At 46.2% G+C, this 143,592-nt stretch overlaps 2 protein-coding genes and 4 pseudogenes across 3 annotated transcripts; all 6 read right to left on the bottom strand.

Annotated features, from left to right (window-relative positions):
- Window positions 1-3,947: 3,947 nt before the first annotated feature.
- UPP1 (uridine phosphorylase 1) lies at window positions 3,948-15,790 on the bottom strand. 2 transcript variants are annotated; one of them, XM_054818115.1, is made up of 8 exons: window positions 15,664-15,790; window positions 13,179-13,243; window positions 10,200-10,317; window positions 9,559-9,717; window positions 8,423-8,537; window positions 7,748-7,957; window positions 6,101-6,247; window positions 3,948-4,610 (listed from the first exon to the last, which is right to left on the bottom strand). In XM_054818115.1, the coding sequence occupies exons 2-8, from the start codon at window positions 13,229-13,231 to the stop codon at window positions 4,471-4,473; spliced, it is 942 nt and encodes a 313-aa protein (XP_054674090.1). In that variant the 5' UTR covers window positions 13,232-13,243; window positions 15,664-15,790; the 3' UTR covers window positions 3,948-4,470. The 2 variants fall into 2 exon arrangements, with proteins under 2 accessions (XP_054674090.1, XP_054674091.1); XM_054818116.1 differs by lacking the exon at window positions 9,559-9,717.
- Window positions 15,791-28,539: 12,749 nt separating this feature from the next.
- Window positions 28,540-32,229, bottom strand: LOC129202377 (SUN domain-containing protein 2-like). The gene is made up of 6 exons (XM_054815036.1): window positions 31,700-32,229; window positions 31,031-31,115; window positions 30,525-30,640; window positions 29,478-29,645; window positions 28,866-28,958; window positions 28,540-28,662 (listed from the first exon to the last, which is right to left on the bottom strand). Exons 1-6 carry the CDS (start codon window positions 32,081-32,083, stop codon window positions 28,540-28,542), a joined length of 969 nt encoding a protein of 322 aa, XP_054671011.1. The 5' UTR covers window positions 32,084-32,229.
- A 4,263-nt stretch (window positions 32,230-36,492) lies between these two features.
- LOC129203063 (SUN domain-containing protein 3-like) lies at window positions 36,493-41,884 on the bottom strand (annotated as a pseudogene).
- Window positions 41,885-44,983: 3,099 nt separating this feature from the next.
- Window positions 44,984-50,375, bottom strand: LOC129203061 (SUN domain-containing protein 3-like; annotated as a pseudogene).
- Window positions 50,376-53,474: 3,099 nt separating this feature from the next.
- LOC129203062 (SUN domain-containing protein 3-like) lies at window positions 53,475-58,866 on the bottom strand (annotated as a pseudogene).
- Window positions 58,867-61,965: 3,099 nt separating this feature from the next.
- On the bottom strand, window positions 61,966-67,357 carry LOC129203083 (SUN domain-containing protein 3-like; annotated as a pseudogene).
- Window positions 67,358-143,592: the final 76,235 nt, after the last annotated feature.

Below are 143,592 nucleotides of genomic sequence, written 5' to 3' on the forward strand. Positions count from 1 at the left end.
AATTCTTTATGGACTTCTTTGTAAAACCTACAGGAAGGTAACTTCACCGCCGGATGCACACAGCCGACTCATTTCTTTATCTCTCTGTCCAGTTGCAGTCACAAGGGAAAATGCAATTGTTCTTATCAGTGTAACATTCTGGCAAGTTTCCTCTGAAGCTAAGAAAAGTATTTTATTGCACGTAAAAGATGTGTCTATACAGCACCCTCCTGCACTAGGAATACAGCGTTACAGGATGGTGATGAGTAGAAGCAGGAGGATACTTGGTCTTCTTTGAATTCTAATTTTAAATTGTTATACTTCCCTTTACTCCCTCTTTTAGGAAGCACAGAAGAAAAAAAATTTAGCAGAAAAAAAAGTACAACGTCCTAAGGAACAGTGGGTAGGAGAATCATATCATAGAATAGAATCATATTATATCATAGAATGGTTTGGGTTGGAAGGGACTTCAAAGACCATCTAGTTCCAACCCCCCTGCCATGGGCAGGGACACCCTCCACTAGACCACATTGCCCAAAGCCCCATCCAATCTGGCCTTAAACATTTCCAGGGAGGGGGCAGCCACAACCTCTCTGGGCAACCTGTTCCAGTTCAGGTACTGGTAAGCCGCAATTAGATCTCCCCGGAGCCGCCTTTTCTCCAGGCTGAACCACCCCAACTCTCTCAGCCTGTCCTCATAGGAGAGGTGCTCCAGCCCTCTGATCAGCTTCGTGGCCCTCCTCTGGACTCGCTCCAACAGCTCAATGTCTCTCCTATACTGGGGCCCCCAGTACAGAAAGGACATATTGGCAGAAAGTGAATGGCTAAGTCTTCCAGGGGTTTCTGCTAAGGTCTTCTGTATTGATTTAGTAGAATAGTTGCATCACTCCATGAATGCTTGCACCTTAGCTCCAACTCAGACAGGCCACAGTGCTAGTTATATTTTGGCATGTAGCACATAAGAGTTTTCATATTAGTTACCAAAATAGAAGTGCCTGCTTTATATGACTATAAATACACAAGCTTTGTAGCTTCAGCTGAGAGCTGTCGCCATTAAATGATTTAAGAACTTTTTCTTGTTACCCAGTTTCCAGACTCTTGCTGTCCTTCCTTTAAAAAGACCAATCACATCATTCCCTGTAGGGAACTACAGGCCGATCAGTCTCACCTCCGTGCCTGGCAAGATTATGGAGCAGACCCTCCTGGAGACTATGCTCAGGCACATGGAAAATAAGGAGGTGACTGGTGACAGCCAACACAGCTTCACTAAGGGCAAATAGTGCCTGACAGATTTGGTGGCCTTCTATGATGGAGTTACAGCGCTGGTGGACAAGGGAAGGGCAACAGACATCATCTGCCTGGACTTGTGCAAGGCATTTGACACTGTCCTGCACGACATCCTTGTCTTTAAATTGGAGGGACATGGATTTGATGGATGGACCACGCAGTGGATAAGGAATTGGCTGGATGGTCGCACTCAAAGAATTGTGGTCAACGGCTCAATGTCCAAGTGGAGAACGGTGACGAGTGGCGTTCCTCAGGGGTCGGTACTGGGACCAGCACTGTTTAACATCTTTGTTGGCAACATGGACAGTGGGACCGAGTGCACCCTCAGCAAGTTTGCCAACGACACCAAGCTGTGTGGTGTGGTCGACACGCTGGAGGGAAGGGATGCCATCCAGAGGGATCTTGACAGGCTGGAGAGGTGGGCCTGTGCGAACCGCATGAAGTTCAACAAGGCCGAGTGCAAGGTCCTGCATGAGGGTCGGCTCAATCCCAAGCACAACTATAGGCTGGGCGAGGAATGGATTGAAAGCAGCCCCAAGGAGAAGGACTTGGGGGTAATGATTGATGAGAAGCTCAACATGAGCCGGCAGTGTGCGCTTGCAGCCCAGAAAGCCAACCGTGTCCTGGGCTGCATCAAAAGAGGTGTGACCAGCAGGTCGAGGGAGGTGATCCTGCCCCTCTACTCTGCTCTTGTGAGACCCCACCTGGAGTACTGCGTCCAGCTCTGGGGGCCCCAGTACAGGAGAGACGTGGAGCTGTTGGAACGAGTCCAGAGGAGGGCCACAAAGCTGATGAGAGGACTGGAGCACCTCTCCTATGAGGACAGGCTGAGAGAGTTGGGGTTGTTCAGCCTGGAGAAGAGAAGGCTCCGGGGAGATCTAATTGCGGCCTTCCAATACCTAAAGGGAGCCTACAGGAAAGCTGGTGAGGGACTGTTTATCAGGGAGTGTAGTGACAGGACAAGGGGTAATGGGTTTAAGCTGAAGGAGGGTCAATTTAGATTAGATATTAGAAAGAAATTTTTTCCTGTGAGAGTGGTGAGGCACTGGAACAGGTTGCCCAGAGAGGTTGTGGAGGCCCCATCCCTGGAAGTGTTCAAGGCCAGGTTGGATGGGGCTTTGGGCAAGCTGGTCTAGTGGAGGGTGTCCCTGCCCGCAGCAGGGGGGGTGGAACTAGATGATCTTTAAGGTCCCTTCCAACTCAAACCATTCTGTGATTCTGTGATCATTTGAGATTCATATCTCCAGGATAACTACAGTAATATGCTTCCCCAAAGCTTCAGAGAGCTACATTGTTTCTTTGTTTTCTTGTTTGATGTTTTAGGTGTTTCTTTGTTTTCTTGATAAAGTATGTTTTCTCCTATTTAGGTAATTCATAGTAAGTATTTCTTTTACAACAGCAAACTCTCTCCTCTAAACCCATACCAGTCAATTTGGTATAAGCTTTTCTTCAGCCTAGGGTGCAGCATGTTGCTTCTTAAGTGATCGCCTTTTTATCTCCTTGCTACTCTTCTGGGAACAGGAGATTGCTGAGCAAGGATGTGCTTTGTTGCATGTTTCCCAAGGGACCTCACACCGCTTTGCACAATGCCCAGGCAAGCACTAGGCATAGTTAAGCACAGGTACTTTGTTTGTTTGTTTGGGGTTTTTTTGTTTGTTTTTTTAAATAAGGGAGGAACAGTTCAAATAAAACGTGGAGCCATTCCCACCTGACCCCTTAAGCTGAGAGGAAAAAAGGCTTTCCTTTGAAAACTGACATTCGTTGTATATCCTGAGCATTAATGAGAAAATGTGGTTTTTAAATTAAAACAAAATCAGTACATTTAAAAACTCTAATATTTGTATCTTTTTATCTGTTCTCCAGCTGGAAATTCATCAAATTTAAGACTAATCCTCATTGGCAGTTTCCTGTTCCTCTTTTAATGTTTTCATCACATTGCTTCCACTTTCTGCCACTTGGTGAATGTGCCCACTACTGCATCACCCCCTCTTAGATCTAATTCTTACATTTGTTGACAGTGTTGCAGACTACAATCCTCGAAAAGAAAATCTAATTTAGCTGGATCAATGACAGCTGTTCTGAGAGTTTATTCAGATCCTTTTGACCTGTGACTCCTGTTAGGACTGGACCCTCCACTGCAGTAGGAAAAAAAAAAAGGAGAGAAATCCATTTTTCTTTAGCTGACTACATATTTATATTCTAACCACAGCAGCAAAGCAGCAATGAGTATGATTAAAAAAAAAACCCCCAAACACTAGGCCAATGGTAGTGGAGAAAACTGCAGAAATGGTTCTGATGGCATGTACAGTCAAGAGGTATTCTCCAGTTCTTCAGAAGAAATGGGAACCATTGCAACAGTGAGTGTTACTTCCTGAAGAGATGGAGATGAAAACCAATTTAAAAAGAAACAAAGAAAAAAGCACAGTCCTGTAAACATGCTGTGCATCTCCTGAATGTTTTTGGTTCATTTTCAGTAAGCAGGAGCCTTGATTCAGCAAAAGATTTCAAGTTCTTCAATGCAAAATTACTTAATGCATAAGTGTTTCCTGGGTATTGATTCAATCGTATAGTTAAAACGGGATATGAATGACCTTGTTGGATCAATATCCAGGAAGTACAGATATTCAACAGCTCAGTGTCAAGTCCCTAATGCTTAGAAAATTCAGTCCCACACTTTGCAATTTCACAAAATTTTAATATATGAAAATAGTATTGTTTGTCTAAGTTTGCAAAATATAAACTGGATTAACTTTAAAGTTTTCTTTACAAGTGAAGCAACAAAGACAATTGTAATTTATATAATTTTTGTAACCACAAGAAAGGGATTAGCATTCTTAATTTTAATTTGGTGGTTTGCAAGTACTTGGCAATAAAGTTTGATTTTCTTCCTAGTTTTCCTTTTACAGCAGGGATAAATAAAGCTTTTTCATGTATTATAGCAGGCTTGTCTTTCACAACAGATCCATTTTCCAATTCACAGAGAAGTGAGTCTTATATCCAGCAACGCATAACTAAGCAAAACTTAACTGAAGTCCATTCAGCACATTCAGTTCCCAAAGCACAGTGACATAAATGATTAACTTCCGCAGACACATGGAATGCTGTAAGGTATTCTGAGGCAAAAGACCTTTAACGCACAGAAGTCGTGACCATGACTTCAGCTGTGCAAAAGCCTTCTGCTGCTATAAAACAAAGATGGATATTTCATACTTTCCCAAGACTTTTCTTAATGAAATATCCCACTAACTTCTGCGGTCTCTGCTGATATTCCACAAGTACATCATGTGAGCTACTAATCTGATCCCCTTCAAGCCGATTCAGAAGAGTGACACACACTACAGCAGCTAGAAATTAAAAGACAGATTTAGTTAGGAATGACATTCTGGCACTTCTACAGTGCAAAAGCATAAGCATTTGAACAAACAGCTAGAAGATTAGAAATGTGAGAGAAAACAAACCCAAAATAATGGTGCACAGTACCATAAGATGCTAGGGGACTAGCATGCTGTGGATGATATAAAAAAAGTTACAAATAGTTTAAGACAATTGATTGCTACATTAATAAAGCAAGTGCTGTGAGGCAGCTGCAGATACTTATTGATATATGATGATTCTTATGTTTTTCTGGATAGGAATTATATTTCACAAGTACCCAGGACTTGACTGGTAGGAAGTGATCAGACACACTGTTCCAGCAGTTGTAGTTACAGCCCTCCACTATCTACCGTATCCTCAACCCAAATCCCCATGCTGTAGATGTCATCTCTCGGGAACCAGCAGGTGAGCTACTTTGACGTTCCTGGATGGGGAGCACTGCAAGTACATGAGGATCTCATGGATCATCTCAGGCTCATCTGCTGCCTTTTGGTAATCACAGCCCCAAAAGTAAAATCCCTCCTTTCACTCAAGCTGAGCTCCACCACCACTCTTCTGTATCTGGGGTTTCTGCTAGCGACAATTTGCAGAGCGCAAGCAGTAATACACATTACAGACTAACAAAATAGGCTCCCTAATGGCTCAGTGACAGCATGGGTTGGGTTTTTAATCACTCTCGAGTCAGCAAGAACTAAGGATGTTTGATGTAACTGTTGGCCTTTCTGCTTATTTTTCTTCATTTCATCCTCCTTGAGTTTAAGGAAGTTTGAGAAACATCAGTGTTTTAAATTAGCAAATTCCTTGCCAAGGAAAGAGACTATAGTTAACATGGTAAGTAGAAAGGCACCGTATTGCATTATTTGTAATTGCTTCCCCCCCCCCATTTTACTGAAATTTTCCCCTCATTTTACTGAAATTTTTTAATTTTACTGAAAACTAGCTTGTGTAAAAAAATTAAAAACTCGTTTTATGATTAGGTATAGTTTATTCATGATGCTACTAAAAATCTTCAACTGTTTAAGAATTAAAGCCATAACTCTACATAAAATACTTGTATTTTCAATGTGATATATATAGAAAGTATAGAAAGTGATTATAGTTTTATGTATATGAGAATCATCTGATTGCTTAAATTAACCGGTTGCTTCCTGTAAACTCCAAAAACTAACTGCAGAAAACAAATTAATGCTATAGGGTAATTAGGTACCTTAATGATTTGTGTGCTTGCCAAGGGCTGGAATAGCAAATGGCAGAACTAAACTGTGTTAAGAACTATGTGAGGAAGTTTGCCTAAGTTGACAAATATCAAACAATCATAGCAACAAAACTATAGCCAGATCTGGGGTTTTTTTAATACGCAGAAGGTATGTTAACACCTCGTTTGCAGTTTTTACGACAAACTCCCTGCAATGCAGAAAACTTCCTATAGCTTGAATAAAGTGACTTTAAGTTAGCTTACCTTTGACACCACTGAGATTACACATCGCAGCAAATACAGAAGACTCCATCTCTATGTTTCGGACACCAGAGTCATAAGCTTCTTTCAAATATTTCAGTTTCTCTTCTTCATTATATGAGCAGATTGCACCATCCAACCTGCCCTGTCCTACAAAGTAATTTTGTAGCAATTTTCAGAGCAATGAAGTCACAGAACAAATTCAGTTTCTAAACCACCCAATCATTGCAGTTTCCCCTATACAGTGTCCAGCTTTTACTATTCCTCTTTATTTTCATGTGCGAGGCAAATAGAACAAAGCGATTCTTAGCTATTACTAGAGCTTCTGCATATTACCTGTATTTTTTATAATGTGAATCCCAGTAATTTAAATGGTCTTCTCCAGATAAAATTCTCAAATTCATAAATGGGAAAATGTATGTAGTAGTTTCCTGCATGTGCGGCATCTGTCAAAATTCAGCAACACACTTCAAGCTGTATGGAAGTGCTGCATTTTTTCTGTTTAATCACTGTCTAGAAAAACTGCGAGGCTTGAAAAAGCTTTCCTGATGCTACCTTAAAAAGATGAACATTTTATTACTTACATATTCTCTATGGTAAAAGATCAAGAGTTTCTTAAGCTAACTAGCTAATACTATTATAATTATTTGAGAAAATTAGTTTATTCAAATTATTCAAGAATAACACCTACAGATAACACAACAGCAGGTTATGTACAGTAAAGTTAAATTACGCAGCGTTTTACTCAGTATCTTTTTGTTTTCAGGAGACATACTCCTAAATTAATGCCTTTGAGCCTGTTCTCAGCTTTCGCTGTATGAGTTGAAAACATTCCTGACACGTTTTTTAGTGTAGCGCACCTGCGACTGGTGTCTGAGGAGATATAAAAACTGACAGTGTCTGCTTCTGACCAAGCTTGAGCACTGTTATGAAGACCTTATGTTCCCCTCTGCATTGCACTCTTTCTCACCTATTCAGTGACAGCTAGAGAAAGTAGTATCAGGTGCCATCTACACTCTGTTCTTGCAAGATTTGAAAGATGTTTGTGAATAGACTTGGGAGATCAGAAAAGCACCTGAATGTCTATATGTTTATCCAAAGTAAGCCCTGGAGGTTTGCCCCTCCTACGTAGCAGTATTGACACAGCTCAGCATAATACTGTCTTCAGTTGTCTGATGACTGCCTTGCTCAAAATGCACATGGGAAACAAGTTCCAACACTTCTTTTAGAAAATATTTACTTTAAATACTTAACCAGTGCAAAAAAAAAAACTAACCTCAAAACAGCCACAAATAATTCTCACTCCTTTAATCCTCTAGGATGCCTCAGTAAGTCACAGAAATTTTGTGACAAACATATCTAACTGATGAGTGTGTGAAGAGTGTACAGTAGACTATATGTATTTCAGAGGATCTATCAGAGCTGGGGGGAAATAAACCTCCACAAAATTAGAAGTTCAATACAGCAAACTGGTAAGCACAATCATTGATTTTACGTACATGAAAAATAGGCTAATTACAGTTGACAAGACAACTCAAATTAGGGAATGTGTTCTGTTCAGTGAACTGGAACCTTAATGTTAAAATATTACTCAATATTTATCTGTTGCTGCTTACCAATATACTTCTGTTAGTCTGTCACCAGCCTTACCTTCATAGAAATCCAAAGTGCACATAGTGTTTCCAATGACTGTATTGAATTGACCGATTTCTTTACTGCACTGCATCAGTTCCTGAGCTAGCTGTTCATCTAGGTTTGTACTGCGAATTACAGTCTTTCCCAGAACAACCTGTTCAAACTGAGGTTTGAAGGCGGCATCTACAGACTGCCTAGTTATAACCACTGAGCCTGGCTCCAGACCTGCAGTAAAAAGAAACACATATAGCTTCACAATGTAGTTAGTGCTTTGTTTACACACACAAAAAACATACCTCTGGACCCAATCCTGCTTCTTCTAATGGTGGCAATTTTGCCCTTGAATTCACCATAAGAATTTTTTTTGTGCATGGCTAGCTGCTTCAGTTTATGATTACAAATAATTTTGGAAAGAATGAAAATTTTCCTTTTTCACTATATATTCTTTCTTATCTCATACTTTTCATACAGGACAGGAATGTCCTTCTCCTCATGTTGTCAGATCCCTTAAGTGCATTTTCTCTATCCAAAGGCAGATATTGCCTTTTATTTCAAAATTATGGAAGCAAAATGATTCATCTCCTGTGGCAAACTGTTCTGACCATCAATCACTCACTTGCAGAGAGATGCTTTACTCTCCTACAAAGATGCTTTGGTTGGAAGAAAAAAAGAAATGAAGAGGGGAAATACCTATTCCACCAGAGGTGCCAATGCGAATAATGGTTATGTTGGAACACTTGGCATGATACAACAGTTTGATCAACTCGTGCAACATGATTGAAATAGAAGGAATGCCCATACCGTGCTGAAATGAAAGCAAAAATTCATATTCCACAATCACATAGACAATGCAAAATATATACGGAAGAAGGAGCTGGTCAATATCTCCTTCCTGGTATTTTTTTTTCCAAATGTCATCTAGCTCACTCCCACAAAAACCCTAACCTATGGGCCTATTGAAAGGCTACTGCAAGTAAACGGAAAGTCACCCACTGGCTTTGGTAGACTACGGATGAAGTGCAATATTTCTAAAATAATTATAAAATATTTACATTTTCAAAAGTATAATCAGTGCCCTTTTCTAGTAGTTGACAAATGCACTTCATCACAGAACTTTTCTTAAAGACAAGAAAAACCCCATTCCAATTTTTTACCAACCTGAAGTGCTAGTGAATAGTTAAGCTAAATTTTTTCAAATCACAGACACTGTGGCTTAGTTACAAAATTCAGCAAATATAAGTCCACCTTAAACTGCATGATAATGCGATAATTACAACTCAAAAGAAAGGGTGCAGAATGCTATTACAGTTATGCAGTTGCAACTGAAGTATGTAATCGTATCTACAAATTAAAGGTATGAAGTTTCATAATGCATACATAAGCTGGCAGCACACGTCCCACGGAATGCTACTCTTAAGCTATGTTAGCACATTTGACAATGCTACTGCAGATACTTAGCTCTGGATGTGATACAGCCATTTTTTCCAATACCCCATATGGATCCAGTGACCTTTTTTCCCCCATTATTCAGGATACAGAACAGGGATGAGGGAACAGTAACTCTGCTCAAAAAATTTATAAGGCTATTCCTGCAATGCCTCAGTGGTACACTGAGGAAAAAGGAGGCAAGAAAGGAATGAAAGTCTCAGAGATTTGCCCTCTTACAAGAAAAGACTAAAAAGGAATTCTTCATTGAGCATGGCTGATAGAAACTTAAAAAACCTGACTCCATCTATTAAGTATTTAAAAGAAATGTGCATTCATATTTTCTACTTTGAACGGCATCACTGAACTGCGTCCCACATCTGATTAGGTGAGGTACTCACACTGACGGACAAAACAGGTCCCACTTTGTACATTGCGTAGCGGTCAGTTCCCGCACAGATGTTAGGATGGTCACAACCAGGGCTCCCAAGCCCCAGTTCTTCAGCTATGTAGGTGATAAAAGCTTTCATCCGTGAAGGACTTCCTCCAACACATACAAACTGGGGTGGACAGTATTCAGCAAAACAAAATCAATTGCATGATTCAGTATTTCAAAGAACATGCAAAGATCAACATGAGGACGCAAACACCTTCAGTTAACACAAAGCTACTCCCAGATGTGATTCTTCTCATGATCACTCTAAAAGGCCATGAAGAAAAATTATGCAAGAACACCCTTCTACATAGCACTCAAATGTCTTCACCCTGTTTAAACTAGTAAAATACAAATATTGACTCAAAGAGGTGCCAACAGGGAGCTGTACTTGAATAGAGACTAAAGCATTTCCCTTTTTACTGGATGAAAAGAGGCAGTCAGAAACAATTATCCCCAATTTTGACAAGAACCCACAAAATCTTACCTCTTTTCCATTCATTCCTCAACTGGTGGTATGCTGACACGCTTAGTATTATCTTGAAGACAGCTACACTTCTACCTTCTGCAGAAAAGCTTAGACTTGCTGAATGAAATGAAGCTTCTTACCTTTACATCTCCAAACAATGCCGGAAAATCATGGGTACCAGTCCCAAGAGCAAAATGGTACAGGATGTCTTCTTTCATCTTCTCCAGGTGAGGGTTGCAGAGATGGATAAAATTATCTCTGTCAGGACAGCAACATTGTGAAACACATAGAGTATATACAAAAGCCTCCATTGCACAGATACTAATTTTGCAAAGTCAAGCAGTAAATGTTAGGAAATGGCACATCTGAGTATGCCTGCACTACGTTATTTTGGTTCCTCATGCATTACATTAAGGAAATCCTAAATTACATGATCATCTTATGTCTCACAACAAATCACACATGACATTGAACATTCCATTCATTGCACAGGATGAAATTGCTGCAGAAAAGCCCAGATGGTGAGATGCATTAGCAACAGTGCAACCTTTATCTTAAACAATATTAAAGCTGTGAACCAGGGTGGGTCTTTATGGTGAGCAGAACAATGAGAGCAGGACAAGGGAATACTCAATAGATGACCTTACTGCATAGACAATCTATAGCAAAGCTGAAAAGCAAACTTGACCTCTGTGTTTTGACTGACCCTCCTAACCACCTGAGAGGGGTGGGAAAGTTTGGTCTTTATGGACAGGCCCAAAGGAGATTTCTGGCAATTTGGCTTGCTGTAACTCTGTGTCATCCGGCCAGGAAGAAAAAACTTTCTGGCATGAGACTGGTAACAAGAGTACAAAGGATTTCACACAGGAGAGGAAAGAGAGAAATGGAAATCTAAAGCAAAACAAAAACAATGGAAGAGATTTAAAAAGAAAAAAGGCAAGAAAAAGGGAAAGAGGAGGTAAAAAGAATTCCCTTCCTCTTAAGTAGCTTCCTGTAAGAAAGTGACACACCTTAAAAATTAGGAAAAAATAAAAAAAGAGAAAGAAGAAATTCTGAAGAACCAGAAAACTGAACTACTCAGCATGTGGGATTGCCTTCATGGAAAATCTGGTAGTGGACTAACTAAGCAAGCTGAATGATTCATAAAACTGTGCTTGATGTTTGCTTGATGTTTTAAGTTCAGTAGAAACAGGTAGGAAACACTAGTCAGTAATCACAAGCTTAAGCAAAATACTGGCCAATACTTCAAAGTAGTTTCCAAGAGATGAAGTTAAGCAATAAATATCTTCCAGACACAAGAAGGTGACTTAATAGCTTAATGAAGGCTCACTGCAGTCACAGCATGGCTCAGCAAATTCAAACTGCTTTGTCAGAGGAGACAAACAAAAGTTTGCCTGGAGTTTATGCAAAAAATTGTTAAGACTTTGCAGGAACTACTCTGAGGCCTAAACATAGGCATTTAGCACTATTTTAGATGGTTTAGGTTATATTGTCTGTTTTCTAATCTCTCTCCAGAAAGGCAGTGCTTTTCTGTAGGTCCTATGTCTTTGCCAACCCTGTGCAGGATGTATTGGTTACCTTAAGAAGCCTAAAGTGGCCTAGATGCCCATACTGAGGTTAGTGAACTGTTCTGCAGAAAGCAAATAAAATAGTTAGAACCCCAATATTGTGAATAAATTGTTTCTGTTCTTGAAATTCTCTCTCTAATGTCACTAGCTATCCAGCAGCAGCTGCACAGCCAAAGTAAGAGGTATCATCCCAATCCACCCTCTTTGTCCCTGCCCACCACAGACTACCACCTTCAGCAACTGAAAAAGCAGCCCAACAAAGCGGGTGGTTCATTAGCTTCTTCAGTAGTAATTCCTTTCCATCTCCCATGTGCCCCATTTGCCTCTCTTCATACAAATCCTGCCTAAGGTGGAACTGAACGCTTTGGTTGCCTTTCTTCTTCCCTTCAAAAGACCTGTTTAACTCTGGGAGAAATAAAGAGCACGTTTATGACTCTTCAGAAAGGCACAAACGGCCCAGGAGTTTGCCACCTCGTGTGAGCAGAATTCCCAGGCTGCCTCCTCTGAATTATTCCTGTTCGGTTTTGTGGGACTCTCTGCCCACATTTAACAGATCACTCACTAATGCAGTTCAAATACCTGGCTGTGCTGATGTTTATTGGAATGGCTTCTACATACAGATAAGATATGACTTGAAATCACTTTACAATTTGTTCTCAGGCAAGCAAAAAACATGTCCTTCTTTATGAGAATACCAACAATAAAAGCGTCTCTCCAGGAAATAAACTGGGAAAAGGCGAGGCCTGTATTCAAAGTACAGGGAAATTAATGTGTTATGTGCCAACACCATAGTCCTCATGCCTGGCCTAAATACAGTTTCCTTCCTCAGCGGTGTCTATATTTCACCTTTTTCATCTCATACCCTACCAGCAACACTCTTCAAGCCACCACCTCCCTGCAGCTAGGGGCTGTTACTAACTCGTACTGGTTATCTGCCCATCCAGATCTAATTGCAGACTTGGACCCTGGGGTAAAATGGGCAATAAAAGTAAGCATATTACTCTGTGTACATAGGACCAATGCCATGGATTTACAGTAAAGGCAAAGTTTGCCTAATAAAAATCTTTGGCCTGTAACTCTAAGGAGCAGACAATTTATTCCCCTCACACTGTTGTAAAGCACCTATAACTTGTGGGGGTTTAAACAAAACATGAATATCTGCACGTATGGTTTTACTAAAATAAGCTTAAAGTAAGGATTAGAGAAACAGATTGAAATATTTGTTCAAACTCTTAAAGCAGGCAGGTCTGGCTATATGCAGCAACCAAAGTCAACATTTCAACAGCTCACTGGATTAAAAAAAAAATAAATAAAAACATCACCTATGCTAGGAAAAATTCATAGTTGTGATAAATGAAAATGGCTAACCAGCAAAGCCCTCAGTGTAGGTTTGGTTAAAGCAGATAAAGACTCCATTTGTCAAAACAGCTTCTACTAGATACAATCAATATTTGTATCGTAAACTTTATCTTAATCTAAATGAGTGTTTAATGAGTTTGGGTAAGAACATAAGTGTAAACTTCAACAAGATAATTCATTTCTGATTCTTACTTTGAAGACTGTTCATCATCAGTTTTCTTCTCATTTGAGACACCAGGAGCCATGTATGCTTATACCTAGAATTATATTAAAAGAATAAATGTAAGTGCATCAGAATAGTCCCATCCCTAAAGCTAGAATCATTAACAGTGATAGAAACTTTCCATACAGATGATAGTGTCATGCATATTAAACCCCCAAAATAATCCAGCCACACTAAAGCTTTTATAGCTGTAGCAAAATGAGCATCTCCAATTTTTTTATGGCTGAGCATCACCACTTTCAAACCACTGAAGCCCAAACTAATCCCCTGCTAACATAACCCCCATCTCACCACTACTGTTCTGTGCTATATGTGACACCCGGCTCACGGGCCAGGGAGAGGTAAGTCTCATAGCTCACCAGTCCTCTTTCTTCTGTACCTCCCACGGGGACAGTGACTGCTGAACTAGCTTTAGCCCCCTTTCACCTCCAGCTCCAGAAGGTCTCCAAAGGTCATTTCTAACTGTCATACGCCTGAAACCCAAGTCCAGGAAGCATCTTACTCATAATATCCTCTTCATTAAACTTCTCCTACTGACCTTAACTGTATTTCTAACTGACCCAGCCTAAGGGCGAGGAAGACTAAACCAAACATGACTCCAAAAAGTCACAGTGCTCTAGTTTATCATCCATCTTGAATATCTTTTTTCCTAATCCATTACCCTAACTTATACTAAAATCTTTTGCTTTCTGCATTCTCCTTTACATTTAAATAGGCAAATGTATCACTGAGGCTTCAGTGCCAATACGATGACAGAATTAGAATTATAGAATGATTCATTTATTATTTTCAGAAGTGACTAAGGCTACGTGCCAAAGTTGGTAGTTTCTGGGAATGCCCTTACAGGAAGTCTTGAATCACAGAGTTTTGCTCTACCCTCCCTTACCAAGGGTCTGACAGGACATAGGTTATAAGAAAGACAGGACTGTAATCCTTAAAAACCACAGGATTACACCACAAGGAAATAGAAAGAAATCAATCTTGCAATAGAATTACATAACACATGAATTTTGAAAGAACTGAAGTACCAAACAAAATAAACCTGAAGTCTGCCTGTTAAAAGCCAGTGAATTACAGAAATGTATTAAAAATTATAAGGAAGATCAGTTTTCTTCATTTAAAATATTAACCTTTATTAAATAGACCTAAACTTCACATGTACTAGAGGTACTAAACGTGTATGAGAATCTATGCTCAAGGAGGTGAAGTATAAAAGTTACATTTAGAACCAATTATGCATCCTTATGATCACATGATTAGTCAGTTACTACAGAGGATCACTAGTATATCATGTACATTATGGGAAAAATGCATAATTTTTTCCAAGAAAACTACAGTGCCATGAGTCCTAATAACAAGGAGTTAGAAGAAGAAACAGCAAAGTGATTTTGATGTACCTAGATGATAACCAGCTGCAAATAAACTGAGGATATTCATTCAGCCGTTGTTCACAGTAATAAGCAACCATGTAGTTTTTTAACAGCGTTCTTGGTTCTGTGATCCCCTAAGTAACGATGTATTTCAAAAAACCAAGAACAAAGTTCTGGCAGTCCAAAGGTCCAGAATACCCTCTCCAACAGCGCCCAACAGGAGATGCCTTGGCAGGAATTGAAGAAAGGAGCAAGCAGAAAGCAGTTTTCCCATGGCAGACCCTTCCAGCAATTCGGTAGTAGCTGACAGGCAGCCAATTAATACAAACCCACAAAATTCTGTCTAAACAAATGGAAATTTTTATAGCCACATCAAAAGTTTCAGCAGCCTTCCCCAGTTAAAACTCATGTTCAAGAATAATGTGCTCACAGCAGGACTCAGCTTAAGAAAGGGCACAGCCTGCTTTAACATGTGTGCAAATCCTCTGACCGATGTTCTAAAACCATGCATAATCCATTATCATTACTCTCATTTTTCCCCCTCTGTTGTTGTTGGTTTTTTTTTTTTTTAAAGGAAAACCTCAGTTAATAGTGCATTTAAGGAAAAGCTCTAGTTTGGTGCTGATGCATCATTAAAAAAACTGAAGTCATAGCAAAATTGATTTTTATACCGTAGCTTCCCTCGAGAGAGACTGTACAATTACAGCTCACTCACGATGCACATCACTTCCAAACGATTTCCTCGACTCCGCAGACGGAGGAGCCTGCAAACAGCTCCCATCAATCTAAGCTCGGAGACGACAGCACTGCCGACATACCCAGCCGACGAGACCTCTGCGTCCGCGGCCCTTCCCACGACCCTCGATGAGCGCTCCCCCCGGCTCCCCGTTTCCCCGCCCGGCGGCACCCACGTTTCTGCCGCTACCTCCCACCCCTCGCAGGAGTTTCGCCGCCCGGCGACCCGGAGCGCCGCTGCCGGGAGGCGCTGCGGGCACCCCGCCACCCGCCCGGCCGCCGAGAGAGGAGGACGGCGGGCTGCAGGGGGTCCCCTCCCGTGCGGCGGCTGGCGAGGCTCGGCTCTCACCTGGGGCGGCGAGAACCGCCGCTGCGAACCGAGGAGAGCCTTTCGATGCACCCGGACGGGCTGCGGGGCGCGCTGGCCGAGCCGCCTCCCGGCTGCGGCGGACGGGCACCGCCCCGCCCCGGGCGGGGTCCGCAGCACCGGGCGCGGTTAACTCCCTGCGCGCCGGCGGCACGGCCGCCCGGAGCGGGAGCGCAGCCGCCAGCGCCCGGCACCGCCGCGTGGGCGCGGCGAGGGTCGTGGGTGCCCGCGGCGGCGGGGCCTGCGGAGCGGCCGGCCCGGTTGAACGGAGACCGGCTGTCTGGGGGTGATGCACACGGCGGGGAGTTCCGGGCACCGGTAAGGGATGCGCCGCGGCGTGGGAGGGAAGCGGGAGCAGCGTGCCTCGTGTGCTGCAAGCGCGGGTCTCCTGCCGCTCCTCTGGAGAGCTACCTCGAGGCTGCAAGTTTTCAGGGTGATTTTATCATGTGCACATAAATATATAAGCACATGTTGGCACCCTGAGGATTGCAGAGTCAGGTGAGGTTGTATGGGAGTTGGTATCTGTATCTCTCTTTACAAATAGACGTTTACAAGGACTGTCTCTAAGTGCACTTCTGTTACTTGCACTTTGGTACAGCAAAAAAAGGTGGTGAGAAAAGAGCACGGGTGACTTCTGATAATAGGCTAGAATAGAGTAGTTCGGTTGGAAGGGACCTACAACCATCATCTAGTCCAAGTGCCTGACCAACTCAGGGCTGAGCAAGTTAAAGCATGTTACTCAGGCCACTGTCCAAATGCTGCTTAAACACTGACAGGCCTGGCATGTCAACCACCTCTCTAGGAAGCCAGTTCCAGTGTTTGATCACCCTCTCGGTAAAGAAATGCTTCCTAAGGGCCAGTCAAAACTTCCCCTGCCACAGCTTTGAACCATTCCCACGTGCCCGAGAAAAATAAGTGAAACCAAGCTGTGAATTCAGCTCACACCCTCTTTAGTTTGAAAGAGTGGTACCTGTTCCTCTTAAAGCACCAGTGAGATCCTGAACAAAGAGATGCGAACATTTGCAAGACGAATCCAGCACGTTTAGCTACAGAACATTTACAACGGAAACAGAGCTGCAATCCTACAAGTTCAGAAACCATAAGGAACCTAGAAAGAGAGACTGCAAAATACAGTTAGCTTGACAAACACTTTCCTAGGTCTATCTTACAGAATCAAGTCTCCAGTTTTTATGTAAGAGAGATGTAGGCCAAACATTAGTTCTTCAAAAATAAGATATACTTAGTCTGGCAGAACTGGTTCAAGCTGGAAACTGACAAATGTAAAATTATTAAAGGATTATCCTTTTCCATCAATTAGCAAGAAATCTATAGGAAAATCCAAGCCAAAAGAAAAAAGTCATAAAGCACTCTATAAGCATAAATTTAACATTGTTCATACAGTAATTGAAGACATTAAACCCAGAATCCTGCAATACAATTTTTAAAATCATTTTTCCTACCAGAATCAGACTGTAGTTTGTCATGGAAGGGAATTCTTGGGAGAAAGAACAACTAAAACCTTCTTGGTACATAACCTTCTGTACATCAGGAGGGTAAATACATTAGGCACAAGGCATTGCCAAGATGTATTTATTACAAAATCATGTATTGGGCATTTAGAGTAAAATCTCTTAATATCCTGTCTCACACCAAACGGCTTTATATGGGAATATAAGAGAGAGAAATCCCCTGTACACAGATGTGTTTCTAGCCATGAACTGTATGCAAGAGAAATCGCTCAACAAAGAAAAATGTCATGTGTTCAACTTGCTTAAATCTCTGATAGGTAAAATAGAAGCACAGCCGCCTAATGCATCTTCCATTTTTCTGTTCCTTGAGTATCTGTCAACACTTGAACGCTATGGTAGAGGACAATCCAAAATAAGCACCTTAGAACAGTATTTTAATTCTGTAGAAGAAACCTTTCCTTTAAGTAGGAATATTACCTACCCCTTCATCTCAGGGTCCACTGAAAAATCTGCTTTGGCTTTCAGGAGGTTTGTCATTCAGCTGTTTATTAAGAGAAGAATCAATGTCAATTACTTCTTTTGTAAATAATCAGGTTACCACAGTTATCTTGTCTGAAACGTTCAATAAATAATGCACCTCTGAGTCTAATAATTGGTAGTAAACCTTTGCTGTCAGTCATCTCTAGCAAACTTAAAATTTAAATTTGTGTTAAGCTGCTTGTTTTTGTAATCGTTGGGTTTTCATTCCATTTTGTATTTTAGTGGGAAAGATACCTCTTAAGTAAAAATACAAAATATGTTAATAAATGTTATTTTAGAAGGATGAAAAATACACAACTACATACTGCGATTCTTATAACAATAAGTTACAAAACCTGCAACTGGCCTCACTTTTCAGACTTTTAGATTGCATGGATGAAAACTTGCATCGGTGGAAAGTAAGGCTGTCTGTCCTTTATAATAATCAAAAGTATACTCCTTCCTGCTCACCATATACCATTTTTATAGTCAATTGGTCAAATAATTCTGTGCAGCTGTTCAGACACTTACTGCTTGTTGATTCTTCAGTCATTCTGGATGTGTAGTATAATTAAAACTATTAATAGGAGGACAAAACCTGCTAAGACTGAAATTCGATATTTCTATTTCTAGCTTTTTTCCAGGCTATAGCATAATATGTAATTACATTCTGAAAAGTAATCTGCAGAGAACTGCAAAAGAAGAATATTAGGCTATTTGTTTATGGAAAAAAAATTTGGCTTCATCCCACATCTTTTACAACTAAGCCTGCATGCATATTCAGCGCAGATACAAGTATTTAAGGAATAGATATGCTGAAGTCAATGAAATTTTAGATGCTTAAGAAATGCATGGGCCAATTCAATTTTTGTTTGCATTGCTATGCAAAGAAAGTTAATGTATATATAACCTTGATCTCTGATAACATGTTTATATTTTAGTCTAGTTTAAAATTGGTAAGAATGAAGTATATGTTCGGTCACATTAAAATGGAAACAGCCATTAGACTTTGCTACAGTTAAACGGTTGCATGTAAAAGGAAAATTGCTCTTCAGTACCTAAACTGCCAAGTTATTTTTAAATCTGTGTCTGGAATTCTCTTTTAAAAACATTCACATATTCTGTATACATGGATGTAATTCATAAAATGTAACTGCACTTTTGTTTTATCTTTGGGCTTGCAAAGCAATCAGTATTCAAAAAAAAAAAAGAAATTATCTTGCTTACTACTTAAGGGCATTCAGGTCAGAGATGGAGCACAATACAATTAAATAAACATTTCAGCACTTCAAACAATAAGGCTAGGTTTTGTAAGCAAGCGCCCAGCTTTTGACTTTGGCATCTCTGAAAAACAAACATCAAACCCCCTTCCAGACCCAGAAGCTTCCACTGCTTTTACATGGAACTGCTGATAACTGAAAACTGCCAGTTGCATGGCTGCATTGGCTCCAAAGTAAATCAAACAACATAATTACTGGGGTAAGGTGATCTCGAGCAGCACATTTCCATCCTTGAATTCAGTTGGAGCTTTTTGATTTGTTACACTACTTTGTTTTCACGTCCCTTGGAGAGCTGGCAAGTTATGCTTCTGCTGCAGCTCTCCATTATTCTGAATGCACTAACACTAATTCCAGGGTTCTCCACCTGCTCTTATAAAGAGAAATGTTACGCTGTTAATATTCTAACTCATGGTATTCAAACTGTGATCCGTGAAGACTCAGCTGACTGACAGTGCAAATCAAATATCTCCTTGGCTTGACTAAGGAAAGCTGAGTATACATTAATGGCACATTAGCAAACTTTTCAGAATTTGAGGAATGTCATGTGGATGTTACCTAATGATGGCCAAGGGAAAAAGAGACAATTTTTACAATAGGATATGGTGTACACTTTTAAAATATCTGAAAACCAGCACTATAAACACTTCTAAGAACACAACTACAGTAGAGCAAAATAACAGTGCAGAGTGACCAAGTTAGGATCCCAGCTGTCTTTCTGTCTCTGCCTCTAACAATTGCCTAAAAATATGACAGTTTTGGACAAGAACTCCAATACTGAGGAAAAAGCATTCAAAAGTGAAGAGGGCTTAAACATCAAACAACTCAAGGAGACCATACTATAGAAAAGAATGTTTAGAATTCTTGTCTGCAGGTCAGTGGTATTGCAGCCACACAGGAAGTCTTATTTTATGGAATAGATTTTGAGGGCTTTGGCACAGCAAGCACCTTGAAGTCCATGTGAACAGGTGATCTATGAATTTGTAAATAGTTTTAAATACCCGTGCTAGTTGGGGTTGAGGGGTTTTTTTGGTCATAACATTACTGTCTCCATTTTTTTCAGTGAATTTGTACTAAACACCTTTCAGAAAACTTTCTACAGAAAAAAGCGATTGAATTGGATTCAATGTATGCGTAAGAACAAAAAACCTTCTTATTAGGCTGATGAGCATTAAAAAAAAAAAGACGTTTGGCTGCCTTACCATTAAGCAACTTAACTCCAGAGAGTTTCATCATCATCTCATGTTTTCCCTTTCTTTACTATTTTGACCAGTAAAGCATGTAACTGCAAACAGTATTTGCAAAAGAATTTTTTCCTACAATAAGAGGAGTCAGAAGATCAAAGCAAGACTGAAAAGTAGTACTACTGCTGATAGTTATACTCTTAAAGTATGCTTTATCAAATAAAGACAGCTGAATTCCTGGATAAGGCACGTCCATATGACTGAATAATTCTGAAAAATTCATAAAACTGTACTTTTTTTTTTTTGGAGAACATCATGCAGCTACTGCTGATTACTGCATTAGGTGTAAAATTTTGTAGTTGAAATCCTAGGGGTATCAACAATTCGCCTGTTACACATACATACACAGTTTCTTCACACAAGCTTATTCTTTAGTGCTTCGCTATAATGACAGGTGACAGGTTTTCTACTGGTCAGGTTTTAATACTATGAGCTTCAGCTCTGGCATCCCCTGGCATCCTGGCCTACAAAAGCAGATTTCACCAAAAGCTCTGCTTTCACAGCAAAAATTAATGGTTTCAACGTATCTGAACATAATCCACAATGCAATTTGCAAGTGAAAACAGACATAAGGTAGTAATTCCCTCTCCCCCACTCCCCCCGACACAGCTTAATGTAAGATTTTTATATTTGGAAAATTTTTCTGACTAACCAATAACTGTACATTTAGGTAGTTTCATACGTTTTAGCCTTTTATTTTTGTAAATACAACTTAGTTGAATTGTTGGTTAGAATGAACAGCAAAGATGGGCTCAGATGCTGGGTCTAGCAACATCAACAGCAAAACTCCCACAAACTTTTACTGAAAATTTTGAGGGTTCAGATTACCAATAGGTTTACCTATGCCAATCAATTTTCATATCAAAGTGCTAATGAAAAGCACTGTTAAGCCAAATCCTCTAAACATTCTGTTCAAAGAAGTGTATATTCAGTAATATATTTTAAAATCTTCAGCTCTTGGATTCAAAGGTGTACCATGTACTGAGTGCACTCTAAAAAGGAAACCCAAAATTACCATTTTACTTATTAAAAACTTCACTTTTCTTAGTATTAGCAAAAAATATCCTCTTGAAATTGCATCCACTTTCTAATGGGCTTTGTAATACATATTTAATCATTCATAAGATTTCAGAGATATGTCCTAATCAAGTTGATAGAAAAGCAAGTGTTAAAATATCATTGTATCCAACTTTTCAAAATATTATAATAATTGATATACATTGCTATTTCAAAGTACAAACTGTTTTGGTGGTGTGAACAGACATGGAGATCTAGCATACAATATTTTTGTAGCAGTCAAAATTTCAGGATAAATAAAATTTCTATTTAACAGCTGAAAATGCAGACATCCTCTATAGCTTACTCCACGCCCGTGTTACTGAGTGATTCACGTTCTATATAACAGGAAATGCCACCAGTCTAATGTGGCTGAACATTATGACTGATCAACTAGTTCTCTGCAGCGTGCATAGCAATAGAATTGTCCTAGAAAGCTGAATATCTGGTCTAAATAAATGTGCTTTTGGGACTAAGCAGCCATCTTTCACTGAAGGTTTAACTTTTTCACTGCAAGTATCCATACCAATTTAATTCTATTTACATTTCATCCCATACCAATTTGAGGTATAACAAGCTGTTAAGCATACATAGTATGTTTTTATAGAGCATTTAATATACTGTTTTGAAAAAGGAGCTCAATGTCCATATCCCCACTTCTCAATTGAGAAACAGACTACACTACAGTGATTTGAGAAAGCTTGCTCAGCAGTAAAAGTCACATTTTCTGTCATGCTAAGGAAGAGCACTTTTAGGCTCCACGGTTAAACTGTTAGGTCATCACGCCTCCCAAGGCAGCATCCTCTGCATGATCAGAGTTTGGATAATTGAGCTGACTTTGAAGAGCGGCTTCTCAGGTTATGTGCCCTCTTTCAGGTCCAGATGGAGACCTGGCTTCATCCATTAGTTTTACTGTAGTTTTTCTTCTGAACAATAACACACAACTTCTAGTTTTCTGTTCGCTTGGTTTCTTCTGATACTCACCTGGAGGAAGAGCTTCTGCACAAAAAAAAAAAAAAAAACCACCAAACCAACAATGTAGATATACTAATGGAAGACACAAAGATGAATTCAGGAAATGCTAGTGTCACAGAAACAAAATTAACTGGCCTCTAAGACTTTCACACAAGGTCAAGGGAGTGTCATGGCAATCCCAAGTGTACACACAAGCATTCACTGATACAAATAAATAAAAAATCTGAGCTTGCAGTGTGTATAGTCAATAGCATTTTAAAAGGTTGCTGTAGAAAATTGATACACCCACCATGGTTACCAAGCTACTGTAAAAAGCCTAAGCAAAAGATCTTTGACCGAAGGGGAATTTTCCTCCCTTTAATCTTTATATCCAAGTGTTTTCAAGTGATGGCTTTCATAGCTATTATCACTGTGCATGAAAAAGTAAGGTTTGAAATCATAGGTAAATATTGGATCATTTTTTTTCTCTATAATAAAATGGTTGCAATGCCACAGTCTTCAACGATGCACATATATTTATTGTGACGATTTTTTTTATGAACACTGATCTATTTCTTAAACATGATTGTCAATGATATTCGTCACAGAAGTTTTCAGAAAAATTTTAGGGGCTAAAGACTATTCGCAACAAATAGGCAACAAATATTTTATGGTCTGCTTAAATTTAGGCAGGAGGACAGCTGTGTATCTGCAGCATTTTACAAAACCACATCACACAGAAGCCCCTGGACCGGAACAGAGCATACTTCTGCAATTGTAAAGATGAAAAAAAAAAATCCATGAAAGCCTCTGCCTTCACTGACTACAAACAGGAGCACTCTTTTCTTTACCTGGTCATAGGATATTGTAAGCTAAGCATAGTAATTCACTGAGTCTCACCATATTCAAAGAGAATCACACAAATTATTCAGGCAACCCTCTGCTGTTACCTTGAGATCCCAATTCACTCTAAAAGAAACAGCTTTCAATAATTTTACCTTTGGACTGCTCACTATATTCTGATGTTTCTTGAATCTTTTTTTCCCATCCAGTACACTGCTAAAAACAGTCAGTCCTATAACTATTGCTAATTAATTTGCTAACATTTACTGCTTCTCTTTTTCTCTGAGTAGGCCTGTAAACCCAAATATATTAAGGAAAACAATAGCATAAGTAAACAAAAATGGGTATTAGGTAGGAAAATTTTATTTTACACAGAAAGGCCAATGGCCTTATAATTTATTTCTAAGTAACTATACATATATTCCACACGTAATCATCTAAGAAAAACAAAAATAAACAAACAAAACCCCAAAGCACACAACTACACCTGTTTCAGTAACAGGTAATTTGAGGTGAGAAGAGCCATCCATTTTATTGGAACTTTACATGTATAATACTTATACAGTTCTGGTCTTAGAAACAAAAAAGTGAAATCACACAAAGAATGTGTAAGTAAAAAAAGCTGACAATACTCATTCTGTGCTGCACAAAGATGAAATTTTGTCACAGATTCGCTCTTAAGATTGTAAGTCAGCTTATCACTTATTTTGCATTATTAACATATTTCTAAACCATTCTGGGATTACTGATGACTGCGTAATAAATTTTTAAGACAAAGTACACAGAGACGATTCAGTTGTGCATGCAGCTGATGATGTGATTACATTACAGGTGATATAATTTGCTTAAAAGACTATTATCTTCCAGGTGTTCATTACAGTATTTTTGCTGTGCCTGACCTTATGTAGGCTACATATTGCAATATGTGCAACACAACAGGCTACATTGCTCTAATGCTTTGACATGTTTCTACCAGTCTGTTAATTCAAATGTCTGCATTTGTCACCCAGCTCTACATGCGCATGCAAGCCATCTGCTCAAATTCCTCAAGCTTCCTTCTTTGATAAAGGAAGTAACAAAACCATGGATCACCTTGGTACAAGAACAGAATGTACACAGCACTGTAACAAACTGAATGTCATCATAAAAACTTTATAAACCTCTACCAAGCTTTCTGATGATGCTTTTTTGTAACATCATTTTCACCAGACCACTACTTAAAAAGCCCAAGCATAAATTGTAAAGACGTCACTCAAATGCAGCTAAACCATCATCATCTACTTAGATCAGATACAGTGCAAAACCACACTTTTTGCTAAAAGATACCTATACACAATAGACTGCAAGGATGCCCTGACAAGGTGACCTCTTACCTCACATTTTCAATTGCTCATTTTTTCCATAGGTTAATTTCAAAACTGCAGATGATTCTTCTGTAGTATCTGCAAGCACCTTCTACCACCATGCTGAAGTAAAGCCAGAGAAAACAAAGGAAAAACAAACAAGCAAGACAGATGCTCACCAGGTCGGTCTCCTTGCTTTGCCAGCATGACATAAGCTGGATCGGTCTCTTTGATCCACCTCCTGCGGCACCCAGATGGCACTTCCTGGGGACCTTTTGCAAGGTCACTGAGACCCGGGACTGGGGATGTTGGAGGAAGTGGGCTCTTCAGGGTTACCAGCTTCTCTGCAGCATTTCAGTGCCATGTGGCAGTACCATCCTGCGGTAACGGAAAAGAAAATATTTATGGGAAAAGTTAGCTGCTAGCAGCCCTTTTTCAGGCAACTAAAATCGAGGCCACCTGAAACCTGATGGACGTGCTGCATTTCAGCTTGGAGACAGAAGACCAGGCTGGCTTTTTCTGGGAGATACAGTATACACAACTTCTAGAGGATCAGACGCCACAAGGGAACACCCTGGTTTCAGTTTTGAAACAGCACTCAAGTTTTCCGAAAAGCGTGCTAATAGAGGGGATCGTGCATCTGCATGCAGAAAACGATTTCCAAGGACACCAAGAGCAGCAAGAGGCACGAAGACAGCAGGTAACACTGAAACCTTTGGTTTCCTTTCCTCATCATCATTAACAAAAGCAAAGATAGTACCTGTCCATTTGCAGTCTTTATTTGCAGAACAACCAAACCCTATCCCCAAATTAAAAAAAAAAGACAAACAAACCACCCCACACTCTACCTCTTGATACGTTACTTTCACAACTTCTAGGGAGCAAAAAGATGATATAAATAAATCCTCATTAAGAGGAAAATGGAGTGGCAGACAAGGAAGAAAAAAACAGTCTACGGAATTATGCCATGAAAGGTGCACAGGACGCTTACTGAAGTAACTCCACGTGCAGCAAATGCCATTTTGTAGGAGTAAGGAAACTATCTTAAGGCAGGCAGCCTATTAAGGAGCTCTTAGGTACACACAAATCTTAGCTATGCTGAAACTTGCCTCCAAGAAATAATAACCCAAAGCACTTGCTCTCCCCAGTATCAGGGGCAAAGAAACATTACACCATGCTCCCTGTCACTTTGTGTCCTGGTTCTGGCAAGGACAGAGTTAATTTCACAAAGAGCCAGGACAGGTGAGCCAAGCTGGCCGGGGGCTATTCCATACCATGTGACGTCACGCTCACCATAAAAGGGGGCCAGTCGGGCAGGGGCAGGTTCTGCATGGCTCCTGGACAGGTTGAGTGTCAGGTCGGTCCTCGGATCGGTAAATTGTTCTTTGTTATCACCCATTGTGAATATCTGTTATCAGTACTGCTGTTGATTGTTTCCCTCTCCCTTGCTGTCCCAGTAACCTGCCCTTATCCCAACCCTCGAAGCTTTGCCGTTGTTCTCCTCCCCAGCCCGCTGGGGGAGGGGTGAGTGAGCGGCACGTGGCACCCAGTTGGGGCTAAACCATGTCAGTCCTTTTTGGCGCCCAGCGTGGGGCTCGAGGGGTTGTGATAACGACAAGTCTGACCCAATGTGGTGGGTTGACCCTGGCTGGAGGCCACCAGAGCCGCTCTCTACTCCCCTTATTCACTAAACAGGGGAGAAAAGGTATAACGAAATGCTTGTGGGTTGAGATAAGGACAGGGAGAGATCACTCACTAATTGTCGTCACGAGCAAAACAGACTGAACTTGGAGAGGGAATTCATCTGATTTATTACTAGGCAAAACAGAGTAGAGGAATGAGAAAATAAAATCAACTCTTAAAACACCTCCCCCCACCCCTCCCATCTTCCTGGGCTCAACTTCACTCCCGGCTTCAACCTTGCCCCCCCTCAGCAGCACAGGGGGAGGGGGAATGGGGGTTACGGTCAGTTCATCTCACGGTGTTTCTGCCGCTTCTTCATCCTCAGGGGGAGGACTCCTCTCATCGTTCCCTTGCTCCAGCATGGAGTCCCTCTCACAGGGTGCAGACCTTCAGGAGCAAACTGCTCCAGTGTGGGGTCCCCCACGGGGTCACAAGTCCTGCCAGCAAACCTGCCCTGGCGTGGGCTCCCCTCTGCACGGGTCTACCGGTCCGGCCAGGAACTTGCTCCAGCGTGGGCTTCCCACGGGCCACAGCCTCCTTCAGGTGCCTCCACCTGCTCCGGCGTGGGGTCCTCCACGGGCTGCAGGTGGAATCTCTACACCCCCTCATTCTTCCTCCATGGGCTGCAGGGGGACAGCCTGCTTCACCATGGTCTTCACCACGGGCTGCAGGGGGATCTCTGCTCTGGTGCCTGGAGCACCTCCTGCCCCTCCTTCTGCACTGACCTTGGTGTCTGCAGAGTTTCTTACATCTTCTCACTCCTCTCTCCGGCTGTAAAAATCTCTCTAACTTGTTTTTTTGTCCTTCTTAAATATGTTATCACAGAGGCGCTGATTGGCTTGGCCTTGGCGAGCAGCGGGTCCGTCTTGGAGCTGGCTGGCATTGGCTCTGTCAGACACAGGGGAAGCTTCTAGCAGCTTCTCACAGAAGCCACCCCTGTAGCCCCCCTGCTACCAAAACCTTGTCACTCGAACCCAACACACTCCACCCCTCGCTTCTGTGAATCACATATTTTAGAATTATCATTAAAATATACATTCAACACAAAAACTACACACACAGAGATCACATCAATGAGGAAAAAGAAAAAAAAAAAGAATTCCCCACACCAAAGTCAAAACAACACTATCACAACACCAAACAAGACTGGACAATACACACAGAATGCACCTCTCGTCCCTTCACCAATATTTCACTCTCAAACTAAGTTCAGTAAATGCTTTGCCTGTTACCTCTTCCAATTATTATCCTTATCTCGATTTTCTCGAGCCCCATGTTGGGTGCCAAAAAAGACTGTGGTGGGTTGACCCTGGCTGGAGGCCAGGTGCCCACCAGAGCCGCGCTCTCACTCCCATCATTCACTAAACAGGGGAGAAAAGGTATAACGAAACGCTTGCGGGTGGAGATAAGGACAGAGAGAGATCACTCACTAATTGTTGTCACGAGCAAAACAGACCAAACTTAGAGAGAGAATTCATTTAATTTATTACTAGGCAAAACAGAGTAGAGGAATGAGAAATAAAATCAACTCTTAAAACACCTCCCCCCACCCCTCCCATCTTCCCGGGCTCAACTTCACTCCCGGCTTCAACCTTCCCCCTCTCAGCGGCACAGGGGGATGGGGAATGGGGGTTACGGTCAGTTCATCTCACGGTGTTTCTGCCGCTTCTTCATCCTCAGGGGGAGGACTCCTCTCATTGTTCCCCTGCTCCAGCATGGAGTCCCTCTCACAGGGTGCAGACCTTCAGGAGCAGACTGCTCCAGCGTGGGATCCCCCAAAGGGTCACAAGTCCTGCCAGCAAACCTGCCCTGGCGTGGGCTCCCCTCTTCACGGGTCCACCGGTCCGGCCTGGAACTTGCTCCAGCGTGGGCTTCCCATGGGCCACAGCCTCCTTCAGGTGCCTCCACCTGCTCTGGCACGGGGTCCTCCACGGGCTGAAGGTGGGATCTCTACACCCCCTCATCCTTCCTCCATGGGCTGCAGGGAGACAGCTTGCTTCACCATGGTCTTCACCACGGGCTGCAGGGGGATCTCTGCTCCGGCGCCTGGAGCACCTCTTCCCCCTCCTTCTGCACTGACCTTGGTGTCTGCAGAGTTTCTTACATCTTCTCACTCCTCTCTCCAGCTGCAAAAGCTCTCTCTAAGTCTTTCTTTTTCCTTCTTAAATATGTTATCACAGAGGCGCTGATTGGCTTGACCTTGGCGAGCAGCGGGTCCGTCTTGGAGCTGGCTGGCATTGGCTCTGTCAGACACAGGGGAAGCTTCTAGCAGCTTCTCACAGAAGCCACCCCTGTAGCCCCCCTGCTACCAAAACATTGCCACACAGACACAACACACCCAAAAGCAGACTAAACTGAAAACAACCCACCCCTTCCTCATGCCTCATTGCCTTCTCTAGAAAGCCACTGAAACAGAATGGCCTCCCTCTCGCTACCAGCAACAACAGAATCCTCAGAAAGCCCAGTATTTCTAGGCTTGAACCAGCAGGCCAGTAGTAGCGCACACTACGGGATGTGGCCGCTTGTATGCGCTTGGAGTCCAGACGATCAAGCTGATTTCAGCTTCGACTGCGGCGCTTGTTGAGCGCTGAAGCTTAAAGCCAAGACGAAAGCAAAGAAGAACAGCAGTCCAGGCAAACACCCTTAGGAAGTTAAAGCAGAAGAAAGGCCAGCGTGGCAGACGCTCAAGGAGAGGGCTGCCTCTAGCCCTTTGGCAGGGAAGCTTCTGCCCCGCCGACCACATTTCTCCTCCTCCTCCTCCTCTCCTACAGCTCTCCTCCCTCTCGGTCCCCGTACCTTCAGCTGGAAGGTCTGTCTGGGATTCAGCGCTGCCAGGAACGTGAACTCTCCCAGGAACGTGCCCTTCTCCTCACGTCCTTCCTTCAGGCCCTAGAGAAAGACGGGGGTGGAGAAAACAAGAGCGTTTGGTACACCGTGGGAAGACTTAACTTCAGTCGCTGGAGTACTGGTTTATTTGGGCTACCTAGCCCAAGGAAGGTGAGCGCAAGAGGACGACGAGAAGCGGCAGCTAAGTAGCATGCCACGCTTGCCTACTCAAGCAGTCTAAGCTGCCAGTCAGAAAAGGAGCAGACGTTCCCAGTGAGAGGGGGAGTAGCCTGAGGATGACAAATGCCCACTGGGATTGGAGGCCAGAAGGTCTAGGACCGTGCACTGTGCCAGCTCCTTTTCCCTGTGGCTCCTGGAGTACCACCTTGCCCCAGAAGCTTCCTTTCGAGCAGTCCATTGGATATGGAAAGAGGAATACAATGGAAAGAGAGGAACTCTGAGGAGCTTGTTTCTTGTGCGAGCCAGGAGGAAGCCTCAGGCCGCTGGACTCTTTGACCCATATGCACTCCCCGCTTAGAAATGCTAGGCAACCCCCCGCCCCCGACTCGACAAATGACTTACGTAGACAGCAAAGTCCTTTGGAGCGCTGGGGATGCTGTCTCGATGGAACGCGCTCCCTGAAACATGGTCCATGGTGACAGCTCTGGGAGTGATTGGCACGGACAGCTTGATCAGGACGTGTCCCTGACTTCCTGGGAAGGGCCAGCAGTTTCCCGGGTGATTGTCCGGCTGAAAAGGAGGAGGAGGAGAAGAAGAAAGTACGTTCAGCTGGAGAAGGGTGCCCTGGCTCTCATTCCCGCCGCCAGCATCAGAGGATTATGAACTGATCTGGGCAACCAGCTCTGCCCTGAACCCCAGCCGCTGCCTCCGGTCGCACCCTGCGGGTACCGCGCAGAGAAGCCGTGGCGAGAATTCATGCCTCACAAGAGCCCTTCAGCGGAGAAGCGCTTCGATGGCAGGCAGCTGGGTGCGCTACTTGTACAAACTCTCCGGCCTCTCCCGGTCCAGAGCAACTCGCCAAGAACAAGCAAGGGACGGTGTGGCTGAAAGGCACCTGCCCAGAGCAGGTGGCAACTAAGGGCCCACCCGGATGAGCCTTTCCTGTAAGGGGAAGCAATCGCTCCCTCTCATCCAGGCCCACCTCCTGCCACTGGCACCAGCCAACTCTTCAACTTGTGCAGGCAGCTCAGGAGCAGCGAGCAGCAAGCAGTGCCAGGACGGCTGGCCAACACAACCTGGGGCCCTGCAGCAATGCAGGCTCTCAGCGCCCGCTTGTGCTCACTAAGAGCCCCGGGGAGCTCACACCCCAGACCTCTGCAGGCACCTTGTCCATTCTCCTTCCCTGCCACGCTGACAGTTTTCACAGTGGCTGGGAAGACAAAGACTGCCGGACCAAGCTGGCCTGTTAGAAGCTCGCGCGGAGCACCTGGGGCACTCCGGGAGAGGAAATACTCAACAGGCAGACACAGGAGGCGAGGAGGTCTGTGCAAGGTGGCGGCAGGAAAAGAACGCTCGGAGGAGCAGAGACAAGGGTAAAGGCGACGCTCAGCAGTGCCTTTGGTTCCTCCCCCCCACCTCTGTTTTTCTGTTTCTTGGTGCTCCTCCTACCTCAAGGATAACCTCTGGAGACCTCACGTAATCCACCAGCGGCAGGGAATACAAAAAGACTTTTCCTTTTGTATTCCAGAGGGATGGAGAAGTCCGTGAATGAATGACAGCAGCCCCTGGAAATTCAAAGATGAGCACGATCATCGAGCAATGTCAGGAGGAATATTGCACTATTGACTTGAGAAATGCTTCCACGTGGGCATCCATCTCCTACGGTGGGGTTCCCCTCTTTCTTACGGGCGTGATCCCCCTGGAACACACAGCAGGGACTCATCAAACTGTCCTAAGGGGCCGTGGAGAAGGACAAGAAGGTCAACTAGGCCTTCTGTTCTTCAGATGTGGTCTGGCCCGTTACAGACTCTGGCCGTGGGTACATTTGCAGGGCACGAGGTGGCCCTTGACTTCTCGCCCCTTCTCTCCTGCCACTGGATGCGTTCCAATGCCCGTCTTGTCAAGCGGGCCAGGAAGCGCTTTGGAACTGGTTGGATTGTACAGTGTCACGGCACCTGATGATTTGAGGGCATAATCAGGCATCGGGACTTGGTTTTCTTCCACCTTCTCCACGACATGATCGATTATCTCTTGCACAGCCTGGGAGGGAACACAAAGGAGAGCGCCTGTTAGAAGGAAAAGGAACGGGGCAAGCAGCTCCCCTGCAAGGCCAGCCAAGGTGACCTGGGACAAGGTTGAACTCAGATGGAAGGAACGCCGGAATTGCCCGGAAACCTCCCAGGTTTGCTCTACTCGGATTGACCGGTATCAGAATGGAGGGGCTGCTCACTCCGCTGCTCGGAGTGCTGAAGCTGCGGGAACGGGCTTTTCCTGTGGAGATGCCCCGTGCCAGGCAGCAGGGACAGAGAAGCCTTCTGGGCGTGAGATGGGACTGGGGTCAATATGGACTGCTGAGACCACGCTTTCTTTCTGGTCCTCCCTTGAGGAGGACCCAAGATCTGGGCGGAGAGGAAGGTATGACTAAGACAACTCTGCTTCCCACCACGGCTCTCTCTTTCCCCATAAGGAAGCGTGGAGCAACGGGAAAAGAAAGTGTGGCCACGCACAGCACTTGTTCCAGCAGCACCAGCCTTTTGGCTAGCTAGGACAGGGAACTGGAGAAGGAAACATGCCGGAGGGAGGAGAGAAACCTCCGAGTAGAGCCTTCTGCAGCGTGCCCTTACCTGTCCGGTAAAGCCTGGGAGCTTAGCCTGCTTCAAGGCTTCCTGGACGGCACGCTCGGCGACATCCTTTGCGCTCCATCGGAGGTGATAGAGCTCGCCCCGCACCTTACGTAGGTGTTCTTCAAGGGTCGGGGTGTCGCTCAGCGCTTCTCCCAGCTCGTCTCCTGCAGGCCTAGAAAAAGTGACCAACGGAGAGACCGCAAGTGTTGTGGGTGGCCTCTCGGATGCCGTGGGAATGGGAGTGAGGCAGGAATCCTGGCTCTGGATGAGTGGCGGGGCAACCACGTCTGAAGCGGTTGGGAGAGTGAGTTCCAAAGTTCTCAGAGCTTCAGGCTGAGAAGCTGCTTCGCGGCTGCCTGGGTACATTTTGGGGAAGTGCTGCATTTTGGTGGAGCCCAGCCCAAGCGGGAGGGTGGCTGGATGGGTGGCCGCAGTCCCCTAATGGACGTGGGGAGCTATAGCTGGCCGTTTGGCAGAAGGGAAGAAATGGCAATGGGAGAAGCTCAGGGAGCTGTGTCAGGTGAAGTTTGTGTGAGGGGGCACATAAACGATGTCCTGTTGGGGCCGAGGGGCAGAGCTCCTCTAAAGAACCGTCTAGTCAAGGGGAAATGGTTTTTTACCTCTGAGTCTTCCAGTCCCCTCCAGGGAGGTGCAAGCGCTCCTGGAACGACAGTTAAGGGAACAGTCATTCCAAAGAGAAACCGGCCTTCTGCAGAAACGAAGGCAGCGCGCAACGACAGTCTCTGTACAGCCACGGGAAACAGCGAGTCACAGACACCGTGCCTGTTTGTGCTCGGTTGCTCCACTAGCATAAGCTCTGAAGACACCACCGTGGACCGGCAGGCAAGGCAGAAGACAATTCACATTGGGCATTGCCTTCTTCCAGAAAGCCTCCCGTCTTTGGCTTGGGCACGGCTTCCAGTCAAGCAACATCCTTCCTACAAAGCCTTCTACCATTTGTCAGGCATTCATTCAACAGGCCGAGAGGTGCCTGCAACCTCTTCTACGTATTCCTTCAGTTTCCCGTTGCCCTCGGCAGCTGGACTACTATCGGGCAGGTTCCCGCTACGCTTCCACGAGTGGTTTGACTGCAGCTCCTTTCTTGATACCACCCGCAGAAGTCCCATTGCTATGAAGCTGCTCGCTGAATTATGTGCCCACAAATGAATTTTTGAATTTTTGAAGTGGGAGGCACGTTGAAGACTCTACTAGCCATCAAAACCAACGGCCTCGAGTCTTCACACGCAAAGCAGTGCTGGGCTGAAACCTACGCAGGCCCAAATCTGCCTCATCATTGTTCTTTCTCAGCTGCGTGCAATGCCACGATCTGTGGAGACGCTGGTGTTCAGTCCAGTTGACCTTCACCTGAATGGCCTGCCAGGGTGGCTACTGTCCCTAGCCCTAGCCACAGGCTTTTAACGAGTGGCACTTTATGCCCTGGAGTTACGCTGGCAGAAGCAGCCTTGATCTGAAGAAACCTAAATGTCACCTGCATTTGGAAGGGCTGAATATACGAATAGATGTAGGCTTGGCATACCGCTGCAGTCCTCCAGAGGCTTTCTTCGCCAACCTGTCCCACGTGGTAAACACCTGTCAGACATACACCAAAGCTCTCCTTACGCTTTGAACTTGGTCTACGGCGGGTTATGCCTCAGGCTGCCCGCTCCCCTTTCCGCGTCTCTCCCAGGAGCCATAGTTGTCTCTCCTCTTGTAGCCGCTGAAAGAGGTCATGGTGGTGTACGGGCTCCGCAGTAGATGGACACGCCCTCCCCTGGAATATGCTCCTGGTCCTGCAGAAGCTTCTCAACCTCCTGGGGCAGGCAAGGTTAGCCACTGGCTCTCCCTCGGCTTAAGAGGACTGGCTTAGGCCTCCTGGGGAAGGCAAGTCATCCCTTCCTCACCCCCACCCCCGTTCTGCTCTGAAGCAGGGGGGACTGGAACACCTCTGTTGGGGACTTTCTGCTCTTAGCTGGGCTCCTCTGGTCAAAGCAGGGGAAGCGGACCAGGGCAGAATGGTTCCAAAGGACCACCCTCAGGTCTGAGCTCTACAGAGACTCACCGAAAGAGAAGAGACCAACAAGCAGCGCCCATGTCACCATTTGCAGAGCCTTCATTTTCCTACGGAGCAGCAAGGAGGAAAAGGATGGTGAAGCTGGCGGTACCCGTGCAGTTCAGCGGCAGCAGCAGCAGACTCGAGAGCAGCAGTAGGGAATGCAGGTCTTGAACCTGGTGTTTGTGGCGTGAGGACTGGCTCGGTCCTGAACAAGCTCGAGTTCAGTGGTGGAGCTGTCACCAACTGCACCAGTGGGGCATTTGGTACGGCAGCGACTGGCACCGTTTCGTTAGGGACAAAGGGCTCAGGATTGACTCCGCAACAGGAGGAGGACTTGCAACCAAAGCTGTGGCCGTACTTCACCTCTGTGAGGGTGGGGAGGGATTCTTTGGAAATGGAAGGGACGTAACAAACACCTGTTTCTCCTGCCCACCGTCCGATCGGTACTGCTGCTGCTACTGTTCTCCACCCCCTCTCAAGAAAAGGCTCAGCCTGTACCCCTACAGTTCAACAGCCTGCAAGGCAGCGGGGGTTGCGTGTCTCCCCTCTAGCAGCACTTCTTTAGCAGCCGGCTTGTCACTGGCCCCTTTCTTGGCATAAATGCGGACAAATGCAGACTGGGTAGGAGGGAGGGAGGGAGGACTGAACGTAAATGCATGCTGGCAAGCCATGGGGAACCAAGGAAACTCCAAAGAAGCACCCTGGTGGCTAGCCCCTGCTCCCCTGAGGCCTCATCTGCCGAGAGACAGCACGCACCGCTCTGCAAGACGGAAACTCCTCCCGCCTGTTCCAGGAGGCTCTTGAAAGGCTTACAGCGTAGACTTCATCGGGAATAAACGAGCCCTTTTGTCCTCCTAGAAAACTTTCTGGACCCCTCAGAGGATCTCGTGCTCCTTTTCCTAAGGCAGGCCACTGGTGAGGAGCTGACCAGGTTTCCAAAGGAAACCTCATCAGTCAGGAGCACAAGTCAAATCCACTGCCAACAGAGGAAACATCGGTGTCCTTCTGGTTCGGCTCAACGGGAAGACCAGCACAGCTCAGTAACGCATCCGCAGAGCGCAGTACAGGACTGTGCTAAGCTCTCGCAATTCCTACGGCAGGGATGTATCTGGGCAACTGCCTGGCACTCCCTCCGTGCAATCCAAAACGGACTTGTCCCTCCCTTTGCAGAGACAAAAGGCTTTCTAGGCCTAGTCCTGGTGTTCGTGAAGAGACCAAAGAGACTGCTGCTGCCTTGCACCACCTCCAGACCCAGCTCCCAGGCTGCCCTCGTGTTCTTCCCCCTGCCCACCCCCCAGCCACCCCAACTGATGAGGTGGAACAAACCCTTGGGGACAGGAGAGGAGGCTTTCTGCAGCATACCCGTTGAGATCGTGGGCCCTGGGCAGTCGTCTGCCCGTATCCGCTGAGGGACGGGCACCAAACATCCTGGTTGCTCGGGAGCGAGCCAAAACCTCTGTGATCTCCGTTCCCTCGAGACCGAGAGTGACAAAGGCGCAGGGACAACCCCGATCTTATGCCCTGCTGTGTCTACCTCAGCGCTGACGATGCTTTGTGACATCAGCGTCGGCCAGTGATGTCACAATAGGAAAGGCAGCGCCCCGTTTCGAGGCAAAGTCCAACCTGACAGGGAGCAGGTTTTGCCCTCCTCTCCGCAAGGGAAGAAAGCCTACAAAACCAGAATGTCTCCTACCAAGGGGCCAGCTCTTTGAATTCCCACTGAAGAGGGACAGATTTGGGAACTGCGAGAAACCTTTCCTGGCTTCTGCAGCTTTTGACGCTCTGTACAAGGAGGGCCTTCAGAGGTGACTGAAGTCAGGCACCAAGTCCACGCAGTGTTTCTCTCGCGGGGGCTCAGGTTCAGCTTGGTGCCTGTCTTCTTGCAGCCTGAGAAAGGCAAGGGGCCAGAGGGCACAAGGGGCGGGTGCCTCGCGGGTTCGTTTCTGGTTGTTGCCGTAGGCACTGCGCTCTGTCTTCCAGAGGACAGGAGACACGTTTAGAGGAGAGGATGGGAGCCTGCTCGACTCCGAGCATGCTTCCTGCTCCACGTGCTCTTCAGAGGCTGGAGTCCTCCCCTCTTCCCTAAACAATAGACGCCTTGTGTTTTGCTTTTCTCCCCAAACCAACAACTCCCAGAGTTGGCAAAAGCATGTGACCTTATCCCCAAAAGGACAAAAGGAAGCCCGTCCAATCACAGATGAAACGCCAGAGCTAGCCCGCACAAAGAAATGGCTCTGCCAGAGCGGGTGCTGTGTTGGATGAGAGCCAGGTTGCAGAGGCGACACGCGCGCATCCCCCCGCACGCCATGGGAGGAGATGGCGCGCCCAGCGGGAGCAGCTGAGGCCCCTCGGCGGCCGTTCAGAGGCAGCTTGAGACAGAGTTCCCCTCTAGGAAAGGTGTCTTGACTTCGGCAGGACACGTTGAGCTTTAAGTTACCATGCTATCTTGAGTGGGTAGCCTCTCCTACGCAGTTCCGGGCGCCCAAACTTTTACCGTGCTTTCCTGCTTCTCAGTCTGTCTTCTTCTTACCGCTTGGTGGTTCTTTAGCTGCACATGCCTTCAGTCCTCCATCACAAATAAAAATGAAGATATCCGCAGGAGATGGTTCTTAGTCCTTTGTTCCCTCACCTCTTCCTCCCGGGAAGCCTGCGATAAGCTCATGGGTTGAGAGGAGGACAGGGAGCTCTCTTAGCAGTTAGCCTCACAGGCAAAAGAGACTCAAACTCGACTTGGTGAAAATCAGTGGAATTTATTGCCAGACAAAACTGACACCTCTCCCCGCATCGTCTTTGGGAGGATCACCGTGCACCCTGAATCGATACAGGCAGGTGTAGTCCGGGTGGCCCCAGTTGCTCAGCACTTCCAGCCTGATGTACTTCACGACCCCAGAGAGCTCGTTCTGAAATGAGAAGAAGAAACGAGTTGCCTTTTCCTCTCTGGCATGCGACGACTGACAGAGGAGTGCCACAGCGACGGACTCCTTCAACAGCTTACTCTGGCTGCCCTGCGAGGTCTTTTGACCTATCGTGGTCAAGACGTTCTTATCCTGCTCTACCTCATTTGGCCATAAGATCAGTCAAGGAAGAAGCAGCTACCAGAAGCTTCAGCACATAGATTGGCAAGTGCTTCTCGCCTGCTTTGAGGCACATGCTTCCACAGTCACCAGACCCAGTGGGGTCAGTATAATGCCTCGTTGCCTTCTCTAGAAAGCCACTGAAACAGAATGGCCTCCCTCTCGCTACCAGCAACAACAGAATCCTCAGAAAGCCCAGTATTTCTAGGCTTGAACCAGCAGGCCAGTAGTAGCGCACACTACGGGATGTGGCCGCTTGTATGCGCTTGGAGTCCAGACGATCAAGCTGATTTCAGCTTCGACTGCGGCGCTTGTTGAGCGCTGAAGCTTAAAGCCAAGACGAAAGCAAAGAAGAACAGCAGTCCAGGCAAACACCCTTAGGAAGTTAAAGCAGAAGAAAGGCCAGCGTGGCAGACGCTCAAGGAGAGGGCTGCCTCTAGCCCTTTGGCAGGGAAGCTTCTGCCCCGCCGACCACATTTCTCCTCCTCCTCCTCCTCTCCTACAGCTCTCCTCCCTCTCGGTCCCCGTACCTTCAGCTGGAAGGTCTGTCTGGGATTCAGCGCTGCCAGGAACGTGAACTCTCCCAGGAACGTGCCCTTCTCCTCACGTCCTTCCTTCAGGCCCTAGAGAAAGACGGGGGTGGAGAAAACAAGAGCGTTTGGTACACCGTGGGAAGACTTAACTTCAGTCGCTGGAGTACTGGTTTATTTGGGCTACCTAGCCCAAGGAAGGTGAGCGCAAGAGGACGACGAGAAGCGGCAGCTAAGTAGCATGCCACGCTTGCCTACTCAAGCAGTCTAAGCTGCCAGTCAGAAAAGGAGCAGACGTTCCCAGTGAGAGGGGGAGTAGCCTGAGGATGACAAATGCCCACTGGGATTGGAGGCCAGAAGGTCTAGGACCGTGCACTGTGCCAGCTCCTTTTCCCTGTGGCTCCTGGAGTACCACCTTGCCCCAGAAGCTTCCTTTCGAGCAGTCCATTGGATATGGAAAGAGGAATACAATGGAAAGAGAGGAACTCTGAGGAGCTTGTTTCTTGTGCGAGCCAGGAGGAAGCCTCAGGCCGCTGGACTCTTTGACCCATATGCACTCCCCGCTTAGAAATGCTAGGCAACCCCCCGCCCCCGACTCGACAAATGACTTACGTAGACAGCAAAGTCCTTTGGAGCGCTGGGGATGCTGTCTCGATGGAACGCGCTCCCTGAAACATGGTCCATGGTGACAGCTCTGGGAGTGATTGGCACGGACAGCTTGATCAGGACGTGTCCCTGACTTCCTGGGAAGGGCCAGCAGTTTCCCGGGTGATTGTCCGGCTGAAAAGGAGGAGGAGGAGAAGAAGAAAGTACGTTCAGCTGGAGAAGGGTGCCCTGGCTCTCATTCCCGCCGCCAGCATCAGAGGATTATGAACTGATCTGGGCAACCAGCTCTGCCCTGAACCCCAGCCGCTGCCTCCGGTCGCACCCTGCGGGTACCGCGCAGAGAAGCCGTGGCGAGAATTCATGCCTCACAAGAGCCCTTCAGCGGAGAAGCGCTTCGATGGCAGGCAGCTGGGTGCGCTACTTGTACAAACTCTCCGGCCTCTCCCGGTCCAGAGCAACTCGCCAAGAACAAGCAAGGGACGGTGTGGCTGAAAGGCACCTGCCCAGAGCAGGTGGCAACTAAGGGCCCACCCGGATGAGCCTTTCCTGTAAGGGGAAGCAATCGCTCCCTCTCATCCAGGCCCACCTCCTGCCACTGGCACCAGCCAACTCTTCAACTTGTGCAGGCAGCTCAGGAGCAGCGAGCAGCAAGCAGTGCCAGGACGGCTGGCCAACACAACCTGGGGCCCTGCAGCAATGCAGGCTCTCAGCGCCCGCTTGTGCTCACTAAGAGCCCCGGGGAGCTCACACCCCAGACCTCTGCAGGCACCTTGTCCATTCTCCTTCCCTGCCACGCTGACAGTTTTCACAGTGGCTGGGAAGACAAAGACTGCCGGACCAAGCTGGCCTGTTAGAAGCTCGCGCGGAGCACCTGGGGCACTCCGGGAGAGGAAATACTCAACAGGCAGACACAGGAGGCGAGGAGGTCTGTGCAAGGTGGCGGCAGGAAAAGAACGCTCGGAGGAGCAGAGACAAGGGTAAAGGCGACGCTCAGCAGTGCCTTTGGTTCCTCCCCCCCACCTCTGTTTTTCTGTTTCTTGGTGCTCCTCCTACCTCAAGGATAACCTCTGGAGACCTCACGTAATCCACCAGCGGCAGGGAATACAAAAAGACTTTTCCTTTTGTATTCCAGAGGGATGGAGAAGTCCGTGAATGAATGACAGCAGCCCCTGGAAATTCAAAGATGAGCACGATCATCGAGCAATGTCAGGAGGAATATTGCACTATTGACTTGAGAAATGCTTCCACGTGGGCATCCATCTCCTACGGTGGGGTTCCCCTCTTTCTTACGGGCGTGATCCCCCTGGAACACACAGCAGGGACTCATCAAACTGTCCTAAGGGGCCGTGGAGAAGGACAAGAAGGTCAACTAGGCCTTCTGTTCTTCAGATGTGGTCTGGCCCGTTACAGACTCTGGCCGTGGGTACATTTGCAGGGCACGAGGTGGCCCTTGACTTCTCGCCCCTTCTCTCCTGCCACTGGATGCGTTCCAATGCCCGTCTTGTCAAGCGGGCCAGGAAGCGCTTTGGAACTGGTTGGATTGTACAGTGTCACGGCACCTGATGATTTGAGGGCATAATCAGGCATCGGGACTTGGTTTTCTTCCACCTTCTCCACGACATGATCGATTATCTCTTGCACAGCCTGGGAGGGAACACAAAGGAGAGCGCCTGTTAGAAGGAAAAGGAACGGGGCAAGCAGCTCCCCTGCAAGGCCAGCCAAGGTGACCTGGGACAAGGTTGAACTCAGATGGAAGGAACGCCGGAATTGCCCGGAAACCTCCCAGGTTTGCTCTACTCGGATTGACCGGTATCAGAATGGAGGGGCTGCTCACTCCGCTGCTCGGAGTGCTGAAGCTGCGGGAACGGGCTTTTCCTGTGGAGATGCCCCGTGCCAGGCAGCAGGGACAGAGAAGCCTTCTGGGCGTGAGATGGGACTGGGGTCAATATGGACTGCTGAGACCACGCTTTCTTTCTGGTCCTCCCTTGAGGAGGACCCAAGATCTGGGCGGAGAGGAAGGTATGACTAAGACAACTCTGCTTCCCACCACGGCTCTCTCTTTCCCCATAAGGAAGCGTGGAGCAACGGGAAAAGAAAGTGTGGCCACGCACAGCACTTGTTCCAGCAGCACCAGCCTTTTGGCTAGCTAGGACAGGGAACTGGAGAAGGAAACATGCCGGAGGGAGGAGAGAAACCTCCGAGTAGAGCCTTCTGCAGCGTGCCCTTACCTGTCCGGTAAAGCCTGGGAGCTTAGCCTGCTTCAAGGCTTCCTGGACGGCACGCTCGGCGACATCCTTTGCGCTCCATCGGAGGTGATAGAGCTCGCCCCGCACCTTACGTAGGTGTTCTTCAAGGGTCGGGGTGTCGCTCAGCGCTTCTCCCAGCTCGTCTCCTGCAGGCCTAGAAAAAGTGACCAACGGAGAGACCGCAAGTGTTGTGGGTGGCCTCTCGGATGCCGTGGGAATGGGAGTGAGGCAGGAATCCTGGCTCTGGATGAGTGGCGGGGCAACCACGTCTGAAGCGGTTGGGAGAGTGAGTTCCAAAGTTCTCAGAGCTTCAGGCTGAGAAGCTGCTTCGCGGCTGCCTGGGTACATTTTGGGGAAGTGCTGCATTTTGGTGGAGCCCAGCCCAAGCGGGAGGGTGGCTGGATGGGTGGCCGCAGTCCCCTAATGGACGTGGGGAGCTATAGCTGGCCGTTTGGCAGAAGGGAAGAAATGGCAATGGGAGAAGCTCAGGGAGCTGTGTCAGGTGAAGTTTGTGTGAGGGGGCACATAAACGATGTCCTGTTGGGGCCGAGGGGCAGAGCTCCTCTAAAGAACCGTCTAGTCAAGGGGAAATGGTTTTTTACCTCTGAGTCTTCCAGTCCCCTCCAGGGAGGTGCAAGCGCTCCTGGAACGACAGTTAAGGGAACAGTCATTCCAAAGAGAAACCGGCCTTCTGCAGAAACGAAGGCAGCGCGCAACGACAGTCTCTGTACAGCCACGGGAAACAGCGAGTCACAGACACCGTGCCTGTTTGTGCTCGGTTGCTCCACTAGCATAAGCTCTGAAGACACCACCGTGGACCGGCAGGCAAGGCAGAAGACAATTCACATTGGGCATTGCCTTCTTCCAGAAAGCCTCCCGTCTTTGGCTTGGGCACGGCTTCCAGTCAAGCAACATCCTTCCTACAAAGCCTTCTACCATTTGTCAGGCATTCATTCAACAGGCCGAGAGGTGCCTGCAACCTCTTCTACGTATTCCTTCAGTTTCCCGTTGCCCTCGGCAGCTGGACTACTATCGGGCAGGTTCCCGCTACGCTTCCACGAGTGGTTTGACTGCAGCTCCTTTCTTGATACCACCCGCAGAAGTCCCATTGCTACGAAGCTGCTCGCTGAATTATGTGCCCACAAATGAATTTTTGAATTTTTGAAGTGGGAGGCACGTTGAAGACTCTACTAGCCATCAAAACCAACGGCCTCGAGTCTTCACACGCAAAGCAGTGCTGGGCTGAAACCTACGCAGGCCCAAATCTGCCTCATCATTGTTCTTTCTCAGCTGCGTGCAATGCCACGATCTGTGGAGACGCTGGTGTTCAGTCCAGTTGACCTTCACCTGAATGGCCTGCCAGGGTGGCTACTGTCCCTAGCCCTAGCCACAGGCTTTTAACGAGTGGCACTTTATGCCCTGGAGTTACGCTGGCAGAAGCAGCCTTGATCTGAAGAAACCTAAATGTCACCTGCATTTGGAAGGGCTGAATATACGAATAGATGTAGGCTTGGCATACCGCTGCAGTCCTCCAGAGGCTTTCTTCGCCAACCTGTCCCACGTGGTAAACACCTGTCAGACATACACCAAAGCTCTCCTTACGCTTTGAACTTGGTCTACGGCGGGTTATGCCTCAGGCTGCCCGCTCCCCTTTCCGCGTCTCTCCCAGGAGCCATAGTTGTCTCTCCTCTTGTAGCCGCTGAAAGAGGTCATGGTGGTGTACGGGCTCCGCAGTAGATGGACACGCCCTCCCCTGGAATATGCTCCTGGTCCTGCAGAAGCTTCTCAACCTCCTGGGGCAGGCAAGGTTAGCCACTGGCTCTCCCTCGGCTTAAGAGGACTGGCTTAGGCCTCCTGGGGAAGGCAAGTCATCCCTTCCTCACCCCCACCCCCGTTCTGCTCTGAAGCAGGGGGGACTGGAACACCTCTGTTGGGGACTTTCTGCTCTTAGCTGGGCTCCTCTGGTCAAAGCAGGGGAAGCGGACCAGGGCAGAATGGTTCCAAAGGACCACCCTCAGGTCTGAGCTCTACAGAGACTCACCGAAAGAGAAGAGACCAACAAGCAGCGCCCATGTCACCATTTGCAGAGCCTTCATTTTCCTACGGAGCAGCAAGGAGGAAAAGGATGGTGAAGCTGGCGGTACCCGTGCAGTTCAGCGGCAGCAGCAGCAGACTCGAGAGCAGCAGTAGGGAATGCAGGTCTTGAACCTGGTGTTTGTGGCGTGAGGACTGGCTCGGTCCTGAACAAGCTCGAGTTCAGTGGTGGAGCTGTCACCAACTGCACCAGTGGGGCATTTGGTACGGCAGCGACTGGCACCGTTTCGTTAGGGACAAAGGGCTCAGGATTGACTCCGCAACAGGAGGAGGACTTGCAACCAAAGCTGTGGCCGTACTTCACCTCTGTGAGGGTGGGGAGGGATTCTTTGGAAATGGAAGGGACGTAACAAACACCTGTTTCTCCTGCCCACCGTCCGATCGGTACTGCTGCTGCTACTGTTCTCCACCCCCTCTCAAGAAAAGGCTCAGCCTGTACCCCTACAGTTCAACAGCCTGCAAGGCAGCGGGGGTTGCGTGTCTCCCCTCTAGCAGCACTTCTTTAGCAGCCGGCTTGTCACTGGCCCCTTTCTTGGCATAAATGCGGACAAATGCAGACTGGGTAGGAGGGAGGGAGGGAGGACTGAACGTAAATGCATGCTGGCAAGCCATGGGGAACCAAGGAAACTCCAAAGAAGCACCCTGGTGGCTAGCCCCTGCTCCCCTGAGGCCTCATCTGCCGAGAGACAGCACGCACCGCTCTGCAAGACGGAAACTCCTCCCGCCTGTTCCAGGAGGCTCTTGAAAGGCTTACAGCGTAGACTTCATCGGGAATAAACGAGCCCTTTTGTCCTCCTAGAAAACTTTCTGGACCCCTCAGAGGATCTCGTGCTCCTTTTCCTAAGGCAGGCCACTGGTGAGGAGCTGACCAGGTTTCCAAAGGAAACCTCATCAGTCAGGAGCACAAGTCAAATCCACTGCCAACAGAGGAAACATCGGTGTCCTTCTGGTTCGGCTCAACGGGAAGACCAGCACAGCTCAGTAACGCATCCGCAGAGCGCAGTACAGGACTGTGCTAAGCTCTCGCAATTCCTACGGCAGGGATGTATCTGGGCAACTGCCTGGCACTCCCTCCGTGCAATCCAAAACGGACTTGTCCCTCCCTTTGCAGAGACAAAAGGCTTTCTAGGCCTAGTCCTGGTGTTCGTGAAGAGACCAAAGAGACTGCTGCTGCCTTGCACCACCTCCAGACCCAGCTCCCAGGCTGCCCTCGTGTTCTTCCCCCTGCCCACCCCCCAGCCACCCCAACTGATGAGGTGGAACAAACCCTTGGGGACAGGAGAGGAGGCTTTCTGCAGCATACCCGTTGAGATCGTGGGCCCTGGGCAGTCGTCTGCCCGTATCCGCTGAGGGACGGGCACCAAACATCCTGGTTGCTCGGGAGCGAGCCAAAACCTCTGTGATCTCCGTTCCCTCGAGACCGAGAGTGACAAAGGCGCAGGGACAACCCCGATCTTATGCCCTGCTGTGTCTACCTCAGCGCTGACGATGCTTTGTGACATCAGCGTCGGCCAGTGATGTCACAATAGGAAAGGCAGCGCCCCGTTTCGAGGCAAAGTCCAACCTGACAGGGAGCAGGTTTTGCCCTCCTCTCCGCAAGGGAAGAAAGCCTACAAAACCAGAATGTCTCCTACCAAGGGGCCAGCTCTTTGAATTCCCACTGAAGAGGGACAGATTTGGGAACTGCGAGAAACCTTTCCTGGCTTCTGCAGCTTTTGACGCTCTGTACAAGGAGGGCCTTCAGAGGTGACTGAAGTCAGGCACCAAGTCCACGCAGTGTTTCTCTCGCGGGGGCTCAGGTTCAGCTTGGTGCCTGTCTTCTTGCAGCCTGAGAAAGGCAAGGGGCCAGAGGGCACAAGGGGCGGGTGCCTCGCGGGTTCGTTTCTGGTTGTTGCCGTAGGCACTGCGCTCTGTCTTCCAGAGGACAGGAGACACGTTTAGAGGAGAGGATGGGAGCCTGCTCGACTCCGAGCATGCTTCCTGCTCCACGTGCTCTTCAGAGGCTGGAGTCCTCCCCTCTTCCCTAAACAATAGACGCCTTGTGTTTTGCTTTTCTCCCCAAACCAACAACTCCCAGAGTTGGCAAAAGCATGTGACCTTATCCCCAAAAGGACAAAAGGAAGCCCGTCCAATCACAGATGAAACGCCAGAGCTAGCCCGCACAAAGAAATGGCTCTGCCAGAGCGGGTGCTGTGTTGGATGAGAGCCAGGTTGCAGAGGCGACACGCGCGCATCCCCCCGCACGCCATGGGAGGAGATGGCGCGCCCAGCGGGAGCAGCTGAGGCCCCTCGGCGGCCGTTCAGAGGCAGCTTGAGACAGAGTTCCCCTCTAGGAAAGGTGTCTTGACTTCGGCAGGACACGTTGAGCTTTAAGTTACCATGCTATCTTGAGTGGGTAGCCTCTCCTACGCAGTTCCGGGCGCCCAAACTTTTACCGTGCTTTCCTGCTTCTCAGTCTGTCTTCTTCTTACCGCTTGGTGGTTCTTTAGCTGCACATGCCTTCAGTCCTCCATCACAAATAAAAATGAAGATATCCGCAGGAGATGGTTCTTAGTCCTTTGTTCCCTCACCTCTTCCTCCCGGGAAGCCTGCGATAAGCTCATGGGTTGAGAGGAGGACAGGGAGCTCTCTTAGCAGTTAGCCTCACAGGCAAAAGAGACTCAAACTCGACTTGGTGAAAATCAGTGGAATTTATTGCCAGACAAAACTGACACCTCTCCCCGCATCGTCTTTGGGAGGATCACCGTGCACCCTGAATCGATACAGGCAGGTGTAGTCCGGGTGGCCCCAGTTGCTCAGCACTTCCAGCCTGATGTACTTCACGACCCCAGAGAGCTCGTTCTGAAATGAGAAGAAGAAACGAGTTGCCTTTTCCTCTCTGGCATGCGACGACTGACAGAGGAGTGCCACAGCGACGGACTCCTTCAACAGCTTACTCTGGCTGCCCTGCGAGGTCTTTTGACCTATCGTGGTCAAGACGTTCTTATCCTGCTCTACCTCATTTGGCCATAAGATCAGTCAAGGAAGAAGCAGCTACCAGAAGCTTCAGCACATAGATTGGCAAGTGCTTCTCGCCTGCTTTGAGGCACATGCTTCCACAGTCACCAGACCCAGTGGGGTCAGTATAATGCCTCGTTGCCTTCTCTAGAAAGCCACTGAAACAGAATGGCCTCCCTCTCGCTACCAGCAACAACAGAATCCTCAGAAAGCCCAGTATTTCTAGGCTTGAACCAGCAGGCCAGTAGTAGCGCACACTACGGGATGTGGCCGCTTGTATGCGCTTGGAGTCCAGACGGTCAAGCTGATTTCAGCTTCGACTGCGGCGCTTGTTGAGCGCTGAAGCTTAAAGCCAAGACGAAAGCAAAGAAGAACAGCAGTCCAGGCAAACACCCTTAGGAAGTTAAAGCAGAAGAAAGGCCAGCGTGGCAGACGCTCAAGGAGAGGGCTGCCTCTAGCCCTTTGGCAGGGAAGCTTCTGCCCCGCCGACCACATTTCTCCTCCTCCTCCTCCTCTCCTACAGCTCTCCTCCCTCTCGGTCCCCGTACCTTCAGCTGGAAGGTCTGTCTGGGATTCAGCGCTGCCAGGAACGTGAACTCTCCCAGGAACGTGCCCTTCTCCTCACGTCCTTCCTTCAGGCCCTAGAGAAAGACGGGGGTGGAGAAAACAAGAGCGTTTGGTACACCGTGGGAAGACTTAACTTCAGTCGCTGGAGTACTGGTTTATTTGGGCTACCTAGCCCAAGGAAGGTGAGCGCAAGAGGACGACGAGAAGCGGCAGCTAAGTAGCATGCCACGCTTGCCTACTCAAGCAGTCTAAGCTGCCAGTCAGAAAAGGAGCAGACGTTCCCAGTGAGAGGGGGAGTAGCCTGAGGATGACAAATGCCCACTGGGATTGGAGGCCAGAAGGTCTAGGACCGTGCACTGTGCCAGCTCCTTTTCCCTGTGGCTCCTGGAGTACCACCTTGCCCCAGAAGCTTCCTTTCGAGCAGTCCATTGGATATGGAAAGAGGAATACAATGGAAAGAGAGGAACTCTGAGGAGCTTGTTTCTTGTGCGAGCCAGGAGGAAGCCTCAGGCCGCTGGACTCTTTGACCCATATGCACTCCCCGCTTAGAAATGCTAGGCAACCCCCCGCCCCCGACTCGACAAATGACTTACGTAGACAGCAAAGTCCTTTGGAGCGCTGGGGATGCTGTCTCGATGGAACGCGCTCCCTGAAACATGGTCCATGGTGACAGCTCTGGGAGTGATTGGCACGGACAGCTTGATCAGGACGTGTCCCTGACTTCCTGGGAAGGGCCAGCAGTTTCCCGGGTGATTGTCCGGCTGAAAAGGAGGAGGAGGAGAAGAAGAAAGTACGTTCAGCTGGAGAAGGGTGCCCTGGCTCTCATTCCCGCCGCCAGCATCAGAGGATTATGAACTGATCTGGGCAACCAGCTCTGCCCTGAACCCCAGCCGCTGCCTCCGGTCGCACCCTGCGGGTACCGCGCAGAGAAGCCGTGGCGAGAATTCATGCCTCACAAGAGCCCTTCAGCGGAGAAGCGCTTCGATGGCAGGCAGCTGGGTGCGCTACTTGTACAAACTCTCCGGCCTCTCCCGGTCCAGAGCAACTCGCCAAGAACAAGCAAGGGACGGTGTGGCTGAAAGGCACCTGCCCAGAGCAGGTGGCAACTAAGGGCCCACCCGGATGAGCCTTTCCTGTAAGGGGAAGCAATCGCTCCCTCTCATCCAGGCCCACCTCCTGCCACTGGCACCAGCCAACTCTTCAACTTGTGCAGGCAGCTCAGGAGCAGCGAGCAGCAAGCAGTGCCAGGACGGCTGGCCAACACAACCTGGGGCCCTGCAGCAATGCAGGCTCTCAGCGCCCGCTTGTGCTCACTAAGAGCCCCGGGGAGCTCACACCCCAGACCTCTGCAGGCACCTTGTCCATTCTCCTTCCCTGCCACGCTGACAGTTTTCACAGTGGCTGGGAAGACAAAGACTGCCGGACCAAGCTGGCCTGTTAGAAGCTCGCGCGGAGCACCTGGGGCACTCCGGGAGAGGAAATACTCAACAGGCAGACACAGGAGGCGAGGAGGTCTGTGCAAGGTGGCGGCAGGAAAAGAACGCTCGGAGGAGCAGAGACAAGGGTAAAGGCGACGCTCAGCAGTGCCTTTGGTTCCTCCCCCCCACCTCTGTTTTTCTGTTTCTTGGTGCTCCTCCTACCTCAAGGATAACCTCTGGAGACCTCACGTAATCCACCAGCGGCAGGGAATACAAAAAGACTTTTCCTTTTGTATTCCAGAGGGATGGAGAAGTCCGTGAATGAATGACAGCAGCCCCTGGAAATTCAAAGATGAGCACGATCATCGAGCAATGTCAGGAGGAATATTGCACTATTGACTTGAGAAATGCTTCCACGTGGGCATCCATCTCCTACGGTGGGGTTCCCCTCTTTCTTACGGGCGTGATCCCCCTGGAACACACAGCAGGGACTCATCAAACTGTCCTAAGGGGCCGTGGAGAAGGACAAGAAGGTCAACTAGGCCTTCTGTTCTTCAGATGTGGTCTGGCCCGTTACAGACTCTGGCCGTGGGTACATTTGCAGGGCACGAGGTGGCCCTTGACTTCTCGCCCCTTCTCTCCTGCCACTGGATGCGTTCCAATGCCCGTCTTGTCAAGCGGGCCAGGAAGCGCTTTGGAACTGGTTGGATTGTACAGTGTCACGGCACCTGATGATTTGAGGGCATAATCAGGCATCGGGACTTGGTTTTCTTCCACCTTCTCCACGACATGATCGATTATCTCTTGCACAGCCTGGGAGGGAACACAAAGGAGAGCGCCTGTTAGAAGGAAAAGGAACGGGGCAAGCAGCTCCCCTGCAAGGCCAGCCAAGGTGACCTGGGACAAGGTTGAACTCAGATGGAAGGAACGCCGGAATTGCCCGGAAACCTCCCAGGTTTGCTCTACTCGGATTGACCGGTATCAGAATGGAGGGGCTGCTCACTCCGCTGCTCGGAGTGCTGAAGCTGCGGGAACGGGCTTTTCCTGTGGAGATGCCCCGTGCCAGGCAGCAGGGACAGAGAAGCCTTCTGGGCGTGAGATGGGACTGGGGTCAATATGGACTGCTGAGACCACGCTTTCTTTCTGGTCCTCCCTTGAGGAGGACCCAAGATCTGGGCGGAGAGGAAGGTATGACTAAGACAACTCTGCTTCCCACCACGGCTCTCTCTTTCCCCATAAGGAAGCGTGGAGCAACGGGAAAAGAAAGTGTGGCCACGCACAGCACTTGTTCCAGCAGCACCAGCCTTTTGGCTAGCTAGGACAGGGAACTGGAGAAGGAAACATGCCGGAGGGAGGAGAGAAACCTCCGAGTAGAGCCTTCTGCAGCGTGCCCTTACCTGTCCGGTAAAGCCTGGGAGCTTAGCCTGCTTCAAGGCTTCCTGGACGGCACGCTCGGCGACATCCTTTGCGCTCCATCGGAGGTGATAGAGCTCGCCCCGCACCTTACGTAGGTGTTCTTCAAGGGTCGGGGTGTCGCTCAGCGCTTCTCCCAGCTCGTCTCCTGCAGGCCTAGAAAAAGTGACCAACGGAGAGACCGCAAGTGTTGTGGGTGGCCTCTCGGATGCCGTGGGAATGGGAGTGAGGCAGGAATCCTGGCTCTGGATGAGTGGCGGGGCAACCACGTCTGAAGCGGTTGGGAGAGTGAGTTCCAAAGTTCTCAGAGCTTCAGGCTGAGAAGCTGCTTCGCGGCTGCCTGGGTACATTTTGGGGAAGTGCTGCATTTTGGTGGAGCCCAGCCCAAGCGGGAGGGTGGCTGGATGGGTGGCCGCAGTCCCCTAATGGACGTGGGGAGCTATAGCTGGCCGTTTGGCAGAAGGGAAGAAATGGCAATGGGAGAAGCTCAGGGAGCTGTGTCAGGTGAAGTTTGTGTGAGGGGGCACATAAACGATGTCCTGTTGGGGCCGAGGGGCAGAGCTCCTCTAAAGAACCGTCTAGTCAAGGGGAAATGGTTTTTTACCTCTGAGTCTTCCAGTCCCCTCCAGGGAGGTGCAAGCGCTCCTGGAACGACAGTTAAGGGAACAGTCATTCCAAAGAGAAACCGGCCTTCTGCAGAAACGAAGGCAGCGCGCAACGACAGTCTCTGTACAGCCACGGGAAACAGCGAGTCACAGACACCGTGCCTGTTTGTGCTCGGTTGCTCCACTAGCATAAGCTCTGAAGACACCACCGTGGACCGGCAGGCAAGGCAGAAGACAATTCACATTGGGCATTGCCTTCTTCCAGAAAGCCTCCCGTCTTTGGCTTGGGCACGGCTTCCAGTCAAGCAACATCCTTCCTACAAAGCCTTCTACCATTTGTCAGGCATTCATTCAACAGGCCGAGAGGTGCCTGCAACCTCTTCTACGTATTCCTTCAGTTTCCCGTTGCCCTCGGCAGCTGGACTACTATCGGGCAGGTTCCCGCTACGCTTCCACGAGTGGTTTGACTGCAGCTCCTTTCTTGATACCACCCGCAGAAGTCCCATTGCTACGAAGCTGCTCGCTGAATTATGTGCCCACAAATGAATTTTTGAATTTTTGAAGTGGGAGGCACGTTGAAGACTCTACTAGCCATCAAAACCAACGGCCTCGAGTCTTCACACGCAAAGCAGTGCTGGGCTGAAACCTACGCAGGCCCAAATCTGCCTCATCATTGTTCTTTCTCAGCTGCGTGCAATGCCACGATCTGTGGAGACGCTGGTGTTCAGTCCAGTTGACCTTCACCTGAATGGCCTGCCAGGGTGGCTACTGTCCCTAGCCCTAGCCACAGGCTTTTAACGAGTGGCACTTTATGCCCTGGAGTTACGCTGGCAGAAGCAGCCTTGATCTGAAGAAACCTAAATGTCACCTGCATTTGGAAGGGCTGAATATACGAATAGATGTAGGCTTGGCATACCGCTGCAGTCCTCCAGAGGCTTTCTTCGCCAACCTGTCCCACGTGGTAAACACCTGTCAGACATACACCAAAGCTCTCCTTACGCTTTGAACTTGGTCTACGGCGGGTTATGCCTCAGGCTGCCCGCTCCCCTTTCCGCGTCTCTCCCAGGAGCCATAGTTGTCTCTCCTCTTGTAGCCGCTGAAAGAGGTCATGGTGGTGTACGGGCTCCGCAGTAGATGGACACGCCCTCCCCTGGAATATGCTCCTGGTCCTGCAGAAGCTTCTCAACCTCCTGGGGCAGGCAAGGTTAGCCACTGGCTCTCCCTCGGCTTAAGAGGACTGGCTTAGGCCTCCTGGGGAAGGCAAGTCATCCCTTCCTCACCCCCACCCCCGTTCTGCTCTGAAGCAGGGGGGACTGGAACACCTCTGTTGGGGACTTTCTGCTCTTAGCTGGGCTCCTCTGGTCAAAGCAGGGGAAGCGGACCAGGGCAGAATGGTTCCAAAGGACCACCCTCAGGTCTGAGCTCTACAGAGACTCACCGAAAGAGAAGAGACCAACAAGCAGCGCCCATGTCACCATTTGCAGAGCCTTCATTTTCCTACGGAGCAGCAAGGAGGAAAAGGATGGTGAAGCTGGCGGTACCCGTGCAGTTCAGCGGCAGCAGCAGCAGACTCGAGAGCAGCAGTAGGGAATGCAGGTCTTGAACCTGGTGTTTGTGGCGTGAGGACTGGCTCGGTCCTGAACAAGCTCGAGTTCAGTGGTGGAGCTGTCACCAACTGCACCAGTGGGGCATTTGGTACGGCAGCGACTGGCACCGTTTCGTTAGGGACAAAGGGCTCAGGATTGACTCCGCAACAGGAGGAGGACTTGCAACCAAAGCTGTGGCCGTACTTCACCTCTGTGAGGGTGGGGAGGGATTCTTTGGAAATGGAAGGGACGTAACAAACACCTGTTTCTCCTGCCCACCGTCCGATCGGTACTGCTGCTGCTACTGTTCTCCACCCCCTCTCAAGAAAAGGCTCAGCCTGTACCCCTACAGTTCAACAGCCTGCAAGGCAGCGGGGGTTGCGTGTCTCCCCTCTAGCAGCACTTCTTTAGCAGCCGGCTTGTCACTGGCCCCTTTCTTGGCATAAATGCGGACAAATGCAGACTGGGTAGGAGGGAGGGAGGGAGGACTGAACGTAAATGCATGCTGGCAAGCCATGGGGAACCAAGGAAACTCCAAAGAAGCACCCTGGTGGCTAGCCCCTGCTCCCCTGAGGCCTCATCTGCCGAGAGACAGCACGCACCGCTCTGCAAGACGGAAACTCCTCCCGCCTGTTCCAGGAGGCTCTTGAAAGGCTTACAGCGTAGACTTCATCGGGAATAAACGAGCCCTTTTGTCCTCCTAGAAAACTTTCTGGACCCCTCAGAGGATCTCGTGCTCCTTTTCCTAAGGCAGGCCACTGGTGAGGAGCTGACCAGGTTTCCAAAGGAAACCTCATCAGTCAGGAGCACAAGTCAAATCCACTGCCAACAGAGGAAACATCGGTGTCCTTCTGGTTCGGCTCAACGGGAAGACCAGCACAGCTCAGTAACGCATCCGCAGAGCGCAGTACAGGACTGTGCTAAGCTCTCGCAATTCCTACGGCAGGGATGTATCTGGGCAACTGCCTGGCACTCCCTCCGTGCAATCCAAAACGGACTTGTCCCTCCCTTTGCAGAGACAAAAGGCTTTCTAGGCCTAGTCCTGGTGTTCGTGAAGAGACCAAAGAGACTGCTGCTGCCTTGCACCACCTCCAGACCCAGCTCCCAGGCTGCCCTCGTGTTCTTCCCCCTGCCCACCCCCCAGCCACCCCAACTGATGAGGTGGAACAAACCCTTGGGGACAGGAGAGGAGGCTTTCTGCAGCATACCCGTTGAGATCGTGGGCCCTGGGCAGTCGTCTGCCCGTATCCGCTGAGGGACGGGCACCAAACATCCTGGTTGCTCGGGAGCGAGCCAAAACCTCTGTGATCTCCGTTCCCTCGAGACCGAGAGTGACAAAGGCGCAGGGACAACCCCGATCTTATGCCCTGCTGTGTCTACCTCAGCGCTGACGATGCTTTGTGACATCAGCGTCGGCCAGTGATGTCACAATAGGAAAGGCAGCGCCCCGTTTCGAGGCAAAGTCCAACCTGACAGGGAGCAGGTTTTGCCCTCCTCTCCGCAAGGGAAGAAAGCCTACAAAACCAGAATGTCTCCTACCAAGGGGCCAGCTCTTTGAATTCCCACTGAAGAGGGACAGATTTGGGAACTGCGAGAAACCTTTCCTGGCTTCTGCAGCTTTTGACGCTCTGTACAAGGAGGGCCTTCAGAGGTGACTGAAGTCAGGCACCAAGTCCACGCAGTGTTTCTCTCGCGGGGGCTCAGGTTCAGCTTGGTGCCTGTCTTCTTGCAGCCTGAGAAAGGCAAGGGGCCAGAGGGCACAAGGGGCGGGTGCCTCGCGGGTTCGTTTCTGGTTGTTGCCGTAGGCACTGCGCTCTGTCTTCCAGAGGACAGGAGACACGTTTAGAGGAGAGGATGGGAGCCTGCTCGACTCCGAGCATGCTTCCTGCTCCACGTGCTCTTCAGAGGCTGGAGTCCTCCCCTCTTCCCTAAACAATAGACGCCTTGTGTTTTGCTTTTCTCCCCAAACCAACAACTCCCAGAGTTGGCAAAAGCATGTGACCTTATCCCCAAAAGGACAAAAGGAAGCCCGTCCAATCACAGATGAAACGCCAGAGCTAGCCCGCACAAAGAAATGGCTCTGCCAGAGCGGGTGCTGTGTTGGATGAGAGCCAGGTTGCAGAGGCGACACGCGCGCATCCCCCCGCACGCCATGGGAGGAGATGGCGCGCCCAGCGGGAGCAGCTGAGGCCCCTCGGCGGCCGTTCAGAGGCAGCTTGAGACAGAGTTCCCCTCTAGGAAAGGTGTCTTGACTTCGGCAGGACACGTTGAGCTTTAAGTTACCATGCTATCTTGAGTGGGTAGCCTCTCCTACGCAGTTCCGGGCGCCCAAACTTTTACCGTGCTTTCCTGCTTCTCAGTCTGTCTTCTTCTTACCGCTTGGTGGTTCTTTAGCTGCACATGCCTTCAGTCCTCCATCACAAATAAAAATGAAGATATCCGCAGGAGATGGTTCTTAGTCCTTTGTTCCCTCACCTCTTCCTCCCGGGAAGCCTGCGATAAGCTCATGGGTTGAGAGGAGGACAGGGAGCTCTCTTAGCAGTTAGCCTCACAGGCAAAAGAGACTCAAACTCGACTTGGTGAAAATCAGTGGAATTTATTGCCAGACAAAACTGACACCTCTCCCCGCATCGTCTTTGGGAGGATCACCGTGCACCCTGAATCGATACAGGCAGGTGTAGTCCGGGTGGCCCCAGTTGCTCAGCACTTCCAGCCTGATGTACTTCACGACCCCAGAGAGCTCGTTCTGAAATGAGAAGAAGAAACGAGTTGCCTTTTCCTCTCTGGCATGCGACGACTGACAGAGGAGTGCCACAGCGACGGACTCCTTCAACAGCTTACTCTGGCTGCCCTGCGAGGTCTTTTGACCTATCGTGGTCAAGACGTTCTTATCCTGCTCTACCTCATTTGGCCATAAGATCAGTCAAGGAAGAAGCAGCTACCAGAAGCTTCAGCACATAGATTGGCAAGTGCTTCTCGCCTGCTTTGAGGCACATGCTTCCACAGTCACCAGACCCAGTGGGGTCAGTATAATGCCTCGTTGCCTTCTCTAGAAAGCCACTGAAACAGAATGGCCTCCCTCTCGCTACCAGCAACAACAGAATCCTCAGAAAGCCCAGTATTTCTAGGCTTGAACCAGCAGGCCAGTAGTAGCGCACACTACGGGATGTGGCCGCTTGTATGCGCTTGGAGTCCAGACGGTCAAGCTGATTTCAGCTTCGACTGCGGCGCTTGTTGAGCGCTGAAGCTTAAAGCCAAGACGAAAGCAAAGAAGAACAGCAGTCCAGGCAAACACCCTTAGGAAGTTAAAGCAGAAGAAAGGCCAGCGTGGCAGACGCTCAAGGAGAGGGCTGCCTCTAGCCCTTTGGCAGGGAAGCTTCTGCCCCGCCGACCACATTTCTCCTCCTCCTCCTCCTCTCCTACAGCTCTCCTCCCTCTCGGTCCCCGTACCTTCAGCTGGAAGGTCTGTCTGGGATTCAGCGCTGCCAGGAACGTGAACTCTCCCAGGAACGTGCCCTTCTCCTCACGTCCTTCCTTCAGGCCCTAGAGAAAGACGGGGGTGGAGAAAACAAGAGCGTTTGGTACACCGTGGGAAGACTTAACTTCAGTCGCTGGAGTACTGGTTTATTTGGGCTACCTAGCCCAAGGAAGGTGAGCGCAAGAGGACGACGAGAAGCGGCAGCTAAGTAGCATGCCACGCTTGCCTACTCAAGCAGTCTAAGCTGCCAGTCAGAAAAGGAGCAGACGTTCCCAGTGAGAGGGGGAGTAGCCTGAGGATGACAAATGCCCACTGGGATTGGAGGCCAGAAGGTCTAGGACCGTGCACTGTGCCAGCTCCTTTTCCCTGTGGCTCCTGGAGTACCACCTTGCCCCAGAAGCTTCCTTTCGAGCAGTCCATTGGATATGGAAAGAGGAATACAATGGAAAGAGAGGAACTCTGAGGAGCTTGTTTCTTGTGCGAGCCAGGAGGAAGCCTCAGGCCGCTGGACTCTTTGACCCATATGCACTCCCCGCTTAGAAATGCTAGGCAACCCCCCGCCCCCGACTCGACAAATGACTTACGTAGACAGCAAAGTCCTTTGGAGCGCTGGGGATGCTGTCTCGATGGAACGCGCTCCCTGAAACATGGTCCATGGTGACAGCTCTGGGAGTGATTGGCACGGACAGCTTGATCAGGACGTGTCCCTGACTTCCTGGGAAGGGCCAGCAGTTTCCCGGGTGATTGTCCGGCTGAAAAGGAGGAGGAGGAGAAGAAGAAAGTACGTTCAGCTGGAGAAGGGTGCCCTGGCTCTCATTCCCGCCGCCAGCATCAGAGGATTATGAACTGATCTGGGCAACCAGCTCTGCCCTGAACCCCAGCCGCTGCCTCCGGTCGCACCCTGCGGGTACCGCGCAGAGAAGCCGTGGCGAGAATTCATGCCTCACAAGAGCCCTTCAGCGGAGAAGCGCTTCGATGGCAGGCAGCTGGGTGCGCTACTTGTACAAACTCTCCGGCCTCTCCCGGTCCAGAGCAACTCGCCAAGAACAAGCAAGGGACGGTGTGGCTGAAAGGCACCTGCCCAGAGCAGGTGGCAACTAAGGGCCCACCCGGATGAGCCTTTCCTGTAAGGGGAAGCAATCGCTCCCTCTCATCCAGGCCCACCTCCTGCCACTGGCACCAGCCAACTCTTCAACTTGTGCAGGCAGCTCAGGAGCAGCGAGCAGCAAGCAGTGCCAGGACGGCTGGCCAACACAACCTGGGGCCCTGCAGCAATGCAGGCTCTCAGCGCCCGCTTGTGCTCACTAAGAGCCCCGGGGAGCTCACACCCCAGACCTCTGCAGGCACCTTGTCCATTCTCCTTCCCTGCCACGCTGACAGTTTTCACAGTGGCTGGGAAGACAAAGACTGCCGGACCAAGCTGGCCTGTTAGAAGCTCGCGCGGAGCACCTGGGGCACTCCGGGAGAGGAAATACTCAACAGGCAGACACAGGAGGCGAGGAGGTCTGTGCAAGGTGGCGGCAGGAAAAGAACGCTCGGAGGAGCAGAGACAAGGGTAAAGGCGACGCTCAGCAGTGCCTTTGGTTCCTCCCCCCCACCTCTGTTTTTCTGTTTCTTGGTGCTCCTCCTACCTCAAGGATAACCTCTGGAGACCTCACGTAATCCACCAGCGGCAGGGAATACAAAAAGACTTTTCCTTTTGTATTCCAGAGGGATGGAGAAGTCCGTGAATGAATGACAGCAGCCCCTGGAAATTCAAAGATGAGCACGATCATCGAGCAATGTCAGGAGGAATATTGCACTATTGACTTGAGAAATGCTTCCACGTGGGCATCCATCTCCTACGGTGGGGTTCCCCTCTTTCTTACGGGCGTGATCCCCCTGGAACACACAGCAGGGACTCATCAAACTGTCCTAAGGGGCCGTGGAGAAGGACAAGAAGGTCAACTAGGCCTTCTGTTCTTCAGATGTGGTCTGGCCCGTTACAGACTCTGGCCGTGGGTACATTTGCAGGGCACGAGGTGGCCCTTGACTTCTCGCCCCTTCTCTCCTGCCACTGGATGCGTTCCAATGCCCGTCTTGTCAAGCGGGCCAGGAAGCGCTTTGGAACTGGTTGGATTGTACAGTGTCACGGCACCTGATGATTTGAGGGCATAATCAGGCATCGGGACTTGGTTTTCTTCCACCTTCTCCACGACATGATCGATTATCTCTTGCACAGCCTGGGAGGGAACACAAAGGAGAGCGCCTGTTAGAAGGAAAAGGAACGGGGCAAGCAGCTCCCCTGCAAGGCCAGCCAAGGTGACCTGGGACAAGGTTGAACTCAGATGGAAGGAACGCCGGAATTGCCCGGAAACCTCCCAGGTTTGCTCTACTCGGATTGACCGGTATCAGAATGGAGGGGCTGCTCACTCCGCTGCTCGGAGTGCTGAAGCTGCGGGAACGGGCTTTTCCTGTGGAGATGCCCCGTGCCAGGCAGCAGGGACAGAGAAGCCTTCTGGGCGTGAGATGGGACTGGGGTCAATATGGACTGCTGAGACCACGCTTTCTTTCTGGTCCTCCCTTGAGGAGGACCCAAGATCTGGGCGGAGAGGAAGGTATGACTAAGACAACTCTGCTTCCCACCACGGCTCTCTCTTTCCCCATAAGGAAGCGTGGAGCAACGGGAAAAGAAAGTGTGGCCACGCACAGCACTTGTTCCAGCAGCACCAGCCTTTTGGCTAGCTAGGACAGGGAACTGGAGAAGGAAACATGCCGGAGGGAGGAGAGAAACCTCCGAGTAGAGCCTTCTGCAGCGTGCCCTTACCTGTCCGGTAAAGCCTGGGAGCTTAGCCTGCTTCAAGGCTTCCTGGACGGCACGCTCGGCGACATCCTTTGCGCTCCATCGGAGGTGATAGAGCTCGCCCCGCACCTTACGTAGGTGTTCTTCAAGGGTCGGGGTGTCGCTCAGCGCTTCTCCCAGCTCGTCTCCTGCAGGCCTAGAAAAAGTGACCAACGGAGAGACCGCAAGTGTTGTGGGTGGCCTCTCGGATGCCGTGGGAATGGGAGTGAGGCAGGAATCCTGGCTCTGGATGAGTGGCGGGGCAACCACGTCTGAAGCGGTTGGGAGAGTGAGTTCCAAAGTTCTCAGAGCTTCAGGCTGAGAAGCTGCTTCGCGGCTGCCTGGGTACATTTTGGGGAAGTGCTGCATTTTGGTGGAGCCCAGCCCAAGCGGGAGGGTGGCTGGATGGGTGGCCGCAGTCCCCTAATGGACGTGGGGAGCTATAGCTGGCCGTTTGGCAGAAGGGAAGAAATGGCAATGGGAGAAGCTCAGGGAGCTGTGTCAGGTGAAGTTTGTGTGAGGGGGCACATAAACGATGTCCTGTTGGGGCCGAGGGGCAGAGCTCCTCTAAAGAACCGTCTAGTCAAGGGGAAATGGTTTTTTACCTCTGAGTCTTCCAGTCCCCTCCAGGGAGGTGCAAGCGCTCCTGGAACGACAGTTAAGGGAACAGTCATTCCAAAGAGAAACCGGCCTTCTGCAGAAACGAAGGCAGCGCGCAACGACAGTCTCTGTACAGCCACGGGAAACAGCGAGTCACAGACACCGTGCCTGTTTGTGCTCGGTTGCTCCACTAGCATAAGCTCTGAAGACACCACTGTGGACCGGCAGGCAAGGCAGAAGACAATTCACATTGGGCATTGCCTTCTTCCAGAAAGCCTCCCGTCTTTGGCTTGGGCACGGCTTCCAGTCAAGCAACATCCTTCCTACAAAGCCTTCTACCATTTGTCAGGCATTCATTCAACAGGCCGAGAGGTGCCTGCAACCTCTTCTACGTATTCCTTCAGTTTCCCGTTGCCCTCGGCAGCTGGACTACTATCGGGCAGGTTCCCGCTACGCTTCCACGAGTGGTTTGACTGCAGCTCCTTTCTTGATACCACCCGCAGAAGTCCCATTGCTACGAAGCTGCTCGCTGAATTATGTGCCCACAAATGAATTTTTGAATTTTTGAAGTGGGAGGCACGTTGAAGACTCTACTAGCCATCAAAACCAACGGCCTCGAGTCTTCACACGCAAAGCAGTGCTGGGCTGAAACCTACGCAGGCCCAAATCTGCCTCATCATTGTTCTTTCTCAGCTGCGTGCAATGCCACGATCTGTGGAGACGCTGGTGTTCAGTCCAGTTGACCTTCACCTGAATGGCCTGCCAGGGTGGCTACTGTCCCTAGCCCTAGCCACAGGCTTTTAACGAGTGGCACTTTATGCCCTGGAGTTACGCTGGCAGAAGCAGCCTTGATCTGAAGAAACCTAAATGTCACCTGCATTTGGAAGGGCTGAATATACGAATAGATGTAGGCTTGGCATACCGCTGCAGTCCTCCAGAGGCTTTCTTCGCCAACCTGTCCCACGTGGTAAACACCTGTCAGACATACACCAAAGCTCTCCTTACGCTTTGAACTTGGTCTACGGCGGGTTATGCCTCAGGCTGCCCGCTCCCCTTTCCGCGTCTCTCCCAGGAGCCATAGTTGTCTCTCCTCTTGTAGCCGCTGAAAGAGGTCATGGTGGTGTACGGGCTCCGCAGTAGATGGACACGCCCTCCCCTGGAATATGCTCCTGGTCCTGCAGAAGCTTCTCAACCTCCTGGGGCAGGCAAGGTTAGCCACTGGCTCTCCCTCGGCTTAAGAGGACTGGCTTAGGCCTCCTGGGGAAGGCAAGTCATCCCTTCCTCACCCCCACCCCCGTTCTGCTCTGAAGCAGGGGGGACTGGAACACCTCTGTTGGGGACTTTCTGCTCTTAGCTGGGCTCCTCTGGTCAAAGCAGGGGAAGCGGACCAGGGCAGAATGGTTCCAAAGGACCACCCTCAGGTCTGAGCTCTACAGAGACTCACCGAAAGAGAAGAGACCAACAAGCAGCGCCCATGTCACCATTTGCAGAGCCTTCATTTTCCTACGGAGCAGCAAGGAGGAAAAGGATGGTGAAGCTGGCGGTACCCGTGCAGTTCAGCGGCAGCAGCAGCAGACTCGAGAGCAGCAGTAGGGAATGCAGGTCTTGAACCTGGTGTTTGTGGCGTGAGGACTGGCTCGGTCCTGAACAAGCTCGAGTTCAGTGGTGGAGCTGTCACCAACTGCACCAGTGGGGCATTTGGTACGGCAGCGACTGGCACCGTTTCGTTAGGGACAAAGGGCTCAGGATTGACTCCGCAACAGGAGGAGGACTTGCAACCAAAGCTGTGGCCGTACTTCACCTCTGTGAGGGTGGGGAGGGATTCTTTGGAAATGGAAGGGACGTAACAAACACCTGTTTCTCCTGCCCACCGTCCGATCGGTACTGCTGCTGCTACTGTTCTCCACCCCCTCTCAAGAAAAGGCTCAGCCTGTACCCCTACAGTTCAACAGCCTGCAAGGCAGCGGGGGTTGCGTGTCTCCCCTCTAGCAGCACTTCTTTAGCAGCCGGCTTGTCACTGGCCCCTTTCTTGGCATAAATGCGGACAAATGCAGACTGGGTAGGAGGGAGGGAGGGAGGACTGAACGTAAATGCATGCTGGCAAGCCATGGGGAACCAAGGAAACTCCAAAGAAGCACCCTGGTGGCTAGCCCCTGCTCCCCTGAGGCCTCATCTGCCGAGAGACAGCACGCACCGCTCTGCAAGACGGAAACTCCTCCCGCCTGTTCCAGGAGGCTCTTGAAAGGCTTACAGCGTAGACTTCATCGGGAATAAACGAGCCCTTTTGTCCTCCTAGAAAACTTTCTGGACCCCTCAGAGGATCTCGTGCTCCTTTTCCTAAGGCAGGCCACTGGTGAGGAGCTGACCAGGTTTCCAAAGGAAACCTCATCAGTCAGGAGCACAAGTCAAATCCACTGCCAACAGAGGAAACATCGGTGTCCTTCTGGTTCGGCTCAACGGGAAGACCAGCACAGCTCAGTAACGCATCCGCAGAGCGCAGTACAGGACTGTGCTAAGCTCTCGCAATTCCTACGGCAGGGATGTATCTGGGCAACTGCCTGGCACTCCCTCCGTGCAATCCAAAACGGACTTGTCCCTCCCTTTGCAGAGACAAAAGGCTTTCTAGGCCTAGTCCTGGTGTTCGTGAAGAGACCAAAGAGACTGCTGCTGCCTTGCACCACCTCCAGACCCAGCTCCCAGGCTGCCCTCGTGTTCTTCCCCCTGCCCACCCCCCAGCCACCCCAACTGATGAGGTGGAACAAACCCTTGGGGACAGGAGAGGAGGCTTTCTGCAGCATACCCGTTGAGATCGTGGGCCCTGGGCAGTCGTCTGCCCGTATCCGCTGAGGGACGGGCACCAAACATCCTGGTTGCTCGGGAGCGAGCCAAAACCTCTGTGATCTCCGTTCCCTCGAGACCGAGAGTGACAAAGGCGCAGGGACAACCCCGATCTTATGCCCTGCTGTGTCTACCTCAGCGCTGACGATGCTTTGTGACATCAGCGTCGGCCAGTGATGTCACAATAGGAAAGGCAGCGCCCCGTTTCGAGGCAAAGTCCAACCTGACAGGGAGCAGGTTTTGCCCTCCTCTCCGCAAGGGAAGAAAGCCTACAAAACCAGAATGTCTCCTACCAAGGGGCCAGCTCTTTGAATTCCCACTGAAGAGGGACAGATTTGGGAACTGCGAGAAACCTTTCCTGGCTTCTGCAGCTTTTGACGCTCTGTACAAGGAGGGCCTTCAGAGGTGACTGAAGTCAGGCACCAAGTCCACGCAGTGTTTCTCTCGCGGGGGCTCAGGTTCAGCTTGGTGCCTGTCTTCTTGCAGCCTGAGAAAGGCAAGGGGCCAGAGGGCACAAGGGGCGGGTGCCTCGCGGGTTCGTTTCTGGTTGTTGCCGTAGGCACTGCGCTCTGTCTTCCAGAGGACAGGAGACACGTTTAGAGGAGAGGATGGGAGCCTGCTCGACTCCGAGCATGCTTCCTGCTCCACGTGCTCTTCAGAGGCTGGAGTCCTCCCCTCTTCCCTAAACAATAGACGCCTTGTGTTTTGCTTTTCTCCCCAAACCAACAACTCCCAGAGTTGGCAAAAGCATGTGACCTTATCCCCAAAAGGACAAAAGGAAGCCCGTCCAATCACAGATGAAACGCCAGAGCTAGCCCGCACAAAGAAATGGCTCTGCCAGAGCGGGTGCTGTGTTGGATGAGAGCCAGGTTGCAGAGGCGACACGCGCGCATCCCCCCGCACGCCATGGGAGGAGATGGCGCGCCCAGCGGGAGCAGCTGAGGCCCCTCGGCGGCCGTTCAGAGGCAGCTTGAGACAGAGTTCCCCTCTAGGAAAGGTGTCTTGACTTCGGCAGGACACGTTGAGCTTTAAGTTACCATGCTATCTTGAGTGGGTAGCCTCTCCTACGCAGTTCCGGGCGCCCAAACTTTTACCGTGCTTTCCTGCTTCTCAGTCTGTCTTCTTCTTACCGCTTGGTGGTTCTTTAGCTGCACATGCCTTCAGTCCTCCATCACAAATAAAAATGAAGATATCCGCAGGAGATGGTTCTTAGTCCTTTGTTCCCTCACCTCTTCCTCCCGGGAAGCCTGCGATAAGCTCATGGGTTGAGAGGAGGACAGGGAGCTCTCTTAGCAGTTAGCCTCACAGGCAAAAGAGACTCAAACTCGACTTGGTGAAAATCAGTGGAATTTATTGCCAGACAAAACTGACACCTCTCCCCGCATCGTCTTTGGGAGGATCACCGTGCACCCTGAATCGATACAGGCAGGTGTAGTCCGGGTGGCCCCAGTTGCTCAGCACTTCCAGCCTGATGTACTTCACGACCCCAGAGAGCTCGTTCTGAAATGAGAAGAAGAAACGAGTTGCCTTTTCCTCTCTGGCATGCGACGACTGACAGAGGAGTGCCACAGCGACGGACTCCTTCAACAGCTTACTCTGGCTGCCCTGCGAGGTCTTTTGACCTATCGTGGTCAAGACGTTCTTATCCTGCTCTACCTCATTTGGCCATAAGATCAGTCAAGGAAGAAGCAGCTACCAGAAGCTTCAGCACATAGATTGGCAAGTGCTTCTCGCCTGCTTTGAGGCACATGCTTCCACAGTCACCAGACCCAGTGGGGTCAGTATAATGCCTCGTTGCCTTCTCTAGAAAGCCACTGAAACAGAATGGCCTCCCTCTCGCTACCAGCAACAACAGAATCCTCAGAAAGCCCAGTATTTCTAGGCTTGAACCAGCAGGCCAGTAGTAGCGCACACTACGGGATGTGGCCGCTTGTATGCGCTTGGAGTCCAGACGGTCAAGCTGATTTCAGCTTCGACTGCGGCGCTTGTTGAGCGCTGAAGCTTAAAGCCAAGACGAAAGCAAAGAAGAACAGCAGTCCAGGCAAACACCCTTAGGAAGTTAAAGCAGAAGAAAGGCCAGCGTGGCAGACGCTCAAGGAGAGGGCTGCCTCTAGCCCTTTGGCAGGGAAGCTTCTGCCCCGCCGACCACATTTCTCCTCCTCCTCCTCCTCTCCTACAGCTCTCCTCCCTCTCGGTCCCCGTACCTTCAGCTGGAAGGTCTGTCTGGGATTCAGCGCTGCCAGGAACGTGAACTCTCCCAGGAACGTGCCCTTCTCCTCACGTCCTTCCTTCAGGCCCTAGAGAAAGACGGGGGTGGAGAAAACAAGAGCGTTTGGTACACCGTGGGAAGACTTAACTTCAGTCGCTGGAGTACTGGTTTATTTGGGCTACCTAGCCCAAGGAAGGTGAGCGCAAGAGGACGACGAGAAGCGGCAGCTAAGTAGCATGCCACGCTTGCCTACTCAAGCAGTCTAAGCTGCCAGTCAGAAAAGGAGCAGACGTTCCCAGTGAGAGGGGGAGTAGCCTGAGGATGACAAATGCCCACTGGGATTGGAGGCCAGAAGGTCTAGGACCGTGCACTGTGCCAGCTCCTTTTCCCTGTGGCTCCTGGAGTACCACCTTGCCCCAGAAGCTTCCTTTCGAGCAGTCCATTGGATATGGAAAGAGGAATACAATGGAAAGAGAGGAACTCTGAGGAGCTTGTTTCTTGTGCGAGCCAGGAGGAAGCCTCAGGCCGCTGGACTCTTTGACCCATATGCACTCCCCGCTTAGAAATGCTAGGCAACCCCCCGCCCCCGACTCGACAAATGACTTACGTAGACAGCAAAGTCCTTTGGAGCGCTGGGGATGCTGTCTCGATGGAACGCGCTCCCTGAAACATGGTCCATGGTGACAGCTCTGGGAGTGATTGGCACGGACAGCTTGATCAGGACGTGTCCCTGACTTCCTGGGAAGGGCCAGCAGTTTCCCGGGTGATTGTCCGGCTGAAAAGGAGGAGGAGGAGAAGAAGAAAGTACGTTCAGCTGGAGAAGGGTGCCCTGGCTCTCATTCCCGCCGCCAGCATCAGAGGATTATGAACTGATCTGGGCAACCAGCTCTGCCCTGAACCCCAGCCGCTGCCTCCGGTCGCACCCTGCGGGTACCGCGCAGAGAAGCCGTGGCGAGAATTCATGCCTCACAAGAGCCCTTCAGCGGAGAAGCGCTTCGATGGCAGGCAGCTGGGTGCGCTACTTGTACAAACTCTCCGGCCTCTCCCGGTCCAGAGCAACTCGCCAAGAACAAGCAAGGGACGGTGTGGCTGAAAGGCACCTGCCCAGAGCAGGTGGCAACTAAGGGCCCACCCGGATGAGCCTTTCCTGTAAGGGGAAGCAATCGCTCCCTCTCATCCAGGCCCACCTCCTGCCACTGGCACCAGCCAACTCTTCAACTTGTGCAGGCAGCTCAGGAGCAGCGAGCAGCAAGCAGTGCCAGGACGGCTGGCCAACACAACCTGGGGCCCTGCAGCAATGCAGGCTCTCAGCGCCCGCTTGTGCTCACTAAGAGCCCCGGGGAGCTCACACCCCAGACCTCTGCAGGCACCTTGTCCATTCTCCTTCCCTGCCACGCTGACAGTTTTCACAGTGGCTGGGAAGACAAAGACTGCCGGACCAAGCTGGCCTGTTAGAAGCTCGCGCGGAGCACCTGGGGCACTCCGGGAGAGGAAATACTCAACAGGCAGACACAGGAGGCGAGGAGGTCTGTGCAAGGTGGCGGCAGGAAAAGAACGCTCGGAGGAGCAGAGACAAGGGTAAAGGCGACGCTCAGCAGTGCCTTTGGTTCCTCCCCCCCACCTCTGTTTTTCTGTTTCTTGGTGCTCCTCCTACCTCAAGGATAACCTCTGGAGACCTCACGTAATCCACCAGCGGCAGGGAATACAAAAAGACTTTTCCTTTTGTATTCCAGAGGGATGGAGAAGTCCGTGAATGAATGACAGCAGCCCCTGGAAATTCAAAGATGAGCACGATCATCGAGCAATGTCAGGAGGAATATTGCACTATTGACTTGAGAAATGCTTCCACGTGGGCATCCATCTCCTACGGTGGGGTTCCCCTCTTTCTTACGGGCGTGATCCCCCTGGAACACACAGCAGGGACTCATCAAACTGTCCTAAGGGGCCGTGGAGAAGGACAAGAAGGTCAACTAGGCCTTCTGTTCTTCAGATGTGGTCTGGCCCGTTACAGACTCTGGCCGTGGGTACATTTGCAGGGCACGAGGTGGCCCTTGACTTCTCGCCCCTTCTCTCCTGCCACTGGATGCGTTCCAATGCCCGTCTTGTCAAGCGGGCCAGGAAGCGCTTTGGAACTGGTTGGATTGTACAGTGTCACGGCACCTGATGATTTGAGGGCATAATCAGGCATCGGGACTTGGTTTTCTTCCACCTTCTCCACGACATGATCGATTATCTCTTGCACAGCCTGGGAGGGAACACAAAGGAGAGCGCCTGTTAGAAGGAAAAGGAACGGGGCAAGCAGCTCCCCTGCAAGGCCAGCCAAGGTGACCTGGGACAAGGTTGAACTCAGATGGAAGGAACGCCGGAATTGCCCGGAAACCTCCCAGGTTTGCTCTACTCGGATTGACCGGTATCAGAATGGAGGGGCTGCTCACTCCGCTGCTCGGAGTGCTGAAGCTGCGGGAACGGGCTTTTCCTGTGGAGATGCCCCGTGCCAGGCAGCAGGGACAGAGAAGCCTTCTGGGCGTGAGATGGGACTGGGGTCAATATGGACTGCTGAGACCACGCTTTCTTTCTGGTCCTCCCTTGAGGAGGACCCAAGATCTGGGCGGAGAGGAAGGTATGACTAAGACAACTCTGCTTCCCACCACGGCTCTCTCTTTCCCCATAAGGAAGCGTGGAGCAACGGGAAAAGAAAGTGTGGCCACGCACAGCACTTGTTCCAGCAGCACCAGCCTTTTGGCTAGCTAGGACAGGGAACTGGAGAAGGAAACATGCCGGAGGGAGGAGAGAAACCTCCGAGTAGAGCCTTCTGCAGCGTGCCCTTACCTGTCCGGTAAAGCCTGGGAGCTTAGCCTGCTTCAAGGCTTCCTGGACGGCACGCTCGGCGACATCCTTTGCGCTCCATCGGAGGTGATAGAGCTCGCCCCGCACATTACGTAGGTGTTCTTCAAGGGTCGGGGTGTCGCTCAGCGCTTCTCCCAGCTCGTCTCCTGCAGGCCTAGAAAAAGTGACCAACGGAGAGACCGCAAGTGTTGTGGGTGGCCTCTCGGATGCCGTGGGAATGGGAGTGAGGCAGGAATCCTGGCTCTGGATGAGTGGCGGGGCAACCACGTCTGAAGCGGTTGGGAGAGTGAGTTCCAAAGTTCTCAGAGCTTCAGGCTGAGAAGCTGCTTCGCGGCTGCCTGGGTACATTTTGGGGAAGTGCTGCATTTTGGTGGAGCCCAGCCCAAGCGGGAGGGTGGCTGGATGGGTGGCCGCAGTCCCCTAATGGACGTGGGGAGCTATAGCTGGCCGTTTGGCAGAAGGGAAGAAATGGCAATGGGAGAAGCTCAGGGAGCTGTGTCAGGTGAAGTTTGTGTGAGGGGGCACATAAACGATGTCCTGTTGGGGCCGAGGGGCAGAGCTCCTCTAAAGAACCGTCTAGTCAAGGGGAAATGGTTTTTTACCTCTGAGTCTTCCAGTCCCCTCCAGGGAGGTGCAAGCGCTCCTGGAACGACAGTTAAGGGAACAGTCATTCCAAAGAGAAACCGGCCTTCTGCAGAAACGAAGGCAGCGCGCAACGACAGTCTCTGTACAGCCACGGGAAACAGCGAGTCACAGACACCGTGCCTGTTTGTGCTCGGTTGCTCCACTAGCATAAGCTCTGAAGACACCACCGTGGACCGGCAGGCAAGGCAGAAGACAATTCACATTGGGCATTGCCTTCTTCCAGAAAGCCTCCCGTCTTTGGCTTGGGCACGGCTTCCAGTCAAGCAACATCCTTCCTACAAAGCCTTCTACCATTTGTCAGGCATTCATTCAACAGGCCGAGAGGTGCCTGCAACCTCTTCTACGTATTCCTTCAGTTTCCCGTTGCCCTCGGCAGCTGGACTACTATCGGGCAGGTTCCCGCTACGCTTCCACGAGTGGTTTGACTGCAGCTCCTTTCTTGATACCACCCGCAGAAGTCCCATTGCTATGAAGCTGCTCGCTGAATTATGTGCCCACAAATGAATTTTTGAATTTTTGAAGTGGGAGGCACGTTGAAGACTCTACTAGCCATCAAAACCAACGGCCTCGAGTCTTCACACGCAAAGCAGTGCTGGGCTGAAACCTACGCAGGCCCAAATCTGCCTCATCATTGTTCTTTCTCAGCTGCGTGCAATGCCACGATCTGTGGAGACGCTGGTGTTCAGTCCAGTTGACCTTCACCTGAATGGCCTGCCAGGGTGGCTACTGTCCCTAGCCCTAGCCACAGGCTTTTAACGAGTGGCACTTTATGCCCTGGAGTTACGCTGGCAGAAGCAGCCTTGATCTGAAGAAACCTAAATGTCACCTGCATTTGGAAGGGCTGAATATACGAATAGATGTAGGCTTGGCATACCGCTGCAGTCCTCCAGAGGCTTTCTTCGCCAACCTGTCCCACGTGGTAAACACCTGTCAGACATACACCAAAGCTCTCCTTACGCTTTGAACTTGGTCTACGGCGGGTTATGCCTCAGGCTGCCCGCTCCCCTTTCCGCGTCTCTCCCAGGAGCCATAGTTGTCTCTCCTCTTGTAGCCGCTGAAAGAGGTCATGGTGGTGTACGGGCTCCGCAGTAGATGGACACGCCCTCCCCTGGAATATGCTCCTGGTCCTGCAGAAGCTTCTCAACCTCCTGGGGCAGGCAAGGTTAGCCACTGGCTCTCCCTCGGCTTAAGAGGACTGGCTTAGGCCTCCTGGGGAAGGCAAGTCATCCCTTCCTCACCCCCACCCCCGTTCTGCTCTGAAGCAGGGGGGACTGGAACACCTCTGTTGGGGACTTTCTGCTCTTAGCTGGGCTCCTCTGGTCAAAGCAGGGGAAGCGGACCAGGGCAGAATGGTTCCAAAGGACCACCCTCAGGTCTGAGCTCTACAGAGACTCACCGAAAGAGAAGAGACCAACAAGCAGCGCCCATGTCACCATTTGCAGAGCCTTCATTTTCCTACGGAGCAGCAAGGAGGAAAAGGATGGTGAAGCTGGCGGTACCCGTGCAGTTCAGCGGCAGCAGCAGCAGACTCGAGAGCAGCAGTAGGGAATGCAGGTCTTGAACCTGGTGTTTGTGGCGTGAGGACTGGCTCGGTCCTGAACAAGCTCGAGTTCAGTGGTGGAGCTGTCACCAACTGCACCAGTGGGGCATTTGGTACGGCAGCGACTGGCACCGTTTCGTTAGGGACAAAGGGCTCAGGATTGACTCCGCAACAGGAGGAGGACTTGCAACCAAAGCTGTGGCCGTACTTCACCTCTGTGAGGGTGGGGAGGGATTCTTTGGAAATGGAAGGGACGTAACAAACACCTGTTTCTCCTGCCCACCGTCCGATCGGTACTGCTGCTGCTACTGTTCTCCACCCCCTCTCAAGAAAAGGCTCAGCCTGTACCCCTACAGTTCAACAGCCTGCAAGGCAGCGGGGGTTGCGTGTCTCCCCTCTAGCAGCACTTCTTTAGCAGCCGGCTTGTCACTGGCCCCTTTCTTGGCATAAATGCGGACAAATGCAGACTGGGTAGGAGGGAGGGAGGGAGGACTGAACGTAAATGCATGCTGGCAAGCCATGGGGAACCAAGGAAACTCCAAAGAAGCACCCTGGTGGCTAGCCCCTGCTCCCCTGAGGCCTCATCTGCCGAGAGACAGCACGCACCGCTCTGCAAGACGGAAACTCCTCCCGCCTGTTCCAGGAGGCTCTTGAAAGGCTTACAGCGTAGACTTCATCGGGAATAAACGAGCCCTTTTGTCCTCCTAGAAAACTTTCTGGACCCCTCAGAGGATCTCGTGCTCCTTTTCCTAAGGCAGGCCACTGGTGAGGAGCTGACCAGGTTTCCAAAGGAAACCTCATCAGTCAGGAGCACAAGTCAAATCCACTGCCAACAGAGGAAACATCGGTGTCCTTCTGGTTCGGCTCAACGGGAAGACCAGCACAGCTCAGTAACGCATCCGCAGAGCGCAGTACAGGACTGTGCTAAGCTCTCGCAATTCCTACGGCAGGGATGTATCTGGGCAACTGCCTGGCACTCCCTCCGTGCAATCCAAAACGGACTTGTCCCTCCCTTTGCAGAGACAAAAGGCTTTCTAGGCCTAGTCCTGGTGTTCGTGAAGAGACCAAAGAGACTGCTGCTGCCTTGCACCACCTCCAGACCCAGCTCCCAGGCTGCCCTCGTGTTCTTCCCCCTGCCCACCCCCCAGCCACCCCAACTGATGAGGTGGAACAAACCCTTGGGGACAGGAGAGGAGGCTTTCTGCAGCATACCCGTTGAGATCGTGGGCCCTGGGCAGTCGTCTGCCCGTATCCGCTGAGGGACGGGCACCAAACATCCTGGTTGCTCGGGAGCGAGCCAAAACCTCTGTGATCTCCGTTCCCTCGAGACCGAGAGTGACAAAGGCGCAGGGACAACCCCGATCTTATGCCCTGCTGTGTCTACCTCAGCGCTGACGATGCTTTGTGACATCAGCGTCGGCCAGTGATGTCACAATAGGAAAGGCAGCGCCCCGTTTCGAGGCAAAGTCCAACCTGACAGGGAGCAGGTTTTGCCCTCCTCTCCGCAAGGGAAGAAAGCCTACAAAACCAGAATGTCTCCTACCAAGGGGCCAGCTCTTTGAATTCCCACTGAAGAGGGACAGATTTGGGAACTGCGAGAAACCTTTCCTGGCTTCTGCAGCTTTTGACGCTCTGTACAAGGAGGGCCTTCAGAGGTGACTGAAGTCAGGCACCAAGTCCACGCAGTGTTTCTCTCGCGGGGGCTCAGGTTCAGCTTGGTGCCTGTCTTCTTGCAGCCTGAGAAAGGCAAGGGGCCAGAGGGCACAAGGGGCGGGTGCCTCGCGGGTTCGTTTCTGGTTGTTGCCGTAGGCACTGCGCTCTGTCTTCCAGAGGACAGGAGACACGTTTAGAGGAGAGGATGGGAGCCTGCTCGACTCCGAGCATGCTTCCTGCTCCACGTGCTCTTCAGAGGCTGGAGTCCTCCCCTCTTCCCTAAACAATAGACGCCTTGTGTTTTGCTTTTCTCCCCAAACCAACAACTCCCAGAGTTGGCAAAAGCATGTGACCTTATCCCCAAAAGGACAAAAGGAAGCCCGTCCAATCACAGTTGCCTTTTCCTCTTTGGCATGTGACGACTGACAGAGGAGTGCCACAGCGACGGACTCCTTCAACAGCTTACTCTGGCTGCCCTGCGAGGTCTTTTGACCTATCGTGGTCAAGACGTTCTTATCCTGCTCTACCTCATTTGGCCGTAAGATCAGTCAAGGAAGAAGCAGCTACCAGAAGCTTCAGCACATAGATTGGCAAGTGCTTCTCGCCTGCTTTGAGGCACATGCTTCCACAGTCACCAGACCCAGTGGGGTCAGTATAATGCCTCGTTGCCTTCTCTAGAAAGCCACTGAAACAGAATGGCCTCCCTCTCACTACCAGCAACAACAGAATCCTCAGAAAGCCCAGTATTTCTAGGCTTGAACCAGCAGGCCAGTAGTAGCGCACACTACGGGATGTGGCCGCTTGTATGCGCTTGGAGTCCAGACGGTCAAGCTGATTTCAGCTTCGACTGCGGCGCTTGTTGAGCACTGAAGCTTAAAGCCAAGACGAAAGCAAAGAAGAACCTGCTGTCACCAAATATGGGATAATAAACTCTCTAATACTCCATTTTTAGTATCAGAAAGCAGGCATTCTTTATTATGGTGCAGGATGCATGGGGGATAGCTCCGCCTGTCGTGTATACCTTAAAACAAAAGTTCATTCTTTATATACCTTAAATACATGAATATTCATACATTTTCCAAGAAGTCTCTGCCTCTCCACTTATCTACTATATTTACATAATGCTGGCGTTGCAAAACTACACTACGCATGGGCGGGGGGTCTCGGGTGGTCGTCGGTGGTCATTTGGGGAGTTAGCCCCCCACTCCTTTTTCCCTTTTATGGTCACAAGTCTTTGAGGACAGTTTCTTCTCTTTGGATACTTCCCAACTCTGTTGTCTGGTCAAGCTGTTCTTCCTTATGAACCTCGTTTGGCCAGTCCTGCCAGGATGTTTCTATTCTCAAGGTTAGGATATCTTCTCCGTACACATTAATTACTCATAGGCCTTTTTAAATTCAAAGCTAATCATTGTTTGGTAAAAGAATTTCTCAACACAGCTACCAGAAGCTTCAACACATAGATTAGCAAGTGCTTCTCGCCTGCTTTGAGGCACGTGCTTCCACAGTTACAAGACCCAGTGGGGTCAGTATAATGCCTCGTTGCCTTCTCTAGAAAGCCACTGAAACAGAACGGCCTATCTGTCACTAAAGGGAAGCCGCAGGCCGCTGAGCTCTTTGAGCCGTTTCTGTCCACTCCGTTTACAAATGCTGCGCAACCCTGTGGCGGCAGCACCCCCCGCCTCCTCCCTGCGGGTCTGACAGCACGGCACCGGGGAGCGTGGTGGCTGCTTTCGCGGGAAGCGCACATGCTGCCCGTCACGTATGCAGGGAACCCCCAGCAACGTCTCCCACATACCGGAGCCATTTTGTGTCATCGTTCTAAGCTCAGTTTCAGTCACACCTCCCTTAGTTCCCAGCTGGCACCCTGAACCTGGAAATAAGTTCTGTCTCCCGAAGTGTGTGTCTTATAAGGTCCCTGTTCAGTTTGACCGTTCTACCTTTTTCTAACCCCATTAAACTTTTTTTTTTTTTAACGTATTTTGCCACTCTTGTACTGTCGCGACACTGAATTGGCGTAGTCGGCAGGATGCCGATGGCGCAGATGTCCCGGAGGCACGGCTCTGCGCCTTCCCCCCCTCCGCGGTACTTGCCGGGGCGAAGGAGAAATGGCCCGGCCCAGCAGCGGTCGTGGTGAGGGTGCAGCAACGCGGCGGTGAAATTGGAGATGGGAAGGGAACAGGGGCGGTGTGCGCCATCCTGGGTGCCTAACTCGGGCACAGGAGTACCGCAAGTGTTCCGGTGAATTAGAAGAAGATAATTTAAATAAAAGACCTAGAGACGGGCTGAGAAATGAATTAAAGTTACAGCAAGAGCGTACAGTCCTGTTAGAAGACTGAACTCACGCTAGCGCGAGCGTGTAACTCTATACCCCCCAGTGTTGCCCAGATCCAAAAGCTAATTGCGGGACTGGATCCCGAGGATTGGGACGGGACAGAAACAGACCCTGAGGAAAAGGCCCCCGGAACGGGGGGGGGAGGAGTTAGAAGAGAAAGAGGAGTTAGAGGAGTAAAATGTACGGCCACTTATTAAACCCGAGAGGCATACGGGTCCCCGCGGGGATAACCCCCGCGCCACATTCGCACAATTCCCTGGACCGCTCCCGAGCTTGCCGAACTCCACGCCAACGTTTCGCGCCACCCGGGCGAGACCTAAACTGAGTAGCCGTTGCGCGTCTCTCGAACGCGGCGGGGAGGGGAAGCGCGTATTGTTAAAGCCGTGATGAAGCGGCCGGTTCCTGGGGCTCGGGAGTGTTCCTGAGCGACGGGCCGGCAGCGATCAGCCCGTAACTTCCCGGGTGGCGTACTGGGCTGGGGGGGTGGACCCCAAAGAACGGGGGAGCCCGTCACTATTAAAGTAAAAGGTCTGTCCGAGCTGGCGGCGGGAGTGCAGGAGGCTGCCGGTATCCAGGCGATGCACGAGAGAGTACAATGGGATGTGCCGGTGGCCCCGCCAGCGGACCCCAGCCATCTCAAACCCCTCATCCGGGGACTGCCTGGTGCTTTAAAAATGCGTGTACCGTCCCTCAGGGAACAAATTAAAAGGGCCGTAGAACATAGCCGGCGGCACCTCCACCATCCAGCGCACGCCCTACCCTGCACGCAAGCGCTGCACGCTGCAGTTACGGACGGGCTGCGACGGGCTGGGCCGACCCGGGCCGACCCGGGCGGCGGCGCCGAGGGGAGCACGTGGGTTTGGCAAACCAGCCGGAACCCTCTGTCCTACTGGCTATCCCCGAACCATCCCCGGCAAACTGAGCCCTCCCCCTCACACGTTGTCTCTGCTGCACCTTCCTCTTCAGCGGGAGAGCTCCTCTCACTCTTCCCCTGCTCCAGCGTGGGGTCTCTCCCACGGGAGACAGTCCTTCACGAACTTCTCCAATGTGAGTCCTTCCCATGGGCTGCAGTTCTTCATGAACTGCTCCAGCGTTGGTCCCTCCCACGGGGTGCAGACCTTCAGGAGCAAACTGCTCCAGCGTGGGTCCCCCACGGGGTCACAAGTCCTGCCAGCAAACCTGCTCTGGCGTGGGCTCCTTTCTCCACGGGTCCACAGGTCCTGCCAGGAGCCTGCTCCAGCGTGGGCTTCCCACAGGGTCACAGCCTCCTTCAGGTGTCTCCACCTGCTCTGGCGTGGGGTCCTTCATGGGCTGTAGGTGCATATCTGCCCCACCATTAACCTCAGTGGGCTGCAGGGGGACAGCCTGACTCACCATGGTTCTCTCTACAGGCTGCTGCAAGAGGAATCTCTGCTCCGGTGCCTGGAGCACCTCCTCCCCCTCCTTCTTCACTGACTGGTGTCTGCAGCGTTGTTCCTCTTATATCTTCTCACTCCTCTCTCTGGCTGCAGTTCCTCCTGGTGGTTTTTCTCTGTTTCTTAAACTATAGTATCCCAGAGGCACTAGCGCTGTTGCTGATGGGTTCAGCCTTGGTCAGTGATGGGTCCGTCTTGGAGCTGGCTGGCATTGGCTCTGTCGGACATGGGGGAAGCTTCTAGCAGCTTCTCACAGAAACTACCCCTTGTAGTCCCCCTGCTACCAAAACCTTGCCATGCAAACCCAATACATCCGCTGCCCAAGGGAAGAAATCCTACAAAACCAGAATGTCTCCTACCAAGGGGCCAGCTCTTTGAATTCCCACTGAAGAGGGACAGATTTGGGAACTGCAAGAAACCTTTCCTGGCTTCTGCAGCTTTTGATGCTCTGTACAAGGAGGGCCTTCAGAGGTGACTGAAGTCAGGCACCAAGTCCACGCAGTGTTTCTCTCGCGGGGGCTCAGGTTCAGCTTGGTGGCTCTGCATCAAAAGAAGTGTGACCAGCAGGTCAAGGGAGGTGATTCTCCCCCTCTACTCTGCTCTCGTGAGACCCCACCTGGAGTACTGCATCCAGCCCTGGGGGCCCCAGTACAAGAAGGACATGGAGCTGTTGGAACGAGTCCAGAGGAGGGCCACGAAGCTGATCAGAGGGCTGGAGCACCTCTCCTATGAAGACAGGGTGAGAGAGTTGGGATTGTTCAGCCTGGAGAAGAGAAGGCTCTGGGGAGACCTTATAGCAGCCTTCCAGTACCTGAAGAGGTCCTACAAGAAATCTGGAGAGGGACTGTTTACAAGAGCATGTAGTGATACGACAAGGGGTAATGGCTTTAAGCTGAAGGAGGGTCGATTTAGATTAGATATTAGGAACAAAATTCTTCACTGTGAGGGTGGTGAGGCACTGGAACAGATTGCCCAGAGAGGTTGTAGATGCCCCCTCCCTGGAAGTGTTCAAGGCCAGGTTGGATGGGACTTTGGGCAACCTGGTCTAGTGGAGGGTGTCCCTGCCCATGGCAGGGGGATTGGAACTAGATGATCTTTAAGGTCCCTTCCAGCCCAAACCATGCTATGATTCTGCGATTCACTGCTTCCCATCTGCAGGCAGGTGTTCAGTCATCTCCAGGAAAGCAGGGCTCCATCATGCATTACAATTACTTGGGAAGACAAATGTCATCAGTCTGAATGTCCCCCCCTTCCTCCTTCTTCCTTCAGCTTTATATGCTAAGCATGACATCATATGGTATGGGATATCCCTTTGGTAGGTTGGGGTCAGCTGTCCTGGCTGTGTCCCCTCCCAACCCCTTGCACACCCCCAGCCTCCTCGCTGGTGGGGTGGTGTGAGGAGCAGCAAAGGCCTTGGCTCTGTGTAAGCACTGCTCAGCAGTGAATAAAACATCCCTGTGTTATCAACACTGTTTTCAGCACAAATCCAGAACATAGCCCCATACTAGCTACTATGATGAAAATTAACTCTATCCCAGCCAAAACCAGCGCATTCAGAGGGTCCATATTGATGAGTGAGTTGTTTTGATTCTTCAGTTGTGTTATGTTCATCAGCATATTTGGTAGGTTTAGCAAGAAACAGTCCTGATGCTGTATCCACAACAGTGAATGCATATTGACACACCCTAGACGGGGCTGGGGGCCCATGTGATCGACATGCCACGTATTCAAGGCCCACTGATCCTGTTTTATCTTTCCCCATGGCCTATATAGTGCCCTTAAATGTAGCTGCATACAAATAATATAATTATGTGCACATGCTTTATAAATATGTAATGGAGAAGGGGTTTGATTGTCAGCAATGTCCTGTGTTCAAGCAGTACGAGCTGATCAATGTCCACAAGCTATATGCGCATTTATGGCTTAAACATGTACTTCAGTGGAGGTCCTATTATCTACTTCCCTATTAATTTGTCACTCAAGTGAATCATCTTTTTGATGAGCTGAAACATGCCTTAATTTAAAGGATACCTTTGTACATATTGCCAAATTTGTTGCCATATATCTGCCCCCCCATATAGGGTATCTTTGTATGTGCCAATCCTCGGGCCCAGTGGGGTAACCACATTGTGAGGCTTTTGTATACCACCCAGCTCTCAGTGTATAATATGTCTTCCCTTCCAGGACAGCAAGAGTTGCTGCAATCAGTTCAGCCCACTGACTAGATGCCTGTACACCTGTTTGCCATAATATAATTCCTGGAAGCAGAGCATATGCAACTGCTCTCCATTGTGCTTTTCCAGTTGCCGTGTATGTTGCACTTCCATCAGTAAACCAGGCATCTTATTTGTGCTCTTCTATTGACTCGTCATAAGGGGGAGCCTCCTCCACAGGAGATGAAGGGATATCTCCAAGTGGAAGTGTTTTCCCTAGTGTGGGCATATGATTAAATAACACAGTTCCTAGAAGAGTGGCGTGCGGAGTGGTAGAAATAGTTGCTGCAAATAATGTTTTCATTTCCAATGTGTGGCTGCCTGAGCCCCTGCATGGGCCCTAATGGAATCATCAGTAATCCAGCCATGAATAGGTATGGATGTGTGTACAGTCACGCTATCTTGCCTGTAATTCTTTCAGTTTCTTGTAGTGCCCAAACTACAGCTAAAATTTGTTTTTCCATTGGGGTATAATGTATAGCAGAGCTTTGTAATGCCTTGGACCAAAATCCTACAGGTTCTTTCTGATTTTTTTGCCCAGTTATCTGCCTCAATCTCCATGAAACTATATAATCTAGAATTGTTACTTGTAATTCCAAAGGATATCCTCGCCTAGGAATATGTAATTGCACATGCTCAAACACAGCATTTCTGCAGGCATCAAAGGCCTTGTTGCTTGGTCCACTGCCAACCAACCTTATTCCTAGTTAATTTCTGTAGAGGGCGCATTAATACTGCCAGGTGTGCGATAAAAGTTCTCCAATACCCTAAAGTCCCAGTACAGTACAAGCACAGGACACATCTTTTGACTTTTTTGCCTTCAGTCTAGCTAAACAGTGAAATAGTATCAACTGCTGCTAGAACAGCCACAGCCTCTAGAAACCTTTGGTTAGCGTCAGCTGTAATTGATAATGGTTTGTGGCCTGATGCCTCCTGTCTAAAAGTATCCAGTGCTTTGGGCTGTACACATTTGAACAGTACTGTTGGCACAAAACTAGTGCAAATGACTTTTCTTACCCTTCTAGGGTACTGTTCCATGACAATCATCTGAGGTAGGTTAAGGTACCATCCCTGTTGAGAGCAGTAAGCCATACAAGCTGTTCCATCACTCGGTTCAAGCAAGATGTTCAGTCTGTAGGTGTTTTACTGTGGTTGGTACAGGAAAATGCTGGACTGTTTGCTGTACCTTATTTGGCATTTCTCTAATCTGTCCATGCCAAACTATTCCCAAAAATTGTACAATAGTACTAGAGCCCTGTTGTGGTTTTTTTATTAGTTGCCCAGCCTTATCCTGTAAAGCACTTTCAGCAATTTGGCAGCTGCTTCACAACAGGATCGCACTTCAGGAATCCATGCACGATGGTTATAGATCAAATAGCAAATCCTACTTGCGAAGTCCTGAAGCAGGAATTGACCATTTAAAATTTCAACTGTTCATCCTGCCAACACATCAATACCCAGAATATAATCTTTAATTGAGGCACTTAACACCGTTGTGGTAAATGGAGTGGCATTTCCTATTGTTAAGGCAACCATAGCTCAGAGGGCAGGGGTCAGATTTCCCCCCAGTCCACAGATTTGTGATGTAATTTCTTTATTATTAATATTACTATGTAATACAGTAACCTCAGCTCCAGTATCCACCAGAGCTAACACATGAAAAATCCCCCTAGATTGCCACTCTGTAGTTAAAAGAATAAAAGGTGTTGGTCCCCCTCGCAGTAAGAGACTACAGTGGTGGCAGTTTTGGGGGATCTGCCAAACCTTCATTTCTGCTTTTTTTGGCATTTGCCAGTTAGTGCCTTGCCTTGAGGTGGCAGGTAGGGTGGAGGGTGGGCATGGGGTTGGTGGCAGGGCCAGCAGCAGTCGGCTTTTTTGCCATCAATGAAACATTTCTGATGTTGCAATGCCATCTATTTCTTATCGTGGGGTACGGGCTTGTACAAGATCTTTACACATTTCCTCGTCACCCATGATGTAACTCTTTTTGGTTTTGCCAGCCTTACGTTTGTCCTGCTGAAACCAGGACAACTTTATTCACCACCAGCACGGATGGTCCCAAAATTATAGCCCAAATTTCCCTCAAGGTATTTGCTAGGGTGCCTACATTACCCATAGCATTTGTAACTGCTGGTACAGTCAAGAGTTTTAGTGAGGCAGATGTTCCTCTCACAAACTGCATTTTGATACTTCTCATTACTGCTACCCTGTCTGGATTGGATCCTGTAACCAACGCATAAGCCGTCCCCATTTGACGCATCAAATTAATACCTTCTTCCATTGTACACCAATTTCCAAGGGACAACACTAATTCGACAGGTTCAGCATATGATGTTAAAACTGCTGCACTCAACCATTGATACAGCATAGGTGCAATAATATCTTGCCCATCAGGACCTCTGCTATTTTGCAACCAAACATATCCTTGTGGTATCTGATCATAACTGGCTATAGGACTTAATGAATCTTTTTCACCCATTAATAAATGCATAGATACAGCTCCACTATCCCAAGCTCACAAAATCCATGCCAGTATTCCTTCCCCACTCCTTTGCTGATAAAGCTCTAAAAATTCCCTTAACTCTTTCGGAGTGTAAGTACATGTGATCTACACTCCCTCATCTGCTTGTTCCTGCTGCCTGATCATTTATATGAGGGGTCATGCTTCCACCATCTCCCTGCCTGTTAAATTCAGCTGAAATTCAAACTCAACCTCCAAGGATTCACTCCAAATATTTCCATCCTGTTCCTCAGGATCCCATGAAGGTTTTGTGGTGAGAGCACAAACTTGGGAAATTGAAACCTTACTCTTTCCATATCTGTCCCTTTGTTTATTAGCAATACGCACTACCAGCAGCTCCACAGTACCTTGCAGCCCATTGCACTGCTCTGCTTGAGTAGTAATCACTTCTTGCGTGATCGCCTTTCCATCTTGTAAAGTCCAAACTTCCTTTTCCAATTCTGTCATTTTATTCCCTAGTGCAACAACTTCACAGTCAAGACCTCTAAGACCAGTAATTGGTAACTATCCCAATCTCCCCACTAACTTGTGAGAGGAATCTGATGCCACTTCCCATGGCAATCCGCACATAGCTGTTTCAATTATCTGGGGGATAACCACCACCACGTCATCTAAAAATTAATATATCTGTAGGAGGCAATTCTTGGTCCTTTTTTCCCTCACCTCTTCCTCCCGGGAAGCCTGCGATAAGCTCATGGGTTGAGAGGAGGACAGGGAGCTCTCTTAGCAGTTAGCCTCACAGGCAAAAGAGACTCAAACTCGACTTGGTGAAAATCAATGGAATTTATTGCCAGACGAAACTGACACCTCTCCCCGCATCGTCTTTGGGAGGATCACCGTGCACCCTGAATCGATACAGGCAGGTGTAGTCCGGGTGGCCCCAGTTGCTCAGCACTTCCAGCCTGATGTACTTCACGACCCCAGAGAGCTCGTTCTGAAATGAGAAGAAGAAACGAGTTGCCTTTTCCTCTCTGGCATGCGACGACTGACAGAGGAGTGCCACAGCGACGGACTCCTTCAACAGCTTACTTCTGGCTGCCCTGCGAGGTCTTTTGGGCCCATGATGCAATACATTGTCACTCCCTGCTAACTGAACCACTGATGATGCTTGAATCAGACACCCACCCACCACTCCTCAGGGGCAACTCTCCCCTTCCACTGGGCTCCACATGGTCCAGCTCAGACCCTAAGGTCCAGAGTTCAGCCATACAACAGAAGTGGCAACATCTGGGCCTCACCACCCGAGCCCATGGCAGGCAGTGTACGGGATGGAAACCCTCGATGTCTGCAACCCTCTTCACAAAGAGGCACCAGTAGGACAGGAGAACCTTCCTGTGGGACCACACTTGGCATGACCAGATCCACGTACACAATGTTCACACAGGGAGGGCTGTATCTGAGATGGAGATGGCTATATGTGAGCAAGGAAAGAGAACTGGTGTGGAGTGCTATGCCACTGTCTTTTACTTTGGAGTCTTCTGACTCCTGATGTGTTCTGGTCACTAAATCCATGATAGACAAAGCTATGGTGGAGATGGCTCCCCCAGATAACTCACCCATGACTGGGGCATTTTGCCAAGTGCAACTTCACCAAGTTTTTGCATGCTTGACTGGACTAACACTCATTCTGTGACTACAAGGCTCCTTTTAATAGGAGTGCTGAATCGACACACAGTCACATGGTCCTAGGCACCTCCTCATTGGTGGCTATGAGGACTGCCATTTTCTCAAATATACAGGTGGCTCCTTTTTAGCTGTCAACCATTTCTTGCATGAGAAGACCCTGGAAAGAATTAAATTGCTGCTTCACTTGCCCCAGGAGTGCCATTGTTTTACCATAATGCTGTGGGTGAGATTGGCATGGCCTCAGGGATGGTGTGAGGGCATGGCAGGCCTCTTGGCATCATTCTGAAGGGCTGCGTCTCAGGCAACACACTGAAATACTGTGACCTTCCCCTTTGTGGAGAATGGGGAATGGCCAATGGTAACTTCCAAGCTATAGGAAGGGAAACATTATCACATAAATAAAGAACTAATGTTAGTTACAGTTAGCACAAAGTGTGGACCAAAGTAATGCCAGTTAATAGGTTCTGGGGTCACTCTTTCATAGGGTTTAGTTTACTTATATAAAAACAGACATAAGGGCTGTTGCAGAGGTACCAAAGCATGGTTCACTCCCAGTGGTGTTAGTAAGGCTGTGCTGTTTACTCTGGCAATGAACAATATTAAAAAAAAATGGCTCAGGAGTGATCACTTCCTGGCATAAACCTCAATGACACTATGGACTTAATTCTAAGAAAAAATGCTTGTTGCAAATAATTTTATGTTATATAATTTCTCTCAGGAAAATTAGCTGCACAGAAAACTGGCATGCTTTCATTCACCTGATTATATAAAAAATACATTTTATAAAAAAAAGCAACATGAATTATGAATGGCTTAGGCTACCACAGAAAAAAAGAGATACATGTAGGGGAAATTAAGAGTTTGACTATGCTTTTCTGTAGTGTTTCTACTGAGATGAAGTATGTTTGTTAGCATATGACTAACTCTCTCATTCTTTTGGTAGAAAAAAAACATTGTGTAGCAATTATATACCTTATTACCATAGAGTATGTCTGTGATCGTGACTTCTAAAGTTGGAAGAAAATAGAAGAGAGACCTTTCTTAATCATCACTTGGTGTTAATACAAAGGCACCAGAAGGAGCAGATGAAACAAACCATTTAAGTTAATATACACTTGTCAAGCAAGAAGCAGTATGATGGCATGACTCCAGTCTCTCAGAGGAAGGAAATTATTTTGTTCAGGGAAAGCTGATATCTCAGTAAGCTGTGGTCATGGTTTAACCCCAGTTAAACAAGGCAATTGCTCACCACTAGTTGACCAATGCCCAGCCCATCCCCAACCAGCAATCATGCCTCCAGCCAGCTTCCCCCAAGTTCATATACTGAGCATGGCATCATTTGGTATGGAATATCCCTTTGACCAGTTTAGGTCAGCTGTCCTGGCTGTGTCCTCTCCCAGCTTGTTGTGCACCTCCAGCTTCCCCACTATCAGGGCAGTATGAGAAGCTGAAAAGTCCTTGACTTAGTGTAAACATTGCCTAGCAACGACCAAAACATCAGTGTGTTATCAACACCATTCTCATCCCAAATCCAAAACTCAGCACTATACCCACTACTAGGAAGAAAATTAACTCTACCCCAGCTGAAACCAGGACAATATCCACCCCTTATTCTATACCATCTATGTCATGCCCAGGTCCCACACTTCCAATACATTCTAATGTATGTATGTACAATCCAAAGTGGCCATGCTTATGCCATCACATCCAACTGGGGAATAAGCCAAGCTAACCAGAGCAGTGACAAATGTTCCGTAGCTGCCTCCCAAGATGAGAACCAGAAAGCCAACCATCTCAAGGGTGTGTGGGGCTATAGTGGACCCTCTTGACACCCCTCCAGGGAAACCTCCATGCTCAATTACCTCTCTGAAATGCCTGTACACCAGTGCATGCAGCATGGGGAATAAACAGGAAGAACTAGAAGTCTCTGTGCTGTCAGAGGGCCATGATCTCATTGCATTTACAGAGACAAGGTGGGATAGCTAACATGACTGGAATGTTGTGATGGATGGCTACGTACTTTTTAGGAAAGACAGGCCAGCAAGGCAAGGTGGTGAAGTTGCTCTTTATGTGAGAGAACAACTGGAACATATCGAGCTCTGCATAGAGGTGGATGAAGAATGAGTCAAGAGCTTATGGGTAAGGATTAAGGGGCAGGCTAATATGGGTGACACTGTTGTGGGTGTTTACTGCAGGCCACTTGATCAAGAAGAGGAAGTCAATGAGGCCTTCTACAGACAGCCTCATGATCACAGGCCCTGGTTCTCATGAGGGATTTCAACCGCCCTGATATTTGCTGGAAAAGCAATATGGCCAGGCACGCACAGTCCAGGAGGTTCCTGCAGAGCATTGATGATAACTTTTTGATGCAGGTGGTGGAGGGGCCCATGAGAAGGGAGGTGCTGCTGGACCTTGTACTAACAAACAAAGAAGGACTGCTTGGGGATGTGAAGGTTGGGGGCAGCCTTGGCTGCAGTGACCATGAGATGGTGGAATTCAGGATCCTGCATGGAAGGAGCAGGGCAATAAGTAGGATTACAACCCTGGACTTCAGGAGAGCTAACTTGGGCCTTTTTAAAGACCTGCCTGGGAGAATCCCACGGGTTAGGATTCTGGAAGGTAGGAGGGTCCAAGAGAGCTGGTCAATATTCAAGCACCACTTCCTCGAGGTCGATTGGTGCATCCCAAAGAATAGGAAATCAAGCAAAGGAGGAAGGAGACTTGCATGGATTAGCAAGGAGCTCCTGGAAGAAATGGAAAGGGAAGAAGAAAGTTTGCCAAATGTGGAAAAAGGGAATGGCCGCTTGGGAGGAATATAGGGATGTAGTCGGAGAATGTGGGGATGCAACAAGGAAGGCTAAGGCCCACTTGGAATTAAAACTGGCAAGGGCTGTCAAAGACAACAAGAAGGGCTTTTACAAGCACATCAGCAGTAAAAGGAAGACTAGGGAAAATGTGGGCCTGCTGCTGAATGAGATGGTGCCCTGGTGACAGAAGATACAGAGAAGGCAGAGTTGCTGAATGCCGCCTTTGCTTCGGTCTTTACTGCTAAGGCCGGCCCTCAGGAAACCCACACCCTGGAGGTAGGAGACAGACTCTTGAGAAAGGAAGACCTTCCCTTGGTTGAGGAGGATCGGGTTAGAGAACATCTAGGCAAACTCGACATCCACAAATCCATGGGCCCTGATGGGATGCACCCATGAGTGCTCAGGGAGCTGGCAGATGTTATTGCTAGGCTGCTCTCAATCATCTTTGAAAGGTCATGGAGAACCAGAGAGGTGCCTGAGGACTGGAGGACAGCCAATGTCACTCTGGTCTTCAAAAAAAAGCAAGAAGGAGGACCCAGGAAAATACAGGCCAGTCTGCCTCACTCTGTCCCTGGAAGGGTGATGGAACAGCTCATTCTGGGGGTTATCAATAAGCATGTGGAGGAAAAGAAGGTTATCAGGAGTGGTCAGCATGGATTCACCAGGGGGAAATCATGGCTCACCAATCTGATAGCCTTCTATGATGACATGACCAGCTGGGTGGATGAAGGGAGAGCAGCGGATGTTCTCTACCTTGACTTCAGCAAGGCTTTTGACACCGTGTCTCATAACATCCTCATCAGCAAGCTTAGGAAGTGTGAGTTGTGTTGAGAACTGGCTGAACGGCAGGGCTCAGAGGGTTGTGATAAGCAGCACGAGTCTAGTTGGAGGCCTGTAGCTAGTGGTGTGCCCCAAGGGTCAGTACTTGGTCCTGTCTTGTTCAACATATTCATCAATGACCTGGACAACAGGACAGAGTGTACCCTCAGTAAATTTGCTGATGATATAAAACTGTGAGGAGTGGCCGACGCACCAGAAGGCTGCACTGCCATTCAGCAGGATCTGGACAGGCTAGAGAATTGGGCGGAGAGGAACCAAATGAAGTTCAACAAGGGCAAGTGTAGGGTCCTGCACCTAGGGAGGAATAACCCCATGCACCAGTACAGGTTAGGAATTGACCTGCTGGGAAGCAGCACTGCAGAGAAGGACCTGGGAGTCTTGGCGGACAACAAGTTATCCATGAGCCAGCAGTGTGCCCGCATGGCCAAGAAGGCCAATGTTATCCTGGGGTGCATTAAGAAGAGCGTGGCCAGCAGGTCGAGGGAGGTTATCCTCCCCCTCTCCTCTGCCCTGGCGAGGCTATATCTGGAGTTCTGTGTCCAGTTCTGGGCTACCCAGTGCAAGAAAGACGAACTACTAGAGAGAGTCCAGTGGAGGGCTACAAAGATGGTTAGGGGACTGGAGCATCTCTCGTATAAGGAAGGGCTGAGAGAGCTGGGTCTGTTTAGCCTGCAGAAGAGAAGACTGAGAAGACATCTTATCAATACTTACAAATATGTAAAGAGTGGATGTCTGGAGGATGCAATAGACTCTTTTCAGTGGTGCCCAGTGACAGGACAAGGGGCAATGGGCACAAACTGAAACACAGGAACTTCCATCTCAATATGAGGAAAAACTTCTTTCCTCTGAGGGTGACTGAGCACTGGAAGAGGCTGCCCAGAGAGGTTGTGGAGTCTCTTTCTCTGGAGATACTCAAAACCGGCCTGGATATGATCCTGTGCAACCTGCTCTTGGTGATCCTGCTCTAGCAGGAGGGTTGGACTAGATGATCTCCAGAGGTCCCTTCCAACCCCTATCATTCTGTGATTCTGTGATTCGGTAATTAATCACCACCACCTTCCCTGTCTTTATATATATAGATAGAAATGTCATTCCCTTAGTCTATGGGCCATCCCTCTAAAATGTTTGGGTTCCATCTGTCATAACAGTCCTTCAGGGCAAGAGAGATGATGTGTGGTGTTGGATTGTTGCATTTTGAAGCCAATTCCGCTTCCATCACAGCTGCACTTGTCCAATTCTATCATCACTGCACTTTTATTGGTTTTACCAAATTTATTCTTCATCAATCTGGATTATTCTTGCTGTAATAACATTGATATGGCATATAGCAACCATAGTAGTGATGACATACAATATTATATAGCAATTAACATCATACAATTCAAACCATTTGTTATTCTCACCCAAAAGCCAATCCCCTTGAGGTACACATTGGACTTCCCCATCCTTTCTCATCACCCACCAAGTGCACCCAGGTCCTTGAGCAAAAACAATCCTGCAGATGGGTTGCCTTTGCCTGAAGCAGGGCTAACCCAGACTGTCTTCCCTAACATATTCTTCATGTGTGCTATGGGAAGTTTATCCCCTTCTACAGTACATGGAAGTTTTGAGTGAGCAGGGCCAGCTCGATTGGTGGGTCCCCTAGTGTTAACTAACCAGGTGGCCTTTGCTAAATGTGTTTTCCAGTGTTTGAAGGTCCCACCACCCATCGCTCTCAGTGTAGTCTTTAGCAGTCCATTTATTGTTTGATTTTCACAGAGGCTGGAGCATGACAGGGGATGTGACACACCCACGCAATGCCATGCTCTTTGGCCCAGGTGTCTATGAGGTTGTTTCGGAAATGAGTCCCGTTGTATGACTCAGTTCTTTCTGGGGTGCCATGTCGCCACAAGACTTGCTTCTCAAGGCCCAAGATAGCATTCTGGGCAGTGGCATGGGGCACGGGATATGTTTCCAGCCACACAGTGGTTACTTTCACCATTGTAGGCACATGGTGCTTGCCTTGGTAGGTTTGTGGGAGTGTGATGTAATCAATTTGCCAGGCCTCCCCATATTTATATTTCAGCCATTGTCTTCCATGCCAGAGAGGCTTTAATGACTTGGCTTGTTTGATTGCAGCATATGTTTCACATTCATGGATGACGTGTGCGTTAGCGTCCATGGTCAGTCCACCCCTCGATCACAAGCCCATCTATATGTTGCATCCCTTCCTTGATAGCCTGAGGTGTCATGGGCCCACTGAGTTACTAGGCAGAGGCAAGGCCTGCCCCAGCCCCTTGAAAGAAAAATGAAGGATAGCACAGGACAGCAGCCTGGTCAAGACAAGAAGAAGAAAAAGAACAACAAGCTGTGCCAAGCAGTGCAAAAGAAATGGGAAACCCGGAGAAAGGTGACCTGTTCGATTCCTCACCCCAGGTAGTATTTCCCCATAATGCAAACCAAAAGCTACAACCAAGGAGTAGGAAAAGTGGAAAGAAGGGGTGATTCTCACACTGGTGGCAACCATTTTCCATGAGAACCTGCCATAACAAGAGTATTGGGGTTTGCAGGTGCAAGACCATGGCTACAGCAGCATGAGAGCGATAGCATGAGGAAAACAAGGGAAAATACTGCCCAGGCAGCTGTGTGAAGGGTTACAAAACTCTGAATGTCAAGAAGGCTACAGAATTGTAGATAGAAGGCCATAGCAATACAAATTGCTTGGGCACCGAAGGCGCTGTGCATCAGGTCCAGCTCAGTGTGAGAGATACTGTAGGCCTGTGGTGAAATAGTTATAGGCTCTAATTTTAGGCAGTTGGACTGATTTTTAAGTCCAGAACTGATTTGTAAGCCAGGGATGCAGCTTTTCCTCCTACCACTCAGTCATCAGTTTGTTTCTAAGCTACAGCTATGTCATGCTGTCCACACATTTCTTCACAGGCTTTTTTCTCCAAAGACACATGTAGGCAGCAGGAAGCTTACGCTGAATGGTGTTGGTGATCAGGGATTACACAATGCTGAGCTCTGATGGCCCAGAATGGGAGGACTGAACTCTTGGGACCCCTCTATAGTGACCCATTCTTTCAAGACAACTTTGTTGAATAGTGTGGATGTTGAAACTAAGCTGATGCACAGGAGAGACAGCTTTTTCTGTGTGAGCTCCCTGGCAGCAGGTGCTTATAAGAATGTTATCACCTACAGCTTGGTGCCTGTGAAGAAATTGCAGGTGGTACCTGGGACACTATTATGCTTATTGGTGTTCAGATTGTACCTCAATCACACTTTTTGTGATCCAAGATTAAAAATTTTCTGCTTCAGTTTTTCCTTTTAAATGAAGGTGCTCAATCAGTCTTTTGTTTCAGCTGCTGCAGATTTTAACTGGTACAATATGTAATCATCTGGAAGAGATCTGGTGTTCTTTTGGTTGAGTGAGATTCAGACAAAAGCTTCAGTAGTCATAGCAAAATGATCAGGTATAAGGATATGCTTATTTTTGGTTTGCACAAAAAGAAGAACATAACTTTCTGTTCAGCTTTAAAGTTTGTTCCTTCTGCTCAACACACAAAGAAAAGTTTCTGTACATTAACATTTTTCTCTTTTTTTCTGTTTATGCAAGTTAATCTAATAAAAACTATACTCACTTCTCTTAGTTCTCAAGAACTTTTCAGATCTTTGACTAACACCTAACTACTGACTTCTCCAGGAATTGTGTTTGGGTTGCATCTACAAAACACATACAGTCTTTATTTGCCAGTTCTAAAAGCTTGGGGAAATGGACATAAATCCAAAATTTCTTGAGATTATCTCACAGGAAGGTAGAAATTTGGAAGACTATAAGTCTTGCTTGAAGCTGCTGTTGCCCACTTTTCTTTTGGGTGAAACTGAGTCTGCCCACACTGGAAGATCTGAACCATGGGATTCTCTCCAGGAAACACATTTATAAAAGCTTTAATGATAACTGCTGTCAGAGTTCTGAAATATTTGTAATGAATCATTCAGTGCTACATATTGGCCTCCTCCCACTGAGTCATAATTTTCAGTAGGAGTATGCATGCGCTAAAATGAAATCTTAGGAGCCCCTTTTGCCATTCTCTGATGATTGGTCTACTGAACATCAGAATTAATTAAAAGGCTGCCAGCAGGAATTTAATTTGGTGATAAGAAAAGGGCAACTATCATCAGCTTCAATGGTAATTGCAATAATGAGAACATACAGGAAAGGCCCTCAGTGCCAGATATAACATATAGATAAATCTCAGGTGTCAAGCTTCAAAATTACAAATGAGAAAACATCTGCTCAGTTGCTAACTGAACTTAAAAGCATTTGAAATTCACTAGCCATCTCCCAGATAAGCTTACAGGTTTTATATATGCTACAGCTGAAGTTTTGTGTCTGCTAAAATATCTCCTGGCTAAATTGAGTTGGGATGCTGAAACTAGAAAGAACAGCAATGAAGTCTCAAGCTATGTCCAGTTTTCCCTTAGACAGAGGTGTCAATGTCCATCCTTCTGTCATGAACTTGTGGTTTGAACACACTCATTAAGGATACTGAGGGTTCACTTTACCCGTAAAAATAACTAAATCTTACAGCTGCAGAGAAGCTTTATTCCATAGGTACATATACATTAGCAGAAGGTAATGCCAAATTCATGGAGCCAAAGGACAACAAGCAAGAAGAGCCCTGAGTCTGTGGATCTCCAAGACAATTTTACGTTAGACAGCTTTAGGGTCAACAGAGAACAGAGATGCTTTAGCAGAGATCAGAATCCAGAAGTCCCACTACTGGGCAAGTGACTTAGGGCAGTGAGTCCCAGGACTTCAGCCTTCCTTGTTTCGGAACCACTGAATCAATGCTGTAACTGTGGCTATGGAACAGGTCTTCAGGAGCAAGGCTAGCACTTTCAGCAATCCCTCTTAAAAAAAAAAAAAAAAAAAGAGGAAAAAAAATTGATTGCCCTTCTGCAACCTCTCAGCTGCCTTATGTTATTCATGGAGAAAGACACTGTGTTCATTCTGTTACCAACTTTAAACAGCTCCCTGGTCACCATGCTGAATTTTGGGCTATTTTGTGAAATGTCTAATTCCCCTTGTCTAATGCACAAGAATCACAAGTACATAACTCTGATAGCATATATTTCTAGGGTTTTTATTGCATCTAAATCCAAATTCCTAGAGACATAGTCTCATTCCATCGCCTCTTTGTAATCTTCAGAGTATGGAATGCATCATTTAATAGCATTAAAGATCATAGCATACAGCATCCCTGTATTATCTTCAAAATGTTTGTTTACTCTCAGGCAAACAAGTTTTACCAAAAAAACTGCAGGAAAAAAAGCACATTTTAAAATGCCCCACTGCTCTAAAATATTGTCCTGCAAATTTCCAGTAAATTCTCTGTGGTGACTCACAGTTGGGAAGGTTTTAGAAATTCTTCAGATCTTGTTTTTCTTCCATCACATTCAAGTACAATCCTTTCAATAACATGGTTGCACTAACTCCAAAAAATGAAAATGTGTACTTTACCTTTTCCATGTAGTCCTGTAGCCTTAAGAATACTCTCTGATATATCAGCGTGGTCAGGACCTAAGAAAATGGCTGTGCTGAGATGTTGAATAAACATGTCAATTTTGTTGCTTTTGTTTAGATAGTGCTGCCTTGACTTGAAGGAATAACGATGATCTATATGACAAAGTCTGAAAGATTGAACCTTAGATTTATGAAATTTTCATTCATTTGTAGCATCGTACAAGTGTTTTACAACAAACTAGAATACTACGAAGAACAACCTCCTATGTGAAGTACTGATCGGACTGCATAGGGTCGACCTGTGGCTCTGGTCCGCCTGTGTCAGCCTCATCTGTCAAACACAAACACACATTGGAACAGGCTGCCCAAAGGTGGTGTAGAGTTTCCATTTTTGGAAATATTCAAAACATAACTGGACAAGGTCCTGAACAACCTGATCTAAGTTGACCCAACTTGGGGAGGCTGGCAGTGGAGGAATAGCTGACCTCCAGAGGTCCCTTCCGACGTATATTATTTTATGAACTTCTCAATCAATGTAACCACCTGGTGGAATGGTCCTGAGCTCTTTCTAGATCCTTTTAAGCACTAGATTAACATAACACTTCTGGGTGGGAACTAGTTTCTATCAAGGCAGCTGGGTGGGCAGGAGCAAGATCTGAGGTCTATCTGCTCCTGCTGGTGTTGATATATTTTATCAGCATAGCTTTGAGCATCACATTAGAGTGGCTTTTTCCACTGATATAAACAGTGAAGCCAGACATTTGGAGGGCATATCTGAAATTCATCTTGTCCCAAGCCCTGCTGTGAGCAGAAGAATTTCAAAGTTAAGTTTCATGTAACTTCAACAGGTTTTACATAAGGGAGATCCTCAAGTTACAAGGCATAAAATCAGGAGTGGTATTAATCTCATTTTTTAATCTTGCAAGGAAATTTAAAATGATATTACATATTTTGCTACTTACCCTAGCACACTGAAATGAAAAAATAAAAATAAATATTGAGTAACAGTCTAGAAATCACTTGCTATGACTATGAGATAATAGATCATATCTAAGTTATTACTGGCATTTAATATGTCTCATTTTTAGTTTGATTAATGGAATGTGCTTATGTCAGGAATGATCAATTCTAATGGAAATATGGGCCAACAAAGAAACTGAAATAATTCTATGAGTCTAAATATTAGAGACATTAATGAATTAAGAATATTTAATATTAACTACCAAGAACTGCAGAAAAAAGTCGAAGTAAATATGAAATGCTGAAAGAATGAAGAAACTTCTGGGATTATGAGCTATAAATCTGAGATTAATATATTATTTGAATAATTTTGTATCCAAATTAATTTCAAAAATATTGTTTCTGCTTCTTCAGCATTTGGGAACAAATCAGACTCCAGTTCTGGGCAAGTTAAAACCTTTGTGAGTCCTAATGTTTCTATTTAACAGCAGTTGAATAATTTATAGTATGACTTCATGTTTGTTTACATCTAAAACTAGTAGTAATTTAATAGCAAGTACAACTCTTTTCATTCAAACTATCAATTACACCCTTTCTGCAGAGGAACCTTGTTTGTCTGTGTACTTGAACAGTAGAAAAAAAAATCTCTAGAGGGTCTCTTTGGATGTAGAAGTTAGGGAAGGGGTCTTTCAGATGGACTGTGGGGAGTCAAGAGACTAACTAGTATTCACAGTCCTGTGTTGGGTTTCCATGAGCAAAAGAAACTGATGATAGAATCACTTTTTTCATGTACTCTTCTTTATCAGTAAAGACAGTTCAGAACATAAACTTTTACTGAGTATACTGGGAACTAAATACTAAGAGTTTCCTTGTTTATTATACAAAATCTTATTGATCAATGCTGCTGAAAGGACTCTTCCCCCACAGCTCTAGCGGTTTGTTGGCTGTTGACTCAGCTTTGTCTTTGGTGTACATCTAATAACAGATGCTTATGGCTGTTTGATACTGCAGGAGGCACTGGGACATTTCTGAGGAAGCTAGCTGAGAATATTCTCCCTGCTGACCAGGTTGCTGGGTCAGTGCAGGACACAAGAAACCATGCCTTGAGAATGGAAATAATAACTTTAAGTACTACTATACTTCAAGGAAACTTATTTACCTCTGTCGCTCATTTTTTGCATCTTTTGCTAGTATGACTCCTGGTTTCATGTTCTTGATGAATACCCTTTTCCCTCATAACAGATAAAGGTGGGAAATTTTATATAGAAAAAAATCTGTGAAATTTCCTGAAACCAAATTTTTATTGCCCTAGAATAATATTGCTACAGTACGTGTTTCTTTTCTGTGATTCAGAAACTCATGTGAGTCATCCATGATTTCAAAGGCAGTCCCAAGAGCTCAGTCAAGGAAATATTTTGGCACCATTTAGCTGCTCTGGACTGCTCTGTCCATTGAGTCCTAGATGAGACAAAAACAGTAAAACGGAACACAGCAAATGAGTACCCTTGGAATGAATAAAATGGCATACATTTATGTCTTTTCTTTAATATCTTGAATTTTAATGATACTACTGAGAATGAGATTCCCTTTACATTTGTAATTATAAAGGAGAGCAGATGGTGAAGGCTTAGCTTAAAGTGTTAATTAAAAATGGCTTACACAGCCAAGCCTCTGCTTGAATAAAATACATCAGGAAGATATAAGACATGAGTGAGTGCCCTATTCTAGTGAATTATTCTTAAATAAAGCTATCTTGGAGCAAATTCATCAGAGATACTTAACATCATATCAGTGAAAGTTCTTCCTATTGAGTTCATGAAACAAGCACTAGACTACATGGTCTAAATGTATGTTTCTGGAAGGGAAAACAAGTCTAGATTCACTAGGAAGATTTATATGCCTGACTGCCTTAGTAAGCTTTCAAATAAAACAAATGGATCTTCAAAAAAACATGGCTTCATTGCTCTCTATATGTGTTTGTTGGCAGGCACGTGCAGGATCATTTCTGTGTGGGCTGTGCGGAACTGAAGGAATACCAATACACTTTTGGGATTCGCCTCATAAATTCATACAGGTGACTCAACACAAGAGAATTGGTTAAGAGATAGTGCCTAAGCCTCCCAGCTTCGTAGAAAACAGTCTGAGCGTGGTAACTGTCTGCTACACTCAGCTGTTGGAAGAACTTCACTTGGTTACAGAAGACCCAGGTTTAGATGCTTTTTGTGCTTGATTTGGGATAGAGCTCCTTAAGTCCTCAACAGCACATCATAGCCACCTAGATGTCTTGTAATCAAATACGAAGTTATTCACTGGAGCAAGGAATAGAAGCCAGTTGCCCATATATCCTTTGAACTGACCACTGGACAAACTTATTTCTCATTTCATTCTCTGAGCCAGTACATTTTTAATTGAGCTGTAAAAAAAATGAAAGGCAATCAGAGAGAGGAATAACAGGTGTCTATTTTTAGCATTTGGTTTAATTTATTTAACCTGATAGTATCCATTTTACTTTACGACCACAGCGCTTGAAACTAAACAATAGCAATAAGATGGTTTATGGACTTTCTTTGCACCCAGGCACAGTCATTTGATGTTTGTTTTAAACATAAGTTTGGTCCATGCAAGCCCCACCTCTCACATTCTGTGCTTCCACAATTTTTTAACTTACCAAAATGCATTGATTTGAATTAAAGCAACAAGTATCTGATACTTCCAAAAACTGAGCCACATCTTATTCACCTTCTCATATGCCTAAGACAACTGTATTAAATATTAAGTATAGATGAAAATGAAAAATTCATCATAAGCATGGTATCAGTCAAACTATTTAAGAAATTGTCTTAAAATATGCTTGACATCTCTTTCTCATATGAAAGTTGAGGAAGTTTTCACTGAATAGAGCTGTATGTAAAAGACATAAACCTTTTATTTTTCACTTTCTATAGAGAGCTTTGTCTTTTCATTGGAACTTTTTGGCAAAAGTACTTCCAAACAGCTTTACTAACTCCTGATAGAGTCAAGTGGTCAGAAAATCCTAATCTGCCTGTATTTCTGCTCTTGGAGAACAAGACAGATGGGTGCAAATGTTGCTGGTGCAACATCATATGGCACTCTTTGGAAGACTTTGGGAACAAAACAACGGGTTGGGAATGATATGGGGAAGTATATCTGCTCTCAGTCAAACTTCTACTGTGTTCTACTCAGTCATCTTTACCCTAACATCTCTCTCTCCTTTTAAAATAATGTCCCCTCTACATCATGAGGTCTTTGTGTTTCTCTTCTTCCTTCCCCCATTGGCATTCTGAACTGCTATACTGGTGACATCAGAAGCAATGAAGATTGTGACTGGGCTGTCCTCTTCATTTTTGTGCTGTAAACAGTTTTGAGCTGTGGGTTAAGAGCATAAGAAAAACATATAGTAACATTGATGTGTGCCATCTTTAGAGTGTCAACTTAAGGGAAAAATTCTTCCCTTACCAGGTCCTGTAAATATATGTATAGAGCTCTACTTTTTAAATAACTTTTATTAAAACAAAAAGGTGGGGAAGAACAATATCTCTGTCAATCCTTTATGTCGCTTATATTTGATAGGCCTTGGCAGTAACACAGAAAATGTTAAAGATCATCTGGTAAGAAAACAGGTTGTCAAATGCTTTGACTGCCTCCTTAAGGGCTCAAGCTCTCAGACCTCTTTCTTTTCTGAAAGGTTACGGAGTTATGTGTGTGTGTAATAGCTCATGGTTTGTCCTTCCAGTTAGAAGAAATGTTCTTATACCTTTGCTTGCTTAAAAATACAATTGGGTAACCAGTTAACTACCTTCATAAATGTAGGTGTTTGCTGATCAATTATCTGAAACAAATACACGTTTCTTTAAATGTTTCTTTGAATGTTTCTTCCCTATCTGTTTCTCATTGCTTCTACAGAAGATTTTTGTTACTCTAACTGACTCTCCAAAAGAAATTCATATGTCAAAGAGATGACTCCTTCCTAGGCAGGATTCTCCTTTCATCTGCCCTTTTGACTTGATGTCATTGAATGCTTGTTCTTCCTGAAGTGCTGAAAAATTGTGGATGATTGAAAGTTGAACCATGCTAAATGCTTTCAGTTGATCCCTGAGCATGACGAGACCTAGGAGTTAACAAATTCCAGGCTGGAAGCTTCAGTGTAGGGGTATTATGGTAGATCCCAAATGCATATTGGCCTAAGAGAAACTGGAAGGTGAAGTGAAGGAGGTGGCTGTGGTTCACAGTGGAGGACAAGTGAGAGAAGCACAGGAGAGGAAGCATTCTTCCTAAGCACTTCAAAGCAATTTCATTGTTTGAAAACAACCTACTTGGATTTTCTTGTGAAAGAATACTATTCAGAGCATATCCAAGATAGAGAGCTGCATTTTCCCTTCAAGCTGTTTTCTTTTCCCCCACGTACTTTGATCAAGTGCTCCAATGTTACTGTTCTTACAGTGTTCACCCTCATGTAACAAGCTACAGTTATGAGTAACTTATGCTGGGTTTTGTCTGAGGTCTAGGAATGCCTTTTAGGTGTTACAATTATTGTCAGAAAGTAGTCTAGATTTTAGATTTTGATAGGCTTCTATAATTAATGAGTACAAATTAGGACCTGCTTCTATTTTAAAAACTCAAAATTTTAACAGTATCTTTTTGCAATAAAATCAAGTATCCACCAGGAACAGAATATTCTGCCTTCTACATTTTAGAAATTGGGAAGGAGGCTATTTATCTTCTGTTATTGCATACTACATCCTTTCATTCCCAAAAGACAGTCCCTACTGTCTTTTTCAGATTGTAAGCAGGAATTTGACTACTATGATTTTAGTAACTTCTAAGTTCTAAACAAATCTCTCTGACCTGGTGTTCTGCACATTCAAACCTGCTCAGAGAAAATTAAGTATTGCAAGAAAAAAGTCTGAGATACTGCCAGATAACTTGGTGTGAAGACTTTTTGTCCTGTACACTGTGTGATTTTTTTTTTCCTTTTCTACAGAATTAAGCTGACAAAGTCACTTCAGACCAGTATTACTTCAGACCAGCATTACATGGAAAAATTGTGTGTGCACCCATAAACAAAAAGGCAAGCAAGTGCAAGTGTATTTCACCCACAAAACACCAGCTGTTAAGTAGATTCTTCCTAAATCTCACCTGATGCTTCTATCTCACTTTATAATGGGAAGAATAAATTACAGGTTTATTGCTGAGTTTATTCAACCATTACTCCATGCCATTAGTTAGCGTCCAGTGATAACATGGTTCATGCAAGCTTAACATGTAAAGAATGTTTTTCCTCCTTCTTTGTTTAGTGAGAACCAAAAGCTATACAGTACTCTGACTTCTATCTGATCTCTACAATGTCATCTGCAAGTTTGAGTTGACATAAAGAAACAAAAGCCTCTTCCATAGCCTTTGTTTCCTCACTTTGTCAAAAGCAGATATCAGAATCAAATCATCATATGATGATGCAACTATGAATGAATTAAAGTAAAAATTAAAATCTAATTGTTGAAGCTTGGTTTCAATCCACATTGCATACAAAGAAATTGTCTCTATTCAAAAAAGTCGATTCTTCTTTTAAGGAATAAATCCTTAGAAATAGGAAAGTAAAAACCTGACTTAAACCATATTTTAAGCACAGACTTGCAAAATAAATTCATGACATGAATATTCCTTCACCAAGAGCTAAGAGGAAAACCGGAAAAGACTTGCAGGAGGCATGGAAAGTAGTGTGTATGGAGACTAGAAGGAGGTTACTAGCAGAGATCTTTGAAGAATATTTTATTTTCATAATGATCTTGTCACAGAACTATGAGGTCACGGAATTATAGAAATGTTACAATATGTGTTTTAAAATCCCATCTCCAGACACAGGAACGAGCAGAGATGTGCAACGGTAGGTGGGGCAACCCCAATAACCCAGTCAGAGCAATGGAGGAATGGACACGCTGCCCTGGTTCCTCCCAGGGCTACCCCAGGAGACCCTCAGCACCATGATCTCAGCACCACAAGTCAAGAGGAGAGGCTGTCGCCATCATCTTACAGGCCGAGAGGGGTCATTGCTTGTAGGAATATGGGACACGTTATGGAATGCAGGGGTAGAGCATTTCAGGATTGCCCAAGACTTACTATGGGACGTTTAGGTGAGGAACCAAAGGCAGAAGGAAGGGATTGCGGTGGTTTGTGGAGGAACAAGCATGGGAAAACAGAGGGATAAAGAGAGAAATGGGGCTGGTTGTGTTTAAACAGGCTGCTGGTCAGTATGTTTGCCTGGCCACGCCCAGTGCCTGACCAGCGCGGTCTGTCCTGTCTTCTCATTTAACTCCATTTCTAACTCTTTTCCTGGGTGTGGAGCTCCCTATTCTGTGTGCACGTGTGTGTGCATGGGGTCTGCGTGTGGCAGCTGGGGTACGGCCATGGGTCACGGGAGCACCTGTGTCCGTGCTGCCAGAAACTGGAGTGAGTGCAGGTGTGCGAGGGAGTGTGTGCACGCAAGCCAGGTTGCTAGTCTGGCTGTCAAGCCAGACTAGCCATTGAGAAGGTGATGTGGCCTGGGAGCCAGGGCAGGGGTGTGTCTGGGGGTGAGACCACAGGGGAAGCTGGCTATGGAGGGACCAGGGGAGTCCCAGCAAACTGCCAGCGAGGGGCATGCGTGCGTGTGTGCATGTGTGTGTGCGCAGGTATGTGTCTGTGTGTATGCATGTATGTGTGTGTTTCTCGGGGTAAGGCGCCTGGGAAAGTAAGGAGGCACAGAACGAGCTACTGGATGTGCTCTTTGTCCAAGGCCCAACTACTGGGAGATGACATGTGTGTGGTGCACGTTTGTGCGTGGCTGTGAGTGAGGGGTCTCTGTACCAGCAGCTGGAGCTGGGCTGCAGCCTCAGGGGCTCCTATGTCCAGGTGACGGCAGATGGGGAGATTAGGATGCCAGGGCAGCTACTGGGCAGACTGGGTGCCTGAGCCCAGCTGCAGGAGGGGTCCACCTTGTACATGTTTCTTTATATATATCCCACTACTGGACCTTCATCCTGGTCGGTCAGAGAGGAGAACAGGATGAGGCTGTTGGTGCCATTTGTGTTTGCTTGTGTGCTGAGTGTGTCTGTCTGTGCTGATCTCTGTGGCCAGCCATGTACATAAGTACGCTCTGTGTGTGTGTACCTGTGCGCGTGCTTACTGGGAATACAAGCTCAGCCTTGCTACGGGTTGGACCTGGGGCATGTGTTGAGAAATACCTTTGTTAACCAGGAAGAGAGGAGTGGGTGTAACATATACAGCGTGAGAGAATCCTACTTTTAGTCATAGAGGAAATATGGAATATGAACCCACCAAATGGGTGTGTTTCTAGAATGAAATTGCTAGTGCTGACATTATAAAGCAGGAGGTACCTTGTATGATGATGAGTGGGTGATTTTCTTCCATAGAAGGCATGCTATAGGCAAGTAAAATATTCTTTTCTCATTTGTATTAAAATCATGCCATGTCTTAATGATCTCTCTGTTATTATTAGCATGGATTGTTATCGCTTCATGGTCTTTGATTGGCCAGTATGTGAACTGATGCCTACATCAATGCTTTGCAATAAATTAGGCTGTGCTGTGCAGAATTTCATTACATTTTCTGATTAACTTTCATTACAGTAATTTTGCAACACCAACATAAGATGTTGCACAGTTAGATAGGTCTCCTTTCCTTTCAATGATAATTGTACCAGGGAACATTTTGAGGACTTACACAATCACACTTCTCAAGGGACTTTAATGATTGATTGTTTTGCTTCCTCTGATCTCAGCAAATCCTTTCCAAAAGCAGCAATTGTGCATATAACTAACACTTCTTTTTTCTCATCTACATCACTAATTTAAGTTTAATACCATTCCGGAAAATTTATGCTTTTGAAACTCCTATCTTCAACATAGAGAGTCATTAGAAAACTTGTATATTCCAGATGTTAGTTACTTTCAGAAAGCCACAAAATGCTTGCTCACTGAGATACTTTAACACCTGCCAATTGCTCAAACATGAACACAAGTAGTTTTTATTGGTTAGCATTTTGAGTTCTAAATTTCCCCATTGTGTTCTTGTCAATATATTTCAGTGCAACATTTCAACACTGTTGTATGTACATTCAAGCACATTGACTTCTGATTCTTCTGCAGTGAAGACTTCTTTGTCCCTCTAGCTGATCTTAGTATGTCTGATATCTGTAATCTCCAGGGCACAGCTGAAACCTCTAATCTGTAATATTTGAATGGGAAATTCCATCACCAAAGCAGTAGTCTACAGACCTTATAGTCAGCAAGTTGAGTTCAAATTCAGGTATCTGTATAGCTCCTGGTGGAATCATGAATCTGTAGTTTATATTCAAAATATTATGGCTACTGAGACTTCTTTCACTAATTTATACACTTTTTTTTTGTCTGAGACCAACAGTCCTATGGAGAGGGGGTGGAACTGGCCATACCTACTGGGAGTTTTCTCTCAAACAGACCAGGAATCTGTCTGGAACTTCTCCAGTTCAAAGCATGTTGTTTAATCTGTGATTAATGCCATTAGATAACTGTTTCCAGAATCTTAAGCTAGGTATAAACTTTGGATTTTCAGTCTGTGTCCACATGATTTTCATATCTGCATTATGTTTTCCATTGTCTCTCATTAGTATTTATACCCTGGACTGAGTCTTTAACATATTGGTTGGGGACAGAGCTAAAAAAGGGGAAACATGAGTTTCTGTTTGATTAGTAAAGCTAAGGTCGAAAAGGGCTCTACTCAGAATGTGTGTGACATGAATAAAATGGATTCAAGACATACTGGGTTTTCAGAAGAGAGGATATACTCAAAGGCATTTTGCTTTGTTAATCTGCATTGTGTGTCTGATGACTAGCCTTCTGAGGCCTTTATCCACTAGGATGTGTCCGCTTCTTCAGGAGTCCTTGCTAGACCTTTTGAGGAGGTGTGGAAGGATATACAGGAAAGTTTGCAGGAGTGCGATATAGCTGGTAATTTGTATTCCAAGATAATGAATTGGGATTATCCATCTGCCAATGACTACTTTTTAAATCAGTTCAGTAATTTGTACCATTCCTCTTGAAGTATGTATGCAAATGCTAGGGCCTGGCCTGAACTGAAAGTAACTGAGCTGAACACAACACGAGAAATTTATGGACATAACAAGTATCAGAGTGAGAAGCGGACAAGAGTTACAGATAGCACTGTGAGGAATGGCTGGCTTTCACAGGCAGGTAAGGGGGAGTTATGTGAAAGGTTTTGGGGCTGCAGGGGGTGTCCGTGTGTATATTGAGAACATGCACCCCATCTCGCTGCCAGCTCCACCTATAAACAGGGAACCACCCCAGCCCGGCACTACCACCCAGGGCTGGAGGAATACCTGGGGTCTCACAAGCCAGGAGGGAGGATTGCCCTGTATCCCCTATGTCTAAAATACATTTTTTCCCCTTTCTGGTTCCTTTAGCAAACTCACGCAGATGCCGTGGGCATGCAGTTAAAGAACACAGGCTGTGGGAGCACAGAGTTATAATTTTAGGCAATAACCTGTTCTGCAGTTGACTTCATGTCCACTGGGGATTGCACAGGTGTAAAACTATTAGCAGGGGCACAAACCAAGGTATAAGATGGTCTGATCAAAGGAGATACTGCTAAACGATGTGATGGTTTTTGAAAAACATTTGCTGATTCTTTCTCAGGGTGTTCCAGGCAGTGAGAAAAGGTCTGGGATGTTTTCAAAATGCACGACACTCCAATGTATTCAGATGTGTTTTGCCATGCTACAGGTTGACAGTTACCATGGTGTTCTGGCTGTGAATAACTTGCCAGAGAGAGAAATTTCTGGCTAGACATCAGGTGGTCATAGCCCTCTTGCTGGTTTCTGTTTTGTTTATTTGAGTGCAATATGTGCAGACAACTTCGGGTGAGTGGTCTTTGAATTGGCCTAATTGTAGTATATTTGTTCAAAAAAGCACTTAAACACACACACAGCTGTGGATCAGTAAGAACTATACAGAGTGCCAATTTAAAACTCAGTGTGCTACTGCCATTCTTATATAGGCAGGAATCACAAAGGCAAAAGAAAGCAGTGTAATGAGTGTTATTTTCTGCTCTTTGGCGTGAATAATCATTTGTGTGTCAGCCTCCAAATTGCAGACCTGAAAGACTCAAGAAAATAACTTTTGTAATGATTCTGAATGCATGTTTGAGACAGGAAGACATGTAACCAAATACAATTCTGGGATGATCCTGGAGCTGGAGAAATCTTGAGAACATAAGAGTAAAGAAAAGCCTCAGTTAAGAAACCTATGGGCACAAAATGTAGGGATGCAGGAAACATTTGCAAAGGTTGCAAGAGCTGTTTTATAACAAGTAGCTGCTGAAGGAAAAGGTAAACCTCATCACTCAGGACCTGATGTGCATAAAAGTGAAGCTGCTGGATTAACAGTTTCTTTGCATTTTTGTTTAGTATAAGATTTAGTAAACTCCACCAGCCTATGGGGTTTAAATGCTCTAAAGAGTATTTCCTCACACACACACACACTTTTTTTTATAATTTGCTGAAAAATATGCATTTTGTTGACCTTTACAGAAGACTTTGATGGAATGAAGTCCAGGCACAAGCTGAAGTTTTATTCAAAAATCATCAGAACATGACTAAGATTTTTATCCTTCAGAAGAAACATTTACCCTCATTACTGGTGAGATGCTAAAATTTTAAGGTCAGCCTGAACTATCTGTGGGAAAGAGATGGCAAAGCAGCCCCCCATCACAAAGAGGAAATGGAACTGGGAAATCAAAATGATGTACAGATCTTTCCCAGTTTGCAACCCTACCAGCTGCATGGCCACATACAGGTTTGTGTTATTAAGGCACAAGACATAGCGTTTCTCTGTCTAGACAGCTATTGTAGCCAAAGAGATATCCAGTCCCATTGATACAGTGGTGGACAGATACCTTGCAAAAGAAACCTTGAGGTTTGTCATAGATCGTGGGAGCAGAATTAAAGGAGGGCTCTTATTCTTTTGAAGTTATGCAGTTATTGACAGGACACCTTTAAATATAGTGACTGTTTTTCCAAGATTTTTGCTCCAATTATTGTGAAACATAGTGGATAGCCTAATAAGAAGAAAATACACTATTTTCTTTATTACCAGATATAGAACGAGATTGAGTATCTTAATTAGAAGTTCATCGCAGGACCTGTTGGGGATATGACAGGAAGGCTGTGCTGGAGGTGGGTAGAGAGCTTTGCTAAATGTATCTCAGCTCTCACAGCTCTGTCCCCCTGTGCTGCTCAGATAGGGAAAGCCAGCAGGAGGAGATGTACAGCCACGCTCACTGGAGAGGCTCAGTGTGTTGGGAAACCCATCATGCCAGTATAAAGGGGGAAAAGTGTGAGCATAGTCAGCACCGCTTGCCGTTTTGGAGAGAAACCTATCCTTCCTTTGTCTAACGAGGTAATATTACATCTCAGACAGGAAAAAGAGAGCTTGGGATTTCCTATATGGTACAGTGCTTGAGATATAATAAAGGAAAAAAGAAGCTCCACCAAAAATGAGGTGTGCATTTACATGGCACAGGATAAGTACAGAATAGTACCATGTAGTACAGGAACAATCCTGTATTTATCCTTATCACAACACATAATGCTGAATGAACTTTGCCTGATTAGCAAATTGCAAAAATGTTGTGTAAACTTAAAGTCTGGTAAACTTAATCAAAGAACAAATCTTTACCATTCAGTGCTGTGAGAGATCCTGATTTTTTTTTTACCATCTCTTCTCCTCACAGAACAACTGGTTTTATCCTCTGATTTAATCAGTGGTGAAATGGCATGTATCTTGGAAGTGTACCAAAGACTATTACACATTTGTCAGAAATACATGTGTTTTAGGAGGCTATTTTCTACTGCTTATATTTGTTTAGAATTACACAAACCTGGATCATCTTCTGTGGTATTTCTGAATCAGAGGGTTTGTGGAACCTTCCTCAGATCCGTATTTTAAGAGACACCCCTACGCCAGCACCTGACGTCACCAACACATCATGTTTGTGTTCACGTGACCAAAAATTTATAACTTGTTGGAGGGGCAGGAGGCCTTGATAAGAGTCAAAGGGATTATTCCGGATGCTGCAAAATGAAGGGATAAAGAAATCTGTTTTGACTGTATAAAAAGAGTTGGTTCTTCTCAACTGTACTGCGGCTGGGAAAAATGATCTCGGAAAAAGAGAGGCACCAAGTGTATCAACCACGCAGAAGAAAAAAACAGGGGAAAATGAGGAAAATAACCTTTAAGTATCTAACCTGAAAGGTTGGTTACTGCAGAAAAGGATTTCCCCCCAGCTGTTTTAGAAAACAGATATACATTAGAAACAGCTATTCTCTGTTTTACTTTTGGAACTTAAAAAGCGTGATAATAGTGCAGCTGAAAAAAAAAAAAAAAGAAAACAAGAAGAGTGTGGTGTGGATGTTGTCTGCTGTGCTGCCATGCTCAAAAATACTGTGTGGTATTATAGTTGCTTGCAACTTCAGTGTGAAGGATTGCTTGACAACTTCTTGTTCATTTTTTTCTGCGGAAGTGTATCCTTTTGCTAATTTCCAGACATCGGAAAATATGGTTATTTTTAGATGATTTGATAAACTCTGCTAACAAATCGGAAGATTAAAAGCCATGAGTAAGTATGGAAAGCATGGAATCTGAGGATCACAGGAATCTTGATGTTATGTGGACAGCCCAAGATTTCTTCCATTGAGGAGAAACACATCAGTCTGAACACTAAGTATGTGTTAGCCAATACCCTCCACGCCCAGCATGCAGAAGCTGTTGGCTACAGCTTTTGCAAAGCAGACATACTCAGGCCAGCTGAAATTCTTTCTTGAACTTTTTTAACGCCAGCATCCAACAGTCTTGTGGATTTCTGGAGGTAGATTTAATTTCTTCTTTTTTTTTTTTTTTCCTCATCTGGAGGTACAGTGGGGTTCTCCTCTCCCATTTGTCATGTAGGAATTAATGCAATGAATTTCAACAAGAGATACGATGGAAGAGGAAGATAATTTTGGTTTTATTTAGATTTCTAAGTATTGACTCAACTCCATCACCCTCTCATGCAAGCACAAAGGCATGTGTCTAAGGGATCTGGCCAGGATCATTTGTATGTAACAAGGAACACAACATGTGACTTAAGCCCTACTTGTATCTTCTGGCTTCATTTTAATTGATGACAATGAAGTGATTTTTAGGTAGATCTTTCACAACTTTCAGGGATCAATATTTATTTGACTCCTAGGCATTATCTTTCACCTCCTAATATTGCCTGCTTCATCCTCTGTAAATCTTAGAGGAGATGTCTGCCTATTTTCTTTTATTTCCTCATTTTATGTGTCGTGTGGCTGCATTCTGTCTTCCTGTCAGAATATCAGGATGACGAAAGGCACAACCCATGTGCTGTAACTGTGCTGCCATCCTTATGCTGTCAGAGTGCAGGTCTTCCCTTTCGTGCTGTAGTCTGTGCTGTAGCCTTGGTGCATTTTTCCTCTGAAAACTGGATCTTTGTGCTAAATTTGATTAGCATTCTGTCAGGTAACCTAACAAATACTTATTTTTGTAAATATACATCCTGAGAACCTTGATGAAGCTTTGTTATTTCAGCATCATGAACTCTAATAATATTCTTGTCTCAATTTCTGCCTCAGTGGATGAAGGAGCCCAGAACAACTTTCTAGGGTAGATTATATACAATTTAGTTTAGCCTGATCATTCACAACCTCTGCATATGATCTTTAAGGCCAACTGTGTGTGAAGGTAGAAAGGGGCTGGAGAGTGTACGGAGCCTGCTGGTTTTCCATGGATGAGGATTCTGGGACAGAAATTGCAGCCCATTCTCTCTTCTTCTTCATTCATCTTTTTCATTCATTCTTCTTTTTCATTCATTCATTCTTCTTCTTCTTCTTCTTCTTCTCCTCCTTCCTCTTCTTCTCCTTCTTCTTCTCCTTCTTCTCCTTCTTCTTCTTCTTCAGGGGCCAGTCTTAGATGATGATTCATTTCTGCAATCCAGACCAGCATGGTTTAGGCTCTGTTTAACCTAAAGGACATTACTCTCAACTTTCTGTCTTATGGCCCCATGAGACACTAAAGCAACACTGGATCACATTTTTGCTCTTCACTTTTTCTATAATCTTCCTTTAGGAGGAGAGTCTTTCTCACATAAAAGATGTCAAGGGGGAGTTGTTTCCCAATATTCTGCTATGATCCCCATTTCAGTCCCCCAGTCCATCAGTTACTAAGTTTGTAGAGAGCTGTTATGCTCAGGCATCACAGAGCTAAGCTGTATTTTACTTCAAATTTTCTGTTGCCCCTTTAGATTTTTAATGTTTTCTCTTGCTCATCTCTTGAATTGTCTCTAATTTTTCTCCTTTGTCATAATGATGAACTGTTTCATATTGGAAGCTCGGTCTCTTTCACTCTGCTATTATTGCATTACTGTCCAAATTAAAGGAGATAGAAGATGTTTTTGTCTTTTGAAAAGAGATTTGTTCTCCTTTTAGCCCTGCATTTACATGCTTCCATTTTAAATATATAGCTTTTTTTAATGCTTTGTGGTTACTGATATATGCAACCTACATGTATCAGTGTAGTATTCACACATGTAAAAAATGACATTATTAACTTTATTATTAATATTATTTATCCTGCTGCTTTGCCTGTGTTTCTCTTGAGGGCATGAGGAAGATGATGGTATGAATTACTTAAAAATTTGAGCTCTTCATCTGAAAAATCTCACACCACAGCATGAAGAGGTAAATGTTTTATGATAATAGGATCAGTAAAGACTACTTGCATTCATAAGGGAGGAAATGCTATGGCTTACATGACTTCTAAGATCAGGAACGAATGATGGTTTTGTGCCAGTTCTTAAGTCATATCACTATGTTCCATGTGAACAGCCACATAAAATTTTAATAACTGAAGATTAAAGAGAGCAAAAGTTTTCCTTTGCATTTTCTGGTATAATTATTTTAAGTTATAATTTAATTGTGGATTCAAAATTCTACAACCAGTCTCAGTCAGCAAGGACTCAGTGCTTATATGGAGCAGTGATTCATAAGATTATGTGGCATCATAGCAGCTGTAGGTGGTGTCCAAATTCTGTCATTCCAAATCAAATGGTGAACACCCAACCCAATGTTCTACAAAATCCTACAGCCATGCCTCTAATGAAAGCACTATTTCTGCCATTATCTTTTCCTTCAGTGGTTTGGTGCTTTTTTCTTTTTCTGAGCTTCTTTAGGAGGTATAACTTAAGATATATCCGTATCAATTTGATGCAACATTACTATGTCAAGGTTGGGGATGCCCTAATGATCCCATTCCCATGAACCATGGAATCATTTTAGCTCATGACTATGAGGTATCTGTGCTCAAATTACACTGCAGCAAGCACTCCTTGAATTTTGTTTGTGTCTATTTTCTGCTGTTTACTTTCTCTTCTCCTACGAGGCCTTTTTTTCCCATCCTTACTTTCTGTATAAGTAGTGCCAAAAAGTAAACTACAATACTGCACCTCCTGCTTTGTACATTCTTCTACCAGGCGTGGATAACTTTTTCACCATACAATCCACATGGGAAAATCTGCATAAGTCTGAGAGGTATAAGACCTCAAAGATATACAGGAAATAAATCTCTGGGACTAGAGAGTTAAAAATGGTTGAGATGATATTAAAGATCCCTGTAGTTATGTCAGCCATCAGACTTTATTATAAATGCATAGGATTGGCTCACACTTCAGACTCTTCTTGGGTTCAGTTTCTGCTCTGACATCAAAAGTATTGCAGAAAGTCAAAGGCTTACTTAAGTAGATATCAAGAAACAGAGTTAACATCTTTTGACTATGTCTGCATTAAAGAATAGTACAGATATGTAGAGTGAAACACCTAGTATTGAGAAACCAATGTCCAGACTATGTATGTTTCAGGGAGCCTTATTTTGATCAAGCCTTGGCCTGGTCTCAGGGATTGAATGGTCACGTGGAGTTGGAGCACATTATTAGGTGTCCTGCTGAAACATGCCTTTTAGTTTAGCTTCATCCCAAAGGAATCCGGTTCTCGTACTGTGACGCTACTCCACAATGTGTACCGCAGCAGGGAAATAGGGATGATCGGGACATTTGCTTGAGAAGTACCCTCCTGACCCAAACTAAAACACTCTGCAACACAACATTTATTCCTAATATCAAAGCGGTAGCCTGCCTCCTTCACCTTGACTTACCCCAGTGGAAGCAGAGGAGCTAGATTTCTAGAAAAAACATATTAGGAAAGGACAGAAAGACCTGCACCGTTAGTTTTACTTGAGCCCTTAGTTAATACATTCAGTAAAATTAGTTAACCAAATCATTTTCACTAAGCTAACATTAGCACTTATTATTTTATTACCATGGTTACATTATTGTTGTAACTTAACCTGCATGTCATTGCCAGCCAAAAAGAACAACCTCATGTACTGAAAAGTAATAAAAAAATAAAATCTCTTCTTTTTCTTTAATAAATGAGATCACTGTGACCTTTCCATCTAAGCAAGCAATCTATTTATTAACCTACCTGTTGTAATGCAACTCAGTTCTTAGGCCTAAGTGTTCTCCACTCACATTTTTGCGAAGCTGAAACACTTCAGCTGGGAGAACAGCTCCCACTACTCCATGGTGGGGTGGTGCACATCGAGCATGCCAGTGATTCTGGACCCAGGAGCTTTCACAGTTCATTACTTCCTCCACTCAAGATGAACCCACATTATAGGAGTACACCTGAGTAACTAGGGGTCTGTTTATAGCCTAGGCTCAAGGGTTACTCATCTCTACCCTATTTGATAGTTATCGTTTACTCCTAGGTTTTCAGTACACCAATATGAACAGACGGAGTTCAGTTGCTGCATTCCTTTTGGCACTAAAGGTCACTTTTCTTAGCTGTCTCAATATGTTATTTCTGGGGCACTTTAAAATTCTAGTTGCAGGCTATAAATATTAAAAATCCCTCAGAATTCTCTGACAGGGAAAAAACCAACCAACCAAACTGATTAACCTAGAAGTTAGTCCTGATTCCAACTGGAGGATTGAACTAGATGACTTCAGGATGTCCCTTCAAACCCAAATCCTACTATGAGTCTATGACCAGGAAAAATGCAGTCTGTATAGTTGTCCTAGAAAACCTACTCAATTTTCATAGCAATTAAGCATTTTTTGCAATGAGTGTTTTATAAAATCTGTATACTGTTATCCACCTAAAAGATAAACCAAACCCAAAGTGATCAGCATGATAATACGATTGAGCAATGTGTTTTTAGCGAAGGAATTCACTTTCCAAAGAATGATTGTAATACCAAAGACCAAATGACTTTTCAACATGCACATTCTGTGTTCAGAAGAGACATTTGCAATGGTGTGGTGGAGTTAGTGACAACTTCCCTGTAAAGTCCTCCTTATCAACTTTGAAAGAGCCCTTCATAATACTAGACTCACCTAGGTGTCTCAAAAAATCCCCAAGTAGGCTGCTCTTATATCCTAGGAAGCAGTAAATTTTTAAAAGGTGTGCTCCTCTTCATAATGTGGGTAGCAGAAGATAAATGGTTGAAACTGCTGTGTTTACATTAGCTTCTTTAATCAGAAGCCCATATATACAGTTATTTGATGAGACCTGTGTGATCTAGATTAATGGAAGCTTACTGTATGTCTCCATTTTTTTCAAGATAGACCTTTTCAAGGATCAAGAGATCTTGTTGTAACTCTTTTGTTAACTGATCACTTTTTTATATAGCAGACATCATAACCAAAAAGCAGGGAGGAACACTTTGTTGATGTTGTAGCAAAACTAGTTTCCTGATTGGTTATCTATATCTATATATTTAAAGGGTAGAATATGATACAATACAATATGAAGTTTAAAAAAATAACTGGAATTTTGTCAAAAGCTCTGACAGAAAAGCCATATGTCTTTATTAGTTCTAAACATTCTGCTTGGAAAAGGACAGACTACCTAATATCATTCCTTGTGTACTGAACCCAGATGTTTTTGTTACGATCAATAGCTGGTAGAAGGGATACATACAACGTTGATCAAAACAAAACTAAGTGGAAGAGGTGGGTCAAATTCTTCCTGGAATGCTCTTCAGACATGTAGATTTTTATGAACCTTGAGTTTTCATGATCATTCTTCATAATGTTTCTTCTTCACTTTCAACAAGCACAAAGGGCCTTAGAAACTGGGAATGCAAATACATTTTCCTTTAGAAAGGTGAGGAAAGATGAACGACTTCGAAAATACAAAGAGTGAAAAATAGTAAAAAGTTTTCAGAATCAGTGGGTTGTGGCCAGATTGTAAAACAGATTGCCAAATAGTTAAGTGTGTAGTGTGTAATCTATTGCTTAAATCTACTTTGCTACCAGAGAAATAGAAAGCGATAAATGTCATGCAAATTTTTGAAAAGTACTTCTGGGCACTACGAGCCAGGAAATCTGTCTTTCATGCAAAGAAAGTTGCGTGAAAGTGGAATAAAAGAAGACTTATTATATCTACGATTAATGATTAAACAAGCAAAAATCAACACAGTTTTTGCAGAGAGAAGTTGTCCCTCACAAATTGATGATCTCTTTTTTTTTAGGCAGTGAACAAAGGGGTGGATAAGTATACTTGGATTTTTTTAAAAATATCCAGTCATCAAAAGTGCTCTCATTAAAAAAAAAAAAGCTCATTAAAAGAAAGAAAAGAAAGGATGAAGCTAAAAGGCTAGTTCTTACAACAGATCTCCTGTATTAACAGGAATATACCCTGGGATGTATGTTCAATATATTAATACAGTACCTACAAAAGTTGTTGGATAATGAGAAGCCAAAATTATTCAAGGTAGACAAAACTAAAGATGATCACAAAGATTTGAAAAAGATCTTAGAATTTGAAATGACTTTGTGTTAAAATGGAAGAGGAAGTTCAATGTTAGTAATCACAAAGCTGCAGGAAAGGCAGCAGGAATCAACCCGGACTGCCCATGTATAATGATGAGCTATTGCTACTCCTGAAAGGAATGTTGGAGCTATTGGCAATGTTCTTGGTGAACACTAGTGCTCAAGGAAGACAAAAAAAAAGTAAATTAGGAATTAGAGAACAAAACCAAAACCATTATGCAAATCCACAGTCCATCTCAGAATACTGTATATGGTTTTGACTGCACAGTCTTGAAAAGATAAGTCATAACTTAAAGGTACAGTGGAAGAAACAAGAGTGATCACAGTATATTGGGTTCTACTGAGCAGAAATTACGTGGAATTTTTCAGCCTGAAAAAATAGAGAACAGAAAGGAATGACGTAGATATGGAAAATCCTTAGTGGCCTCAGAAAAGTGAAAAATTATTCTGTGCTTTCTGTGATCTGTTCTCAGGTTTGGAGGTCTCTCCTTGGCAAGAAAGCAATCACAGCCTGGCTGGGTAGCAATCCACAGCCCAAACACTCATCTTGGATAGCAGCAAAATTGAGGCTGAGGATGTCCCAGAATGATCTCTGCTGTCAGACCATGACAGCTCAGGATTTGTTAGCACACATGCTGTGGAGGCTTTTGCAAGAGCTCAGGCAGAGTGAGAGAGAGCTCTAACTGCTCCCACAACTCATAATGTATCCCACTTCTGAAACGCAGAATGGTAAGTCACTCTGGTGGGCAGGCACTCTCCTGGACAGGGGATCCAAGCATCTTCTTGTCATACGCATTTACTGGCTTGTGTCCTACCTACCAACTACTTTCTTGACACTTGACACCTTTGGGACAGGAAAAATAGCTCTCCTGTTGCTAGGTAGCCAAAGCTCCAAAAATTCCCAGAGTACTGTCCTGCCTTCTACATCGTGCATGGGGAATTTCCCGAGCTGGATGTGGTTTGATACTTAACAGCCAAGGCAGCTTACAAGCATAGACACAGGCTATCCCACGCCAGTTGGCCTCAGTTCCTGGGAATGTTACCAGGCACATTAAATTCGCTGGTAGAAACATTTGTCAGGGTTCAATGTAATATTCCTTTCCCATATTCCCATACTATCTTTTGACCAATTTCCACAGGGAAATCTTGTTGCTGTTTCTTATGTAAATCTTCATCCTCTTTTTGAAGTCCTTTTGACCGTGGAAGACTCTCTTTGTGCAGACTGTGTGGTTTCTGCCTGGTCTCTGCTTGTGTACTTGCTATCTAGGCACAGTCTGCCCTCTCAGTGCTGAGGATACTAATAAGCTTCAGCAGCCCTGACCCAGTGCTACCTGTGACCTCCACCTAATCACCCTGCCCTAAGGCCCAGGAGCTCTATTTAAGCTCAGCCCTGGATGTTCAGTCCCTACCTGAGCTAAGTCATTGGAGTGTTGGTGTCTAGTTCAGCCCAAGTCCCCATTGATCCAGACCTTGTCCTGCAGACTAACCTCCTGGCTTGACCTGGGATCTGCCTCATCACCATGAACTTGCCCAAGGATCTGGACCTTTGGTTGAACCCGGTCACTGTCACTGGGCCTGCTCTGCTTGCCTTGCTTCAGTAATGTGGGACTGGGCTCTGGCTGGTGAGACCCTTGTCAGCTGTGCTATTGCTCTCGATTCTTGGCTGTCTCTCCTTTACGGAGCAGCCAACCATTGCTGCTCTTTGACGTGCCCTTATCTGCCTCCTTTTCCAAAAAATAATTGTTTCTTGCAACTAGGATTACTGCAATCAAGAGCAGGACACTGCTGCTATGTGTTTTTGCTTTAATGGTGCAAGTATTTTTATACCACTTATGAAAGTCACTCTATTTGTATTAAGTTGGATAATGGCACAGCATTTTCATTCTGTCTCTGCATGAAAATTTGTTTGCTTAGTAGAACCACTCTACTGTCTCTCTTGTAATCTTCTGGCCAGAGTGTTAACATACTCCATGGACTCTGGGGTTATGACATATATTGACATAACATGAACTAAACAGTGCCAAGCACATAATCTAATAGTGATACAGGATTCTCCAGGCTGGTTAACATTTAATAAGTCCCTGTGGCAGGTGTTTAGCCACTCCAGTTGGCACACTTGTCAGCTGTGCCTGGACGTGGTCTGGATGTGGGAGCAATCCTAGTAGGCAGTATGGACAATGCCATGCCACTCTGTCATCTTCACTCTGGCAGTCTTTCAGCCCTACCCCAGCTGACCTTGACACTGCATCCTCTCTTCCATGTTTACACTTCACCTAGGGCCACGTCAAAGACACTAGCACTGTAGCAGAGAAACACCTTTTTCTTCCTTCCTGGAATGTGAACTCAAGGGAGGAAAGCTTCTTAGTTCTCATTATAGTCAAAGGACAACAAAAGGCTATGTGCACCAAGGAGATGGCAACCATGGTCTCTCTTTGTGGAGACCTCCCATAGGAATGAGGGTTGGGAGAAAGATTTGGGTACCAGCTGTTGTATCTCTTGCCACCTAAAGAGAGCTAGCTCATCAGCTGGGAGAGATAAGCTGCACATGGAAAACCACGAAAAATTATAAATGTTTAAGATGGGGCATACACAGGATCAAGACTGCAGCCCATGTTTTGAGGTATCTCAGCATGGATCCCTGTAATGGTTTTACCCCAGCCGGCAGCTAAGCACCACGCAGCCGCTTACTCGCTCCCCCCCATCGGGATGGGGGAGAGAATTGGAAAAGTTAAAGTGAGAAAACTCGTGGGTTGAGATAAAGACATTTTAATAGGTAAAGCAAAAGCAGTGTGCACAAGCAAAGCAAGGAATTCATTCACCACTTCCCATGGGCAGGCAGGTGTTCGGCCATCTCCAGGACAGCAGGGCTCTGTCACGCGTAACGGTTACTTGGGAAGACAAACGCCATCACTCCGAATGCCGCCGCCCCCCCTTCTCTTCCCCCAAGCTCCTTATAAACTGAGCATGATGTCAGATAGCATGGAATATCCCTTTGGTCAGTTTGGGTCACCTGTCCTGTCTGTGTCTCCTCCCAACTTCTTGTGCACCCCCAGCCATCCCGCTGGCAGGGCAGTGCAATAAGCAGAAAAGGCCTTGGCCCCGTGTAAACACTGCTCAACAATAAGTCCATAGAACAAAAACATCTCTATATTATCAACACTGTCTCCAGCACAAATCCAAAACATATCCTCACACTAGCTACTATGAAGAAAATCAACCCTCTCATCTAAAACCAGGACAATCCCCAATTCTTTGATAAACTGCAACAAATTCTGGACAGACTGGAGAACTGGGCAATCACCAACCGCATGAGGTTTAACAAGGGCAAGTGCCGGATTCTGCACCTGGGAAGGGGCAACCCTGGCTATACATACAGACTGGGTGATGAGACGCTGGACACCAGCCATGCTGAAAGGGACTTGGGGGTCTTGGTGGACAGCAAGTTGAACATGAGTCAGCAGTGTGCCCAGGCTGCCAGGAAGGCCAACCGTATCCTGGGGTACATCAAGCACGGCATTGCTAGCCAGTCTAGGGAAGGGATTGTCCCACTCTACACTGCGCTGGTGCAGCCTCACCTCGAGTACTGCGTGCAGTTTTGGGTGCCACAGTACAAAAAGGACATAAAACTATTGGAGAGTGTCCAAAGGAGGGCAACAAAGATGGTGACGGGTCTAGAGGGGAAGATGTATGAAGAGAGGCTGGAGTCCCTTGGTTTGTTCAGCCTAGAGAAGAGAAGACCACATCATGGCCTACAGCTTCCTCACGAGGGGGAGCAAAGGGGCAGGTGCTGATCTCCTCCCTCTGGTGACCAGTGATAGAACCCAAGGGAATGGAATGAAGCTGCGACAGGGGAGGTTTAGGCTGGGTATCAGGAAAAGGTTCTTCACCGAGAGGGTGGTCAGGCACTGGAACAGGCTCCCCAGGGAAGTGGTCACAGCACCGAGCTTGATTGAGTTCAAGAAGTGTCTGGACAACGCTCTCAGTCATATGCTCTGATTTGGCTGGTCCTGTGTGGAGCCAGGGGTTGGACTGGATGATCCTTATGGGTCCCTTCCAACTCAGGATATTCTATGATTCTATGATTCTATGAAATACTCAGATTGGGTGATAATACAGAGCCTTTGGTCATTGGCAATCCAGGCTGGAATCCAGTAGCTCCTTTTTACGGTCCCATTTTTCCGCTAGGCCTCTTCTTGGCCAAATGTGCTGCAAGGGGAAAAAGAAACTGACAATGCCACAAAGGGCTGTGACCACTCAATGTCCTCTCACACAGACTGCATGTAAGGGAGGTAGTTGCGCTATTCGCTTGAATGTCAGTAATTGCATGCAAGGCCACAAAATTAGTTTATTCTTGACCAGGCAGATGAAGAGCCCTCATTTCAGTCAGGAAAACTAATTGTGTGCACCTATCTGCAACTCTGAAAATGTTTCAGCTCAGCAAATCATTCCGTGAATCAGAAAGTACCAGCCTTGCAACCCCCTGGCCAACTAGTGGACCAATCAGGAGATGTGTATGTGGCTCGGCTCAACATCTGGGTATTTAAAAACCAAACATTTTCTTGAAAACTTGAAGGAGTGCAATGGATCTGAGTGGTCTTAGTCCACATATTACCCCATGGTGGCTGGGGATGCCTGGTGTGATGACAGTGAGTATATAGAAGCAAGTACCATATCAATGAATATTCTTAAATATTATTATTAAGTTGCAACTGTAATTAAATAAAGCTTTAACTCTTTCCTATAGACTGTGTTCTGAGAGCATTCCTGGCAAAGAACAGGGTTAGCTCAGTGGAGCTGACAAGGGCCTCGTCTCTAGACCAACCCTCTATTCTTTGTCCATGGAAGAATCAAGTCAGCTTGGTTTCCATGGTTTCCAGTGGGGGAGAAGGAAGAAAGCAGGGATAGATTTTTGCTAGGATCAGATGCTTGGTATGCAGTATACACAAAGCCAGGCAATATGCCATGGTGAGCGAGGGGAGAAATCTTTCATCACTTATCTGATAGTCTCCTATAGCAACTGCAGCAGTAAAAGCAATAGCTGCAAAGGCATACAGCTGCATAGCAACCAGTTATGTCATATAAAAGGGTCCCACACCCCCTCCTAGTGCATGCACAGTACTATTAAGAAACAATTTTATTAGGTACGTGGATCTCCCAAACAAGATCAAGCTTGGTAGACACAGCATCCAAATGATTCTACTTCCCTGCCCTGGAAGAGGATGAGGTATCACTCATTCTGACCTCAAAGAGTTTCTCTGGAAAGTAACAAATGCTGCTGGATTTGCATGATGCCACTTGAGTGAAGCATGACAATAGCTCCTCACCCACACCCAATGTTAGCCACAACTCCGCTGCAAGTTCCTCAGTCTTTTCTGCCTCCCTTAACTGTAGGAATGGGTTCCCTTCCACTTCACCGTATGGTGTCCCCTCAGTTCTTGAGCAGCTCTGTCTTCCAGCTGCTTGTCAGTGATGGTCTGTGGTCACTGAGCACACTCCACAGGCTGTCCTGCCCCCACCATTTTGGGGCATACCTGGTGGATCTCATCCCGGGCTCTGCTGTCAGGCAGATTTCTTGGGAGCAGGAAAGGAATCCTTATAATTCAGGTGCAGGAACAGAGAGTGTCTTTGAAATGGGGGAAGATTGTGCCCGTTTGCTGTGGGCATGCTTGTGCAATGCTGCTGTCTGGCCAGACCCAGGCGTGAGCCAGCAAAAGTTGCTGTGATCACCACAGGCTGCCCTTCCTAGGGCACCAACACCAGAGTTCCTCCTGCAGAAGAAGTACTTCTCATACTGGTGGAGAGTCTGGATGCTATGCCATGCTCCAGGAGAAGCCCAAAATCCTGGAGAATGATTTTTTGATCCTAGTCATTGTTGAAAGAGTTTTCTCCTCCCTGTCCTCTGAGGCCATGTTTCCTTTTTCCCTTCCTAAGTAGACAGGAGGTGCCACCAAACCTAAGGGTCAGGTGTGAACCCTGTGCGTAGACCTCCTTTGCATGTCAGGGGCACATTGGACTCTGCTCAGGTTGGTCTGGGTCGACTAGCATGGGAGGCTGGAGATGGAGGGACTGCTGTATTGGGAGCAGGAGGAGGAGCTGCCAGTTGTGAACAGCAGATGAATGTTTTGCCACAGCTGATCTTTGTCAGGAGACATGTGGGCCCTGCTGTGTTAGCTGCAGTCATGTTCCTTGTACTTGAAAGACAGCAGTCCATCTGACACGGATGCTGGCCATGCAAACCTACTCTCCAGCTGCTGGCTCTTTGATTTGTTTTCATGGCAGTCTGTCACCTGAAGACATGACAGACGGTCCACACTTCAAACCTCTGTGTTTGCTGCCCAGTATCATGAAGCATCTGATCCTAGAAACGAGTCCAAGTTTTGTCCTCTTCCCTCCCTTATCAGCAAGAGGGAAAAGGACACTTCTTATACCTGCCTCTGTTCTCAAGGAAGATGCTGGTGGTGGAGCAGGAGAGCTGTGACTCCTCTTGCATCAAAGCAGATCACCCAGGAATGGCTCCAAAAGAGGCAGCCTTTGATGCTGTAGGCCAGGATTCTGGCCAAGGACAATGGTGACTGAGGAGGACAGGAGGTATTGTAGGCCCTTAGTACCCAAAGACAGGAAACAATGTCACAACCGAATATTTGGTGATGTTAGTTGTGGTGGGTTGACCAACACATTAGTGGAGTAGGGTCAGCCATGACAAGTTATGCCAGATCTGCAATTCAGGTCTCTAGCCTGCCCGAAGCCCATTATGGACTTCTTAAATTTACCCTGGCACTGCTTCACAGTCTGCATTCCTCACACTGTCACACTGTGTCCCTCCATGCAGTGAGGGAGAAACACCAAAGGCAAACTCTTTCCTTCTCCTGTGCTTTTTCTTCACAGGTAACTGCCAGAAGTGGAGGGAACATGCAAATCACCACCAGATCAGAATACTGCTTTTCAGTTCTCCAGAATGGGGATTTATGCTACCCTGGGGATCAGGTCTCTTAAGCATGAAAATGAAAATTGTAAATGCTCTTTCCCCAGCTTGATTGTTAAATAACCTTCTGTTTCGGTCATTCATGGGCTCCAATGATCAGCCTTTCTCTCCTATCTGAAGCAGCAACATTTGCAAGCCTCCTTGGAGGTAAAGCAAGGTACAAGGGAAAAATCAAACATCTGCTGCAGAGTTCTGCAACAAGAGAGTACTGAGAATGATGAAAGAACAAACTGAAGAGGTAGATCATACATATAAATGAGACAGAAAAATCTTGGACATCTGGAGGTAGTGACGTCTGAACACAAGGAGGAAAAAGCAAGCTGAAAGGGATCAGCAAAACAACCTACGACTTAACTGTAGGAGGGCCAAAGTCTGGCACTAAAGCAGAACAGCAGGTGCAGTGTATATTCTGCCATGACAAGGTTAATTCATCAAAAAATCTTTGCTAATTGGATTTGGCACGATGATTTTACACTAGAACTGAGCATTGTATCTTGTGGGGCATGACATTCTCAATGAAATATTAAGAAGTCTTAAAGCTAAACTCTGAACTCTGGTCAAATAAACACAAATAAGTGAGAATGAAAAATGTAGCTTTTATTAACAATATCAACACAATATTAACACATCTTATAGCAAGTGTATAAATGAAAATGAGCTATTAGTTTTAATAATACAGCCAGAACACTTGGCTGCAAGAAAGATAACTTATCTAATCTTCTTGAAGATTATATCTACTTAGTGTGTCCCAAGAGTGATAGCATCTCAAGACTGATAAAGAAGTAAAGACACGATTTTATAATAATTGCAAAACACCTTAGGCCTTTTCCTGTATATTGGCCATTTGTACCAGCATTTGAGTCTCTCTTCCACAGGAGGAACAGCCTAAGCCTGTCAGGTCTTTGGAAGCTCCCCAATCTTCTTGTGGATTTGAAGGTCAGGGACAGCCTTAGCTGCCGTGACCATGAGAAGGTGGAGTTCAGGATCCAGAGAGGAGGGAACAAGACAAATTGCATGATCACAGCCCTGGGCTTCAAGCTCAAGAATAGTTCATCCTGACATTGCAGGAATTCAAGCAGAAGTAGCCAGCAGCTTACCTGGATCTTCTGACTAAAACAAGGACATAGTACAAGGAGATCCTGACTAAAATCAGATATAAAAAGGTAGTGCGCAAGAGGTGGAAGCAGGGACAGGTCACCCAGAAGGAATACAGAGATACTGTCTGAGCCCGCAAGAGTGGGGTTAGGAAAGCCATAAGCCCATCTATAGTTGAATCTGGCAAGGGACATGAAGGGCAACAAGAAGGGCTTCTACTGATGCATCACCAACAAACAGATGACTAGGGAAAATAGGGCTCAGTGCTGCATGGGGCAAGTCAGGGGACACTGAAAAGAACAAAGTACTCAATGCATCTTGCCTCAGATTTTACCAGTAAGACCAGCCTTGAGGAACATCAGGCCCCTGAGAGTGGTGGGAAAGTCTAGAGCAAGAAGACTTCACCGTCATTCGAGTTATCAAGTTAGGGAATATTTAAACAAACTGGACAGCCATGAGTCCATGTGAGCTGATGGGATGCACCCACAAGTGCTGAGATTGCTGGCTGATGTCATTGTAAGGTAAGGATATGCTTACTTTCCTTTACAGGTAAGACCAACAGAGAATGCTATGATTTATTTACATGAAAAACTAAACAAACAAAAAAAATCAAGTGCTACAGTTCTCAGTTCAAAAGCATCTGAAACATCAGGTAGATACTCAGTCTTTTGCAGAAAATCAATGCATTGATTTGCTTGGGGGTTTTGTTAAACAAAGACAAGGAGAACAGGAAAAGGGACAAAGGGAAAATGAAGACCCAAGCAAGAAATTAGCTGTTTGTTTTGGAACTGCATTAGGGAAAGTCTATTTTTCAAATCTATAAGTAAAAAATTATGAATTTTTGAGCCAGCCCTAATTCTCTGCCTTTTGGCTAAGCCCTCTTTTTTAGCTCTGCTGAGGTGCAAAGTGCATTCAGTGACAAGCTCAAATGACTGCATCCTATCAGCTGGGCAATGCTCTGAGTTAATCTTTAGCTTTGAAGAGTTTTGACTGAACATCCTATTCAGTCTAAGGCTGAGTTACCTGCGTAATCCTGATATGGGCCCCATTACACTGAACTGCCATAACCTGCAATGAAATATGTTGCAAATATCATTGGTAAGAGTAAGTTAAAAAAAGATGGCAAAGTTATGGAGACTATGCAGCCTTTGCTAAAGAACCTGATGAAATTAATAAGCCTGGCTATCTTGAAAGCCAAATACATGGACAACTATTAAATTTTTTTTTAATCACTCTATTAAAGGGTCAGGATATATACCAGAGGCCAGAGGCACTGAAGGAAGAGAAGAAAAAAGGAGCAGTCTTTTCAGTACGCATATATGAAGATTCAGTTTAATTGAAGATACAGTAATTTCTTCTTCAATCTGGTGGTGTAGTGATGGCTTGATAAAAATAATAAAATGTAATCGATATTGCATAGGGTAATGACATTTTAATTTCCACATAGCTGATCAGACAGACAGTTATTTGTTGGTTCTGTTCCTACTTTCTTTAGCCATGCATGACCATTTGCACATCTAGTCATCAATCTTTTGAAAAGATTTAACACACCACAGAAAATTGCCCACATTTCAATTTTCATCAGCTTTGTAAAAAGAAATACTTTTTGTTAATGAAAAAAAACCACCACAAAACCAACAACAAAAAACCCCAACAAAACCCCTAAGACTTAAATTAGTTGCCCATGAGCAGCAATTGCTCAAGGCCACTGTCTTATGTAGAGGAATAATACTTTTACAGCTTGCAGTAACTAATATGTACATATATGATATCTGAAACATGTAGTGTTACAGTTAATTTATTACTATGTCTAGTAGAAGGCTTTGACTTTGTGGATCTTTTCTAGGAAAGAATGAAAATAGAATTTTTAAAGAACATAAATATTTGACAATATGACATTTTCTCTGACAATATAATTATTTTTTGAAGTGGTTTTAAAAATACATACGTGCATCCTGCCAACACGACTAAAGAAAGGCAGAGGCAGAGGGAAGAAGAGATGAAGAAATCACTGCAAATGCTGGCACTTGCCATACCATATGTAAAGTCAAGACAGGTAAAATTTACAGAAAATTAAAAAGACAGCAAATAAACACATGCGATGAAAGAATCAAATGTGCAAAAAAGGTGGAAATTAATAATTGGGCCTACATGTAATGATACATATTTGGTGATACAAAAGGTAGCACAAAATAAAAGTAAAACATTTGAAACCATCAAGAGAGTGAAAGGATTGATGTCTCTTGTGAGTGGCATATTGAGAAAATTTGTCCCTCATACCAGGGATTCTCAGAAGATTATCAACGCTTCTGTACAGCTAGAATTGTTTCTTCCTCTATAAAAATCCAACTTTCAGCAATCGATACATTCTAGAACTTGTAAACTATATTTAAATGGTCTCCTTTTACAGAAATAGGAAATAAAGATCTATAAAAATGCACTGAAAATTGTATATTAGTTATTTTTAAAACTTAGCTTGGATTGTGCATTTGGGAAGCAATGTAGCGGTGACAGGCTCTAACTTCCACTGTCATAAACCTAAGTCAATAGGAGTTCCATTTGAGCCAGACCTCATTTATGTTATAACACCTCTGCAGTCTTATTTAAGCCATCCATAATGTGTGCAGCCTGATGGATTTCAGCCAGTCTGTACTGATGGGGTTGTTTTGAAAGAAGTAAATAGTGCTGATGCTCAGAATGTAGAATGGACTTTGCAGTTCTGATTTGATTACTGATATACTCAATTCGCACAGGGGTCTTAGAGAATCAGAGGCTTAATCTTAACATTACGAGCCCTGTAAGGGCAGGAGGGGTAAAAGCCAGTCGACACTTACTTTTGCCAATAAAAAAAAAATGTTTTTCTATTGAGACAGTTGATATATAATAGAAACACATTCCCTTACTTCACTTCACCTTTCTCTTTGATTCGCCTATATTTCATGTTCTAATAGTTCAAAAGACAGATACAATGCATCTTTAGATCTCTTCAGTGTAATCAAAATGTAGTCAGAATCATACATATACCATGACAAGAAAAGCCCAGAAAATAATTATTTAATTCTAACACAAGACAGCCTCTAAGTGACTGAAGCAAGATTGAGATTGTCAAAAGGAATTGAATATACAAAACTATCTGGAATGGATGAGAAGTTAGATGCTTTAATCTTTTGTTTTAAGGTAGTTTTTTGCAAAAAGCTAGACTTTCACAAAAAGTGATAGTGCCTATTGCAAGAGAATAATAGAAATGCACGAGAAACATAGATAAGTAACTACAGAAAGATTTTTACTACATTGACTTATGTACTTTTATATGTTCATATTAATTAATTTTAATAGTAAGCTAATTATTAATATTAATACTTAATATTACTGATTAGTAATACTTCATGTATCAATTCATATATAAATGCATACATTAATTCCTCTATACTGTTGCTTAGAGTTGATACATAGGAAACAGCTAAACAGCATTGTCAAATATCAAGAACTTCATTTTTAGGGGAACTGTTATTAAGGAACATCTTGCTCCCATAAATCTCTGGGGTTTGTTTGCTATGCAGGCTATAGCTGGGCTTCTCCATTTTCATGAGTTTCAATAAAAAAATAAGCTGAGACTCTTCTTTGACATGTAAGTGCTTCAGATTTAACCCTCAAACACATGCGAATCAAGTCTCCTGTAGCATTACTGGCAGTTATAGCCACAGGACTAATAGCAGGCTGTGTCCGACTGAATTGCTGCTCCTCATCTGCTCTCTGAGGCACCCTCCTCCCCTTTGCTAAGGGTTGTGCCGTGTCTTCGCTGGGATGAGCTGCGATGTCTTAGGCCTGGGGTGTTTCAGAGCAATAGACTCTTCTGTTCTGAATCTTCAGGGCCTTGCTAATTGTGCTAATTGAAATCAATATGAGTCTACCTATTGACTTAAATGATTGTTAGATGTTAGCATTACTTAACCCTAACAATGACTGAGTCCCATCTCACATCAGGGTGGTTGGGGTTTTCTTTACATATCCTGGCTGTTTTTTTAAATATCCTGCAAGTGCATTTTGTAAACCTAATCTTGAATGATGCGTCACCTCCAGATAGTGTTTTGATCCCATCGAACGCAAAATTTTGTTTGCTTTTATATTCAGTACTTTCACTTTAATGCATAAACCCAAAAGATGTAATCAACTTTTATTCCAAATAAGGAAATACAAGAACTGCAAGTGCAGAATTACAATTACAGATCTTCTAACTTAAAATGAGATAATTATCAGAGAAACTGAATTTCTGAATTGCAAGGCTTTCAATAGTATCTTCTTAGTGAGCCAAAAGGTCCAGTAAATTGCCTGTAAAACAGACTGAGGACCATATTATTCACCTGACGTGATATGATACCACGCAGGCAATCTTAATAAAACCCGGCCTACTGCAAGGTCTATCTCAGGAGAGTGGCAGAGGTGAAGGCAGAAGTTTTCGGGATCTGTGCAGCTTCTGCCCCCCGCCTCTGCCCCACACCAGGGTGCTGCCACACCAGACTTGGGTTGGTAACACACTTCCTCTGCTTGAGGATTCCTGCCCCGATGAGATTTGGCTATGTCTGTAAGGACATAGGGTGAAGATGAACTTGCACAGGAGTAATGGAAGCAGCATAGTTTGATATACGAAAGAAGGAAAGACTTTTGGATTTGCACACACTGGTCAACTAGGCAAATCTTGAGAGGTTTTCAATGATTATAATAGATTTTATTTTATTATAAGCAAGATGTTCAGTATCTATTTTTAGCCAAATGCAACGCAATCACTAAGAGCAGTATATGTTTGAGCAAAGATTGGTCACACCCTGCTTCGGGCACGGGTGCCCAGGCGCTGGCCGCAGGGCACGAGCACCCAGGGCTGCCCAGTGCTGGACACAGCTGGTTCCAGCCGGCTCCCACCGGTCCCACCGCAGGGCACAGCTGAGCCCCTTAGCAACGCTGGTGGTACCTCTGGGAAAACCTACGTCAACAAGAGTAAAAACATGGCGCAGCAGCTCTGAGAGAGAGGATGAAGGCAAAAAATGTGTGAGAAACAGACCTGCAGACAGCAAGGCCAGAGCAGGACAAGGGAGAGGAAGTGCGCCAGGCACCTTGTGGAGATTCCCTGGCAGCCCCTGGAGAGACCCCGTGCAGCAGGTATTTCCCTGCGGCCCCTGGAGTGAACCACGCCAGAGCAGATCTCCACACTGCAGCCTGTGGAGAACCCCGCGCCACAACTAGTGGGCAGACCCTTAAGGAGCCATGGGCCGTGAAGGACCCACACAGGAGCAGGATTACCCTGAAGGACTGCAGCCTGGGAAGGACCCACACTGGAGCAGGGGGAAAGTGTGTGGAGGAAAGACCAGCAGAGAGGCACTGTTTTGGGTTGATCACGAGCCCCCCTTCCCCATCTCCTTGCTCCACTCGGGGCAGGGGTGAGTTGGGATTGAAGGAGCGAAGTTGAGCCTGGGAAAGGGTGAGAAAAGGAGTTGTTTTAATGTTTGTCTTTTTGTTCCCTACTACCCAATCGGTAATTAAATATGTATTTTAATTGGCCAGAAATGAAGGTAATGGGTGAGTAATGTCCCTGTCTTCACCTCCGCCCACAAGCTTTCTCGTTCCTGTTCTTCCCATTTTCTCCCCCCGCCCCACTGCGGGGGGTGGGGGGGGGAATGAGTGGCTGGGTGGGCGTTTGGCTGTTAGCCACGGCTTACCCACCACACACTCCTTTACCCGAACCATCCACAAACAAAAGCATTCCTTTGAGAAAATAAATAAGGTCAAGCAAGCAATTGAAATTGTAAGGAATATTTCCAAGTAATAGAGCAGCCAAAAAATTATCACTAATTTTCAAACTTGTAAAATTGTAATAAATCTGAAAGGGATTTCCCATAGCTTTAAATTAATCTGACAGGATCTTCTCCGTCTCATAGGAATTTATGCTAATGCTGGTTTGTGGTTGGATTAAACAGAAACTAGCTTTAAGGGAAAAGTCAATTTCATGAAATTCAATCACAGATTTTCTTCACAACTCTGAGCTAAAACTTTTCGATGTAATTTAAATGAAGAAACCTTTTGTGATATTCTTTAAAAAAAAAAAGAAACAAAAAAACCCCCCAGAAAATATTTAGAAATCATTGAAAGAGTAACTCTTCATGCAGTCCTTAATAATTTATTTTTCACCAAGATTAGAAATGCTTCTTTTGTGCCATGTCCAAAATTTTATATTTTTCCTTTGAAATAATAAGCCAAATTCTGGGGGATTTGCCTGCATGTAAAAGCTCATGGAAATTGAGGAATGTTTTGCACAACTAAAAGTGAGCAACAATTTAAAGACCATGTCCTTGTTTCAGCCTTACAGATAACTCAATGCATTGAAGAAGATATTATTTCTATTTTTATTCAGAAACATGATAATCTGAGGCTAGGGCCTGTGCTTAAAAGTGTTTCTTGTTCAAACTTGTGAAAAATTAGTCTTTCTTCATCCATGTGAGAGGAATAAATTTTACCTTTTATTTTACTGATTTTGTCTCAAGAATAAGAAGGAATATTTAATTGTTTATGTAGAAGTTTTTGCTTTCTCCAGCAATAATTCCAGCGCTATAAATGCAGTCCAGCTACCCTGACTGGAAGCACAGACATCCAGCAGACTTTGCTGGGAGATGAACCATGTCCTAACCACCTAACATTCGTATTTAATAAAATGGTCTCTGCTGTGTGTTGTAAATATAAAGTAGCTTATTGACTATTATTGTGAACCAATGCTTTTGGGAGTGGGGGAGCAGGGAAATGCTGTATGATTTTGTTGAAGGTAAGAGAAAATCAAAAGGCATTTCTTTGCAGGTTTATTACCTCTTTTTAGGTTCACATTAGTCCTAGGGATCTCGTGTGAAGCAAAGGAGAAATTCCTGAGTATCCTTCCTATCCTATAATACTGAAAATTTTCTTTCTACATCACAAAGGGAGATGAAAGAATATTTAAATGAAAGGATGATCCTCTCAGTAAAACTGTCTATTCTCCCCATGTGCAGTGCGTAACACCTGCTGTATCCCTATAAAACAAATGATTAGTTCTGAATCACTTCGTATGGGAGAGTTACCTTGGGAACAAAATCATGTACCAGCTGTGTCACAGCCATCACTCAACAATTAGCTGAACCGGTCCTCAAGCAGAAACAACATCACTTTATCTCACAGGTCAGAGATTTTAGGTCAAAAGAACATAGCTCTGTATTTAATTTTGTAACGCTAAGTCAGTCCACAAAAAGCTGCAAAGGGACTTAGGGGAAAAATGAAGAGGAAATCTTATTCTGTGGCATACATATTTAATAAACTGCAACTGACAAATATTAAATATTGCACTTGTTCACTGAGAAGCATATTTTACTTTCAATGCTGATGAAACAGACCTTCCCATAAAATGTAACCCAGCTACTAAATGAATCATGTAATAAAATACAGTCTTATTCTTGAACATAATAAGATAAAGGCAAGAGGCTTGCTTAGATCTTGAGTATTCTGTATTTTGAAAAATAAATTTTAATTAATTAAAATGCTAATTAAATTAATTTAGGATCTTTTATTAGTGAAACTAGTATTGCTAAGACAGCTCAAGTGGTGACTTTCAACATGACTCTTGCTGTATTGACTTCAAACTTTCGAAAGCCCTGTGATTTTGCTAATCTAGTCATAAAAAAAGGCAGAACAGTGAGACCCCAGTTCACTATTAAGGACTTCATTTTTTCTGAAAGCTTAAAGGTATACAGTAATTCCTTGAGTTTACACCTTCCCTTATGAACCTTGATGCCCTGGCATGACTGCAGAATAAGGGTGCAGGGAATGCAATTGCAATAACTTTTTTCCAACCCTACCCATTACTTCTCACTCTTTCACGCAACTGGACAGCAGTGATAGCAGCAACCAATCAAATTTTTCAAGATAAAAAAAAAAAAAAACCAAGAAAAAGCAGCAGCACCATGACAGCCCTAACAGTAGTATCACCCATCCAATTATGAGTAATGAATTGCAGCAAGTTCAGTCTGGAGTCCTAGACTGAGCTTATTCTCTGAAATAGTTTTCTACACTTTCATAAAATCATAGGAAGAGTTATGCTAGAAGGGACTTCTGGAGGTCTTGTACAGTCTCCTAATCCAAGCAGACCTCAACTGCTAGCTCTCATTCTTAACCACTTTTGTAACATATCTCCCCCACCGTTACGTTTTTTTGCAAATGACAAAATGGATCAATAAAGGCGATGCAACACAAAGTGGAGATGGGTACAAAACTCAAGAGTGTGAATAAGAAAATAAGTAGCAGGCAAGTTTTAATCATTTGACAACCTTGATGATAGAAGAGTGGAGCACATGAAAACATCCTAATCACTTGGCCTTCTAGCAATCTTCTATGACAGCTACCCGTGTGGAGCAGGACTTCTTTCCTCTCTAGTTCTAGCTTTCCCTGATTTTGTATGAAATTGTATATTATCTCAAATGAGGAAACTAGTCACCTGAGGCATTTTATACTATTCTAGATTTCTGGAGGGGTAGGAAATATCAAGAGACTTTTCCATGTGGAAAAGAAACAATAATTTGTTGCTCCTTTAAAATGAGGGTACTATGAAAAAGGTGAATTTTTTTTTTTTTAATAGTGAGCTGCAGAGCAGAATTGTAGTGATCTTTATCATATCTAGTTGTTAGTACCATCCTCTGTCTTTCTCTGGATCTCTGGATTTGTATGCTTGGGTGCTTAAGAAACATTAACACGTAAGATGGTATCCACAGTCTGTTGATTGATAGAAAATATTGCTAAATATTGCACATTATTTATAGTGAAGGAAGAAAATAATCTATTACTAAAGAGATAATTTGCTACTAAAAAACTACAACAAAGCTAAGGACTAGTCAAGGCTATACAGGATGGGTGGGGAAAAAATTGTGACTCATAGTAGCAGAGTGAAGTATTCCTCTTAATGAAGGCTTTTTCTGTTTTTCCTGCAAAGGAAAAGACTCCAGTTAAGATAAAGACATGATTTGTGTGTTATTCTAACCTGAAAGAGTTAATATTGCTTTAAAAATCCTGGGCATTTTGAAATATCTGTCAGAGATGAAAGAAGTAACACACAGAGGTAAATTTTTATCTTTGATGACCTGTCATGAAGTGTATTGAGTACCAGCTGCTGTGAATTTAATTTCAAAGTTGTTTTTGACAGCATGTTCCAATTATATCCTTATTGAAAGGCTAGATTTTTGGTACATTGACAAGTTTCCTTTTTATTTTTACCTTCTAATGAGCAAAACAATCTGTTACAGTATATTGATCCAGCTTATTTATTTCTGGATATTTAAAATATGGTCCGCTGTCCTTCTCTTCAGACACTTTTACCACCCGCGATACAGCAATAAACACACTTGCATTTGCAAAAAGAGGGGAGAAAGGTTGCTTTTAAGGAATTATTGCTTTTTCTGTGAAGGGAAACTTTTTTATATAAGAGCTATGGGCTTATTTTACTTAGAAGGAGGATTATTGTGTTTCAATACGTATTGACCAGACACTTTAGGCATATGAAGGGTCAACAGCACCCTCAGGAAAGACAATAGTCAACTTAAATGTCATGGACTATGACTAATATTTAATTACCATTAACATCTGTTGGCCTGCTTCTGAGCAGTGCACAAGGACCTGATTCAGAATATTACCGTTGAAGAGTCATCCTACAACAGTAACATACGCAGAGTGTGGGAGCAACAAAGAAATCTGCTGCATCCATTCAGTCTCAAGAGGGATGCCATCAACAGAAGAGAACTTCTCAGATTGCAGCAAAAGGGCGCGAGACAACAGCCACAAGTAGTAGTAGGGGAAATTTTGATTGAACATGGGGAAAGAAATCTTTACTAAAAGCAGGTTTAAGCACTGCCCAGAGAGGTGATAGAATCACTGTCCTTGGAAGTTTTTAAAACTATCCAGGACAAGGTCTTGGCCAACCTGAGCTAGCTTTGTAGTTAGCTCTGCTTGGAGCAGGTGACTTTACAAGATGAGCTTCCAACCTTAATCCTTTTCTGAGTCTATAATTTTTTAAAAAGAGGCTATTGATGAAATAAATCACCCTCCCAGGCAGCATCGAGAGCATTCTGAACATCACATTGAAATACAGAATGCATGCCGCTTACTGGAAAGAACTTCAGAAAGGCCAGAAAGCAGCTAGCATGCCTGAACAGTGGTGTGAAAGAGACAAGTAAAAACAAGGAGCACTGTGAGCCTTCAGAAATGAGGCAAATAGGAAGGATGATCAATACTGGTAGATTAAATGTAAAAGCATCCTAACACTGTCCACGCAGTGTATGAGTATTAATTTTTAAAAGACACCATAACTACACAATAGATCCTTTTTGAATGCTTCAGGAGATGGAAGGCAGAGAGAGAATCAGCAGAAACAGTAAGTGATGAGGATACAGAAGAGACAGACTAAAAATAACACAACTGTAGAAAAACTCCTTATCACCAATTTATTATTTCTGTACCATTTCCAGTTTAGCACAGGGAGTATCAAGACATTGTACCATTAATCCAATTCAGGGATATATATTTTTTTTCCTAAAGTTTAAGATAGGAATGCTGCAACTGAACCAGCAGAAAAAATCCCAGAATAAAAATTCATGAGATTAAAAGAAGGATGTAGTCCTGAGATAACAAAATTAAAATGTGCCAGACTGTGATTAATGGTTATAATCAATGGAGTACAGCTGATCTGGATAATTCAGCAATGGGGGTTGGGTCTCAACTGTGTTGATTTTAATTACATTAAATTTTGATTTAGATTGCTTTTTGTGTTAATTTAATAGTGGCACAGGATATTAACGCTATTACAGCTAAAGCAGTATCCTAATCAGCTGAATTAGATTATGGCCATAATATGAATTTCCACCCGCGTGAACATTTGACTTTCCATTCTGTGAAACTCTCAAAAAGCAGATTTCAAAAATACACCCGTGGCTTTGCATATCACACATGAATATGTGAACATGCACACAGAACATCATTAATACTCCAAGACTGCATTACTTAACATTCTTGTCAGGAAATACTTCTACAGTAATTGTGTCCTTGCTTGTTTATATTGTAGTCTGTATGTTAAAAAGGGAATCACTCAACCTTTTTTTCTTGTAAGCTTGTTCATAGAGTATTTACTTCACATTTTCAAAGATCAAAAGATGGACAGAATACTACAATCACTCTGTTAAGGTAGAAAAGACTCTTGGGGAGCCAGGAAGACCAAAACACTTGAAATAAATAAGAAGTAAATTCTGTATGCCTGGTAAAAACACATTTGTGTTTATTCTGATGGGACAACAGGTAAAGATAATGTGTATTCAAACTTCAGTAGTATATAGCATCCTTCCTCCTCAGAGGGAGGACTCCTCACACTCTTCCCCTGCTCCAGTGTGGGGTCTCTCCCACGGGAGACAGTCCTCCACCAGCTTCTCCAATGTGAGTCCTTCCTATGGGTGGCAGTTCTTCATGAACTGCTCAAGTATGGGTCCCTTCACAGGGTGCAGACCTTCAGGAACAGACTGCTCCAGTGTGGGTCCCCCACGGCGTCACAAGTCCTGCCTGCAAACCTGCTCCAGCGTGGGCTCCTCTCTCCATGGGGCCACAGGTCCTGCCAGGAGCCTGCTCCAGCGTGGGCTTCCCACGGGGTCACAGCCTCCTTCTGGTGTCTCCATCTGCTTTGGTGTGAGGTGTTCCATGGGCTGCAGGTGGGTATCTGCTCTATTGTGGACCTCCATGGGCTGCAGGGGGACAGCCTGCCTCACCATGGTCTTCTAGACAGGCTGTAGAGGAATCTCTGCTCTGGCACCTGGAGCACCGCCTCCCCCTCCTTCTGTACTGACCTTGGTGTCTGCAGTTGTTCCTCTCACATATTCTCACTCCTTTCTCCAATTCCAATTGCTCCTGCTGTATTTTTCTTCTCCTTCTTAACTCTGTTACCCCAGAGACACTGCCATCATTGCTGATGGGCTCGGCCTTGGCCAGCGGTGGGTCTGTCTTGGAGCCGGGTGGCATTGGCTCTGTCGGACATGGGGGAAACTTCTGGCAGCTTCTCAGAGAAGCCACCCCTGTAGCCCCTCTGCTACCAAAACCTTGCCACGCAAACCCAATACACATTATTATATTATACATGTCTTTATTTTGCTTTTTGAGAAAAAAATGTCAGTGTTACTAAGCTCAGGCATCTTTTCTTCCTAAAAACTAATTCTGTTATTTTTGAAGAAGCAGAAGAGTGTACCTCTATAAAAGGAGATGGGATATTGAGTATTATGCAGATCATTGCTTGAATGGAGCACAGTAAAAATTAATTTAGCTAATTAAATCTAGTGCTAGAAAGTAGTTAAATGACTCTAGGCCCCTTCCAACAAAAAAGCAGCTCTAGTTATATACTTATTCAAATTCTTTCAGAGTTAAAAAAAACCATGTCAGCCCATACTATATCTCATTGCTAGAAAGGTTTTCTGCACTGCAATCTAAATTTCTCTTCTTTTGTTTTAATTACATCTTCTTTATCCTTATTAATGCTTCTCTTTTTTTGGTGTTAATCTGTTTCAACTACTTGCAGAATAAATTTATGGCTTTCAAATAAGATGTATGGCCTGTACTTGTTTTATTTTGTCATGCATCTTTGCAGAAGTGAAATTGTTTTAACTTCTCCTCTTTCAAATATCTCCAGGATGTCAATGCTTGGTAACAAGAACAGCCAAATGAAATGGCACATAGAGTATTTTGTTGCTTAAGACTCACTTAAAGAGTGCCTATTCTTTTCCTGGTGTGCAATGTAGTTCCTCTGCATGTGCCAAACAAAACTTGGCACATCACACTGCATGCTTTCCAATTTATTATCATTCCCTAGTCCCTTTCAGACTTTGTATTGATGAAAGGAAAGGATACCTGTGCAAAGTCAATTTAACCCTCTCTTCTCGTTGTTGTATTAAATAGTGTTGCATAGGATTGCACAAAAACTTGGATGGGAAGGGACCCCCCCCAACCAGGGCTAACTTCAAAGCTAAATTGGGTTGTTCAGCTTGTGCAGGTAAATTTGGAATATATCCAAAGATGAAGATGGTGTTAACTCTCCAGAAAATCTCATCCCAGGCTAAGCTGGACTCCCTCTGAAGATTTTCTTCCTTATGCCCAACCAAAATGCTCCATATTGCAATTTGTGATTGATGGTCTTTCTGTGGGCAATCCAAGAGCCTAAGTCCATAGTCCATGCCACCCACTCAGGTAGAGGAAGACTGCATGAAGCCTCCCTCCTTCAGGTCTTCAGTTTAGCATAACATTGCAATCATGTAGAAGGTAAAACAGTTTTTACCTTTCAGACTGTTAGAGGAGCACTCTGATAACTGACAACACAGAGGCACACACTGAGAAACAAAAAGTAGGAATGTAAGATGTAATTCAAATGGGTTTTTCTTTTTTTTTTTTAATAATTTGGGAAAGTATATAAAAAGTTGTAATTTGTATTTCTTTCTACTATATTCACCATTAGAATCAGCATGTATATATAGGAAACAACAATCATAGACTCATAGAATCATAGAATGGTTTGGGTTGGAAGGGACCTCAAAGATCACCTAGTTCCACCCCCCCTGCTGCGGGCAGGGACACCCTCCACTAGACCAGGTAGCCCAAAGCCCCATCCAACCTGGCCTTGAACACTTCCAGGGAGGGGGCATCCACAGCTTCTCTGGGCAACCTGTTCCAGTGCCTCACCACTCTCACAGGAAAGAACTTCTTTCTAACATCTAATCTAAATCGACCCTCCTTCAGCTTAAACCCATTACCCCTTGTCCTGTCACTACACTCCCTGATAAACAGTCCCTCACCAGCTTTCCTGTAGGCCCCTTCAGGTATTGGAAGGCCGCAATTAGATCTCCCCGGAGCTGCCTTTTCTCCAGGCTGAACAACCCCAACTCTCTCAGCCTGTCCTCATAGGAGAGGTGCTCCAGCCCTCTGATCAGCTTTGTGGCCCTCCTCTGGACTCGCTCCAACAGCTCCATGTCTCTCCTGTACTGGGGACCCCAGAGCTGGACGCAGTACTCCAGGTGGGGTCTCACAAGAGCAGAGTAGAGGGGCAGGATCACCTCCCTCGACCTGCTGGTCACGCCTCTTTTGATGCAGCCCAGGACACGGTTGGCTTTCTGGGCTGCGAGCGCACACTGCCGGCTCATGTTCAGCTTCTCATCACTCAATACCCCCAAGTCCTTCTCATCAGGGCAAGAGAGACTACCAGTTTAGCAGCTTTACTTGTTGTAGTATTACTATGTATTGCAAACCACCATTGCTGTACAGCTGTGAAAGTTTCCTATCCCTTTTATTTAGTTCTCACCGCTTTTCCACTCTCCCAAGCCATCCTCTGTCTCATGAATATTTGTATATATGCCTTAAAATAAGATAGCTGAGTTGGTCTTTATCCCATGAATAAAGTAAAGCCCAGTGAAATGACTTTTTAGAAAAAAACTTTTTCTAGAAAAACCTTGTTCTAAAGCCCAGTACTATTCTGACATCAAACTGTAATAACGGATTGATTACCTCCCTTTTCCATAAGAAAAATTGTCAGTGTTCTCCACTCATGTGAGTAGGACAGCTCTGCTAAGAGGATACTGCAAATCAGGACTGACCTTTGTGAAAGACTGATTTTTTCCACACAAAACTGGTATTGGCTCCAGCCAAAAATCATGTGACCCTGAGAGAACTACAGGAGCTGGCAGTATTTCTGCTTTTCCCTTCTTACTTTGCATCACTCTGTTTTCTAAACCCCTCGAAACAGACTTGGTTTATAGCTTGCCAGTATGACCGAGCAAAGATCCTGCTAAAGATCTTGCACACTACAGGATGTTGACTGCAGTCTTGAGGCTCTATACCAAATATTTATGTTGCTATACAGCAGTTTAGAAATGAAAGGTTAGGTGAACAGATTCTAGTGTTCTGAGAATTTTGTGTCAATAAAACTGTATGCTTAAGTATATATAGCAGACCAGACCAAATTTTGCATGTAGTAACAAAATTGGTAAGAGCAATTGATAGGGTACAGTGCTTCATGAAGATGTATTGCAACTGACACTGTAGCAGAGGAGAGGCAGAATAGCTAACACAACTCAGTTTTTTTTAAATATGCTTCACTCCTTTGTGTATTTCTTCAGATAGGTCCTTACCTCCACTTCTGGTGGAGCTCAGGGAAAAATAACCATCTGCAAGGGCAACTAGGAAAGGACTCCTGAGGTGCCAAAATGTGAATAGCAGTTGTTTGCGAACAGCCACAGTGCTTCATTATAATTTTTATTCACCACTCAGTTAGTCAGGTAGCATTCTTTAGAAGTTTTTTTTAAAATAGGCAGCTCTCATTTGGGCACAGATTATAAGAGTATTCTCCAAGCATCTGCTATATGCCACTGTCCTTACTGGCTCTTTTGCTCATTTATAACACCAAGTACCATCCTCCTCCAGTCTCCGCAAAGTGAAAATATGCAAAGGAAGCCTGAGGAGAAAAATACAACAAACTAGCATGAGGAATAGAAAATGAAAGTAAAAGTAAGGAGTTGAGAGTCAAATAGTAAAGGTGGAAAAAGAGCAGGGGAGAAGAACACCCTTGTCCTAAAAATCATGCATTCTTTTTAGTTGGCTTTAATATTATTTATTGAGCTTGCCATCTGTTCATAGACCGATGAGTGCTTCTGCCAGTTCCAGGGCAACACTACTAAAGATGTTTCTTTCTTGTTCCCATTAAATTGTAATATTAATGAATCAAAGATAAATTGTTGACTTCACAGATTCAAAGCACTGCACGTTAGTTAATACATTTCAAAACATCCGTATGAATCACATTCTCGTTAAATGTACCAGCTTCAGAAATGAGAAGCGCTAATATTCTTCCAGGACCCAGGTAAAGCAAGAAGAGACAGAGAGTCCGTCATTCCTGGTAGGTGTTTTACCTGTCCAGAGCTCTACCAGTGACATTCTGCATGCCATGCGCACTCGTTGTGCTCTCTCAGGGTCAGCCCCCATTCATTATCTTGCTTTCAGCCGTTCCCATGCCTTGCTCATGCAGCCGTTCTTCTAGCCCTCTCAACCTCCTTTTGAATTGCCCTGTTCTCTTTAATGTTGATTTGTTGTGACAGCTTTGGGGATGGATAGTAGGTACAGCAATGGAGAGTAGGGAGATTGGCCATTCTGATTCACTGAGCTGCCACAGTAGGAGATAAGCATTTACCTAGTTCTGCTGTGCTACAGGTAGGAACATGTTTCAGACAAGTGATTTCAGTAATTAAATTGAACTCCTTATCTCTCTGAAAACAATACACAAAGGGTTTCCCTGTGAAAAAAATAATAATTTTTTTACTACTTTCCTTCTGGCACCCAATCACTATGTGTCAGTAATTCCCTTCTCTCGCGATGTATTGCAGGACAGAAGACCACCAAATGCGCTGGAGCAATGCGCAGTGGCGTCCCATAGATGTGAAGAGTGCGTTGGTTCTTGGCAGTGCTACGGGCAACTAAGGAGTGTGTTCAGCTGAGCACTGACGCAGTGTTACGTTTGGGAGAATCTATGTCTACATCCAGAGATCTCATTTTACCTAATATAGAACACCTCTGTGGACCTGTCAAGTGGAAGAATTTAATTATGGTGAGATGAACTGCAATTAGAAAGTTGACTAGTGGGAAGCAGGCACCAAATCCTGTCTGATTTAGGTAAATCTATGCATTACTGTAGAAGGCAGAGTCTGAAGTTACTTGTTTCACCATCTCTTCTGCCAACACCTTCTAAAACAGACTAAGATATTCTCCTCCTTGATACTAGCAATATTGAGTTCATTTAGGTATGTGTTCAAGTCTTATTAAAAATTTTAAATGACTGTTTGTCTGGTCCTTTTCACTAAAGCATCTATGACAGACAAAGGACTTTTTGTCAAGACAAAAAGCATTTGTGGAAAATACCCAGTGGACAATGATAACCCTTGTTGGTTTGGTTGTTTTATCTTGTAATGTGTTGTTGATTTTGTAATAGGAAAGTCCAAGAAATGTTGAGGAGATAACTTCATTCTCTGATGTCAAACACTTTATTCATAAAGTTAGGGCTTTTCTCTCTGATGGGAGATACAAAATTTTTCTGCTTCCCATCTGTATTTGTTTTAACTGTTAAATAGTGCTCCTGGACTTCTAAATTGTTTCATAGTTCAAGGGAAGAAGATATGCAATAAAGGTCCATTTCCATGGTAATAAAAATGGCATCTAATATGGAATAACGTATTACAAGTCAAGACATCTGTTCACGTTATTATGAGAGTCTCAGTCCAATTGCATTCACTATAAATTATGGAAGAACAATTGCAATGAAAATGTGCACAGTATTGTTTCTGAGCTTGAGGCTAAATTGAAGATTAGGTTTTTGTGCATTCTGAATTCTGAAAGAATTTTCTGATATATCACAATCCAGACTTACTGTAATAACATACATAAGAAATTATATTCAAAAGCAGGTTAAACACAAGTTTGCCAATATATTTAAACCTTGACTGGCCAAAAAAAACCCAGTAAATACATCTAGGGTTTAAACACTATCTTTAAACAAGGAACTGTGCCACATCACACTCTTAGACAGATATTTTTCCAGCATAATATTTATCCACTTATAAAGTTGGTATTTGATCTACAAAAATTCAAGAACATTCAATGCAATTCCATTCTTTTATGCAGCCATATCACTGGAGAATTTAACCTACTGCTTTAAAAAAATATGATCTCTAAATAGTCTGTCCTCATTGAGGTGAGGAAGGATTTTATTTTTTTCTGCAGGCATCAGTTAGCAGGATTGTAGAATTATAGAATTTTATACTCCACCTCAAAGCAGGGCCAACTTAGATCACATTATTCAGGGCCCTGACCAGTTGATTGTTATTTTTTTCTGAAGCTTGCAATTCAACTAAGTCTCTCAGCAGTCTCATTAATTGCAATTTTTTTTCCCTAACAGTTAATTAGAATTTCACTATGTTGCAACTTCTGTCCATTGCCTCTCATCCTATCATTTTTACCCCTAAGAAGCATCTGCCTCCATTTTTTCTAAACCTTCCCTTTAAGTAGTTGAAGAAAGCAACAAGATCCTTCTCTTATCCTTCCCTTCTAAAGAAAGCACAAATAGTTTGCTCAGCTGTTCCTTGCACGTGATGTTCTCAGCTCCCTAGCTGTCTTGGTGACCCTCTGCTGGAATTGCTCCAGCATGCCCATGTCTTGCTCTTAGTGGAGTCACAAAACTGGACACAACATTCTTGATACAATTTCAGCAGTGCTGCATAGAGGGGAGGGGAAAACTCTTCTCTCTACCTGCTGGCTTAACTCTTGCTTATGGTTTAAAAATTCTTTGGCCTTCTTCACCACAGGGGTGCACTGCTGACTCAGCATTTTGTCATTGAGGATTCCAGGTCCGGTCCTTTCTGACAGCAAATGACATCAACAAATGGGAACCGGTTTATGCTGGCATTATCCAAAGAAAAGATTTAATAAACAAAAGGAGTGTGAGATGGGTCCACTGTTAAACACATTCAAGCAATTCAGTCTGAGCTTATCAAAATAGAGTGCTGTTGATTTACTTCATCTTATTGCCACAATAACTTGAATGTGTCACAAACTATTAATGTATCAGAGCTTCATCTTACCTCCATAATAAAACTCTTCTGGAAATTAGCCATCATTTTCTTCTCACTTTTGATACTAATAAACTATAATTGTTCAAGCGTTAGAACCTAAAATTTAGTCCTTGTCTACCCTGCAAATGAAACCTACATTTGTTGACTGCCTTCAATGACTCTCTTCAGTTGACCACTGGAAGCTGTCAAGCTGCTCTAATACTTCAGTATGTGAGCACCTTCCCTTCACTTTCCCTGACGTGTTTATAGATTACTTGCCTGTGTGCTGCAATTAAGCACATGAAGTTCATGGACAAGAATCCTGCTGTCTGGTTTTCCTAACTTCTGGTAGGACTCCGTACCTCACGTGCTCTTTCTTGATTGTTGACAGACAGCCACAAGCTGGAAAGGAAAGAGAAGTGTTTTGCATCCCAATTTACAGCTGGGGTAAAATGACTGATACGAACCTGGAAGACACTTGAAGTCTCTAAGAATCAAGCAACAAAATGGGAATAACAGTGGTTAGACTGCAAAGTAGGACATAGATGAGAAACAGCAGTTCACGCTTCGGTTAACCCCAAGCCTCCATATAGACAGTACCTGGATTTCAGTAGCCTGTAAGGACGTTCCTTCTCTTTTCAGCAAACCAAATCCGAACCTTTGCTTTCCTGGAACACTCACACTTTCTGCAAAGAGTGACAGTTAGTCAGAGACTACAGACTTGGGTGTATCAGGGCAAGTTAGCTAGTATCATGATTTTTTTTTTTTTAATCTCCAACATTTTATCAGCTTGGAATTATTATTTCCTTAATTTGGTGTTGTAGGTACGGTGAATGTTTTGCTTTTCATGCAGCAAATGAAAACTAAACTGATAAAACGTATCCACCTAGCTGGTATTAGAATAAATGCTATAGTGGTTTGTAATTCTGAGATGAAAACAACTGTTAAAAAAAAAAAAAAAGACATCACTAAAGTCATAGCCTTCTTCAAATTTAGTACCAGAATCATCTACTTGGGTATGGCCTTCCAAACTAATCTTATTTTCTTCCCCCTTATATAACTTTGCTGGTGAAGAACTGATGCTCAGACTGCAAAATAGGAAGCTGGGACCACTACGAGTATCCAGAAATATTTTTAAAATATATTGATGGAATACAGTTGTTTATCATAATAGTACCTGAATATTACCTGAACTTTTTTAGATCTATTGCAGTAATCAATAGTTGTCTTTCAATCAATCATTGTCTTGCACAATGTTTTATCGTATTTTTTTCTTTTTTTTGGCCTTCCTTATTTTAGCTGGCCCTCTCTATGTGTTATTCTCTCCAAAGTGCTGATATTCTGTCTCTCAGAACTCATTAGCCTTCTCCTTGGCTGCAGATCCAGTCTGGTTTTCTTTACATGCCCTGGCTTCTGAGCTCCTGTTACAACATATTTGCCTTAGTGATGGAGTATCACATTGTCCAGAACCTTGGTGTAGATCTGCTTGCACCTTTCTTAAAATAAAACTATCAAAACCACCCAAAGGCCTTTCTATCTTTAAAATTAGGTCTCATAAGAACACAAACTGGAATAAAATAATTTTGCTGACAGTGAAAATTCAGCTCTTTTAGGTGAGATAATCCCGAACCACTGTAAACAACTTTTGTAAATAACTTTCTCCCTGCTGATTATCCAGCTCAAGTTATGCCAGAAACTATAGCTATAGCAAACACCACACTGTGCCTCTGGATCCCTAAGAAAACCTGATCTGCCAGAGTGCTCCCATGACCCCCTGGCTCTGCCCACCCTGACTTGAGCCCCAGAACATTTCTTCATCTCAACACTCCGCGGAGGTGCTGGCAGCCCTTTCCCAACGGAGCTCCACCTGCAACAGAGTGACATCTGCCAGGACAAAGCAGGTAGCTACCCTGTCAGCATGCCTGCCTGCTGTCCTGCTTCTGCCTTTTCAACACAAGAGAAGTACCCACAGGGAGCCAGAAGGAAATTATATTGGCCGCCACAGTCTGCTTTCCCTGGCATTAAACTCTCCCATGGGAAAGGATCGTATTTTTCTATATGCTTGATGAAGGACCTCATGCATGTTATTCAGAGGAGATGATTTTACACCTAAACAGATGTCTTAGGGGAGAGGGCTGGCCAGCTGCATCCAGGCTCCAGCCTTGGGGGGACAGTGAAATTTGCCTGCTGCCCCTGAGCCTTGCCAGGGACTGTGCTGATGGTTTAGAGGTACAGATGACTACGGGCCAGAGCTTGAGTGTGTGCATGGGCTCTGGTTTATTTGCAGATACAGAGGTAGCAACAGGCTCTTGCTGGCAATAACAATATAAAAATATGTAATCGTTTCTTTAATTTGTGGCTCTGCCTATGCCAGGAAATTAAACAGCAGCGGGGTACAGGCTTGAGTGAAAGCAAGTGACAGCAAAGCTCACAATGGATATATGCCTTGTGGAGAGTAACAAACCTCTGTGGGACAAAGGAAGGAAGGATATTATAGTTGTCTATCTGTGTCACAGATAGACCTCAAAGAGTTTTCCTCGGAAATTGTCTTTAGTGATGTACACCACAGACGGGTTATTGGTAAGCAAATCACTGGAAATCTGGGCTGCCTGCTCTGAGCCAAGAGTGCTCATAAATCATGGGAGAAGGGCTGCAATCACGCTTACCTGCTGATGCAGCCTGCAACACAGACAGGGTCTTATCAGCTCCTCACCCTGACTGGCACCTGGGTGGAGTGCTCGTGGGATGTAAACCTGGGCTGCTTTTTTGTGGTGTCTTCCAAGGTTTCACTATGAAGCCAGGACACAATGTACATGGAGAGGAATTTGAAACTGCTGCCATATCTGGATCATGGAAGGGGCCAGTACAGAGACTGAACTGGTGTGCTGGAAATGTGTGCAAAGGCTAGCTCACTGCTCCTTGTTTCAGGAAAACAAAACACCCAAACCAAAGCACAAAGGTCCAGTCATCTACAAAACTAGTTTTCTGACTCAAAGCAAAAATGTCAGAAGTCTTGAGAAAAAGAGGCAATTCTGAGCAATTCTCAGACAAGTTTTTCAACTCATGAAATGAGTTATGGGCATGTCTGGATTATCGCTTTCAGGAAGGTGTGACCGAAATATCTAGATTTTTGCTTTGAGCTTGAGTTGTGACTATGGTCTTGTAAAAATAAGTGGCAGGACCTCCTGGTGGGAATAGGAGATTGTTCCTTCCCTGGGAATGAACTGAGTTTGCTTAAGGTGTGACATGCAGTAGAATTGAGTCACAGCATGGAGGCAGGAGTCTACAGATAAAGAGAAGCCTGAAATCCTTAAGAGTCAGTTTGTGATTTTCTTAATACATTTGAGGAATCCTGTGCTTGACTTTTATGCAAAGCATAGTCTGAGGCTTACTTTCACATTTGGTGTAAAAAGAGCCTGACTTCTCATGTGCATTTAAGCATTTACTCTGCTGTTTCTCTATATATATCAGCTATTGCAAGACCATTTGTTGGAAATTACAATTTCACTGGGTTAAACGTGCTATCCTTTCTTCAAATATACTACACTAAATAGAGAAGGGAGCAGAGTGTAATTTAGCTCTAACAACCACATTTGTAGTGTTTCAGGGATTTTTTTTTTTTGTTCCTGGACCCAAATCCCTGATTCCAGTGTGTGTTGACTGGTTGACTCTCCAGATAATCCAAAATATTTTCTGGTAACATTTGTCCAGTCAAATGACTTAAGGGTTTGCTCCATGCCAATTCCCTGATCGTTCAAAATGCATACACACATGTAGACTCCTTTGTTTCCAAGCACTGCCTTAGAGTAAGCCCAATTAGTTTTCTCTGAGAAAAATGCAAATGCAGTTCCCACAACCACTTGAAATAGGAAATATGGGTAACAACATGGCAGAGCTGGCTGGCTCTTTCTGCCAAGCTCAAACACCTTGACACAAGGACAGAGCACACACCCATACATTATAGCAACATTTTAGAAACAACCATTCTGATGAGATGTGACAGAGCTCTTCATGGTGTCCCAAAGACTTTGAACGAAAATCCCACAATACCTAATAACTGTATCTCAGGGCGGCTCAAGTCTCCCTTGGTCTATAAAGGCTGTGCAGAGTGCATGCAACCAGTCCACTGTTACTGTCCTGTTACTGGACACCACTGAGAAAAACATAGTCTTCTTTACCTCCTCCCATGTGGTATTTGCACACATTGATAAGATCCCCCTGAGCCTTCTCTTCTCTAGGCTGGACAGCCCCAGGTCTCTCAGCCTTTCCTCATGCTGAAGATCATAGAATCATAGAATCATAGAATGGTTTGGGTTGGAAGGGACCTCAAAGATCACCTAGTTCCACCCCCCCTGCTGCGGGCAGGGACACCCTCCACTAGACCACGTTGCCCAAAGCCCCATCCAACCTGGTCGTAAACACTTCCAGGGAGGGGGCAGCCACAACCTCTCTGGGCAACCTGTTCCAGTGCCTCACCACTCTCACAGGAAAGAACTTCTTTCTAACATCTAATCTAAATCGACCCTCCTTCAGCTTAAACCCATTACCCCTTGTCCTGTCACTACACTCCCTGATAAACAGTCCCTCACCAGCTTTCCTGTAGGCCCCTTCAGGTATTGGAAGGCCGCAATTAGATCTCCCCGGAGCTGCCTTTTCTCCAGGCTGAACAACCCCAACTCTCTCAGCCTGTCCTCATAGGAGAGGTGCTCCAGCCCTCTGATCAGCTTTGTGGCCCTCCTCTGGACTCGCTCCAACAGCTCCATGTCTCTCCTGTAGTGGGGCCCCCAGAGCTGGACGCAGTACTCCAGGTGGGGTCTCACAAGAGCGGAGTAGAGGGGCAGGATCACCTTCCTCGACCTGCTGGTCACACCTCTTTTGATGCAGCCCAGGACACGGTTGGCTTTCTGGGCTGCGAGTGCACACTGCCGGCTCATGTTCAGCTTCTCATCACTCAATATCCCCAAGTCCTTCTCCTCAGGGCTGCTTTCAATCCATTCCTCACCTGGCCTATAGTTGTGCTTGGGATTGCCCTGACCCATGTGCAGGACCTTGCACTTGGCCATGTTGAATTTCATGGGGTTCACACGGGCCCACCTCTCCAGCCTGTCAAGATCCCTCTGGATGGCATCCCTTCCCTCCAGCGTGTCGACCTCACCACACAGCTTGGTGTTGTCGGCAAACTTGCTGAGGGTGCACTCGGTCCCACTGTCCATGTTGCCGACAAAGATGTTGAACAGTGCTGGTCCCAGTACTGACCCCTGAGGAACACCACTCATCACCGTTCTCCACTTGGACATTGAGCTGTTGACCACAATTCTTTGAGTGCGACCATCCAGCCAATTCCTTATCCACCACATGGTCCATCCATCAAATCCATCTCTCCAATTTAGAGACAAGGATGTCATGCGGGATAGTGTCCAATGCCTTGCACAAGTCCAGGTAGATGATGTCTGTTGCCCTTCCCTTATCCACGGATGCTGTAACCCCATCATAGAAGGCCACCAAATCTGTCAGGCACGATTTGCCCTTAGTGAAGCCGTGTTGGCTGTCACCGATCACCTCCTTATTTTCCATGTGCCTGAGCATAGTCTCCAGGAGGGTCTGCTCCATAATCTTGCCAGGCACGGAGGTGAGACTGACCGGCCTGTAGTTCCCTGGGTCTTCCTTTTTACCCTTCTTAAAAATGGGGGTTATGTTCCCCCTCTTCCAGTTGGCGGGAACTTTGCCGGACTGCCAGGATTTCTCAAATATGATGGGAGTAGCCTGGCCGCTTCATCCACCAGTTCCCTTAAGACCCGCAGATGCATCTCATCAGGTCCCATGGACTTGTACACCTTCAGGTGCCTTAGATATTGTGGAACCTGATCTTCTCCTACAGTGGGTGGTTCTGCATTCTCCCAGTCCCTGCCTTCTGTGACCTGGGCAGTGTGGCTCAAGCATTTGCCAGTGAAGACTGAGGCAAAGAAGTCATTGAGTACCTCAGCCTTCTCCATATCCTGGGTAACCATGTCACCTGTTTCATTCTGGAGGGGACCCACATTTTCCCTCATCCTCCTCCTATCACTAACATACCTGTAGAAGCTTTTCTTGTTGTCCTTGACATCCCTGGCCAGACTAATTTCTGTCAGGGCTTTGGCTTTCCTAACCTGATCCCTGGCTGCTCAGACAGTTTCTCTGTATTCCTCCCAGGCTACCTGTCCTTGCTTCCACCCTCTGTAGGCTTCCTTTTTTTGTTTGACTTTGCCCAGGAGCTCCTTGTTCATCCATGGGAGCCTCTTGGTGGATTTGCTTGACTTCCTCTTTGTTGGGATGCATCTCTCCTGAGCTTGGAGGAGGTGATCCTTGAATATTAGCCAGCTGTCTTGGGCCCTTCTTCCTTCCAGGGCTTTGTCCCATGGTATTCTACCAAGCAGATCCCTGAAGAGGCCAAAGTCTGCTCTCCTGAAGTCCAGGGTTGTGAGCTTGCTGCACACCCTCCTCGCTGCCCTGAGGATCCTGAATTCCACCATTTTGTGGTCACTGCAGCCAAGGCTGCCCTTGAGCTTGACATCCCCTACCAGGCCCTCCTTATTGGTGAGAATAAGGTCCAGCATGGCACCTCTCCTCGTTGGCTCCTCTGTAACTTGGAGGAGAAAGTTGCCATCGACACATTCCAGGAACTGGATGCTCCACTTCCTTCATCATCTTTGTGTCCTTGTGCTAGTAAGTCCATATCATTTTTGTACTGGGGAGCCCAGAGCTGAACACAGCTGTCCCGACTTGTCCCACCAGTGCTGAGTAGAGAGGAAGGATCATCTCCCTCGACCTGCTGGTGACACTACTCCTAATGCAGCCCAGGATGCTGTTGGCCTTAGCAGCCCCCAGCTCCTCCACACCAGGACAAATTTGTGCTCTCCTAAACTCTATGTATTCGTCAAGCTTTTATGTTGTTTAATGTTTTGAAGGCAGAGATTTATCTATTCACAGCAATGCCCCTTCTGCAGCCTGCTTTAGTCATTGAAAATTCCTTACAAGTTCCAGTTACCACGAGGAAGAGTATTTTTCATATAAGCGCTGTAAACATATGATGTGAATATTTTCACAGCAACATGCCCCACCTCCCAAGAAAACATTTCAGCTGATAGCTAAATTTACTTTACATTTTCAGCTTTTAATGCTGGCAGTTGTAAATCTGTATATTATTAATTGTTGTGGTATACAAAGCAGTCAACTTATCAATTTAGCAAAATCCGTCTCATAAAATATGTAGAATATGCATATACTTTGCTAATTATTACTGAGGAAGTCCCCTGCTCATGAACAGGTTGTTTTCTTATTATTGTTGTAATGGTAAGATTAACTTGTGCAGTACTCTATTTTACTGTTGCGTTTCTCATGAGTATTCCTAATGATACAATAAGATGTGTGCAATTCAGCCACTATTATTTTTTTTTTATATGACATTTCTTACAATGAGGAGTAGAATCATGAAAACTTTTTGGAGATAAATTGCTATCCTCATTGAAAAAACAGTGGAATGAATACAAGAAAAGACTGGTTTACACAGGGGCATCTTGACCTGCAAAATTTTCTGTGCACATTCCATTCCTGAGTTACAGAAACAAATTTAAGAGTGTATTAGCACACAAGAGACAAAAAGAAAGTAAAGTAAAAGCTATGGAGAATCAAAAGATACAAGGAATCAAAACCCACTTATTGATTATTTCCCTTTTTTCTTGTTCTGCCTAGGTGTTGCAGTCCATTTAAGATAGTTAGAGCTTCCTGCACTAATGTGGATGAACAATGCATGCTTAAAAGTGGATTCAAACGGCTTTGTCCTTTTGCGTATGTCTGCACTATTGCCAAGAAATCCTGACATATCCATGTTAGCTGTAAACCAGACAGCTCAGCTACGAAGTCAAGTCAGATAGCTGGATAAATTGGTACAAAGAACTCCTAAAACTGCTGTAGGGACCTGCTGCTGACACCTGATTAAGCTGGTTTATATTTGCATTTTGCCTGAGTGCAGACAAGTGCTGGGAGAAGGGGAGGCACATTGTTTATATCAGGTTATAAAAGTAACAAGCATTTGCACAGATTAGACGTGGTTCTGACTCAATGCATCCTCATATAGAAAAAGTCATATTTTTTTCTCTCGTCCTGGGATCA

This window comes from Grus americana, chromosome 2 (assembly GCF_028858705.1).
Source record: "Grus americana isolate bGruAme1 chromosome 2, bGruAme1.mat, whole genome shotgun sequence".
Lineage (NCBI taxonomy): Eukaryota > Metazoa > Chordata > Aves > Gruiformes > Gruidae > Grus > Grus americana.

Excerpts from the sequence above, each read along its gene's own strand:
- UPP1 (XM_054818115.1), bottom strand. The coding sequence starts at position 13,231 with ATGGCTCCTGGTGTCTCAAATGAGAAGAAAACTGATGATGAACAGTCT. Across the intron at positions 10,318-13,178 it reads GATGATGAACAGTCTTCAAA|AGATAATTTTATCCATCTCT; the intron begins GTAAGAATCAGA and ends CTGTCCTGACAG. Across the intron at positions 8,538-9,558 it reads GACCTGTTTTGTCCGTCAGT|CACGGTATGGGCATTCCTTC; the intron begins GTGAGTACCTCA and ends CTTTCATTTCAG.
- LOC129202377 (XM_054815036.1), bottom strand. The coding sequence starts at position 32,083 with ATGCAGCACTTCCCCAAAATGTACCCAGGCAGCCGCGAAGCAGCTTCT. Across the intron at positions 29,646-30,524 it reads CTCCAGAGGTTATCCTTGAG|CCGGACAATCACCCGGGAAA; the intron begins GTAGGAGGAGCA and ends CCTCCTTTTCAG. Across the intron at positions 28,959-29,477 it reads CAAAGGACTTTGCTGTCTAC|GGCCTGAAGGAAGGACGTGA; the intron begins GTAAGTCATTTG and ends GTCTTTCTCTAG.